Source organism: Zalophus californianus, chromosome 1 (genome assembly GCF_009762305.2).
Source record: "Zalophus californianus isolate mZalCal1 chromosome 1, mZalCal1.pri.v2, whole genome shotgun sequence".
NCBI lineage: Eukaryota > Metazoa > Chordata > Mammalia > Carnivora > Otariidae > Zalophus > Zalophus californianus.
Genome location: NC_045595.1, coordinates 167,597,428 through 167,741,291, shown reverse-complemented (window position 1 = coordinate 167,741,291; position 143,864 = coordinate 167,597,428). Strand labels below are relative to the sequence as shown.

Below are 143,864 nucleotides of genomic sequence, written 5' to 3'. Positions count from 1 at the left end.
ATACCCCCACCTTATCACCAGATGTGTGTTGCCCCAGAGAGATCATGACCCAAGTAAGGTGGTTATCAGTAGCTGAGCCAGATCCTACTGATAGGTGGGGATGCCAGTGACAATGGTCAATGTCCACTGTTTGGCAGCAAGCTCTTGCTTGAAGAGGGATCTGGATATTGCATCTCTGTGTCTACTACCCCCAGAAAGAGTGACTAGAGTGAATCAGCAAAAAAGAATCCAGAAATACCAGTATTTAAGGGACAGGGGAATGGAGGGAAAATCATGTGAAGAAGGCTGAACAGATGAGGTCAAAGGAAATAAAGTCCATGATAGTCACTTCAGAGAAGCCTATGGAAGAGTTTTGACAGTGCTAAAAGCCACATAAATTTCCAGTAAGACAATGACAGGACTGTAAAGATGAATGCCTTTAGAATGACTCAGCCCCCTTTTTAGTGTTTCTCCCCATAGCATTCTCTTCTCAGGTGTGGGAGGGATGTGCCTTTTTAGAATCTACCACCATAGTTCCTGGAAGGCTGGTTAATCCGAAGACTTTCAGGCATTGACTTCAGGGAAGGCTTTGAAAGGAATGCCCAGTAACTAGATTAGAAAATGACTAGGTTTAAAAACTATATGGCATTAAAAGCTATGAAGCTTTCCTTAAAATTATGAAGCATTAATGGGATACCTAGCTGGTTCAGTTGGTAAAATATGTGACTCTTGATCTTGGGGTCATGAGTTCGAGCCCCACATTGGGTGTAGAGATTACTTAAAAAATAAAATTATGAAGAATTATTAAAATTAATAATTATGAAGTATACTTTAAAATCTGAATCTAATCAAGTCTTAATATATCTAACTACCAATTATATGATATATGGGGGACAGGAACATGTGAAACAACTCCACAGGGATGCAATTGGCATCTGCAGGATGACTTCTTCAACAATATGTGAATTGAAAGGAAAAGAGAGATTAAAGCCTATGGATAGGACTACCTGCACAAATAATTTTCAGGACCCAGTGTAAAATGAAAGTGGGACCCCCTTTTTCAAATAACAGGATAAAGGTATAAGATATTAAGCTATTTCCTTTCTTCGGTAATCTATCTCTTGACGTTTTATGGTGTTTTTTCATTTGCTATTTAATGTCATACTCCCTTAGGCAAGGACATTCGCTAGGGATGTGCAGCCGCTCACCGGTGCCCAGGGACCTGCCTTGTGACTTGATGTATGTACTGGAACACACGAGGCCCAGCCATCTCTTGGGTTGCCCCTACTGTGAGGTTCTGGACCAACATGTTATGCCCCCCCACCCCACCCGGGGGGTGGTGGTGAGGGAGGCGCTGTCAAGCTGGCCATCTCCTTATACTGTATTCCTGGCCTAACCCACAGCAAATGGGCAACCCCCTGGGATGTGTTATATACCTGGGTCCTGGATGGGGGTGGGCATCAAGCTGCTTTCAGAATGCATGGCAGCAAACTGAACCAGCCACTCTCCAAACCCATCCCTAGAAAGTGAGGAAGAAGTGGGAAGTGGACCACCTGTGAGCTGAGGCTCCAAGCCCCAGGCACATGCCCTATTATTCCCACTGTACTTCACTCACAGAACACAAATTCAAAAGATACAATTATCACTATCCGAAACAGCAAATGCAGGGTATTAAACCCCAAGTGTGGGATGCTCTTGAGTGTTAGGCCCTGTGCGGCTGTATTGGTTGCACAACTTGAATTTTTTTTTTTTTTTTAAGATTTTATTTGTTTATTTGACAGAGAGAGACAGCGAGAGAGGGAACACAAGCAGGGGGAGTGGGAGAGGGAGAAGCAGGCCTCCCGCTGAGCAGGGAGCCCAATGCAGGGCTTTATCCCAGGACCCCAGGATCGCAACTTGAGCCAAAGGCAGACGCTTAACGCCTGAGCCACCCAGGCACCCCACAACTTGAATTTTTCTTTAAGGATTTTATTTATTTATTCATAAGAGACGAGAGAGAGAGGGAGAAGCAGGCTCACAGGGAGCCCGATGCAGGACTCGATCCCAGGACTCTGGGATCACAACCTGAGCTGAAGGCAGACACTTAACCGACTGAGCCACCTAGGTGCCCAGATTAAAAGAAATTTAAGAACTTCTTCAACCAGTTGCAATGTATGGGTCTTATTTGAGGCCTGATTTGAACAAACACGCTAGACAGACCATGGGGGTAATTTGAATACTGACTGGATTTTTTTTTTTTAAGATTTTATTTATTTGACAGAGAGAGAGACACAGCAAGAAAGGTAACACAAGCAGGGGGAGTGGGAGAGAGAGAAGCAGGGGTGCCTGGGTGGCTCAATCACTTAAGCATCTGTCTTCAGCTTGGATCATGATCCAGGGTCCTGGGATCAAGCCCCACATTGGGCTCTCTGCTCAGCAGGGAGTCTGCTTCTCCTCCCTGCAGCTCTGCCTGTTTGTGCTCTCTCTCTCTCTGTCAAATAAATAAATAAAATCTTTAAAAAAAACTTTAAAAATACAGGGGTGTCTAGATGGCTCAGTTGGTTAAGCATCTGACTCTTGGCTTCTGCTCAGGTCATGATCTCAAGGTCATGGGATCAAGCCCCTAGTTGGGTTCCAAGTTCAGTAGGAAGTCTGCTTGAGTCTCTCCCTTTTCCTCTGCTCCTCCCCCCACTCCTGTGCACTCTCTCAAATAAATAAATCTTTTAAAAAAAACCTTAAATACTTTATACAAGAACAGCAGCTGTATTCATAATACAGGAAAACATAGGAGACAGTGCAGAGCCCCATCAGTACGTGAACACATAAGCAAACTAAAGTATATATTTACACAATGGACTACTATACAGAAATAAAATGGAATGACCTTTTGATTTACACATCAACATACGAGTACCAAAAATACTATGCTAAGTGGAAGTAGCCTTACCAAAAAAAAAATGCCTTACTGTATGATTTTATATATATCAAGTTCTACATCATACATAACTTTTTTTTTTTAAGATTTTATTCATTTATTAGACAGAGAGAGACACAGCGAGAGAGGGAATACAAGCAGGGAGAGCAACAGAGGGAGAAGCAGTCTTCCCGCGGAGCAGGGAGCCCGACGTGGGCCTCGATCCCAGGACCCTGGGATCATGACCTGAGCTGAGGGCAGGCGCTTAACGACTGAGCCACCCAGGCGCCCTGCAAAACTAACTTTTGATGGGAAAAAATCAGAACAGTAGTTGCTTCTGGGTGGGAAGGGAAGGATTGAGTGGGAAGGTATACAAGGGAACTTTCTGTGTAATGTTCTATATCTGTATAGGTTTTGGGTTAACTACACAGTTTGTCAAAACTCAGGGAATGTTCCGGGCTGCCTAAGTGGCTCATTAAGTCTCTGGTCCTGTTCTCAGTGTTGTGGGATCAAACCCTCCTGCCCCTCTCCCCCCACCACCACCCTGCATCAGCTCCCCATTCAGCATCGAATCAGCTTTGTCCCTCTCCCTCTGCTCTTCTCCCCCACTCAAATAAATAAATAAAGTCTTAAAAAAAAAAAACAAACCCACAACCCCTCGGGGAATGTTCATTAAGATTTGCATATTTCATTGTATGTAGATTTTACTTTAAAAGAAAGGAAAATAAATTTGTATTGAGTACTAGTTAATGAAACACTGGCTTAAGTAAATAGGGGGAAGTGTACTGAGACTTCAAAAAGCGAGCTGGATGAAGGGATACATAAATGGAAGTGTGATAAAACAAGCATAATAATAAAATGTTGATAAGAGAATCAACATAGTAAGTTTATGAGTTTATGAGTGCTTACTGTAGAATTCTTTCAAATTTTCTATATATTGGAAATTTTTCCATAATAAGATGTTGGAAAATAATTAAAGGGAGCCATCTTCTGGAAGAAACTGGTATTACCAATTGGCTCAAAAATGTAAGAGGAACACGTCGTGTTTGTATCTTTCAGTATGTATGTAGTAACTGCTTATTATTTTTCATATATTCTGTTGGTTCTCACTCATGTACTCAAGCTATTTTCTTTGGTTTGAAATCTTTCCTCCCTTCCACTGGCTAACTTCCTACTCAGATTTTACTTCATCTAAAACAGAGGTCTGGGGCACCTGGGTGGCTCAGTCATTAAGCCTCTGCCTTTGGCTCAGGTCAGGAACCCAGGGTCCTGGGATGGAGCCCCTCATCGGGCTCCCTGCTGGGCGGGAAGCCTGCTTCTCCCTTTTCCACTCCCCCTGCTTGTGTTCCCACTCTTGCTGTGTCTCTGTCAAATAAATAAAATCCTAAAAAAAAATACTGGATAGAATAATTAAAAAAAAACAGGCCTGCAAATAGTAAATATTTTAGGCTTTGTGGACTAACAGGCAAGATTGAGGACATTATGTAGATATTTATATAATGAGAAACAAATTTTCACAATATTTTCGTTGATGAAATTTTAAATATAATCACAGGATTGAGTATGAGTTTTTGTAAAACAAGTCTACTAAAGAGAAAAATGAAATTCTTTTTGGGAGAGGTGGAGGGTAGACAAAACGAATTTTAAAGGCTTTCTGTCAGTGTTCCATAGTAGTGGTGGTGGGGGGGTCTTTTCATTTAGAAAAATTTCAATCTTGACCCTGAGCTTAAGAAAAATCCTATAGGGGCACCTGGGTGGCTCAGTCCTTTGAGCATCCCACCCTTGGTTTCAGCTCAGCTCATGATCTCAGGTTTGTGACACTGAGCCCCTCAGTGGGTTCTGTGCTTAGCAGGGTGTCTGCTTGAGATTCTCCCCCTCTCTGTCTGCACCTCCCCCAGCTTGTGCTCCCGTGCTCTCTCTCAAATAAATAAATAAATAAATAAATCTTTAAAAAAACCACAACGAAACATCAAATGCTGTGTGGTAGCACAAATCAGATATTCAGCTGCTAATTCTGACAAGAATTCATGGACTGACAGTCCATGAGAACAAATGAAGTTTATTGTTAACACTACAGGTTCAATAACACCTGGTAGATTCAAATGTTTTCTACAAAGTACATATTGATTGATAATACAATGATGCTACAACCATAGTATTTAACAGCTTACATTTTCACAAGTGTTGTAAATCTGTTAAGCTGAGCCTTTTTCTACTTACGTAAGTTGTAACACATCATAGCTGATTTCACTTCAGGTGTAATCAGTGTTTTCTCAACTTCTTTAAAAATATTCTCACCTGTTTCATGCAGGCTATTCATAGAGGCTATTCTTCAGTCATTTCAAACATTGACTTTCTGAATAAACAGGCACAAATAAGCTGTATCAATAACACCTGTCCATTTATTAAGAGCCATGGAAAATATTAAAAATAATTTTCCTCCAGGACGCCTGGGTGGCTCAGTCGGTTAAGCGTCTGCCTTCGGCTCAGGTCATGATCCCAGGGTCCTGGGATTGAGTCCCGCATCGGGCTCCTTGCTCAGCAGGGAGCCTTCTTCTCCCTCTGCTGCTCTTCCTGCTTGTGCTCTCTCTTGCTATGTCAAATAAATAAATAAAATCTTAAAAAATTAAAAAAATAATTTTCCTTCACTAAATAATTTGACTATCAGTGCTGCTCACAGAGGTTTAACACTTAAAGCAGCTGTTCTTACCTAAAGGCTAATGGTCTTAAACGAGTTCATTTTTTCTGGATATATATATATTTTTTAAAGATTTTATTTATTTATTTGAGAGACAGAGAGAATGAGAGAGAAGGCACATGAGATGGGGGGAGGGTCAGAGGGAGAAGCATACTCCCCGCTGAGCAGGGAGCCCGATGCAGGACTCGATCCAGGGACTCCAGGATCATGATCCGAGCCGAAGGCAGTCGCTCAACCAACTGAGCCACCCAGCCGCCCTCTGGATATATTTCTTAAGTGACTGCCGTCAAACATTTAAAGTAAATGACTTTCCTTGCTTGGCTAATAAATGAGCCACTTGAAAACTCACTTTGGTAGCAGGATTTCTTTCTTTTTTCTTTCTTTCTTTGAAGAAATTTTACTATGAGATATCTATTAAATTTTTCTAACTTTTCTGATTGATTGCTGTGATTTAGGAATATTGTGATAGCTGGTTAGTCTGGTAAGGTAGACATATATTGTATTCTTTAAGCACAGATAATGGTTATTGCATAATAAACATAATGCTTTGCAGCGAATTTGATAAAATAATCCACATCTAACTGTATCTTGAAGATGGAATATTTTAAGTCTAGTTTTTTCTTTTTTTGTTTTGCTGATAGGTATATGTTGGTAATAAATAATAAAATGTCACAGTACGGTGATATGCATGGCACTTGAAATGGTGTCAAGTAAAAATGTGTTTTGGTGATTTGTAGTATGTAGCAGCAGTCTGAAGTGGTAAGAATGACACATATAGTCTCAATTATGAATACTCTATTGTTCTGTAAATGCAGCCATAGACAATAGGTAAATAAGTATGGCTGTATTCCAAAAATATTTTATTTATGGACACTGAAATTTGAATTGCATATAATTTTATGTCTCATAAAATGTTACTATTGTTTTTTTTCCAGCCATATAAAATGTAAAAGCTGTAATTAGTTGTAGACTATACAAAAGCAGGAGGTAGGGACGCCTGGGTGGCTCAGACAGTTAAGCGTCTGCCTTCGGCTCAGGTCATGATCCCAGAGTCCTGGGATCGAGTCCCACATCGGGCTCCTGGCTCAGCAAGGAGCCTGCTTCTCCCTCTCCCTCTGCCTCTCTCCCTGCTCATGCTCTCTGTATCTCTGTGTCTCAGATGAATAAATAAAATCTTAAAAAAAAAGAAAAAGCAGGAGGTAGAGTAGATTCAGCTTATAGGGCATAGTTTGCCAACCCCTTGTAGAGAATATCTACATAAAGTAGCCTTTTGAGTTTATTATTTTATTTGAAGGGATGAAAAGGAATTTGTGATTTTCTTCATAACATTTTCTTTTCTCTAGCTTTCTTTCTTTCTTTTTTTTAAATTTTGAGTAGGCTCCATGCCCAACTGGGGCTTGAACTCACAACTCTGACATTGAGTCACATGCTCTACTGACTGAGCCAACCAGGCACCCATTGGGAATTTGTATTTCAGTTTAAATAAGGGGCCTCGGGGCACCTGGGTGGCTCAGTTGGTTAAGTGACTGCCTTCAGCTCAGGTCATGGTTCCAGGGTCCTGGGATCGAGCCCCGCATCGGGCTCCCTGCTTGGCGGGAAGCGTGCTTCTCCCTCTCCCACTCCCCCTGCTTGTGTTCCCTCTCTCACTGCCTCTCTCTCTCTCTCTCTCTGTTAAATAAATGGATAAAATCTTTAAAGTAAATAAATAAATAAATAAGGGGCCTCTTTGTTAGATGAGAAAGATTCCTAGTCTTAATTACCTCTTCAGAACTAGGAAATTTGTCTTCAGAATAAAACAGTGGGAAATAGAGTGAAAAAAAAGAGTTAAGTTGTGCGAGTTAGAGGAAGACAAATGCCATATGATTTCACTCATATGTGGAATTGAAGAAACAAAACAGATGAACATAGGGGAAGAGAAAAAAGAGAGGCAAATCATAAGAGACTCTTAACTATAGAGAACAAACTGAGGCTTGATGGAGGGGAGGTTAGCAGGGGAATGAGTTAAATAGGTGATGGGTATTAAGGTGGGCACTTGTGATGAACACTGGCTGTTTTATGTTAGTGATGAATCACTAAATTCTACACCTGAAACTTAGTTTTTTTTTTAAAGATTTATTTATTTACTAGAGCAAGAGCAGGAGGGAGGAGCAGAGGGAAAGAGAATCTCCAGCCGACTCCCCACTGAGCATGGAGCCCAATGCAGGGCTGGATCCCAGGATCCCACAATCCCAAGATCATGACCTGAACCAAAATCAAGAGTTCCTCAAATGACTGAGCCGCCTGGGCGCCCCTACAACTGAAACTCATTTTACCATATATGTTAACTAATTGGAATTTAAATAAATACTTGAAATTTAAAAAAAAAGGGCGCCTGGGTGGCTCAGATGGTTTCTGCCTTCGGCTCAGGTCATGATCCCAGGGTCCTGGGATCGAGTCCTGCATTGGGCTCCCTGCTCCTTGGGAGCCTGCTTCTCCCTCTGCCTCTCTCTCTCCATCTTTCATGAATAAATAAATAAAATCTTAAAAAAAAAAGAGTTAAGGGGGGTTGTAGTCACAGAGATCAGAGGAGAACCCATAAAGGAGGAAAAGTTCACAGGATCAAGGGCCCGGAAATCTAAAAGTGTGAGTTAATGGACTTTCCCAAACCACAAATTGTCAGAGATTTTGTATATTGCTGTTTCAGAAACAGGGGAGTTCAGAATAAAGATTGCAAGAGGGAATGGAGGCATGTGTAATAGAGATTGGAAGTTCCCTTTGTACATTCTGTCCTGCTATTAGGTTAGTCTCTCACTTCCTGTGAGAGCAGCTTCATTACCAACTGACCCCACTTGCAGCCTATGCTAGTGTCTTTTCATCTACTTCTGAACTGTCTAGAGTCTACCCATCTTTTAAGCCCTAGCTCAGTTTCACTTCCTCCTTCAAGTCTTCTTTGAAGATTATTGTTTCCATTTCTTTCTCCATTTGCTGAGCTCTTGTGTTAATAGTTACAATCATACTAGTTAGCAGGTAATAGTTATAGCAAAAGTGTGAGCCTACTCCCCTCGAGTTAGGCAGTGTAATTTTTGAGTTTGGAGACTATAGTGTAAAATTCTTTTGTATATTCCTTGCAAAAATTCTAGGTTCATACTTATTAGATATACCCTCAGGTCTAAAGTTCTGTTAAATATACAAGAACCACTTAGAAATACTGTATAAAACCTTCTATCCGAGAATGCTTTAAATTTTCAAGTTGAAATGTATCCATTTTGACTATCTCAACAAGACTGCCCAAGTCATTCCTATAGCAGAGCAGAAAACTTGCACCTTCCTCAGAATTGTCAAAAGGGGTGGCCACGTTAGAGACTTGTAGCAGTGAGCGCTCAGATTCGATCTGTATTAAATAGCGACCTTATAAATGGTAAAAGTGTCAAATTTCACAGACACCTAGGAAAGGGAGCGAGAAGATCATCTAACAATAGTTTGCTTATCTGTCAGATCAGGGAGTTCACCAGGGTTCCTAAACACACTGCGGCTCAGATTCTAACCCGAATTTTACGTCATTAAACGCAGGCAGCCAATTGGGCCGTCTGGTTGCCGTGCATCCTGGGAGCTGTAGTTTCCGGCTCCCTCCTCCTGATTCCAAACTCCACCGGGCAGCTGGAGGACGGTTGCTTGGTATTATTAGCAAGCGGGAAGTATGGCGGTGGCGCGCGTCGACCCGGCTTTGCCTCCTGGAGAAGGTAAGGCAACCCCCCACCCCTTGAATCCCAAAGTTTACTCCATGGAACTAAATTAATAGTTCCCTGGTGGAGAAAAGAAGTCTGGGTTTAGGGGTGCAGTTCTGTACCAGTTCTTTTGATGCGGGCTGTGGGCGTCGCGGAGTCGCGCTGCCCTCTGGGAGTTGTAGTTCCCGGGTGCTGTCTGGCTCTGCGGCTTTGCGGAGAGGGCCGAGCTGGGGACTACAACTCCAGGGTCTTTCGGGCGGCCGGGCGCTTTGGCTCCCGCGCTTCTGAGGCTGCCTCGGTGGTGGGTTTCGGACTGCGGTGACCTTTCTTGGATTTTTTACTTTGAATTCTGGATGCCCAAGTGAAAAGTGCCGGATCTCCATCTTTCGCTTTACGCGTCTCCCTTATCTTCTCGGTTCCTGTCACGTTCAGGAAACCCTCTCTCAAACATACCTCCTAGACCGACGTTAAACCCTTTTTTGGAAGTGTTCGGTGGCCGTGGTAAAATTCAGGGTGACCGAGAGTCCACAGATATCCACTCCTTGTTCTGCAGACCAGGTTTTGGGATCGGGTTTGGTCGCTACCCAGCGGAGCGCGGGGTGTGGGTGTGGGTGCTTCTGTGGCCAGGAGTCGCCGGGCGTGAGCCGAGCTCCTTTGTTTTGGTTACAGCTCCGAGGCTCCGCAGCAGCCTTCTGGGTCGGGGGCCGGTTTGAGCGTTTAGGCCTCTCTCCACAGCTTAGACCAGGGGGTAATTATCTGGGGGCCCTGACTTCTTGGTGGGGGTGAGGGGGATCGATGGTTCTAAGAGGTCTGTCGACCCCGTGGAACTGTGTGCAAAGACTACATTTTCCTTGGACAGTAACAGCTTTCACCAAATTCTCAGGGAATCCCCATGACCACCCCCAAATTCTGGAATCCATTAGACAATAAAAAGACGTTGAAACCTTTCAGGAGAGCAATCTCGCATAATTATTTCCCACAGTAATCTTAATCTGGGTATACGTTTGAAATTGGCAGTTTCTGTGGCCCCACCCCTTTTTGATATCGGCTTCTCTTAAACTCCACCTCCTCAGCCCACCAAAGGAACTTACTGACAATAATAGCAGTAAACATTTACAGAGCACTTTTTATATGAGCCAGACGTTGTTCTGAGTGCTTTTTTTTTTTTACATGATCTCATTTTCTCTGTAGAACAACATTATAAGGCAGATATTATTATCACCCTCATCTTGTAGAGGGGAAAAGTGAGCCCCAAAGAGATCTATAACCTGCCCAAGATACCCCAGTGGTTATTGGGGGAGCCAGGATTTGGAACGTCTGTGAAACTAAATTACTTTATTGAGTGCGGTATGCCAGGAGTGGGGCTAAGTTTTGTTCATATGGTTTCTGTTTTCATCCTCACCTCAATTTAATTAATTAGGTGTATTGTTCCCATTTTGTAGATAAATTAACTGAACAATACATTGATTTTAAAAATAGTTTGGGCACTTTAGGATATACTGGTAGTTAGGTTGTAAGCAGGTTGATCTCTATCAAAAGATTAGTTCCATTTTAAAAAGACAATCATTACTTAGCCACAAAATATGGAATAGTTCTTATTTATTATTTATTTGTTTATTGAGAGAGTGCGCGCTTGCACTGGCTATAGGAGGGGGTTGAGGGGAGGGGCAGAGGGAGAGAGAATTTTTTTTTTTTATATTATTTGACAGAAAGAGAGAGCAAGAGAGGGAACGCAAGCAGGAGGAGTGGGAGAGGGAGAAGCAGGCTTCCCGGTGAGCAGGGAGCCTGATGCGGAGCTCCATCTCAAGACCTCCGGATCATGACCTGAGCGGAAAGCAGACGCTTAACGACTGAGCCACCCAGGCGCCCCAAGAGAGAGAATCTTAAGGGTGGAGCTGACTGGGGGCTCCATCCCTGGACCCTGAAATTATGACCTGAGCCCAAATCAAGAGTTGATGCCTTAACTGACCCCCAGTAGTTCATATTTAAACGTGAAGAATTCCAAAGTATTGTGAGCAGAATATCACAAATTTCTAGGTGTAATATGATATTTTGGAGGGAAAGTGAAGAGTTTCAATCTGTGGTCATTTAGAACTTGATTGCATTAATTTTTTTTCCACCAAAGCATAAAATATATTTATTTATTTAAATTGGAAATAGTGTATTCATTATGCCATAAATGTTTTATTCTTTATATTTTCTTTTTTAAAATTTTTTATTGTTATGTTAATCACCGTACATTACATCATTAGTTCTTGATGTAGTGTTCCATGATTCATTGTTTGTGCATAACACCCAGTGCTCCACGCAGAACGTGCCCTCCTTAATACCCATCACCAGGCTAACCCATCCCCCACCCCCTCCCCTCTAGAACCCTCAGTTTGTTTTTCAGAGTCCATCGTCTCTCATGGTTCCTCTCCCCCTCCGACTTACTCCCCTTCATTCTTCCCCTCCTGCTATCTTCTTCTTTTTCTTTTTTCTTAACATATCTTGCATTATTTGTTTCAGAAGTACAGATCTGTGATTCCACAGTCTTGCACAATTCACAGCGCTCACCATAGCACATACCATACCCAATGTCTATCACCCAGCCACCCCATCCCTCCCACCCCCCACCACTTAGACTATAACTCCATGCTCGGCTTTGTATTTGTGTTTTCTAACAATTTCTCTTCTATTTTCAAGGATCAGTGGTCAATTGGTCAGGACAGGGGTTACAGAAATTAAGTCCAAACTTACCCTGTGAAGCTGATATTCATACTTTGATTCTGGATAAAAATCAGATTATTAAATTGGAAAATCTTGAGAAATGCCGACAATTAATACAGGTAGGTATTGCCATCTGGGGGAAATAGTTATATATGTTTATTATTCTACAAAACAATAAAATAACCTGACAAAGAAGAACTCTGCAGGCCTAGAAAGCAGTAAATGTTATCTTAAATTTTTACATGACAATTTTCCTTGAAGATGAACACATGTGCTACATTTAAAATAGATTAGAAAAAGAAGCATTTGTTAAAAAAACAAAACATTTTGTGTTGGCAAAGCATTGTGTTGTTAAGATAACCTTTTACATCATGATGGAGGTAAAGAGTTCATTCATTCATTCTGTCAACAAATGTTTATTGGGCTCCTCTTATGTATCTGGCACTACTCTCAAGTAGTTGCTCTGTTACAAATGTTTTCTCTTGAACAGTTGGAGAGGGTCTGATTGCTCAGTTTTATGTGTATTTTCCATTGCTTAGGAACAACTTAGAACAACAACAACAACAAATAGTTACACTATAGAGTATTTAATATGAGAAGTTCACATTGGGTTTGTATATTTGGGAATGTTTGGCCATATAAACAAATCTTTTTAACCACCCTCATGTGAAAATAATATGCATATTTTATTTCTAAGAGAATGATATGTTTTCATTCCACAGTTGTCAGTGGCTAATAATCGGCTGGTGCGAATGATGGGTGTGGCCAAACTGACCCAACTCCGGGTGTTAAATTTGCCCCATAACAGCATTGGCTATGTGGAAGGGCTGAAGGATCTAGTACATTTGGAATGGCTGAATTTGGCAGGAAATAATCTCAAGGTGAATTGTTTCTTTTTTTTAGTAGTTGTGTTTTCTTTTTTTAATTTATAAAAGTATTCACTGTAAAAAAAACTCAAGCAGTATAGAAATAAGTAGGATAAAAAGTGAAAGTATCTACTCCCACTTCCCAGGGATAATTTTAGTTAACATAAACTGAAAAAAAAATTTATTTTGAAACACATATGCGGTATAATATTCTTTTAAATGTGAACAAAGAATCTGTGTTATACTTAGAAAAGTCAAAAAGCATAAAATGTAGGGGTACTGTAGCATGCTGAATTAAGCTGTAAGTACATGTTTAATGGTATAGTGGAGAATATGCTGTCTTAAAAGTCAAGAGATCTGGATTCTAGTCCTGCTTCCATCACTTAGTAGCTCTATATTTTTGTGTAATAAATATCTCCATGTCTTATTTTTTGATACATTAGATGAGGAAACTCAATTAAATGATATTAATAGCTCGCTTATTGATCAGTTAATTTATGCTAGGTACTATTGTATGCACCTTAACTGTATTACCTCATTCAGTGTCATGACAGCCTATGAAGTAGGTAAAAAAATCATTATGTCTATTACATAAATGAAAAACTGGAGTACAGAGAAGTAAAGTAACTTGCTTAAGGTCACATAGCCAGGAGTTGCAGAGACAGGATTTGAATCCATGCAGTTTGACTTCACTCTTAACTTGTAAACTCTATACTGTACCAACTGTCATGTGTTATCACTAAGGTTTTTTCAAACTATAAATATCTGGGGTGATATGATCCTCTCCTCTTGGGATAATGATGGTAGAAGCTTGCTATATAACAATTTACCAAATTCTGTTATTACTACTTCCTCTTTCTTGATAAATACTGCTCCTTTGCTTCCAATAATAAGCAGAGGAGGCAGGAGACTCAGCTATGAGGAACTAGGGAAGAATTTCATTTTTTGATTTTGTGTACATGAACTTGTGTGATGCTTTTCTTGTGATAGGCCATGGAACAAATCAGTAGCTGCGCAGCTCTACAGCACCTTGATTTATCAGACAATAACATACCCCAGATAGGTGATCTATCTAAATTGGTATCACTGAAGGTAAGTGTGTCATTTCTGACATTTTCATGTCATTTCTGAAATTTTCATGTCATTTCTGAAATTTTATACTAATTTTATACTAATATACCAAAAGAAAGTGATCTGATTGGCCTAAAATCAGCCTACTCTGTATGAAGAACAGATTGTGTACATTATGATAAAATTTCTGTTAGAGCACCAGAAATTAAGTATGCAACTCTTTGTTTTTAGTTTCTGTAATTGATTTATTTTAACTAGAACTGGTCATTGTAGTTAAGGTTAATTCTTATTTGTCATCCTGTGAACATAATGAAATCCCCCTAATGCCTAATCAGCCAACACTAGCAGCTTTAGCTATATAATATGTAACATATTGGTAAAGTTGAGAGTGATCATTCCTGAATTTGAGTTTGTTTTTTTGGTGCTTGGGATTGCTGTTTTTTGAGTAAAAGGTATTACTAAATTATCAAAAATAACTTTAATTTAAAAAGTAAACCTGTAGCATATAGTACTTTTTATGGAGGGGAATTGATCATGCAATCAGAGAAGTAACAGTTGCAATTACAGCTTCAAAAACATGTAGGCTTTTTCCACATTTTTGCATCATTGGATATTATTAGTATCAGATAAACTCATGAAACCTTAGAAACAGTATTATTAGATCAACTTTCCCCACATCTTTAGCATAAATCATTTTTAGCAAGAATTACTCTAAACAATCTGATGTGTCCAGATACTGAGAATTCAGATGAACTACGGATTTTTTTTTTTTCTGGAATGATTACTTTACCAGAATCCTGGGTATTCAAAGCCTTCAGTTATTCTTCATTGTTGTTGACTTAATTTGAGTCAGCTTCATCTGCAAGTAGTGTATTGGTCCTTCCTTAAGCTTTTAGTTTTCAAGAGAAAACAGTTGTAAATTATAGGTTGTGGGTTACCTCTTTCTCTTTTGGAAAATTTGCTTTATATGTGATTTATTTTATTTATTTGACACAGAGAGAAAGAGAGAGAGCACAAGCAGGGGGAGCAGGAGGCAGAGGGAGAGGGAGAAGCAGGCTCCCGCTGAGCAGAGAGCCTCATGCGGGGCTTGATCCCAGGACCCTGGAATCAAGACCTGAGCCAAAGGCAGATGCTTAACCGACTGAGCCACCCAGGCGCTCCTATATGTGATTGTTTTAATGAATGTTTACTTTTACTTTGCTCACCCTTTATTTTGATTGATTACTTTTTTTCTTTTTTTTAGAGAGAGCATGTGAGGAGGGCGGGTAGAAGGAGAGGGAGAGAGAGAGACTCTTAAGCAGGCTCCACACCCAGCACAGAGCCCATCACAGGGCTTGATCTCATGACCCTGAGATCATGACCTGAGCCGAAATTCACTTAACCAATTGAGCCACCCAGGTGCCCCTTGATTTTTTTTTTTTTTAAGATTTTATTTTTAAGAAATCTCCATCCAACATGGGGCTAGAATTCATAACCCTGAGATCAAGAGTCACATGCTGTACTGACTGAGCCAGCCAAGCACCCCTATTTTGATATTTTAGCATATGTGCTGCCGAAGCAAGCACCCTATTTTGATGTTTTAAAAGGAAATGAACAATATGTTGGAAATTGCTCAACTTTTAATAATTTAAATCTCAAAAAATGCTATTTATTACACTAAGCTATGTGTTCTTGGACAAATCTTTAAACTTTCTTGAGCTTAGAATGTGGACATGAAAAGAGAGTTGGACCAGAAGACCACCTAGGAGCCTTGTAACATTAATAGTCTGCTTTGTAAGTGATGAAAAGTATAATAAAATAGATCCTTTTATTTTTATATGCACCATTTTGGTTATGTCAAAGTAGATAAATTGTAATCTTTTCATTTGTAATTCATCCTGTTTTTACTTTCAAGACCCTGCTTTTACATGGAAACATCATCACCTCTCTTAGAATGGCACCTGCTTATCTACCCAGAAGTCTTGCTATACTTTCCTTGGCAGAAAATGAAATTCGGGACTTAAATGAGGTAAAAATGGAGGGTATTCTGTGGGATCCAGGAAGCTGCAAAGCACAGAAGAGACTCAGGAGAAAGTTGTGAGCTCACTTGTAAACTGTGAGCATCTTGGAAGATACCGCCAAAAATATGAAACACTTGACTCAAGATGATCATTATTTTTCTTTCTACTTTTTCTTAATGTCAGTGGGTCATTAAGGCTTAATTTCATTTGTAATGCTGCCACTCTTACTCCTTTTGGAACTGATTTGTGGTAGAGGTATATCTACGTTAAAGGGATCAATAAGGACACTGTACACCTTTTTCTGGCTGCTATTATGTTTTCAAAATAGGATTTTCTCTGTTAGGAAACAGTGCTGATTTGTGTAAGGTATTTGTGCAGCAAGGACAGATGGCCATACTGATGGAATTTTGGAAGTCAGTGGATAAAGTAAGAGTGTTACTTGTTGCTTTTCAGAACAAGAGGGAAATTGTTACATTCTCAAATTGCCAAAGATGTTTTCTCAAAGGAAGCCCTGTGCTTAATACTAAATAGTCCATTTCATTCAACAAAGATATCCTTTGTTCCAGATCTCTTTTTTGGCATCCTTAACTGAATTGGAACAGTTATCGATCATGAACAATCCTTGTGTGATGGCAACACCGTCCATTCCAGGGTTTGACTATCGGCCATACATTGTCAGCTGGTGCTTAAACCTCAGAGTTCTAGATGGATACGTGATTTCTCAGAAGGAAAGGTGAATATGACCTTTTTTTTTAAGATTTTATTTATTTGAGAGAGAGAGCACATGAGAGGGGGGAGGGTCAGAGGGAGAAGCAGACTCCCCACTGAGCAGGGACCCTGATGTGGGACTTGATCCCGGGACTCCAGGATCATGACCTGAGCCAAAGGCAGTCACCCAACCAACTGAGCCACCCGGGCGCCCTGAATATGACCTTTTTAATGTCACATTTATCATGGAAGTTACTGAAAAGACCATTTCTAGCTTACTACAGATTACTAAACTGAATATTTCTTAAAATGTGCATTTAGGAATTAAGATCATTAATGCAATCATATAGCAAACTAACTATATGCTGTTCATTTAGGATTTTCTATCCTTTCTAAGAAAGGATAAGAAGTATCAGTTTGAGAGTTTGGGGCTAGTGAGTTTAACTTAATGCCCAACATACAACAATTTGATTACTGAAAGTTCTTTTGTTAATTGGTTGTTTGCGGGGCTTAGAGCATTTTCTATAGAAATCATATTATGGATGCTGTGTAGGGTCTCAGGTCAATCCCACAAAAGCTTCTAATCCATCTTATATGTAAGGGCAGTATTAGTAATAAGACCTGAGGTGCCTCAGTTGTTCAGTTGGTTAAGCATCTGACTCTTAGTTTTGGATCAGGTCATGATCTCACAGTGTGGGTTCAAGCCCCATGTTGGGCTCCATGCTGAGCATGGAGTCTGCTTGAGATTCTCTCCTTCTCTTTCTCCCCTTGCCCCTGCCTGCACACATGCTCTCTCTCTCTCTCTCAAATAATAAGGAAAATATTTAGGGGTACCTGGGTGGCTCAGTCGGTTAAGCGTCCCATTCTTGGTTTTGGCTTAGGTTGTGGGATCAAGCCCTGTGTGGAGCACTGCACTCAGCGTGGAGTCCGCTTGAAAGATTCTCTCCTTCTGCCTCTCGCCCTGCTCACTATCTCTCTCTTGCAAATAAATAAATAAATCTTTAAAAAAATTAAAATCTTAAAAAAGAATAGGACCTAATTACCCTTTATAACAATGATTCTGTGGGAAAATTCATGCAGAGTTTCAGTTTGGAACTGGTAGCAGACATACTGATTGGTCCTTCTCATACGTGTGAAGCAGCAGAAGTGGAAACTTTCCAATCTCTAAGCATTGATGGTTTTTGCACTTGGAGCTGGGACCCCTGCATGATGGGGTCCTCTGGGCACTGGCACGTGATCATTGGAATCAGAACTTTAGGGGATATAAGAAACTAGGATGTGAACAAGAGGGGGTGGAGTTGGAGGGGATGGTATGAACTGAGATGAGTTTATTCTCTTCAATTTGCCTCATTTCACTTTCTCCTCTCAGTGTGTACATACATGCATTCATGGACTCAACAGGTACATTATTCCTCACCATTTTTGTCCACCTGTACTAGAGACTGGTATATCTGCTTGAGGAAGATGAGTGGTAGATTACGGACAGGGTTTTCCTTTTCCTTTTTCCTGCTGTTTCATCTAGTTGCTGAACAAGATGTGAGGCAGTGAGGAATGGTAGCCAAGACCTACATAGTGGTGATGCTGGTGGAGGGTGAGCAACATACATCTGGTCTAGTTTGCCTACAAAACAAAAAATCGTGGCTTTTCCTTTCTCTTGCAGTATGTGTTGCTACGTACTCAGAAAGTGATTCTGTTTTCAACTATGGCTAGTTCTAAAGCTTGAATATGGGCTTACCTTGATTATCTTCTCTGACTTTTCCTTTATTTTATTTTATTTTTTTAAAGATTTTATTTATTTGACAGAGAGAGACACAGCCAGAGAAGGAACACAAGCAGGGGGAGTAGGAGAGGGAGAAGCAGGCCTCCTCTGGAGCAGGGAGCCTGATGCAGGGCTCGATCCCAGGACCCTGGGATCATGACCTGAGCCTAAGGCAGATGCTTAATGACTGAGCCACCCAGGTGCCCCCGACTCTTCCTTTAAGAAAAAAAAATACTTGTCAGATTTTTCTATATGAGTAGGACTGGCAACATTGTCATATATGGGAGGTAGCATGGTGAGATAGGCAGAGAGAAGGGTTTGGTGTAAAGAGACATGGGAAAAGGGACAAGAGAAGAATTCACATGTTTCCTTGCCACTCATTAGCTGTGTGGCCTGGGCAAGTTCCTTAGCTTCTCTGAGCTTTAGTTTTCTCATCTGTAAAATGTGGATGATAGTACCTAGCTTTTAAGAATGAGGATTAAGGCTAATGCATATGGCATAATATTGGCCATATGGTAGGTGCTTAAAAAACGGTAATTGTCATTATTACTAAAAGATAGGGACTAGGAATTGAAGCATTTTGTAGAAACTAAAGCAAGTGTTAAAAAGCAGAAGATATTTGGGGTGCCTGGCTGGCTCAGTTGATAGAGCATGCAACTCTAGATCTCAGGGTTATGAGTTCAAGCACCATGTAGGACATAGAACTTACTTAAAAAAATAAAAAGCAGAAGATATCTGTTGAATAGATAAATAATAATGTGAAGGCTGTGTTTCTGTACAGTGGAAATGGTTTTAATCCAAGTGACTTTAAGGTGAATTTGAATGTTTTTTATTTATTTATTTTTTTAGAAGATTTTATTTATTTATTTGACAGAGAGGGACATGAAAGAGGGAACACAAGCAGGGGGAGTGGGAGAGGGAGAAGCAGGCCTCCCGCCGAGCAGGGTGCCCGATGCGGGGCTCGATCCCAGGACCCTGGGATGATGAGCAGCTGAAGGCAGATGCTTAACCAACTGAGCCACCCAGGCGTCCCAATTTGAATGTTTTTTAAGCTTTCTCTAATTTCAGAGACTTCAGGAGGTAGGGAAGTGTGGGCTTTCACGTGGGGTGGTCTTTCTCTCTGTAGGGTCCTCCTACACTAAATAAATATGGGGGGAAAGAAGAGATGGGAGGATAGCACAACAGCAACAGTTCTTTTCCCCCCCAACATTTAAAAAAAACTTGCAAGGTAGCATATAATTCAGATGTAGTTAAAAAAATGGTATTTAGAAATACCTACATAATCACCACTGAGAATAAGAAAAGAATATAATGAGCATTCCAGAGACTTCCTTTACTTTGCTCTCATCAGAATTCCCCTCCCCTTCATAAATAACCATTGTACTGCCTTTTTGATAATTCAGAAAGATTATTTTTTTCCTGGTTACTATGAGGTTTTCAACCAACTTCCACCAGAGTAGCTAAAATTAAAAGGACAGACAATACTAAGTGTTGATGAGTATGTGGAGCAGTTAGAACTCTCATACACTGTTCTAGGAGTGTAAGTGGTGCAACCACTTTGAAAAACTGGCATGTTTAGTGAAGCTAACCATGAAAATACACTATGACCCAGCAATTTGACTTCTGGTATATATCCTACAGAACTAGGTGCTTATGTCTACCAGAAGACATGTACAAGCATGTTCGTAGTAGCCTTACTCATAACAGCTGCAAACATTTTGGAGCTATTTGGTACATTTGGGGAACAATCCAAATGTCAGTCCATAGAAGAATGAGTCAATAGTTACATTCAAACTAAGGAACCTAGATTGTTGTTGATGCCATAGTAGAGAAAAATGCTGCTGCAGTTGATGTCTGAGACAACTCTGTAGTCTATACAGTGCTTCTGTGTTTGAAAACAACTCTGGAAGTATTCTAAGGGGAGAGCTCTTGTATTAAAATTCAATGCCTGAGCAGTGTTCAAAACATTTTCCTGGTCAACCTTGGGAATTGCCCTGAAGGACAGGAAGGAATCTCTAGTTTTTGTTTCTACCCAGCCTGTTATTTGCAGGGAACATCCAGATTAAACATTTTGTTCATTATGACTGAGCCAGCCAGGCACCATGGAAAGTATCCTGGGTGCTTTGATGACTTCAGGTAGCCAGATCTTGAGTGTGTGTGTCACTAGAAAGAGTAATTTGGTCACCCATCCTAGTGGTGCTGTGGCTGAGTGCTTTCTCAGAGAGAGGCACACCTATGGAAAGACCAGCACCTTTGTGCAGCACCTCAGTATTTAGGAGTTCTTTCTGAATTTGTTTCCATTTCTGTTTGACTCTTATAGGACCTAGTCCCAAGCTACACCTCTGTTTAGTTGGAGATTAGAATTTAGGGAGAACTTTGGAGATGTTTCTTTTTTGAAAGGATTTTTAAAATATATACAGAAGTAGATAGAGTACCATAATGAACTCCTAAATACCCACCATGCCACTTCAACAATTACCAACTTTGCCAGTCTTGTTTCACATATCCCCACATTTTTGTTGGAGTATTATTTATTCATTTAAGATTTTATTTATTTGAGAGCACAAGAGAGAGCATGAGCGGAGGGGAGGGGCAGAAGGAGAGGGAGAAGGAGGCTCCCTGCTGAGCAAGGAGCCTGACATGGGGCTCAATCCCAGGACACTGAGATCATGACCTGAGCTGAAGGCAGTTGTCTAACCAGCTGAGCCACCCAGGTGCCCCTGTTGGAGTATTTTAAAAGCAGATAACCAGATATCATTTCATCTAATACTCTTTTTTTTTAATGAGAAAGAGCAGATTATTTTATTCTGTTTTTTAAACTGAAACTTTTAAAGTTTATTTTTATTAAAGATTTTATTTATTTGACGGAGAGAAAGAGAGAGAGGGAATAAGCAGGGGGAGCAGCAGGAAGAGGGAGAGGGAGAAGCAGGTTCTCTGCCAAGCAGGGAGCCCAATGTGGGGCTTGACCCCAGGACCCTGGGATCATGACCTGAGCTGAAGGCATACACTTAACCGACTGAGCCACCCAGGCGTCCCTAGAATAAAATTTTTTTTTTTTTAAGATTTTATTTATTTATTTGACAGAGACACAGCGAGAGAGGGAACACCAGTAGGGGGAGTGGGAGAGGGAGAAGTAGGCCTCCCGTGGAGCAGGAAGCCCGACGTGGGGCTCGATCCCAGGACCCTGGGATCATGACCTGAGCCGAAGGCAGATGCTTAACGACTGAGCCACCCAGGCGCCCCTAGAATAAAATTTTTATCTTTAGACTAAGATTGGGATTCTGAGACTTCAGTTAATCAGTTAGGCATACCTTGTATCTAATTATTAGAAATAGTTTTTCCTTTCTTGTGATACTGGCAAATCACAGAAAACTAATTTTATTTTATTTGCACCGTGACTCTTTTGCATGATTTAATGAGTTATCAAAGGGCCAGTTTCCTTTCAGTCTGTAATAGAACTCGGGTGGCTTGACAATTTTGGACTGTGGTTTGTATGATGTGGATACCTTAATATCAAGGTCCAAGTAAATGGTTGTGGATTGAAGGTGATTTTCGAACTATTTGCAAAATGATCCAACCTCAACTTCAGGTTGAGGGGTAGATTTAAGAATGGTGAAATTGAAGCAATGGCATGTTAATTAAAAAAAATGGAAACATACGTAAAAGTAAACAGTAGTGTAATGACCTCCCATGAATCTGTCATCCAACTGCAACAGTTTACAGCTCATGGCCAACCTAGTTGTCTGTACCTTCATCCACTCTCTGTTCTCCTATATTATTTTCTTTCCTTTTTTTTTAAAGATTTTTTTTATTTACTTGAGAGAGAGAGAATGAGAGAGAGAGAGCACATGAGAGGGGGGAGGGTCAGAGGGAGAAGCAGACTCCCCGCTGAGCAGGGAGCCTGATGTGGGGCCCGATCCCAGGACTCCAGGATCATGACCTGAGCCGAAGGCAGTTGCTTAACCAACTGAGCCACCCAGGCACCCTCCTATATTATTTTCAAGCAAATCTCAAAGTACATGTAATTTCAACTGTGACTATTTCAGCATATATCTCTAAAAGATAAAGGCTCTTAAGGAAATAACTACAATACTATTATCACATCTCAAAAAAATTTCACAATTCCTTAGTAACATCAGGTATTAGTTCAGTGCTTACATTTCTAGTAGCCCTCATAAATGCAGTTTTTAAATGGTTTTTTTGGAAACAGGATCCAAATAAGACCTCTCATTGTATTTAGTTGAACATCTTTTAAATTTCTTTCTTGCTTTTTTAGTGACTTAAAACATTAATTTGTTATTATTGAATGCTCTATGGGCTGGCCATGCATATTGGGTGGTTCTCATGAGCTTGTGATAAGATCACACAGAGCTTGGCTAGATGTCCAAGATGATGCTTTTAAATCTCTTTTATTTTTTTAATTTTTAAAATTTTTTTAAAGATTTTTATTTATTTATTGAGAGAGAGAGAATGGAAGAGAGAGAGCACGAGACGGGAGGGTCAGAGGGAGAAGCAGACTCCCTGCTGAGCAGGGAGCCTGATGCGGGACTGGATCCCGGGACTCCAGGATCATGACCTGAGCCGAAGGCAGTCGCTTAACCAACTGAGCCACCTAGGCACCCTTAAATCTCTTTCAGTTTATAGGTTTCTTCTCTTTTATTTTCTTTGCTTTCTCTTCTCTTTTTTTGGTTGTTGTTGAAAAAAATCAGATTATGTGGGGGCACCTGGGTGGCTCAGTCAATAAGCGTCTGCCTTCAGCTCAGGTCATGATCACGGGATCCTGGGATTGAGCCCCGCCTTAGGCTCTCTGCTCCGCGGGAAGCCTGCTTCTCCCTTTCCCACTCCCCCTGCTTGTGTTCTCTTTCTCGCTGTGTCTCTCTCTGTCAAATAAATAAATAAAATTAAAAAAAAAATCAGATTATGTGGCCTGTAGAGTTTCCCACTGTGCTTATTTTGCTGATTAATTCCTGTGTCCTTTCTTATATTTCCTGTATATTGGTAGGAGGATGTGGAGGTTTCATCAGACTTAGGCTTTTTAGTGGAGAGGACTACTTTTTGGGTTCTGTCAAGACACACACACACAAGGAGACACATAGTGTTTGGTTGTCCTTCATGTTATTAGTAGCTATTAATGATCAATGCCTAAAACCATTAATTCATTCACTAAGAGCTTCAAAATGGTGAGATTTTAATTCATTCATTTTATTAGCTGGAATACTTCTATAAAGTAAAACTATTTGGCCCCTCATGTTTAGTTTGTATAGGAAAGATAGGATTAATAATATTGAATTCTTATCCTTTATTTACCAGTTTTTAAAAATAATGAGTTGCTGGTTCACTAGCATCCTCCAGCTGTGACCAATTAGCTTTTTTTAGCTGTCATTATGAATTAATGGATTTAAATGTAACTGATGTATTTAGGTACTTTAGTTTGATAGTGAGTAGAGGAAATACTTATTGCTTCTTTGAAAATAATTTAAAGATATTTGGAACCATGAGTGCAACTCTGTGGAAGTGCCCCTAAGCAAAAACAAAGGTTGAAAACATTAGAAGAGTAAAGGGAGTGAATCAGAAGGAAAGTTTTTTTTTTTAAAGATTTTATTTATTTATTTGACAAAGATACAACGAGAGGGAACACAAGCAGGGGGAGAGGGGGAGGGAGAAGCAGGCTTCCCGCTGAGCAGGGAGCCCGATACGGGGCTCGATCCCAGGACCCTGGGATCAAGACCTGAGCCGAAGGCAGACGCTTAACGACTGAGCCACCCAGGCGCCCCCAGAAGGAAAGATTAACAAAAAAACAACTTATAACTGAATTTTATTTATGAAAATCACCAGTGATGCTGTAAATTAAGAAGGAAGATCGTTGTTGCATCAAAATGTATCTTGTCTGTGCTGGTATCGTATCCTTTCCTGTGTGTTCCTAATCCAGTTTGAAAGCTGAATGGCTCTATAGTCAAGGCAAGGGGAGAGCATATCGGCCAGGCCAGCATATCCAGCTTGTGCAGTATCTGGCTACAGTCTGTCCTCTCACTTGCACACTGGGTCTTCAGACTGCAGAGGATGCCAAACTAGAGAAGATTCTGAGCAAACAGAGGTAAGCCCCTTTATTTGTAGCAGCTGATAATGCACAAGTGGAAATACCTCTGAGTCTTTCCTGTGCATGGGTCGTAGGACTGGGGCAAGTGCTGTGACCCATGTTTCTGGGCACTTGGGCCCCTTGTTACTGCAGCAGTCCTGCAGGGGAACTAAACCATGCAGTGCTGTCAAGCTTGCTTTACAGCAGCTGCATTGTTCATCATTTCCTGAGTGGGGAGAGCTGAGCAGTATGGGGGACTGGGATTTAAAAAAAAATTTTTGTCCTTTTAATGTAGGTATTTCATATGGGTTCTTTAATACAAACATGAAAGAGTGAAGCTAGAAGGATGTACTAGTCACTTCTTTTATCAGAGAGCCTGCCTTTGAGTGTGCATGTGTGTGCCTATAAGGGTGTCTGTGGGGGATTGTGATTTAAAAATAAGTTTCTTTTTTTTAAAGATTTTATTTATTTATTTGACAGAGAGAGAGAGGGAAGATAAGCAGGGGGAGTGGGAGAAGCAGGCTCTCCGTTGAGCAGGGAGCCCGATGCAGGGCTCGATCCCAGGACCCCGGGATCATGGCCTGAGCTGGAGGCAGACGCTTAACGACTGAGCCACCCAGGCACCCCTTAAAAATAAGTTTCTTAACCTTTCTATCCAGTGCTTTCAAACTTGACTTTGTAATTTGGCAGTGATGAAAGAGATCTACTTTGAAAACTTGTAAATTTCTACCTTTTTGACAGTATTATGTAAGAGGCAGAAAAACTTTATTTTTGTGGTTTTTGTTAAATCCCATCAGATGTTATTGATTTTTAGGTTTCACCAGAGACAGTTGATGAACCAAAGCCAAAGTGAAGAGCTAGCTCCTCTTGCTCCTATTGAAACAAGAGCACCCCTTGTACCTGAGCATTCAAGCCCTGTTCAAGATGGCCAGATAGTCCAGGAAAGCGGTATGAAATTAATTGATCTCTGATCTGTTTTCTCCAAGTTGTTCCATCTGTTGGCTACCATTTAGGAGGAAAAAGTACATATTTTCATAATTTTTGGTTTGTTAAGTGAACATTTAGGTCTTATATTTTATGTATGTATATATACAGACATAAATGTAAAATTACTATATTTTAAAGTGTTAATTTTAATTTTAATTTATTTTTTTGGTGGGCAGCGAAGCAAGGTTTATTGAGTGATAGCGAAGTGATAGTGTAAAGCTCCCAAGAGGGTTGCCCAGTGTTAATTTTTTTTTTTTGATTCATTAAAATATTTATTGAGCAGCTAGGGGGATACAAAAGTGATTAAAACATCATAAGAGGTGAGGCAAATGCACACATCATAGAAAGCCAAGTGTAAGGGGTCACTGAATCACAACGGTCAAAAGAAAAGTGCTTTAGGAGATCAAGAATGAGATTACTTCCAGCCAGTGTTAATTTTTATTTATTATTTTTGTCACTGGTAATTTTTAAGTTTTTTATTTTAATTCTGGTATAGTTAATACACGGTGTTATATTAGTTTTGGATGTACAATATAGTGATTAAACAATTTCATACATTACTCAGTGCTCATCTTGATAAGTGCCCTCCTTAATCTCATCACCTATTTCACCCATCCCTCCATCCACCTCTCCTCTGGTAACCATCAGTTTGTTCTCTATAGTTTTTTTTTTTTTTAAGATTTTATTTATTTATATAACAGAGAGAGACAGAGTGAGAGAGGGAACACAAGCAGGGGGAATGGGAGAGGGAGAAGCAGACTTCCCTGCAGAGCAAGGAGCCGATGCGGGGCTCGATCCCAGGACCCTGAGATCATGACCTGAGCCGAAGGCAGATGCTTAACGACTGAGCCACCCAGGCGCCCCAATTTGTTCTCTATAGTTAAGAGTCTGTTTATTGGTTTGTCTCTTTCTCTTTTTTCCTTTGCTCATCTGTTTTGTTTCTTAAATTCCACATAAGAGTGGTATATGGTACTTGTCTTTCTCTGATTTACTTATCTCACTTAGCGGTATACTCTCTAGATCCATCCATGTTGTTGCAAATGGCAACGTTTGCATTTCATTCCTTATAATGGCTGAATATTAATCCATTGTGTGTGTGTGTGTGTGTGTGTGTGTATAAATATCTCACATATTCTTTATCCTTTTATCTATTGATGGACACTTGGGCTGCTTCCATAATTTGGCGAATGTAAATAATGTTGCAGTGAACAGAGGGGTGCATGTATCCCTTTGAATTATTGTTTTTGTATTTTTGGGATAAATACCCAGTAGTGCGATTACTGGATCATATGGTAATTCTATTTTTAACTTTTTGAGGAACCTCCATCTGTTTTCCACAATGGCTGTACCAGTTTGCGTTCCCACCAACAGTGCACAAGGGTTCCTTTTTCTCTACATCATTGCCATCAATTGTTGTTTCTTGTGTTTTTGATTTTAGCCATTCTGACAGTTGTGAGGTGATAATCTCATTGTAGTTTTGATTTGCATTTCCCCGTGATGAGTGATGTTGAATATCTTTTCATGTGTCTGTTGGCCGTTTGTATATCTTCTTTGGAGAAATGTCTGTTCATGTCTTCTAATTTTTGATTGGATTATTTGTTTTGTGGGTGTTGAGTTGTATCAATTCTTTAAATATTTTGGATGCTAACCCTTTATCGGATATGTCATTTGCAAATATCTTCTATTCTGTAGGTTGCCTTTCCATTTTGTTGATTTTTTCTTTCACTGTGCTTTATTTCTAATTTTTAAAATATATTCAGAGTTACTACCTTTTGTATTGACCTGATCTTTGATTACTCTAATGATCATTACAAGAATTTATTTTCTTAAAAGTCTTTTGTGTGATGTTTTAGGCGTATTGGAGGAAATCACCAAAGCATTTTAGTGCATTTTACTATATTTCAGGGGTTAGATTTCATTACAAAGATACAACTAAAAACCTTTTTAAATATTTAGTGGTTTCAATGATACTTTGTTGATTCTTCTAGAACCCGTCATCCAAGTCAATTCTTGGGTTGGGATTAACAGTAATGATGATCAATTATATGCTATTAAGAGTAACTTTCCAGCCTCTGTACCCACTACAAGATATTCTCGAAATGACCTGCACTTGGAAGACATACAGACAGATGAGGACAAGTTAAACTGTAGTCTTCTCTCTTCAGAATCTACTTTTATGCCAGTTGCATCAGGACTCTCTCCAGTGTCACCTACAGTTGAGCTGAGGCTACAAGGCATTAACTTGGGCCTAGAAGATTATGGTGTTGCAGATGAATCTGTGAAAGGGCTGGAAAACCAGGACTTTAATAAGGAAGATGAAAAGGCTTTTTGGACTGCAAATGAGAATTCCGTTCAAATGAAGGAAAGTGTCATCAGTACAGAGGTAAATGAGAAAGATGGGCTATTACCTTGTCTGGAGCCGACGGTAACTAGTGCTGTCTTGAAGGATGACACCCATAGTCTTACATCTTTTCCTGAGTCAGTTGGACACAGTGTCTTCCATACACAGCCAGACAGTGAAGAAACCATGTCTCAGTCAGCTTCGGAGAAACTTCCCTGTGGGATTTTAACCCAGAGATCTGTTGCTCTGGGACAAGATACAGTTGCCCTTCAGAAATTGAATGAAGCAGCCACCAAACTTCAGGCCTATTGGCGGGGCTTTTATGCCAGGAACTACAACCCCCAAGCTAAAGATGTGCGTCATGAAATTCGGCTGCGCAGAATGCAGGAACACATTGTTTGCTTAACTGATGAAATAAGGAGGTAGGTCAAAAGTCCTTGTTTAGGTGCTGTTTTGTTGATTTGGGAGTGTCAGAGTCTTCGAGTTGATTCAGAACACTGAACCATTCCTGTTGTGGTCAGGACACTTCATACCCTGTTGCCACTCTTGGTTTCTTTGTTTCCTATGACATACTGAAAGCATCTTGAGGGCAGGAACTGCCGTATGCATTTCCACTGCTAGCATGGCAATTGGTACATTGATGCGGTACAGCAGTAAATATTGAATAATTGCTTGTCTTACAGATGTTTATAAACTTAGACATAAAAAGGTACAGAAAATGTAGAAAAACTGAATAAGCATAGAAATGAGAAGATGAGAAAGTCTACATGGAACCCACTAGGTAACATAGAATTAAAGAAAGGAGTGGGGACTTAAAAGGGACTAAAATTCTGGGGCAATGGTAGGAATTTTTCCTCACTTCTGTGGCTGACATTTTACTGACTGCCAGCCAGGAAAATTAGGAGTTCATAAATTTATTTTGAGTATTAGTATTGCAACTAGCAACATTTATTAATATTATCGAGTGGAAGGGGAGGAGGCAGTAAAAGAGACTGGGAAGGGACAGCCAGTGTGATAGGAAGATGGGGTGTGTGTCTCAACTTCAATAGGGAAATGTCTTAGGAGAGAAGAGAGGTGACGTAGGGAGGACAGGATTATATGTTTAATTTAGAAGCTGGAGGTTATTGGTGACTATACTGGGGGACCTGGGACTATTCTCAGGTTTGATGATTTGCTAAACGGACTCACAGGGAAACTATTCTCTTCATGACTATGGTGTATTTAAGGGAAAGGATACAGATTAAAGTCAGTAAAGAAAAAAGGTGCATAGGGCAGAGTCCAGGAGAGCAGGCACAAACTTCTAGTTGTCTTCCAGTGGAGTTGTATAGGTAGGGCTTGAATCTCTTGGCAGTGATGTGTGATAACACATATGAAGTATTGCCACCAGGAAAGTTCACTGAAGCCCTGACTACAGGGTTTTTTTTGTTTTTTTGTTTGTTTGTTTTTACTTTTTAAAAAATTTTTTATTATGTTAATTACCATACATTACATCATTAGTTTTACTACAGGCTTTTTATTGGGTGTCAGTCTTGTAGGCATTGAGTGCCTGTATGACTGACCTTAACTACTTAGACCTTAGCTCCTACCCAAGGTCAGACTCATACCATGTCTCTATCAGGGCTCTAGGTGAATAAAACAGGTATTCACCTGAAAGCACATTGTTAGCATAAACTATCTTGTTTGGCCCCAAGCCCCATGTATACACAGATACTCTTTTTTTTTTTTTTAAAGATTTATTTATTTATTTAAGAGAATGAGAGAGAGAGAGTACATGAGAGTGGGGAGGGTCAGAGGGAGAAGCAGACTCCCCGCCGAGCAGGGAGCCCGATGCGGGACCCGATCCCGGGACTCCAGGATCATGACCTGAGCCGAAGGCAGTCGCTTAACCGACTGAGCCACCCAGGCGCCCGTACACAGATACTCTTATCAAGCAGGATAGTCCAAGGGCTTGGACATTATGTCCCCATCAGTCAAAGCCAGTCCTTTCCTTGGAATGTATGGGGTTTGAACACCCCAAGCCTGCTGTGTTAACCCTTTCCTGCCCAGTGAATTTCCTAAGAGCAGCTTCAGTACGTAGTGGAATCAGGCAGTTTGGACTGGGTTGAACAGTGAATGAGAGGTGAAGCGTGAGTGTAGCCAGTTTTTTTGTGGGGACCCCTTTTGTGGTATGTTGCTGGAGTTAAGGAAAATTCTTTTTTAAAGATGGGAGATATAGAGCATGTTTATGTGTTGATAGAATGATTCAGTAAAGAGGGAAAATCTGATGGTGCAGTGGAAAGAAAGGAGAGATGCAAGGTTGAAGTTCTTGAGAAAGTGAAAGAAGGGATCCAGTGCACAAGGAGAGGGAGTGGCCTGAGGTAGGAGCAGGAGCAGAAGCAGGTGAGGTGGTAGGTTTGATGGGGGGGGAAGCAGAAATTCTGTCTGATGAATGCTTCTCCTTTTTCAATGATACAGAAGAAAACATGGTCAACATTTGAAAATGAGGAGGGGGTGAGGGTGTAGAAGGTTTAAGAAGAGAGGTGTGAGGTATTCATCTTCAAAGTGAACTTAAAGGAAATGGAGGATCATTAGACTGTATGAGGAAAAACTTAAAATGCAAAAAAAGGAAAAAAAATGCAAAATATGAGTTTCATCAGCACCTTTTAGCTGTTCTATTATGATTTGGGCATGGTTAATTTGGTTCCGCTAGGAATGGTTTTTTTCCAGGCGAATATGGTAGGGGAGAGAGGGAAGAGCAAAGGAGCCAAAGATATTTGGGAGGGGATGATTATAAGGGTGGATCTTGGAATTTAAAGAAGGAAAAAGAGACAGGAGGAGGCGGGGATCATTAGCTTGGAGCTCTGAATGAAGATTGGACGTCTGGGTAGCTGCGGGGGGCGCAAGAGCAAGTGAACTGGGAGGATCGGAGGTGGTGGCTTGTGTGGGTGCTTGAAAACATTTTTGAAAATGGTGTAATCAAAATGATGGGGTCTAGAGTCTAGAGTGAGACTATGAGAATGAATGACATAGGGTGGATTCCTGTCAGAGCATCCATGTGAATGCTGAGGTCTCCAGAAATGATGATAGGAATGAAGTGGAGGGAGACTGGTGCTGAGATTTCATGACTGCAGGCAGATTCTGGGAGGCTCGTACTGGAAAAAGAGTTTGGAGAAATTTAGCAGGATGGCAGGAGTTCTCCAAGGACGAGGGCAAAAGAACATTTGTTGACAGTAGAAGCTATCTTCTGACACTGATGTATGAATAAAAAAATAGCTTCCACTTTTTTTTTTTCCTCAGTAGGCCCCATGCCATAATGGGGCTTAAACTCCTGACCCTGAGATCAAGATCACATGCTTTACCAACTGAGCCAGCCAGGTGTCCCACAATAGCCCTTGAGAGGGCTACAGTGGTCTGATTTGGTGAAGGAAAATTTCACAAAAGAGGTTGAGAAGATAAGGGATTTGCCAGTTATAATTCTGGAGTCCCAAATGGCACAGGAGAAGAACATGGGGGGCTAGAGAAAGCTGGGAATTGGGTTAGAGGTAGAACAAAATGGTGGTGACATTCTGGAAGATAACAAACAATTAAGGGAGCCTTAGGTTGGTGACAGGCATAAGTTTGGAGAGGGCAGCAGTGAGCCCAGTTGAATACTCTAATGAATAAGGGGAAGTGATGGATGGGGAGGAGGTCCTTTGATGATAGCAAGGAATACGTCAAGGACCCGGGCAAATAGGGACCAAAGTTTGATGGGATTAGTCCTACTAGTCTCTTAGAAGATGGCATGTCAAGCTGTGATCCTAATCCTCTGCTGTTTTGTAGCCTATGAGCAACTACTCCTTTCTGCAACTCTTGTACCTTTGGTGTTTTGGCTGGGAAATAAAGGCCAGATAAAGAGCCATTTAATATTTTATTTTATTTTTCATCATTGGCAATACTTTGTAGAACCAATATAATCTGAATTTCAGTCACATCCATTTGGCTTCTACATTGAGTCATAGTTTAAAGTTTCAGCTTAGATATTCTAAAAGTGGAAAGGGCGGTTATTAGACTATTAATCTCTTTACAGTACATGTGTCTATTAGTTGTAACAATAGGCGCGAGTCAAAGCACCTTCCTTGTGTCAGTAATGGATGTTGAATTATTGCAGATTAAGAAAAGAAAGAGATGAAGAACGTATTAAAAAATTTGTACAAGAAGAGGCTGTCAGATTCCTTTGGAACCAGGTAAACCCATTCTTGCTTATTTACCTAATGTGTGAACCAAGAAAAATTCTAGATTTATTGAGATAATCATAGAGTAGTCAGGCATATTAAGCACTTTTTCTCAAGGTTAAGGATGGTCTATGTTCTTTGCCACTAACTCTGAATTAGGACAGTGAACTTTGTTACATTTTATTTAATCTAAAGAAAAATATTTTCATAATTTTGACCAGAAAGATAAAGAACCATAAAGATGAATGAAAGTGACTAAATTGAGGGTTGTTGTCATAACTTTCCAGTAGGTAGAAAATATTCAATTAAAAGTTTTCTGTAGCCATCTATCTTGTTTTACCTTTTGGGACTATTTGAATGAAAGGTGACTAAGATAGTGTTTGATGGCTATGATATGCATGTCCTAAAAAGTGCACATGACTTCTTGAGAGAGAGTTTAGATCCTGTAATAGCATACTTCAGGGACAGTTCAGATAATCACGTTTTACTGTTACTTTATCTCATCAGGTATTTCGTGATGATAATTTCTTGGAAGTGTTTTTGCTATAATAGGATTTTACCTACAAAATTAAGAAATAGTTAATTGATTTCTCAGGTTTTATAATTACTAATACTAGAGGAGTGGTTAAATAAATTATAGAATAACAATACCATGGAACATTATGGAACAGTTAAAAAGAATAAGGTAACAGTATAGACTGATGTGGAAAGTTCTCCAGAATAACATTGTTCAGTGAAAAACATTAAGTTTCAGAACTTAAGGTTCTGCTTGATTTTAAAAACTCCATATATATTTGAAAACAGAGTAAAAGGTCTGGAAGGACACTATCAAACTGCTATCAGTGATTACCTGGGAGGGTGGTCAAAGAGAAACTAAAAAATCCTATATATTGCTTTCTTCTTGCAGATTTAATTGTTTAATTTTGAGATTTTGTACGTTAAAAATGTAAAGGTCATATTATCAAGCACTCGGTATTTTTGGATATTTTAGAGTTGTGTACAACTGTACTAGATAATACAGTATTAGATAACACGCTGTATTAGATAATATTTAAAAACTCTATCCTAAATTGATATCTACAATGAGATTTTTAGAGAATCTACTTATAATGGGCTCTAACCTGTCTTATTCAATAGATTTCAGTTTCTGTTGAGTACATTATTGACCCCTTAGTCACGGGCTGTTGTGCTTCTGATAGTTTTTCCAGTAGCAACAAGAAGAATTGCTTTGGCCCATCCTGACTCTCCTGGTGAGGACCTTTTGTTATCAAGGACATGTACCACTTGTACCAGCCTGGTTTAGGCTGGGACTGCTATGGAAGGGATAAGGGGAGTCAGGCTGTTTCTAACTCCAGTTCTGCCATCTGCCATTTACCAACTTCGTGAGTGTTGGGGAAAAAGCTCAAAGAACATTGTAAAACAGGCAAGATTTTTATTTTATAATAAAACTATACCCTTTGGTTTACAGGTAAGGTCTCTGCAAGCTTGGCAACAGATGGTGGATCAGCGTCTAAGTTCCTGGCATACTGATGTTCCTCCTCTGTCAAGTACTCTAGTACCCTCTAAACCTCCATTATTCACCCAGAGTCAGGAGCCCTCTTCTGATCAAAATTCTGATTGGTTCATTGCTCCTGATGAGGCTCCTCAAGAGAAATCCTTACCAGAATTTCCAGACTCAGGTTTTCATTCTTCCCTAACAGACCAAGTTCACTGTTTGCAGAATTCTTTGGATTTTGAAAAAAGTTCCACAGAAGGCAGTGAAAGTTCCATAATGGGGAATTCCATTGACACAGTCAGATATGGCAAAGAGTCAGATGTAGGGGATGTCAGCGATGAGCATGGCGAATGGAATAAGGAAAGTTTAAACAATGAGCAGGATAATAGTCTGCTTGAGCAGTATTTAACTTCAGTTCAACAACTAGAAGATGCTGATGAGAGGACAAGTTTTGATGAAGGGACAGGAGATAGTAAGCTTCACATAGCTCCTTCCCTTGAAAAGTTAGATGCCTTGTCTGACGGTGCTTTGGTAGATGATACTCATGCCGTATCTCCTACTTTGCAAGATGAAATCAGCCAGGCACCAGAAAATTGTAAATTAAATGCTGATGTTCAAGGGCAACAGTCAGACTGCGATTCTACATTTCAGGTATTGCATGTTGGTATTACTGTGTAGCATGTCTGGTTGCTTGGGAAGCAGAAATCTACTTAACAATTTCAGTTGCCTTTTTTTTCTTTGGTGAAGGGGAATATCACCCCCATTTTTGTTACTATTTATATAGACTTTATATTCTTGTCTCTTGTTTTCCATATTTTAGAGACTGGGCTGAATCTTCATTTTGATTTTATTGGCTATTAGCTGTAATCTATCAAACAATATTTATATTGAAAGCTATGTGCACTTTATTTCCTAACTGAATTGCATCAACAGTGTTCTTGTTTTTTAATGTATTCATTTCCTTTCAAAAATAAACTAGAATATCTTTCAAGAAAATAGGAGTTTACCTTAAAGATATAAATAAGAGAAGTTAGATTTTTCTGTATGTCAGGAAATTAATTATGAAGTAAGGAATGTGACTTGTTAAAGTGAGTGTAGATGACAAATATGAAGACTGTGAACTATAGAAATCTTCCAGCCTCCTTGGAATAAGAACATATATTTTTAAGCCTTTTCCACCCCCTTATGAGTTAAGAAAAGCCTTCTTATCAGCAAATTGGGAGAAAAGGTAAGATTATAGGATTTTTCAGAGGAAATGAATATAATTGTCTCATGCAAAACTTTAGTTAATGTCATGTGTCAGTTTTAACATATGAAGCAAAGTGTTCATCTAGAATTAAAATCAAGCTTACTTAAAGAGGCATGACTAGAATATTTCTCTTAGATGTGAAGAAAGCAGATGCTAGGCTCCATTTGCTTGGAATAATGTCACAGTAGACATTATCTTTTCATTCAGTGCTTTTTTACCCTACGGATAAGCATTTATGTGCCAACTTCCTTGCCAGAAATTAACATATGTTCTTCTTCCCTGACCCTGCATTATATTTGCTTATGTATTTCAGCAGAAGGTCCATGGCCATTTACTTCATTTTTTGACCTCTGTTTCACAGTGAAGAACGTTTAAAATAATATTAGTGGTAGAATATGACTTTTTAAAAGAACTATTTTCTATCCAAATATCTGAAAAAGTGCCACATTTGGAAGACAATTTAATGGTGGTTAAGAAAAAATAAACCTCACTTATTTCTTATTAAGAAGAATACATATCTGTAACTTCAGGAAGAAATGATAATATTGTGTTGAATGTTATAGATGGATGCGTTTGCAAATCAAGGAAGCTTGATAAATTAATCTTTGAGAATGTTGTAGTATCATTGAACAACATATATCTGATTTCCCCTGATCTTTGGACATACAACTATTTAAAACTATGGCAATACTTAAGTGTTCTAAATTTAGGTGCTAAATATCTATTCATTTTTCTGTTACAGTCACTAGATCCCTTTCTTTGAAGTTATGTAAAGTAAAAACTTCCGATCCTTCAAGAATAAAGTCAGGGATCACATGTTATACTTTGTTGATAGCTAGAAACATTTCTCCAGTATGGGTAAGATGTATTTTTCTCAGTTTATAAATATGTAGCCCTCAGGTTGAGAAGATTTGGAGTTCATTCTCAGAAATCCAGAGTCTCTTGAAAAGGAAATATTTTCTGTCTCTTATAAATGAAACAGCCGTCTTACATTCAAAATTTTCCCTAGTGAAGCATGTATAACATTGAATGCACATTAAATAAAAATAGAATTTTTTACTTTTTGAATAATGCTAATTATCTTTTATGAATGATTTTGAATTTTTTCTTAAATATACCCTATTTTTCTATTTTACAGTTAAGTGCCTCATTTGCTGCCCATAGTTAGAGAAAAACCAACTTGCACTGCACTAATACCAAAGTGCTGCTTTATGGTACATTAATTTCTCATAAAAGTTCCTTAAATGTCATGGTTCAGTATTGCCTAAGTAGGTTTCTGCTGATATCTTCTCCCTCTTTTTCTAAGAAATGGCACAACACAGCTAAATTCATTTGAACATTAGCATTTGTCGGCAAGATTTCCTTTTTTACCTTTGTTTTTCTAGCCCATAAATAGTATTAGTGTACTTTTATTTTAAAAAATTGGCAGGTTATGATAATGGTTAATATTCTGCTCTTCATTTGATTTACCTTTCCAAGTGTTTTGAAGTGCAAGAATATTAAGTAGCTTCCTACCTTAACTGTACAGATTATTTTGAATGTAGATAGAATGAAAATAATGTAAATTAGAACGCAGGAAAATTGTGGCATAGACTTAATATATTTTAATAGGTTTACAGTGTAATTTAAAATAACTTATGTAATTAAGTGTTATGTCATGGGCTGTTCATTGGTCTGGCTAAAGAGAGAATGGGTCTAGTAAAGTTTAGGAAGTTGAGCTTTAACATGGTCTTTGTGTTTTTTCTTAGAGGATTAGTTTAGCTGTGCTATTTTAGTTCATATCAGTTTTCTTGATATATAGAAAATTCAATATATCAATGAGATATTCCTCCAGAAGCATAGATCCTACCGTGTGAAAATTGGAAGGAATCCTAGCAATTATCTATTCTAATCTCTTTGTTTTAAAGATGAACCTAAGGTACAGAGAATTAAATGACTTGCCTGATATTATAGCTAGTTAGTAGTAATAAACTGTGAAAACTTAAAAGTTATTGTATTCCAAAATTTATTATTATACACTATTAATTTTACATTTAGTGAGTCAGTAGGAAAATCTTTGCATATTTTTCATTTTCTTTGAAAGAGGAAAAAAAAAAAACTTCTAACAGAGCTAGAACTCTACCACTTGCAGCAGAATTGCTTCTAGAAAATAGTCGACTAAGTTGTTCAGAACTCTGAGTAAATTTTCTCCAAGAAATGTGATGTCATTAAAATGGTTTTTAAAGAGGACTCATAGAAATTAAAAATTTAAAAGAATAATTGCATCTTGGAATCATTTATTTCATGACAAGAAGTATAACAGGTTGCTGAGATATCTGAAATTTTCTAGTGAAATCCTGAGTTTGTTTATATTTCTTCTTCAGTTTTACAGAACAACAGATGTCAGAGTTTTAACTCTCTTGATGTGCAGAAATGTCCAATCATGACAGTTGATCTAAACACAATATAGTTTGGTTCTATAAGCTTAATTATGAAAGGTCTCATAATATGCATGTTTTAGGAAAATATTTAGCCACACTGGTTTGCATATATGCAAATAACTTTATTCTTGAATAACGTGGGTGCCATTCTTTTTTTTTTTAAGATTTTATTTATTTATTTGACAGAGACAGACAAGAGAGGGACAGACAGCGAGAGAGGGAACACAAGCAGGGGGAGTGGGAGAGGGACAACCAGGCTTCCCGCGGAGCAGCGAGCCCGATGTGGGGCTCGATCCCAGGACCCTGGGATCATGACCTGAGCGGAAGGTAGACGCTTAACAACTGAGCCACCCAGGAGCCCTGTGGGTGCCATTCTTGAGTGTGGACTTTTATTTTTGTTTTGGGTTATTTTCAATACGTAAACACTGTTAATAGTATTTTCCTGTTATCTACTTAATGCAAGTCTAGTTCCACTTTTTGTAAGTATTTTCAGATACAATATGAGCTTAAGATATTATACTATCTCTTTGGTACTTTCTTTGGTGCAGATTCTTAGAATTGGATTTATAACAATAATATAAAATATAGAACCTTTTTTTGTCTGGAGTAAAAAGGGAATATATAGCATGAATCTGATCAGTTTCCCATTTATAAAAGAAAAAGAGACTTCATTTTTAATGCATATTTTTATTTTGCCATGTATCTTATTAATGATATTTATTATATTGTAATGTTTTAACTTTTAAATATATGATCCATTTATTCATAAAGTAAAACAGAAAGGGCCTGTAAGGAACATTTAAATATTTTTAGTGATATTGCTTACACTGATCAAACCTATTGTGCCATATTAAAATTAAAAGTCAAGTAAACAAAAAGTTCTCACACCTTAGAGTGAAACAGATAATTGTCTTTTTAAAATGAGGTGCTTTTTATTTGTGAATGAGTAGAAATCATACTAAATTTTAATTCCTAAATTGATTTTAGTAGATAGCAGGAATCTCTTTGTAGTGGCTTTGTTCATTTTCTAATTAAATTTCTTTGAGCATTTTGTAATAATTTTATTGTTAACAATAAGAGTTTAAAAGTAAGTTGATTTTTGGACTATTTTTAGATTTCTCTTTAATTTTGTTTCAGAAATAGATGATTTAAAGTGGTTATGGTTTGTTTTATGAAGGCTTAATATTTTGTATTGTATTTAATTTGTATTTGAGTCTCTAATTCTAAATAAAAAGTTTGTACATTTGTTTGATTCATCTGTTTATTATAGTGATTAGTAGTAATGGTTATTACTCATTGTGTTTTCAATTAATGGGTAACTAAAATTCAGAACAAGTTGCAGATAGAATTCTAAGGAAGTTCCAGAATATTGTTATATAAATGAGTTTACAATAAAATAGTCTTAGCCTTATGATAATGGATATGAAATGAAAGAAATGCTAATTTAGTAGTTTTATTTGGTAGAGATTTTATTACTTCCAGGTAATGGGTAGAGAAGAGCATATCTCCCTCACAGAGCACAGATGACACTGTCAGGTACTGTTGAAACTGGGTGCTGAAAGTGTTAGGGAGTGAATGAGTAAGTAGAGCACAAACCCTCTCATCTGACACAGTTGGACCTATAGTTGGTTGGTGTTATGGACCAAATTGTATCCCCCACTGAAATTTATATGTTGAAGCCCTCACACTGTGACTGTGTTTGGTGATAAGAACTTCAAGGAGGTAATTAGGGTTAAGAAAGGTCATAAGGAAGGGGTCTTAATCCAATAGTACTGGTATACTGTAAGAAGAGGAAGAGACAAGATATTCTCTGGTGCATGCCCAGAGGAAAGGCCACTTGAGGACACAATGAGAAGGCAGCCAGCTGCAAGCCGGGAAGAGAGAGCTCAACAGAAACCAACCCTGCTGAGATCTAGATTTTGGACTTCCAGCCTCCAGAGATATGAGAAAATAAATTTCTATTGTTTAAGCCAATCAGTGGTATTTTGTTATGGCAGCCCGAGCCGACTAGTACATTTGATTAATCAAAATATTGGTTAGGGCAGGGAAACATAAAAAATTACATACCTTAAAAAAACTTTATTGAGATATAAATGGCATACAGTGAACTACATGTATTTAAAGTGGATAATTTGAGGGTTGTCTGGCTGACAGTGTAGCATGCGACTCTTGGTCTCAGGGTTGTGAGTTCAAGCCCCACATTGGGCATGAAGCCTACTTAAAAAAAATCAGGTGGACAATTTGATAAATTTTGACACATAAAACCATCACAACAATCAAAATAATGAAGATATTCACCACCCTTGAAAGATTCTTCATTTCCTTCATAACCCTGCCTATTTTGTGTGGTTTCTTTTACTCAGCCTAATTATTTGGGATTCATCTGATATTCCATTCCTTTTTATTGCTGAGTAGTATTCCATTATATATATTTGCTGCATTTTTTTCAATTTTATATAAAAATTTTTCCAGCTCTGTTGAGAAGTGTTGACATATTGTGTAAGTTTAAGGTATACAGCATGATGCTTTGATATATGTATATACTATATAATGTTTACCAGGGTAAGGTTAGCTAACATATCTATCACCTCACCTAGTTTTACAATTGTATGTGTTGAGAACTTTTTAAGATCTACTTTCTTAACAACTTCCAAGAAGTTTTATGGTATCAGGTCTTATATCTAAGTCTAATCCATTTCAAGTTAATTTTTGTGAGTGGTGTAATTTAGAGGTCCATTTTCATTCTTTGGTATATGAATATTCAGATTTCTCAGTACCATTTATTGAAGAGATAATCCTTTCCCTATTGGGTATTATTTGCTCTCGTCAAATATTAGCTGACCATATATGCATAGGTTTATTTCTGCACTCTTGACTCTGTTCTATTGGTCTGTTTTTATGCCAGTACTATACTGTTTTAGTTACCGTAGCTTTATAATATAGTTTGAAATCAGGAAATGTGATGCCTCCCACTTTGTTGTTATTTTTCAGCTTTGGTTATTTTGGTCTGTTGTGGTTCTGTATGAATCTTAGCAATGTTTTATCTATTTCTGTAAAAAAAAAAAATGCCATTGGAATCTTGATAGGGATTGCATTGAATCTATAGATGGCTCCAGGTAGTATAGACATTATAATGATACTAATTCTTCCAACCCATGAACATAAGATTCCTTTCCATTTATTCAAGTCTTCCTCAATTTCTTTCATCAATGACTTTTAGTTTTCAGTGTAAAGCTCTTTTACCTCCTTGGTTAAATTATTCTTAAGTATTTTTTTGTTTTTGATGCTATTGTGAGTGGGATAGTTCTTAGTTTTAGAAAAGTAACTAATTTTTGTATGCTGATTTTTGTATCCTGTGGCATGAATGAATTTATTGATTAGTTCTAATATTTTTTTGGTGGAGTCTAGGATTTTCTATATATAAGATCATGTCATCTGCAAACAAAGACAATTTTACTTCTTTCCCATTTTGCTTTTTATTTCTTTTTCTTGCCTGATTGCACTGGCTAGTATTCTGTTGAATAGAAGTGGTGAGAGTGGGCACCCTTGTTCCTGATCTTACTGGAAAAGCTTTCAGCTTTTCACCATTGAGTGTGGTGTTGGCTGCGCTTTGTCATATGCGGCCTTTGTTATGTTAATGTCAGTCTATTGAGAGTTTGTATCATAAAAGGATGTGGATTTTGTCAAATGCTTTTTTTGCATGTGTTGAGATGATCTTATGATTTTTATCTTTCTATTAATGCAATGCATCACATTTATTGATCTGTGTGTGTTGAACCATCTTTGCATGGTATATTATCCCTCTAATGTATTTTTGAATTTGGTTTGCTAGTATTACGTTGAGGAAATGTGAATCTAAATTCATTAAAAATATTAGCTTATAGTTTTCTTATCGTGTCTGGCTTTGGTATCACTGATGCTGGCTTTATAAAATCAGTTTGGGAGTGTTCCCTCCTCTTAAATTTTTTGGGAAGAGTTTGAAAGGATTGGCATTAATTCTTTAATGTTTGGTAGAATTCATCAGTGAAACCATCTGGTCCTGGGCTTTTCTTTGTTGGGAGGTTTCTGATTACTGATTTCATCTCCTTACTCATTATTTTTTACTGTTTACTCCTTATTCATTTCTCTCTGATTTACTCTTGGTAGATTATATATTTCTAGGTCAGAATTGTGTGTCAACTATATTCAAATTTAAAAAATTTAGTTTAAAAATAAAAAAAAAATAAAAACATCAGAGCAAAAGAATCTGTACTCTAAGGAGCAGAATAAAGGGGTAAAAGTCTGATCATCTGATCATCTGCTAGATGACCAGACTTGTAAACTATTTGGGGTGATCTTCTTAAATGTATACAGCGGATCTAGTGGAGCATCTGGAAAAAAATAAGAGTGGGTATATAGGCAGATCATGGGACTGAAAAAAATAAGGCAGTTTTTAATTCCAAGAAATTTTTTAAAATACAAGAAAAGATGGGGGGGGGCCTGGGTGGCTGTTTACACACAAAACTATTTACTCCTTACTCATTTCTTTCTGATTTACTCATGGTAGATTGTATGTTTTTAGGAATTTCTCTATTTCTTCTAGGTTGTCTGATTTGTTGTTGTATAATTGTTCATAGTAGTCTCATGATCCTTTGTATGGTATCAGTTGTAATATTTCTTCTTTCATTTATAATTTTATTTCAGTTCTCTCTTTTTTTCTTGGTTAGTCTAGCTAAGCGTTTGTCAGTTTTGTTTACCTCTCAAAGAGCCAACTTAGTTTATTAATCTTTTCCTTTCCTGTTCTCTATTTCATTTATTTATATTCTAATCTTTGTTATTTCCTTTTTTGGTTAACTTTGGGTTCAATATGTTCTTTTTCTAACTCCTTGAGGTGTAAAATTAGGCTGTTTATTTGAGGTCTTTTTTCCTGATGTATCACTATAAACTTCCCTTTGAGAACTGCTTCCTTTTTAATTTTTAAAAATCATATAAAATTTTATTTTTTGTTTCAACTTAAAAAATGTTTACTCTTTAAAAGATATTGTCAATACAGTATAATGCATGCACATAGTAATAAAATAATGAAAAATGGCAGTCTCCTACCCTGTCCCACGCTACCTCTGAGCTATCTCTTCTGGTATTAACTTCGGTATACTGTTTTGACCTGATCCCTAAGTTTTAGACATTTTCAACTGAGTTCCTCTTATGATAACTGAGGACTTGGCTTTGTACCATCCTTTTCCTACTGTGAATAATGGCCATAAATTTAGTGAAGTCAAAATTCAGTCTTTATTATTATGTAAGTAAATATATTTTACTGTATAGGGTACTATTATACTATGATTACATTTCCATTCATATATATATGTATTTTTTTAAAGATTATTTTAGAACATGTGTGCATGTGAGTAGGGGGAGGGGGAGAGGGAGAGAGAATCTCAAGCAGACTCCCCACTGAGCACTGACACTGTGGAGTCAGTTGTAGGCTCGATCTCAAGACTCTGAGATCATGACCTGAGCCAAAATCAAGAGTCAGACAATCGATTGAGCCTCCCAGGTGCCCCATCTTTTCTTGTATTTTAAAAAATTTCTTGGGGATGCCTGGGTGGCTCAGTTGGTTAAGCGACTGCCTTTGGCTCAGGTCATGATCCTGGAGTCCCGGGATAGAGTCCCGCATCAGGCTCCCTGCTGAGCAGGGACTCTGCTTCTCCCTCTGACCCTCCCGCCTCTCATGCTCTCTCTATCTCATTCTCTCTCTCTCAAATAAATAAATAAAATATTTTAAAAAATTTCTTGGAATTGGGGCACCTGGGTGGCTCAGATGCTTAAGCATCTGCCTTCGGCTCAGGTCATGATCCCGGGGTCCTGGGATCGAGTCCTGCATGGGGCTCCCTGCTCCGCGGGAAGCCTGCTTCTCCCTTTCCCTCTGCCTCTGCCTCTCTCTCTCTCTCTCTCTCTCTGACTCTCATGAATAAATAAATAAAACATTTAAAAAAAATTTCTTCGAATTAAAAACTGCCTTATTTTTTTCAGTCCCATGATCTGCTATATACCCACTCTTATTTTTTCCAGATGCTCCACTAGATCTGCTGTATACATTTAAGAAGATTACCCCAAATAGTTTCACAAGTCTGATCATCTAGCAGTTATCACTCCCTCCCTGCCCTACCCTTTTACCCCTTTATTCTGCTCCTTATAGATCCTTCTGTTCTGATGCTTTTATTTTTTTATTTTTAAATTAAAATTTTTTTAAAGATTGTATTACTAGAGAGCACGAGGGGCAGAGGGAGAGGGAGAAGCAGACTCCCCACTGAGCTGGGAGCCCAATGCGTGGCTCGATTTAGAACCCAGGGATCATGACCTGAAGCCAAAGGCAGATGCTCAACTGAGCCACCCAGCTGCCCCTAAAATAAATTTTTAAAATTTGAATATGGTTGACACAATTCTGAGAACTGTTTGCTGCGTCCCTTAAGTTTTGGTATTTTGTCTTTATTTTCATTTGTCTCAAAAATTTTTTTTTTAAAGATTTATTTATTTGAGAGAGCGAGAATGAGAGAGAGACAGTACATAAGAGGGGGGAGGGTCAGAGGGAGAAACAGGCTCCCCGCCGAGCAGGGAGCCCGATGTAGGACTCGATCCCGGGACTCCGGGATCATGACCTGAGCCGAAGGCAGTCGCTCAACCAACTGAGCCACCCAGGCGCCCTTCAAAATATTTTTTTTATATCCCTTTAATTTCTTCTTTTATTCATTGGATGTTCAGGAATGTGTTTAATTTCCATGTATTTGTGAATATTCCAGTTTTCCTCCTGTTAATGATTTCTAATTTCATTTCACTGTGGTTGGAAAAGATAATTGATATAATTTTTATCTTCTTTAATATGCTGAGACTTGTTTTGTGACCTAACATGATCTATCCTAGAAAATGTTCCATGTGCTCTTGAGAAGAATGTGTTCTGCTGCGGTTGGATGGAATGTTCTGTATGTGTTAGATCCATTTGGTCTGTAGTGTTGTTCAAATCTGCTGTTTCCTTATTGATTCTCTATCTGGATAATTTATCCATTGTTGAGAATGGAATATTAAAGTCTCCAACTATTATTGTATAGCTCTGTATTTCTCCTTTTAGTTCTGGTAGTATTTGCTTTATATATTTATGTAATATATCTGATATTTATCTACATAATATTTAATATTTATATCTAAATATTTACAATTGTTAGATCTTTGACAAATTGACCTCTTTATCGTCACATACTGACCTTTAAAACTAATAGAAATAGTACATAAGGGCTGAAGTTTTATTATATGTAAATTTTACCCCCAAAGTTTCAAGTAGGATGTCAGGGGATCTTAGGATGGAGTATGGATTACGACAACTGAATCTAAGTATTACAGGTGTATGACATAAATTCACTGAATGGGTAAGAAAAAGGGGGATGACCTAAGTGGCTTTGGGAAAAATTGTTTTGAGTGGATAGTATAAGGGTCTTAGTCCATTTGGGCTGCTATAACAGAATACCAGCGATGGAGTGGCTTATAAACAACATAACTTTATTTCTCACAGTTCTGGAGGCTTGAGGTCCAAGATCAAGGTACCAGCTGATTGGGTGTCTGGTGAGGGTAGTTTTCTGATTCATAGATGGCTGTTGTTTTAGTGTGTCCTCACACGGTGGAAATGGCGAAGGAATTCTCAGGTGTCTTAAAATAAAGGACTACACGAAGAAAGTCCCACACAGGGCAAAAATTCCAGCACAAGCTGTGAGGACTCTTTCTTCTCTTGGTAAGGAAGTGTTCCAGGCCAAGGCCATATGTATGAAAGACTGCATGCATGAGACTGCCTTGGCAATTAAAGTTAAATGAGGTCATAAGGGTGGGGCACTAATCCAATGAGACTGGTGTCCTTGGGAGGGGGGATAAAGAAACAAGATGGGAATGAAGCTGGAGGTGTTTTAGATGACACACTACCTAACCTTCCCTGTGGCTATGTTCTGGATTGCCAATCAGGTCAGGTGGTTTGAGGACTATGTCATACAGCACAAGAGGGAGCTGTGGCAACCTGAGAAGGAGGAGCAGCATGGAGAGCTAGAAGAATTCAGGCAGGATATGAAGTAGCAGGAGAAGAAGCTCCTTTTGCACTGCCCAGCAGAGCTCCTGAGGCCTCCAAGTGCCCCCCCCCCCACACACACACTCACACACTTCCTTTGAAAAAAAAAAAAAAAGGAAACAGAAGGGGTTTATCTCCAAGCCAATAAGAGAGCTCTCACCAGGAACTGAATCAGCTGGCACCTTGATCTGGGACTTCTAGCTTCCAGAACTGTGAGAAAATAAACTGTTGTTTAAGCCACCCAGCCTATGGCATTTCATTATGGCAGCCTGAACAGACTCATACAAGCACCAAATTCCTCTTCCTTCTAGTCTCCTACCGTTGGCAGAATCTTCTCATGGTCAATGGTGTTATGGAAATAGGGTGTTTGGTACCTAATGTGACAGTAGTCACTTATTTTGAACAATGGTTTGAGGGGCTTGGGGGCCAGATTTTAGTCACTTGTTCAAAGGGTTCAGAAGCAAACAAGCAGGAACTGACATGGGCTCAGAAGTGCTTGTGCCCCAAGCTTCTGCCATCAGAGATGGAGCCAGGTTGTTGGTAAATATCCCCCAAATTAGCTACATCAGAAACAGGTTTAATTTGCTTTTTTGCTTATCTAACTTTAAGATCCATGCTTTGTTTTCTTAGAGAAATAAAATTTAGTAACATTGGCATCTAAACTTCTTTGCTGATGGGTCAGAAATGAACAGTTCCTTTGGTTTTGTATCATGACATACAAAACTTATGTTCTCATTTTTTTTCCAGCTTTCAAATTTAGATTATCATAAATGTATTATTCAGAAATTCCTTATGCCATGTCATAACCTGAGGTAGGGAATTTAAGAGGAAGAGATTTGGGACACTGTGCTAGGGGACTTTTCATTTGTCATTTCATTTATTTCTAAGTGCAGGTAGTGTTGCCCCTAATTTACAGTTGAGGAACTGAGCCCAGAGAAGTTAAATCCTTTGCCTAGGATGGCACTGCTAGTAAGAGGCAGAGCTGTGTGTCAGCCCCAGTCAGGCTAAGATCCAAATTGTATATTTTGTGTATGATAGTATTTTTCATTGGGAGTGTGGTGACTTTGCAGTCAGATTTATTTGAAAATATCTGGTAGTGATAGGCAGGCCTCTCTGGTCCTGGCTGCTCTTGTTTGTGGCTAAAACGACTGTATATAGTAGGTAAGATGACTCAACTGCTTCAGGGTTATGAGTGCCTGTGTGAGAAAGGGGTTATCAGAGATCACTAATGTGGTCCAAAACCATGCCCTAGAAGTCAGCATATCCTGTTCAAGTATTTGCCACTTACCAGGCAGCCAAACTGTAAAAGATAGGTGATGGGGCGTCTGGGACATAGGACTTAGAGCACAAGTTTATCATATGGGGTTCTTCATCTGGCACAGAGGCAACGGAAGCCACTTTTATGACTAGGCCCTGGAAGGCTGAATTTCTCCAGGAAGGAGAATGAAACTCCTTTTCTTCCATTTGTAGGTCTAGTCACCCATGCATGTAGTCCTGCCACGAAAACATCTGAATAAGCACGTAGAGTCCATTGTGGTCAGTAAATGTAAAAATAATTAATGTTAGTTGCAATTTGTATTAGTTCTTCTTCAACCTTGAGATAATAGTCTGGGGGTAAGTCTATTTTTAGAGCCTGCGTTTTGCTGGGATAAATTCCATTAACCCCACTGTGCACTGAAGAACACAGAGCAGTCCGCAGTACGTTCCGGCTTCCTGAGCGGGTCCTCTGTCTTCCAAGGACTCCTGTTAGTTTCTGAATTTCACATAGCCGTGGAGGTCTTACCGCTTAGAGGAATGTCCAAAATAGGATAACCCAGAATTGGGGCGGGGGGGGGGGGAGAACGTATGCAGGCATTTTTGTCACAAGATCTATGTTAGGTACAGGGAGAGTAAAAGGAACAGGCTGTTTTAAGGGCAAATAGAGTAAGTCGACTAATTTCAAGCAGGGCAAGCTGTAAGGATCTGTCGTCCCAGTGCTCGTGCATGGCCAATAGTGTTTTTTCTGGCAGAGGAAACAATACGTTCCGCCACTAACAGGAAAGACGGCCCAAGTAGGGGCTTCTCCGGTTTGGTCATTTTCGCTGACAAGAAAAAAGCCTTGAAACAGATTGTCCCTGGGAAACCCTGATGTTCGAAGGCGAGAGAAGCCGGTCCCGAGAGGGGCCAGAGCTCAGGCCACAGGGCTACAGCTGGGCGGCCCCCTTGCGCGCAGAAGCAAGGCGGCACCGCAGTACGAGCGGCGCCCACAACGCTTGCCTCGCCTCGGGGCTCAGCGTTCCGCGCAGGGCGGCCGCGGCTGTCAGTCAGCGTCCTTGGCCCGCCCCTCCTGGAATTCAACCAATTGTAGCCGGGGGTCGGGGGTGAGGAGACGTATCGGGGCCAGGAAGCAGGGGCCAGGCAGTCTGGCGCAGCGGCTCCAGATCTGGGTGTCCGAATGCCAAGCGACCGGAGAGAGCACCGCGGACAGCTGGGCCTGCCGGTGAGTGCGGGACTCCGGCTTGTGCGCAGGCGCCGGGCTGGGTCCCTGCCGCTCGACCGACCCATTGCTTGGCGCCTCGCGAGCGCCTCTAGTTTGCGAAGCCCCTTCCTCCGCACGCGCCGACCTCTGAGTCCCCGGCCTGGTGCAGAGGAGCTGCAGACTCGGGGATCACGGCTGGAGGTTCTGGAGCCAGAAAGGGGAGGCTTCAGCCCTCGGCGGGGGAAGAATTGCAGCCTTCGGCTGCCGCAGCCTCGGACCTGAGTTGCCCGAGCCAATGCGGGTCCCGGCAGGGAGGGGGCGGGGCTGACGCGAGCATCTCCGCGCTCAGTTTTCTGGACTTGCTGCAAGGCGGGCAGGTGCAGCCGCCAAAGACCTCTCCCTAACTCGGTGCGGTGCACTTTGCGACGCCTCCCTCCTCAGCCCCATTCTCCGGTCTCATTGCTGCCCCGGGATCCAGCTGCCACTTGCCTGGCGATGCTCTCACACTTTGGACTCTTCTGGCATTACTGAGCTGACGCTTTGGGACATCAGATTCAGGTCGTATGGGGAGAGAAGCGTGTGACTTTGCAAGGTGTGATGTGGAAACCCTGGCCTGTCACCCATCTCCGCTTGACCAGAGGCCAGTAGGGTGGTGGTAAGTGGCATTCTCCGTCAGGATTTATACGAATTTTGTGTGTAATTGTCTGTAAAATTTTCCTTTCTTTTCATTATTTACTCTAAAGGAGGATTGCTGCCAGTTTCCTAAAGATGAAGAATCACACTGCTCAATGGGCCTTCCCCTTCCTCAGTGTGGTTATCATTTGGAACATCAGGGTGTACTTGAAGCTGGCGGGACTCCCAGACCCTAATCATTAACTGTCTGATTCCATGCAGTGGAGGCAGCAACACGCTTTCCTCCAAGGTGTCTGGGTTCTGCTTTCCTTTGACTGTACTTAGTCTCTTGTCTCCTTCACAGTCTCTGGCCTGATACAGTGCTGTTATTTGTTACTGAGATGGGAAACGAAGGAATAGATCACTGAAGCGAGGTTGGCTGTCCTTGTTACCCTGGAATCGGATTGTCCTGAGGGGACGGTGTAAGTTACAATTCAGAGATCATTTTGGAAAGGCCATCCCTGACCCACTGATACAAATAACCCCTCTGGCCACCTTATACTAGCGGTTTCCCTGCTTGGCAGTATATTATAATCATTTGGAAACCTTTTTTTAAAAGCTGTTTCTTGGACCCTGCTCCCACCAGATTCCGATTCAGTTAGTTGAGTCTAGTCTAAGCATTGGCATTGTTAAAAGCTTACAGGATGATATTAATGTGCCTGCAAGGTTAAAGAACACAGCCTACCAATGTGCCTTATTTTTTTTCTTACAGCTCTTACTACTCTGTGACTTATTTAACTGATTTCTTTACTTCTCATCTGCTCCTCTCCACCCCTCCAGCCCCCCATGAAAGCATGGGGTGCTGCTTTGGAAGAAGGGCAAGGGAAGGCCTGGGTGGTGAGTTAGCACTTTGGGTGTGTGAGGTGGGGATAAATGAAAGAGAAATGGAATCAGGGGAAACAAGTCCTGCAGACTACTGCTGTGCTTCCTCTTTGTCCAAGGGTTGACCTTATTTGGTGACCCATCATTGTCATGTTTGTGGATATGTCTCCAGTTCTTTCTCTAGGTCCTGGCCTGTTAAGTTTCAGGGTCTTATCCAGCACCCTGTGAAATATAGCTGCTGTTTGTTATTTATTTATTGAAGTATGGTTGATATGCAATATTATATTAGTTTCAGGTGTTCGCCATAGTGGTTTGACATTTATATACATTATGAAATGATCACCACAGTGTAGTTACTGTTGTCACCATACAAGTTATTACAGTATTATTCACTATGTTCCCTATGCTATATTTGCATCCCCATAACTTACTTATTTGGTAACTGGAAATCTGTACCTCTTAATCCTCCTCATCTATTTCGCCCCCCCCCACTCCCCTCCCCTCTGGCAACCATCAGTTTGTTCTCTGTGTTTATGAGTTATACAGCTGCAATTTGGAGAGTTTGATATATAACTTTTTAGAGGGGGAGAGGCAGAGGGAGAGAGAGAGAGAGGGAGAGTCTTAAGCAGGCTCCATGCGGAGCCTGACATGGGGCTTGATCTCACAACCCTGAGCTGAAATCAAGAGTTGGATGCTTAACTGGTTGAATCACCCAGGTGCCCCTGATATATAAATATTTAAGTCTGGTTATATTCCATGTAAATCTGTGATCTGTCTTCTATGTAGGGGGTCCATGTATTCTGAATTAAAATTCTAGACATTTGGTCTGGCAAGTACAATTATATTTATGTGGATAGCAGTTCGGGGTTTTTAGAATGGGGACTGTCCCAGAAACTGGCTGTGTGGTTATCCTGTAATACATTGTCTTTGTGAAATGGTTGTCTAAGAACTTTAGTTCCTTAGAGGAGGGGTTTGCTGCCTAATTTTCTTTTTAGTACTGAACTCAACGATCTCATTGATGTTACTGACAATTTTAATTCCCAGTGATGAAGCAGTCACTCTGTAATTCTCTTATGAGATGGGGTAGGAGGTCAGGTACATAATGGCAGTCTAGGGTTGTTGCGACAGGCCATAAAGAAGTTAGATTGGCTGGTAGGTAGTCTTAATCAGCTTTGGCGAAAGAGACCCAACAGACCGTGCATTTTACTTTTGGCTTGTCCTTCGAACATAAATATGAAGCATGACTAAGTGGTGGACTGATACATTAGAAGGATTTGAAAACAAGATCACTCAAATTTAAATTCCTCCTGAAGTAATCATAACTTTTGGATCTAAATACCTCTTATTTTCTGTAGTGGTGGGATGGGTTGTTGAAGTACATGATTATTCTAGTATTTAAGAAAAGTAACATATGGAACTTTTATCTTTGATTTGTGATTTTTCAGTTATATTGCTAATTATAAAGTTTTGACCTTCAGCTCAGATCCAGGAGTGACTTGTTGTGTTTAAGTTAATATATATAAATAGCCAGTTACTGTTTTTTATTAGTAGTAAAGGAAATGTTTCTCCTCCTATGTTATACTGAAATCTATGTGCATCTTGGTATAAAATTGTACTCTTTATTTCAAATATGTTTTCCTTAATTTCAGCATCTTTAACCTGTATGTCATATGCGTATCCCTGTTGCAGCAGGAAGAATGGTATCAAAATGAGAAAACATCAACCCGTGCTTTGAATGTGGCAAGAAGAGAATAAGTGTTGTCATGATTGCTTGAATTCAGGACTTTACACTGGAAGGAAAGTTAGATGTAAGCTCAATCCCTTAGTTCTAATAAGCACCTCTTCTTGGGAACTGGAAATTAAAAAAAAGGTAAATAACATTCAGTAATGTATTTTTATTTTTCATTGATCTAGGAAACTTTTCCTTAGAGTCATTCCCATCTAGCACTTTTGTTTTTACTCAATTCTAAGGCACTTTGAGATACCGAATGATACTGTCTTGCTGTCTTTGCAAATAACTTTCTTCTTATAATGCCTAGGTTTTATATTTGTAGGAAAACAGTAGAGAATGATTAGAGATTCCTTCTTTCCCTTTGAAATTTTTCATTTTAAATTGAATTGTTTTCCTCTATTTGGTTTAATGCTCTGTTTCTCCTTATGGCTCGTCTTTAATTATTACTTTTAGAAACCTGCTTTTTTCTTTATATTTGTAATTTTTTATTTCCTGGTGAAAAACTAGGACACAAAGATAAAGATGAAGGAGAAAAAAAAGCTGCGCAGAGGTAGCAACTATCAACATTTTAATATATGTCTTTTCAAAGAGAGGTCTAAGTGAGCCTCAAGCCACATCCACTTAGATACACAAATGGGTTTCTCAAGGCTCAGTGCTTTGCTTGCTCCTAGCAGGAGGTTGGGTCTTTTCTTGGCATGCCCCTCCAGGAATGATTTTCAGTACAAGTCCTTGGCCATGAGGGGTTTCTTGCATGTTTGCATTGCTGCCTGCGTCCCTCTAGTCCCTGTAGTTCTGGAGTCTGCTGCCCTTGCCGTGCTGCTGCACCCCTGACCTCCGCTGCACTGCCGCCCCCCCCCCCCCCCCCCCCCCCCCCCCCCCCCCCCGGCTCTGAATAACACTGACCTTCCTGAAGCTGCTGGTGTTTCCGCAGTATGCACCCTGTGCTGACTGTTGTGCTGCTGGATCTCGGTGGAGTATCATCTTTGGTCTTCTCCCTCTCTGGGCGTGAGGGAAGCCTATTTTTTTTTTTTTTTTAAGATTTTATTTATTTATCAGAGAGAGACGCAGCCAGAGAGGGAACACAAGCAGGGGGGAGTGGCAGGCAGAGGGAGAAGCAGGCTTCCCGCTGAGCAGGGAGCCTGATGCGGGGCTCGATCCCAGGACCCTGGGATCCTGACCTGAGCCGAAGGCAGACGCTTAACAACCGAGCCACCCAGGCGCTCCTGGAAGCCTATGATTCTCATGGCCACCTCCTTGAGAGGGTTTCTGCGGAGGAGCAGTTGGGCCCTGATGACAGTTATTTCTTCTAGTTCGTAGCCATTCCTTCCCAGAATTTACAGGCACTTTGGGGTGAGTGGGTGCTTGGGTGTTAGAGAGGGGCGGGGTTGAGGGGTCATCAAAGGCTTGAGTGCAGTCTTCCACAGTGCTTGGTATCCCTGTAGAGGTGACAGCCTGTAGAGGAATAAATATTCCTATTTAATTGAGGAGAGGAGTGTAAGCTTTTCCATGGGAATTTCTGGCACTGAGTACAGTGTGTGGTACAGAGTAGGCCTCCATAATTTTTTGTTTTGTGCATTGTCAAATCAACATATATCATGTGAGGGGGAGATGCTGTGAGGGACTCAAAGGAGTGTGAGGCATTGTTATTACTAAGTTGCTTTTTCTCTGATACATGGTTTCTGTGTCTTGTTTCATTTTGTTTTAAGATTTTATTTATTTGACAGAGAAGGAGAGCACAGGCAGGGGGAGCAGCAGAGGGAGAGGGAGAAGCAGGCTCCCCGCTGAGCAAGGAGCCCGATGCAGGACTCGATCCCAGGACCCTGGGACCATGACCTGAGCTGAAGGCAGACGCTTAACCGACTGAGCCACCCAGGTGCCCCCTGTTTTGTTTTGTTTTGTTTTTTTAAGATTTTATTTATTCGAGAGAGAAAGCTCACAAGTGGGGGAAGGGGCAGAGGGAGAGGGAGAGGGACAAGCCGACTCCATGCTGAGCATGGAGCCCTACCCTGGGGCTCGATCTCACTATCCTGAGATCACCACCTGAACCAAAACCAAGGAAGTGTTTGAGTACCTTCAGTTGGACTCTTAACCTATTGAGCCACCCAGACGCCCCTGGTTTCTGGTTTTGGTTTTTTTTTTTTTTTTTTTTTTTAAATCGTAATTGGTATAAGTCTACTTGGGGGCACAGGAAATACATACAAATACAGGGGAGTGAAAACGCTGAGAAGTGAAGTGAGAAGAAAGTGCTGTGGGAATTCTGAGGATGGAGAGCAAGTTAGAATAGCCTAGCTCTGTCTCCTTTATGAAGCAGAGGTGAGGAGGAGTTGTCGTGGTCCTTGGGCATGGGAGTGGATTAGACAGGCGGAGTGGAAGAATGAGGGAGGAGAACAGCTTGCCAGGTCCAGTACAAAGCTGCAGGGAACTCTGGTGCAGCTGAGGTATTCAGAGATCCTCTGCGCCATAGTTGTGCACCCTTTCACCTTGACTTCTCCACCCTGCCCTTCGTGGAGAGTCTAGGTAGAAACAAAATCCTAGTATTTTTTTCTGTTTACCTAAACTAAAATAACAACTGGGGAGAGCATGAGAGTTCTTTCTATGGGGGAACAGGTAGGAGCGGCAGGCTCTGAAGTCCTCTGCCTCTAGCAGTTATGATGAAGGATTTGGGTCTCCTTTTAATCCTCAGGCTTAGCTTTTCTTTCCTATATCTTCAGGGCAAGTGTCTTCCCTCCTGGGCCCTGTTACTCAGCTGAGGGAGCATCATCAGTGCTACATATATGGTGGGGGAGCTGGATGTCCAAAGGGTGTTTCATGTCTTCTGCTGTGCAGGGGGACAGCACTCCTTGTTTCCTAGAGGAGGTCAGGATGGTTTGCACAGTCTTCCAGAACTCCGCATAAAATCACCAGGTTTCCTCTCAATGCTCGTCAAATATAATTACTTCAGGAGTGTTATATAACTTGAACTATAAGGGAAGGGGAGTGATTTTATTTACTTAGACCTCTAGAAATTTAACAGTGACTTTAATTTTCTAATTCTAAGGGTTTGAAGACATTCTTCAAAGTGAAAACCTAAAATTTGCGGGACAAATATCGCTGTATTTATATGGAAGTCTGGGGTTGGGTTTGAGCAAATTGAATATGGAACAGATCTTACTGTGCTCTGGCTCTTTGCTTTCCCCTCATGACTTTGGGCCTTTGAGAGGGTTAAGGAAGAAGTGTGGCATATTTCCTATTACCACACACTAGGCTGTTGCAGTTGGTGATCTGTATTCTCATCTTCCCTCTTTGAAGGAGTCCTTTGAAGAAAAATGTGCTGCTTAAATCAACCCCAGCCTCTCCTCCATACAAAGAACTCTTAATGATACTAGCAGAAAAGAAACAAATTCAGCTAAAAGCTCGTCTGCAGATCAGAAGAACAAAGACATGGAGTTTTGAGGAGTGAAGGTAGCATGGCGTCGGCCATGGGTGATCAAGACACAGCCAGACAATGTGGATCAGTTCCTTCAAACTACGGCTTTTCTGCTGTCTGCTTGCAGTGCTGATGGTGGTGGTGCTGGTCATCAATGTGACTCAGGTAGAGGTGAGTACTTCGTATGCCCCTTCATAACTAGGGGAACCAATAGCCTAGGAAATGCTGATCATCAGAAAACTTATCCTGGTCTTAGCTCTTGTTTTCATTAATTCAGGAATTGTTTGAGTACCTTCAGTGGTTATATGCTGTGCTGTGATGACAGACATGATTTCTTTGCTGATGGAGCTCATATTCTAAATGTGCATGGGACAAAACAATAATCATAATCATACAATAATAATAAGTGATAATTAGAAATTGTGAAGAGTACGGTAAGGAAAGGAAAGCAGGCTACTCTGTAGTCGCTAGAGGGATGAAGGAAGGCTTTTTCAAGGAGGGGACCTTTTAGCTGGCTGCTGGCCAAAGCCGAAGGAGTATCTCAGAGGAGGGAGTTGATGCATCTGTCCTGAAGACTACGGAATGCACACAAGGGCAGGGACTGTGTTTTACTGATCCCTCTCAAGTGCCTGACACTAGGAAGGAACTTAGTAGTATGCCCCTCTCCCCTGCCCTGCCACTCATAGGCCACCAAAATTTATGGGGTAATTCTAGATAAAATGATGCTGCCCTTTTACTTTTGTTGGCCTGTGGTACTTCTCAGGTTGCAGGTCCAACTTAATTACGGTTTTTTCTCTGCTTCTTGGCTTTTGCTATAGTGGAATGTCTGTGTCCCCAAGCATTCTGGCCGTCTGGGAGCTCTGATTACGGTGGTCTTTCATGCTTCAGGTTTTTCCTTCAGCCTCCGTAGTTTCATCATGCTCTTGGGCCCTCCAGTACTCTGCTGAGTACTCGAGCGGGACCCTCTGCAGATCCCCTGAGTTCCCTCTGTCTCTACCTCTCCTGCCACTCTGTCCTGTGGATTCACTTTGGTCTTTTAAGACTCGGCCATATCTCTTCAACTTGACTAGTTGACCAGGCTCCACCCGGGATCAATAGGTCTTTTGGTAGAGTGCAGTGAAACATTTTCCCTGTCTAAAGAGGTCATCTTGTCCAAGATGAGAACATTGCCATGACTTTTAAACTGTTCAATTTATTACTGTGATGAAAATTGGTAAAGAAGCTTAGGTTGGGGGATGGGGAGCGGGAAAGGCTCTGAAGCTTGGCAGTCTGCCATCCCTTAATCCCCTTTCCATCCTGTGCTTCTGATCCTGACTATGCTTTTCTTGTGATTAGAGTATCTGAGCATTTCCGGAAAGTACAGACTCCGTTTTAATAAGAAATATCACATAGTATGAGAAGGAGGTATATGTAGCAATATCCAGCAAAAGTTGTGGAAGGGATCATTAGTATTTCTCTGATAAGCTCTTATTGAGCATGGCCTGTTTTTTTCCCCCCTTATTCATTGATATTTTAAATATATATATTTTTCCGATTATAAAAATAGTACCAGTCTGTTAGGGATTTTGGCTGCAAGTAAAATAAACCTGATTCTGTCTGACTTTAATATTAAGGAATATTACTTGTTTGCCATAGAGTCAGGAGGTAAGTTGGGCACAGTTGAGGCTCTGTTTCTCTATAAGTCTCTTATTTCTGCCCTCCTTCCTCTGTGTTAGCTTTATGCATGGCGTCCTCTTTCATGGTTGGATTTTAGGATGCTGTCATAGCAATAGGTGTTTGCATCCTTGTTCATGTTCAGATTAAGAGATAGTTTGTTCTCTCATAACTCTCTGAAGAGATTACTTGCATTTTTCCATTTGCAAGTAAAATTCAGATAGCTGTTACCAGAGCCCTGGCTGGGTCTGGATTTGACTGCAGGCATCCACCAGAAACTTCCGGCCAGCCTCTTCTGGATTTTCATATGCGAGGATTGGGTCACATGCCCATTCCTGAATCAGTCACTTGGGATTATCCTTAATCAGTCAGGTCCACCCCTGAGCCGACAGGTCAGCAAACAGCAGTGCTGTTTTCAGTAGGCAGGGAGTGAAATAGATATGGGATGTAAGGTCCACTCCAGACCACCACTGACAGTGGCTCCAGGAGTGACCATTGGTGTTTCCTCTTGGCTTTGAATCTAAAAAGGTGGCAGACCCTGGAGTTGTCCTTATCACTGGCCTAGAATAGAGTTGTCACTTAGGAAAATTTAAGCAAATTGATCTTTTTCCATTCTTTTTCATTTGTGAATAAAATTCATGTGGCTTAGCACCAAGTATCTGGTAATTCTTGGATTAGGCTGTGTAGGTCAATTGGCTGGTTTTTTTTTTTTTAATTCCACTATAATGAACAGACTGTGTTATATTAATTTCAGGTGAACAGTACAGTGATTCACCAATTCTGTATATTATTCAGTGCTCATCCCGATATGTGTACTCAATCCCCTTCACCTATTTCATCCATCCCCCTACCAACTCCCTTGTAACCACCAGTTTGTCCTCTATGTTTAAAAGTCTGTTTTTTTTGGTTTGTCTTTTTCTTTCATTCTTTATTTGTTTTCTTTGTTAAATTTCACATATGAGTGAAATCATATGGTATTATGTCTTTCTCTTACTTATTTCACTTAGCATTCTATAGGTCCATCCCTGTTGTGGCAAATGGCAAGATTTCATTTTTTTTACGGCTGAATGATATTCCATTGTATATATGTACCACATCTTTGTCCATTCATTCATCTATGGATGGATACTTGGGTTGCTTCCATATCTTGGCTATTGTAAATAATGCTGCAGTAAACGGGGGGGGGGGCATATATCTTTTTGAATTAGCGTTTTCATTTTCTTTGGTAAATACCCATTAATGTAGTTACTGGATCATATGGTAATTCTATTTTTAACTTTTTGAGGAAACCTCCATACTGTGTTCCACAATGGCTGCACCAGTTTGCATTCCAGTGCATGAGGGTTCCTTTTTTTCTCCACATCCTTGCTATCAGTTGTTTCTTATGTGGTTGATTTAGCCATTCTAACAGGTTTGAGGAGATATCTCATCGTGGTTTTGATTTGCATTCCTTGATGATGAGTGACATTGAACATCTTTTCATGTGTCTGTTGGCCATCTGAATGTCTTTGGAGAAATGTCTGTTCATGTTTTCTGCCCATTTTTAATTGGATTATTTGTTTTTTTTGGTGTTGAGTTGTGTAAGTTCTTTATATATTTTGGATCGTAACCCTTTATTGGCTATGTCATTTGCAAATATCTTCTCCCATTCTGTAGGTTGTCTTTTTGTTTTGTTGATTGTTTCCTTTGCTATGCTGAAGCTTTTTATTTTGATGTAGTACTAATAGTTTATTTTTGCTTTTGTTTCCCTTGCCTTTGGAAATATATCTAGAAGAATGTTGGTGTGGCCAATGTCAGAGAAATTATTCCCTGTGCTCTATTCTAGGATTTTTATGGCTTCAGGTCTCCTATTTAGGTCTTTAATCCATTTTGAGTTTATTTTTGTGTATGATGTAAGAAAGTGGTCCATTTTAATTCTTTTGCATGTAACTGTCCAGTTTTCCCAACACCATTTGTTGAAGAGTCTTTTTCCCATTGCATATTCTTGCCTCCTTTGTCAAAGATTAATTGACCAAATAATCGTGGGTTTATTTCTGGGCTCTGTATTCTGTTCTGTTGATCTATATGTCATTTTTGTGCTAGTACCATACTGTTTTGGTTACTGTAGTTTGTAGTGTATCCTGAAGTCTGGGATTTTGATATCTCCAGTTTTTTTTTATTCATTTATTTGACAGAGAGGCTAAAGAGAGCATGAGCAGGGGGGGCAGAGGGAGAGGGAGAAGCAGACGCCCTGCTGATCAGGGAGCCCAATGTCACAGGGCTTGATCCCAGGACCCTGGGATCATGACCTGAGCCAAAGGCAGACACCTAACTGACTGAGCCACCCAGGTGCCCTGTGATGCCTCCAGTTTTATTCTTCTTTTTCAAGACTGCTTTGGCTATTCAGGGTCTTTTATGGTTCCGTACGAATTATAGGATTATTTGTTGTAGTTCTGTGAAAAATGCTATTGGTATTTTGATAGGGATTACATTAAATTTGTGGATTGCTTTGGGTAGTATGGACATTTTAAAAATATTTGTTCTCCCAATCCATGAGCATGGAACACGTTTCCATGTGTTTGTGTCATCTTCAATTTCTTTCATCATGTTTTGTAGTTTTCAGAGTACAGGTCTTTCACCTCCTTGGTTAAGTTTATTCCCAAGTATTTTATTATTTTTGCTACAATTGTAAATGGGGTTGTTTCCTTAGTTTCTCTTTCTGCTGCTTCATTGTTAGTATATAGAAATGCAAATGATTTCTGTATATTGATTTTGTATCCTGAGATTGGTTGTTCTTGAATAGCTGTGGATGGCTACTCAAGGAACAAGACTAAAAGTAGAAGAGGAAGAGAAGAAAAGGGTAGGAAGGAGAAAGGGGGTATGTTGTGAGCATGCATGGTTTGGTCCTTATTGGTTTGTCATATTTTTACAACAACTAAAAAAGAGAGGGAGGATGGAATATTTCCTAATAGGTAATCAGTAGATAAGGGAGAATTTTCTTTTCCTTCCTTTCATTGAGATGCAGTTGACATATAACATTTTAGGTTTAAGGTGTGCAACATGTTGATTTGATATTTGTATATTGCAATATGATTATCACCATAGGATTTTACAATATCAGATCTTACAACGTAGTCTTTAATCCATTTTGAGTGGTGTAAGAAATGGGGTTAGTCATTTGTCTGCTTGTTGTCCAGTTTTTCTAACACCATTCACTGAAAAGACTGTGCTTTCCGCATTGAGTATTTGTGGCTCTCCTGTTGTATATTAGTTGATCCTAGGGTTGCCTGGCTGGCTCAGTTGGTAGAGCATGTGACTCTTGATCTTGGGGTCATGAGTTTGAGCCCCACATTGGGCACAGAGATTACTTAAAAAAAATTAGTTGATTGTATATGTGGGGCTTTATTTCACAGTCTTAATTCTATTCTGTATTTATGCCAGTACCATACTGTTTTGATTACTATAGCTTTGTAGTGTAGTTTGAAATCAGGACGTATGATACCTTCAGCTTTGTTGTTTCTTAGGATTGCTCTGTTTTTTTTGGGGGTCTTTTATGGTTTTATATAAATTTTGTTTTTTCTGTTATTAAAAATGCCATTGAGGGGCGCCTGGGTGGCTCAGTTGGTTAAGCGACTGCTTTCGGCTCAGGTCATGATCCTGGAGTCCTGGGATCGAGTTATGCATTGGGTTCCCTGCTGAGCAGGGAGTCTGCTTCTCTCTTTGACCCTCTCATGCTCTCTCTCTCTATATCATTCTCTCTCAAATAAATAAATAAAATCTTTAAAAAAAATGCCATTGGAATTTTGATAGGGATTGCTTTATAAATGTCTGTTTGGTTCATTTTATCTAATGTATGTATGGTTCAAATCCAATGTTTACTTGTTGATTTTCTGTCTGGATGATCTGTCCATTGACGACAGTGGAGTATTGAAGTCCCTACTATTTTTTTTTTAAGATTTTATTTATTCATTTGGGGGAGAGAGAGCGAGCTTGAGAGAGAGAGAGAGAGAGAGCACAAGCAGAGGGGGAGGGGCAGGGAGAGAAGCAGACTCCCTGCTGAGCAGGGAACCCAATGCGGGACTCGATTCCCGTACCCTGGGACCATGACCTGAGCTGAAGGCAGACGCTTAACCAACTGAGCCACCCGGGCGCCCTCCCCTACTATTCTTTTATTGTTGTCTATTTCTCCCTTCAGTTCTGTTAGTATTTAATTAATATATATATATTAATATATTTTGGTGTTCTTTTGTTGGGTTGGTATATGTTTATGATTGTTATATCCTCTTGATGAATTGACCTCTTTATCATTCTATAATGACCTTTTTTTGTCTCTTGTTATTGTTCTTAGCCGAAAAGTTTTTTTTGTCTCATATAAGTATAGCCACCCCCTCTTTCTTTTGGTTTCTACTTGTATGGGATATCATTTGTCATCTCTTTGCTTTCAGCCTATGTGTATCCTTAAATCTGAAGTATCTTGTAGGCTGCCTATAGTTGGGTCCTTTTTTTTTTTTTTTTTAATCCATTCAATTACTGTTTGCCTTTTGCTTGGTGAATTCAATCCACTTACATTTAAAGTATTTATTGGTATGTAAGGACTTACTAATGCCATCTTATTAATTGCTTTCTGATTGTTTTGTATTTTCATAGTTTCTTTTTCCCTTTGTTTGTGCCTTCTTTTGTAAATCAGTGTTTTTCCATGGTGGTATGCTCTGTTTTTCCTTTTTTTCTCTTGTGAATCATTTCAGCTTGAACGACTCTTTTCAGCATTCTTGCAAGGCAGATGTAGTGGTGATGCACTTTCTCAGCTTTTGTTTGTCTGAGACAGTCTTTGTTTCGCTTTCATATCTGAAAGCTAACTTTGCCAGATGCAGTATTTTTGGCCCACACTTATTTTCTTTCATAACTTTGAATATGTCATTCCTCTTGTCCTGGCCCAAGGAGTTTCTGCTGAGAAACCTGCTGATAGCCAAATGGGTGTTCCTTTCAGATTACAGTGTTTTTTTTTTTTTTCTGGCTGCTTTTAGGATTCGCTGTGCTTTTTTTTTTTTTTAATTTTATTATGTTAGGTTAATCACCATACATTACATCATTAGTTTTTGATGTAGTGTTCCATGATTCATTGTTTGCATATAACAGCCAGTGCTCCGTGCAATACGTGCCCTCCTTAATACCCATCACCAGGCTAACCCATTCCCTCACCCCCCTCCCCTCTAGAACCCTCAGTTTGTCTCTGTGTTTGTTTTTGACAGTGTCATTATATTGTGTCTTGGACAAGGTCTTTTTGCATTGAGATGATTGGATGATCTATTAGTTTTGTGAACTGTGAAAAAACACAGGTCATTCAATTATATCCCCAGGTTTAGGAAGTTGGCAGCTGTTTCTAATATTTGTATATTTAATGTCATCCCGTAGATCATGTGCTTTCTGTGTTCTTTTTCATTCTTTTTTTCTTCGTTCATTTCTGATCGGGTTATTTCAAAGTTGCTGTTTTCCAGCTCACTTATTATGTCTTCCATTTGATCTACTCTACTGTAGATGCTCTCTATAGCATTTTTCATTGCATTCATTGCATTTCTGTTTACTTTTTTATGATTTCTCTCTGTAGATTTCTCATTTTGTTGAACTGTCTGTGTTTTCTTAGTTTGTTGTTTCCTTAACCAGCTGTTTTGAATTATTTATCAGATAGCTTGTTAAATTCTGTGCCTTTGAGTTAGGTTATTGGAAGATTGTTGTTATCTTTTGGTGATGATGTATTTCCTTGATTTTTCATGTTCTTGTAGATTTTTGTTGCTGCTTTTGCCTTTAAGGTAGCAGATACTTCCTCAAATCTATACTAGTTACCTTCAGATGGGTTAAACTTTTTGTTGGTCCTATAGTATGTGGAGTTTTCTCCTCCTTATGTGGATACATCTTCTCCACATTTTTGCTTCTTCATGTGACACAATTCTTAAGCTCTTATCTCTTCCCTGAGTCTTACAAACCACCAGGCTGGTTGCTGATAACTTCTTTTGTTTTCTAGAAAGTGGCACTGTAACTCAAGTTTCTGGTTTCTTCTTTGCCTATAGATATTAGTCTCTTTTTCTGATAGCACTCATTTATCAGACTTACATTTGCCACCTCACTTGGAATTGTATGTGAGGAGCTGGTTGCAGAGTTGGGCGAGGTGTGAGTTTAGCACTCAGGGTGTTGGGGTACTTGTGGGCCCGGTGGGGAGATTGTCAGGTGAGGTTCTCCCATAGGCTTATGGATCAACTTCCTGCTAAAGTTCTCAGCGCAGTCAGCAAGTACTGCATCCCTTCAATGCCTTTGATACTTTCATTTGCCTTTTTCCTGATCTCCTCCCTCCCACCAGTCATGGAGGTCCAGCTTCAGTACTCTGGGCGCTGCTGGAGAGAAATGAGTTTCTCCACCAGCATCGGATTCAGCAGGGATAGCTGAGTATTAACTCACCACTCTCCTTTTCCCTCTTGGGAGAGGATGCTGCCAGATGGTTCAGCTACACTGTGTTGTGTTGGGGGAGGGACAGCACTGGCAGTTTCTGTTAACCGCTCCACTCTGTCACCAGTGGCAAGCTGGAATCTCCTCCTCTAGGGAAGGCTGGATTTCCACAAATTCTTTTTCATTCACTGGGATCTGCCCAGGTCAGCACTCTTCAGGTTTTTCCCGACTGTGGCCATGAGGGGTTAGGGCAGGTTCACTGGCTCTTCTGCAGCCTGTGCTGAATCTGTCTGCCTATTACCTGATGCATGTGTGGGTGAGACGCCTAGGTCCCCTGGCATATGATGCTGTTTCCCACAACTCCCATAAAGGCACTTTTGTTTGTGGTTGGGTGCCTGATTAGTTGTTGAAAGAGGGACAAAAAAGGAGGAATGGCTTAAGCTGTTACATGCTGATGTCAATTCTGCTAAGAGGAAATTTTCAGTCATTTTTGTTTCCTCTATTTTTTTTTTAAAGATTTTATATTTGAGAAGGAGAGAGGGAGCATGAACAGGGTGAGGGGCAGAGGGAGAAGCAGACTCCCCGCTGAGCAGGGAGCCTGACTGGGGGGCTCGATTCCGGGACTCCAGGATCATGACCTGAGCCAGAGGCAGACTGAGCCACACAGGCACCCCCCCTCTTAATTCTTTAAATTAACAAATAATACCATGTTCTCCTTTAAAATGAAGGCTCCTAATGAAATCCTTTCCATTGAAAATATCTGTAAGTGTAAAATGGAAGAAACCACAGATTCTAAGATAATTAAAAATTCTTTTTGTATTTTGGGATTATTTTTACCTTGTGTGGTATTATTTTTACCTGTATAAGATTTTGAAGTGTTTTGGCATAGGTGGGGAGCTTGAGGCATTTAAGTGGTTTGTAACAGGTAATACTAGCTATTGAGGAGAATAATTTTTGGCTTTGCTTTGTTGTTATTGGTTTTTTTCCCCCTTGCAGTTTAGCTCATTATATAATGTTGATCAGTTTCCTGGGTTAACTACTAAAAAGGTTCTGCACACAATTTCCAGTGTGTATGTGGGGGGTTTTTCTACACCACAAGGCAATTTGTGGATGTCAGTAGGGTATTCTACAATTCAACTCAATTCTGACACTATCTACCTGGAAATTGCATTGTATCCCACATATTAAGCGCTCAGTTCTACAAGACTGTCTTTCCCTCCTGCTGCACCACACACACACACACTATAGATGTCATTTGTAAATTTGGGTTGTCACCTGTGCTTCTTACCAACTGGGTATAGATTGGAGTTTCCAGTGATCCCCACCTTGGGTTTAATTAATTTGTTAGGGTGGTTCAGCAGAACTCAGAGATACATTTTACCTACTAAATTACTGGTTTATTATAAAAGGATATAACTCAAGAACAACCAGATGGAAGAGATGCATAGGGCAAGGTATGTGGCAAGGGAATGGAACTTCCATGCTCTCTGTGTGTGCCACTGTCTCTGAATCTCCATGTGTTTACCATCGTGGAAGCTCTCCAGAGCTCATCCTATTGGGTTTTTATGGAGGTTTCATTCCACAGGTATGATTGATTAAGTCATTAGCCATTGGCAGTTGATTCTACTTCCAGCCACTCTCCCCTTCCCAGAGCTGAAGGGGTGGGACTGAAAGGTTTAATCCTCTAGTCATGGTTGGTTCCCCTGGCAACCAGCCCCCATCCTTAGGTGCTTTCCAAAAGTCACCTCATTAAAATCGACCCAGTTGTGGTGGAAAGGGGTTTGTTTTGAATAAGACACCTATTTCAACTTTATAGCTCTGAAGTGTTTTCAGGAACTGAAGACAAAAAACCAATTTTATAACAATAAAAGCCCACATAGATCAGTGAAACAGCATAAAGAGCCCAGAAATATATCCATGCCTATTGGGTCAATTAATCTATGACAAAAGAGGCAAGAATATACAATGGAAAAAAGTCTCTTCAATAAATGGTGCTGGGAAAACTAGACAGCTACATGCAAAAGAGTGAAACTGGACCACTATTTTAAACCATACACAAAAATAAACTCAAAATGGATTAAAGACTTAAATGTGAGACCTGAAACCATAAAATTGCTAAAAGAAAACCTAGTACTTACTCTCTTGGACATTGACCTTAACAACATATTTATGCATATATTTCCTAAAGCAAGGGAAGCAAAAGCAAAATTAAACTATTGGGACTACACCAAAATAAAAATTTTTTGCACAACAAAGGACCATCAACAAAACAAAAAGGCATTCTACTGAATGAGAGAAGATATTTGCAAATGATATATCTGATAATGGGTTCATAGCCAAAATATATCAAAAAACAATACCAAAAAAAACAATCCAATTAAAAAATGGGCAGAAGACCTGAATAGACATTTTTCCAAAGAAGACATGCAGATGGCCAGCAGACACATCAAGAGATACTCAGCATCACTATTCATCAGGGAAATGCACATCAGGACCACAATAAGATATCACCTCACACCATTTGGAATGGCTAGTATCAAAAAGATAAGAAATAACAAGTATTGGCAAAGATGTAGAGAAAAGGGACTTCTTGTGCACTGTTGGTGGGAATGTAAATTGGTGCAGCCACTGTAGAAAACAGTATGGAGGTTTCCTCAAAAAATTAAAAATGGAAATACCATATGATCCAGTAATTCCACTACTGGGTATTTACCCAAAGAAAATGAAAACAGTAATTCAAAAAGATATCTGCACCCCTATGTTTATTGCAGCATTATTTACAAAAGCCAAGATGTGGAAGCAACCCATGTGTCTATTGATGGATGAATGAATAAAGAAGATGTGGTATATATACACAGTGGACTATTACTTAGCCATAAAAAAGAATGAAGTCTTATCGTTTGCCACAACATAGATAGAGCTAGAAGGTATTATGCTAGGTGAAATAAGTCAGAAAGATACCATATGACTTCACTTATATGTGGAATTTATAATCAAAAGAAATGAACAAACAAAGAAAAAGACTCTTAAATACAGAGAACAAACTGGTGGTTGGCAGAGGGGAGGTGGGGGTTGGGAAATGGGCAAAATAGATGAAGGGGATTAAGAGGTACAAACTTCCAGTTATAAAATGTGTATGTCAGAGAGACAGTAAGTATAGCATAGGGAATATAGTCAATAATATTGTAATAATGTAGGATTATGGATGGTAAGTTCACTTACCATGGTAAGGATTGAATAATGTACAGAATTGTCAAATCAATATGTTGTATACCTGAAACTACTATAACACTACATGTCAATTATACTTCAATAATTAAAAAAAAAGAAAGCAGGTGTCTTGTGGACAACATATAATTGAGTCGTTTTTTTGATCTACTCTGATGACTTGTGACTTTATTATTATTATTTTTTTAAAGATTTTATTTATTTATTAGAGAGAGAGAGACAGTGAGAGAGGGAACACAGGGGGAGTGGGAGAGGGAGAAGCAGGCTTCCCACTGAGCAGGAGCTTGATGCGCAGGGCTCAATCCACCTGAGCCGAAAGGCAGCAGCTTAACGACTAAGCCACCCAGGCGCCCCTGACTTATGACTTTTAATTGGTGCATTTAGCTCATTAATGTTTAGAATGATTATTGATACAGTTAGATTAATGCCTATCATATTTGTTATTGTTTTCTTTTTCTTCTTTTTTTAAGATTTTATTTATTTGAGAGACAGCGAGAGAGGGATAGAGAGCACTGAGGGAGGGGGAGAAGCAGACTCCCTGCTGAGATCATGACCTGAGCTGGAGGCAGATGCTTAACTGACTGAGCCACCCAGGCGCCCCTTGTTATTGTTTTCTACTCAATGTCCTTGTTTTTGTTTCTATTGTCTTCTCTTTTTTTTGCCTTTTATGGTTTTAATTGAGCATTTTACATATTCCATCTTCCCTCTTATTGCTATATTAATTATATTTGTTATTTTACTTCTTTAAGTGATTTCCTAAGAGTTTGCAATATGCATTTACAATTAATCCAAATCTACTATCAGTTAACTTGAAACTGCTTCTTTGATAGTGCAGATATCTTGTAATAACAAAATGTTCCTAATTTCTTCCTCCTGTCCTTTGTATAATCATTGTTATTTATTTCACTTATACATAAACATATATATACACATATGCATGTGTAATTGAATGCATTGTTGCTGTTATTATTTTGGGCAAATTGTTATCTGTTAGATCGATTATGAATATGATAAGTAATCACAAAAGTTGATTAGTAATTACTCTTGAAGAATAAATTGTTGGCTAAGGGGAAAAAAAATATGAGAAGTAAAAGTTTTTATTTTACCTTTACTTATTTATTCTCCGGTGCTGTTCCTCTTTTTATGTAGAACAGGGTTTCTGATCTATATCCTTTCCTTTTCCCTGAAGAACTTCTTTTAACATTTTTTGTTAGACAGGTCTGGTGGCAACAAATTCTCTCAGTTTCACCGAAGAAAGTCTTTACTTCACGTCTGAAGGGTAATTTTGCAATGTATGGAAGTCTAGGGTTGTTGTTGTTGTTTTTTTTCTCTCAATTCCTTTAGCATTGCCTTCCACTTCTCATGATTTCCCAGAAGTTAGATGTAATTCTTATATTTGCTCCTCCAAAAATGAGGGTTTTTAAAATCCCCTTTGGTTTCTTTCAAGATCTTTTATCTTTCACTTTCTGCAGTTTGAATATGATATACCTGGATGTAGTTGGGTTTTTTTTGTGTGTGTTTATCCTACTTGGTATTCTCTTGGCTTCCTAGATGGGTGGTTTGATATCTGACATTAATTAGGGATATTTTCAGTCATAATTATTTTAATATTTCTTCTGTTCCTTTTTTCTGATCCTTTTGGTATTACTGTTGGGATTGTTGCACCTTTTATAATATTCCCATAGCTCTTAAATACTCTGTTCCCATTTTTTCATTCTTTTTTCCTCTTTGATTTTTAGTTTTGGAAGTTTCCATTGACATATCCTCAAGTTCAGAGATTCTTTGCTCAGTTGTGTCTGGTCTGCTAATGAGACTTTCAAAAGCATTCTTTATTTCTGTTACATTGCTTTTGGTCTCTGGCATTTCTTTTAATTTTTTGATGTTTAGTTTTAAAGACTTTTTAACTTATTTTTATTATTATTGATTTTTTAAAGGCAATTTCTTTTTCTTTTTTTAAGATTTTATTTATTTGAGAGAGAGAGAGAGCAAGCACAAAGGGAGAGTGAGAGGGAGAAGCAGACTCCCTGCTGAGCAGAGAGCCCTACATGATGTGGGGCTCAGTCCCAGGACCTTGAGATCATGACCTGGGCTGAAGACAGACACTTAACCAGCTGAGCCACCTAGGCACCCCTAAAGACTATTTTAAAAAAGATCTTTTATTTTTAAGTGATCTCTACACCCAACATGGGGCTCAAACTCACAACCCTGATATCAAGAGTTGCATGCTCTATACCAGCTGAACCAGCCAGGTGCCCCAAAGATTTTTTTAAGAAAAGTTTTATGTTTAAAGCAAAATTTTTTTTATTATTAAGTTTTTTATTTTAATTCCAGTATAGTTAACATACAGTGATATATTAGTTTCAGGTGTACAATATAGTGATTCAGCAATTCTATACATCATTACTCAGCTCATCATAAGTATACTGTTAATCCCTTCCACGTATTTCACCCATCCCCACCCACCTTTCTTCTGATATGCTTTATTTTAAATGAGTACCTTCTGTTAAAGTTATTTTTCTTTCAGCAAGAACTTGAAGCATACTTCAGAAGACATGGTTATAAAAGATATCTATAAAACATTCCATTCAAGAAAAATAGAATATACATTTTCTTCAAGTACACACAGAAGAAGAATACCCTGGTTAAATCACATAAAAAGAGCCATAACAAATATTAACATTTAAGAAGACTGAAATCATACCAAGTATATTTTTTAACCACAGTGGTACAAAACTAAAGATCAACAATAAAATAAAGCTGAAAAATCTACAATGTAAATATTATATATTTAATATGTAAATATTAAGCACCACACTACTGCACAAGCAATTGGCCTAATAAGGAAATAGCAAATCAAAATATGTCTCAAAACAAAAGGAAAAAACAATATTCCAAAACATATGGGTTGCGGCAAAAGCAGATGTTAGACTGAAATTTATGCTATAAGTGTTTGTATTAAGAAAAAAAGTTGAGGGGCACCTGGGTGGCTCAGTTGGTTAAATGTCTGCCTTCGGCTCAAGTCATGATCCCAGGGTCCTGGGATTGAGACCTGTGTTTGGCTCCTGCTCAGTGGGGAGTCTGCTTTTCCCTCTGCCTCTCACCTGACCTGTGCTCTCTATCTCTCAAATAAATAAAATCTTAAAAAAAAGGGGGGGGCCCTGGGTGGCTCAGTTGGTTAGGTGTCTACCTTTGGCTCAGGTCATGATCCTGGATCGAGCCCCACGTTGGGCTCTCTGCTCTGCGGGGAGCCTGTTTCTCCCTCTCCTTCTGTCTGCTGCTCCCCCTGCTTGTGCACTTTCTGTCTCTCTCTTTGTTAATATATAAATAAAATCTTAAAAAAAAAGTAAAAGAATAAAGAGCAAAAAAATTTAAAGAAAGGAAAAAAGTTGAAATAACTTGACACCACAAGGAACTAGAAAAAGAAGAAACTTAGCTGAAATTTAGTAGAGAAGAAAACAACAAAGAAAAATCAGAAACAAATAAAATAGAGACCAGAATAAATAATCACATAACATTTAAAGTAATGACCAGTTTTTAAAAAAAATATTGGCAATGCTTTAACTACATTAAGAAAAAAAAGTCTCAAAAACCAAAATGAGAAATGGAAGAGAAAGCAATACAACAGATAGCCACAGAAATACATAGTGTGATAACAGGTTACTATAAACAATTATATACTAAAAGATCAGATATCTTAGGAAAAAAACCCGGATAATTCCTAAAAACACACAAGTCACCAAGATTGTATCATGAATTTTGAATCCAAGAGGTAGAAAAATCTTCTTAGACCAATAACAAGAATGAAAATTGAATTAGGAATCAAAAATCTCCCAGCACAGAAAAGTCTAAGACCTCATGGTTTCATTGGTGAATTCTACCAAACATTAAAAAAAATAAGGACAATATTTATCAAAATGTTATCAGTAATGGAATAGAGGGAACACATTCAAAATCATTCCATGAGGCCAGTATTACCCTGATACCAAAGCAGAGAAAAACAACAGGGGTGTTTGGGTGGCTCAGTCGGTTTGGTGTCTGACTCTTGATCTCAGGTCTCCATCTCAGGATTGTGAGTTCAAGCCCCACATTGGGCTCTATTCTGGGCATGGAGCCTACTTCAACAACAACAAACAGTACAAGAACAAAAAAGTCTAATTTTTCCAATGTAAGTATTGCTATTCAGACTGAATTTTCTTTTGACATCTATTTGCATGTTTCTCTACCCCCTTACTTTCAATCTGCAGGTGTCTTTAGGTCTAAAATGAGTCTTTTGTAGGCTTAAAGCAAAATTGACAGGAGATGTTTTGTGCTGGTCTCAGCCTCTTGATAACCACTCTTGTTTCTGGACTGGCTCTTGTGATTCTTACTGTGACTGCAAGCAGGAAACTTTGAAAAACAACAAGTCTTATTATTCATAGGTCCTGGAGGGTGTACAGCACACCTGGGGCAACACAGTGAGGTCACGGGTAGAGAAAGAGAGAAAGAGTGTAGGCCTGGGGTTCTGCTGTTTTGAGGGTATCTGAGGACAAGGACCTGGGGTTTCACAGGTTCACTCTTTATTGGTGAATTTAAAACATAAGAGTGGGAATTTAAAGCACAGGAAGTGGTCAATTATCTAAATCTCCCAAGATCTCTAAAGCAAAGGAGCCTATTGCAGGAGGTGGTGGCCTGGCTCTATCTAGTCTTGTGGCTGGCATTGTGGGTTTTTTTTTTTTTAAGATCTTATTTATTTACTTGACAGCAAGCGAGAGAGCACACAAGCAGGGGGAACAGCAGGCAGAGGGAGAGGGAGAAGCAGGCTTCCCGCTGAGCAGGGAGCCCGACACAAGGCTTGATCCCAGGACTCTGAGATCATGGCCTGAGCTGAAGGCAGCCACTTAACTGACTGAGCCACCCAGGCATCGCTGGCATTGTGTTTTTCCGAGATAGCTGTCTTTGAAGTGGATACCTCTTTGAAATGCATGTCTTGGCAATCAAAATTGAGGTCAGGCACTTGAATTACAAAAAAGAAAAAACAACTGTCAGGGCTTACACTATAGGAGGATTACAGAGATTTCTGCCCCTTTATATGCTTAGCCTCTCCCATTATTATCATTATTCACCGGAATGGGTACATTTTTTGACCAAGGAAAAGTGTACCTTGACATACCATGATTACCCAAGGTCCCTAGTGTACCTCAGTGTTCTCTATTGGTGTTGTATATTCTACAGGTTTAGACAAATGTGTAATGATATCCATCATTATAGTATTATACAGAGTATTTTCTCTCCCTAAAAATCCTCTCTGCTTTGTTTGGCATTTCTTTTTTCTTTTTTTTGGTATGCTTTTTAAATTTCATTTTATTTATTTATTTTTTTAAGATTTTATTTATTTGACAGAGGGAGACACAGCGAGAGGGAACACAAGCAGGGGGAGTGGAAGAGGGAGAAGCAGGCTTCCCGCTGAGCAGGGCTCCATCCCAGGACGCTGGATCATGATCTGAGCCGAAGGCAGACGCTTAACGACTGAGCCACCCAGGCGCCCCTAAATTTCATTTTATTTTATCTAAATTCAATTAATTAACATATAGTGTATTATTAGTTTCAGAGGTAGAGTTTAGTGATTCATCAGTTGCATATAACACCAAGTGCTCATTACATTAAGTGCCCTCCTTAATGCCCATCACCCAGTTACACCATCCCCCCACCCACCTCCCCTCCAGCAACCCTGTTTGTTTTCTAGAGTTAAGAGTCTCTTATGTTTGTCTCCTCTGATTTTGTCTTACCTTATTTTTCCCTCCTTTTCTCTTTGATCCCCTGTGTTCTTAAATTACATATATGAATGAAATCATATAATTGTCTTTCTCTGATTGGCTTATTTCACTTAACATAATAACCTCTAGTTCCATCCACATTGTTGGAAATAGTGAGATTTCATTTTTTTTTATGGCTGAGTAATATTCTATTGTGTGTGTGTATACACACACACTCACACACACACACACACACACACACACCACATCTTTATTTGTTCATCTGTCAGTGGACATCTGGGCTCTTTCCATAGTTTGGCTATTGTGGACATTGTTGCTATAAACATTGGGGTGTGGTGCCCCTTTGGATCACTATGTTTGTATCCTTTGGATAAATACCTAGTAGTGCAATTGTTGGGTGATGGGGTAGCCCTATTTTCAACTTTTTGAGGGACCACCGTACTATTTTTCCAGAGTGGCTGCGCCAGCTTGCATTCCCACCAACAGTGCAGGAGGGTTCCCCTTTCTCTGCATCCTTGCCAACATCTGTCGTTTCCTGACTTGTTAATTTTAGCCATTCTGACCCGTGTGAGGTGGTATCTCATTGGGGTTTTGATTTGTATTTCCCTGATGCCGAGTGATGTTGAGCATTTTTTCATGTGTCTATTGGCCATTTGGATGTCTTCTTTGGAGAAACGTCTGTTCATACCTTCTTTCCATTTCTTGACTGGATTATTTGTTTTTTGGGTGTTGAGTTTGCTAAGTTTTTTTTTTTTTTTTAAAGATTTTATTTGTTTATTTGACAGAGACATGGCGAGAGAGGGAACACAAGCAGGGGGAGTGGGAGAGGGAGAAGCAGGCTTCCCACAGAGCAGGGAGCCTGATGTAGGGCTGGATCCCAGGACCCTGGTACCACGACCCGAACTGAAGGCAGATGCCCAACGACTGAGCCACCCAGGTGCCCCGAGTTTGATAAGTTCTTTATAGAGTCTGGATACTAGCCCTTTATCTGATGACGTTTACAAATATCTTCTCCCATTCAGTAGGTTGTCTTACAGTTTTGTCGACTGTTTCCTTTGCCGTGCAAAACCTTTTTATCTTGATGAAGTCCTAATCGTTCATTTTTGCTTTTGTTTCCCTTGCCTTTGAAGATGTGTCTAGCAAGAAGTTGCTGCGGCTGAGGTAGAAGAGGTTCCTGCTTGTGTTCTCCTCTAGGATTTTGATGGATTTCTGTCTCACATTTAGGTCTTTCATCCATTTTGAGATTATTTTAGTGTATGGAATAAGAAAATGGTCCAGTTTCATTCTTCTGCATGTGGCTGTCCAGTTTTCCCAATACTATCTGTTGAAGATACTTTTTTATTTTTTAAAGATTTTATTTATTAGAGAGAGAGAGAGAGAAAGAGCATAAGCAGGGGGAACAGCAGAGGGAGAAGAAGAAGCAGACTTCCCGCTGGGGAGCAGGGAGCCTGATGCGGGGTTTGATTCCAGGACCCTGGGACCATGACCAGAGCTGAAAGCAGACGCTTATCTGACTGAGTCACCCAGGCATCCCAAGACCGTCTTTTTTCCATTGGACACTTTTTCCTGCTTTGTTGAAATTAGTTGACCATAGAGTTGAGGGTCCATTTCTGGGTTCTCTATTCTTGGCATTTCTTTTTCATTCTTTCTTGGAATTTCCATCTCTCGTTCCAGTGCCCATCTGTTCTTTCACATTGTCTGCTTTTTCCTTTAGAGGCCTTAGCATATTAATCCTAGTTGTTTTAAATTACTGGTCTGATTATTTCAACAACCCTGCCATATCTAAGTCTGGTTCTGATGTTTGATTTGTGTTTTCAAGCTATGTTTTTTATCTTTTAGTATGTCTTACAGTTTTTTGTTGAAAGCTGAATGTGATATACTGGGTAAAAGGAACTCTGATAAATAAACTTTTAGTTGTGAGGTGTGGGGGAGGTGAAGCATTTTATCGTCCTATGGGTAAGTCTTAGTCCTTTAGTGAGCCCTTGCTACCGGGCTGTGAACTTCAAAAGTGCTTCTTAGTCCTCACACTACACTCCTTAAGTTGAATAGATGGTTAGAATGGGCTGGAGCTGGGTATGTCTCCTACCCCGGTTTGGTGAAGTGCTGATAAAACCCCAATAGATTAGGCTCTAGTACAATAGTTTTTCTTGAGGGCAGACCTTGTTAAGAACAGAATGTTCTGTTGTATTTCCAAATGGTTCCTTTTCTTATTTTCCTGGAAGCATGAGAGTTTTTTCTACTGATATTTACTGTGGGCACCCGATTGAGCTCCTGGAGGTAAAATTCATAGACGTGTGGAGGATCTTTCTTTGACCTTATTCCTCATCTTGATTTCACTGTATTGCAAAAAGATAACCCTGTAAAACTAGTGAACTCTGATTTTTGAACCAATGTCATCCCAAGTAGTTTTTTTTTTTTAAAGTTAAACTGAAGCAGAGATATATTTGGTTGATATAAGGAAATTTATTGTAGCTGTCTGTGGCTTCTGTTTTTGTGTTTTTCTCTTCAGTACTTGGACCATGAGACTGTTTCAGCCACGTTCATCGATAGCAGTGGACAGTTTGTTTCCTCCCAGGTGACAGGAGTTAGCCGGAATCCTTACTGTGGCTATGAGCACCAGACCCTGTCCAGCCGAGAGCGCATGGAGGAGGACTCCTTGCTGGCCGCCTTGCAGTGGCAGGTGCCTGATGTGGGTCCCGTCCCCTTTCTGAAGAGCACTGACCCTTCTTCCAGCTACTTCGTTATCTTGAACTCTGCAGCCTTCTTCAAGGTGGGAAGCCAACTAGAAGTGCTGGTTCATGTACAGGATTTTCAAAGAAAGCCCAAGAAATATGGTGGAGACTACCTGCAGGCCAGAATCCACTCCCCAAAGCTGCAGGCAGGGGCTGTGGGCAGAGTGGTAGACTACCAGAATGGGTTTTACAAGGTCTTTTTTACTTTGCTCTGGCCAGGCAGAGTTAAAGTGTCCATATCTCTCGTCCACCCCACCGAAGGGATCAGAGTTCTTCAGCACCTGCAAGAAGAGAAACCACACAGGGTCTATTTCAAGAGTCTCTTCCGTTCAGGAAGAATTTCTGAAACCACGGAGTGTAATGTGTGTCTTCCTGGCAGTCTGCCCCTGTGTAACTTTACAGATCTCTACACTGGAGAACCCTGGTTCTGCTTCAAACCAAAGAAGCTCCCTTGCAGTAGCAGAATTAACCATTTCAAAGGTGGATACCTGAAGGGCCTTCTAACTGCTGCAGAGAATGCTTTCTTCCAGAGGTACGTGCTCCTTGTTCAAGGGGGTATTTTAAGGGTCCTTTTCTACTGTTTTTGTCCCGATTAGGAGACAGCGTCCCATTTAGGAGACTTTCTTGTCTTGGTTATTTGCTTCATATATCTCTCTGAAGTTGGCCCAATTTGGGAGAGATAGTGAATAAGAAAATAAATATTTATATTTTGTGAATAGTTTTTATTTATTTATTTTTCATTTTTTAGGTTCTTTTTATTTTTAAGTAATCTCTACACCAAATGTGGGGCTCGAACCCATAACCCTGAGATCAAGTTGCATGCTCCACTGACTAAGCCAGCCAGGTGCCTCCTTGTGAATAGTTTTTAAAAAGTGAACCTAAGAGCTTATTCCAGTTCAAATGAAAGACCTTTTACCCTTATGTTTTACTTTAGAACTACAGAGCATACCTGTAGCTATGTAAGAAAGCTCACTTATTCACAGAACAGATCAAAAAATCATCTAAGAACTAGAGGTCTTGTAGTCAGGCCAGTGGTTTAGCTTCATGTCTAATAAAATAAAAAAAAGTAAGTGGCATATTATCAGTTATTAAAATCATATAAACATGTATTGATAGAAAAAACACTATGACTATGACCACATTGCTGGGTTGACTTAATGATAAACATGGGAAGCCAGGAATACCACAGCAAATTATATTTTTTAAATTAATAGTTGTTGAAATTTTTGCTTTGCTGTGCACAAATTTCTGTTTTTGAACATAAGTGTAAAACTTTTTCAGCATAATGATCAAGATATGGAACAGTGTGCGGAAGAGAATGTATGGGATCAGTTCGAATTAAAATGTTTTCTTCGACATCCCATGTAGTTCTGAAGTAAAATAGCATGCCTAAGGAAAAAAAGTTAGAAAGCCATATGGTCAAAAAGTCCAATTATTTGAAAGAATGTAAAAATGTCTTTTATTTTTTCATAAAATAAATAACTTAAAAAATACTGGTAGAGAGGTAGTTTTGTGGAGCACATCTAGGCAACCCCCCAAAATTTTGTTTTATGTCCACTCATTCCTCAATGGGGGAAAAGTGCCTACCATCAGGTATGTAGTCTATAGGAGCTCCTACAATAAAGCCCTTTGATTTTTCACTTCTGGAGTCAGCTTTTGGTCCTACCAGTTTTAAAATACACATTTGGTGGACTCATGCCATGCTGTTAGAAGACCGGCAGAGGGAGCACTACTCAAAGTATTTACTGTACTGTTCTTCAGTATACACAAAAAACTCAGTACACAAGGACTTTAGCTTTAGTTTTATCCTGGGTTCGATCTCAGACAAGCTATTTATCAGTGACGGTGAGCATATTATTTCAGTTCTGTGTACTTTTTGCCAATGTGTGAAGACTGCTCAGTTACTCCCCTTTTAGAGTCGTGTTGTCAGGCCGCTTAGTGGCTTAGCAAAAAAAAGAGGAAGCATAGCTTGTAACTTACTGAAATTCCATGTGGAAAAAAAGTGGGAAAAAGGCTAGAGAATTTGTAAAATTTAAGAATATTCCTGACACCAAATCCTACCATTAAAACTGGAAAACACCTATGAGTCGTGAAGGATGAAACAATGTATGTCCCTGTCCTTACTCATATCCTGGATAAGGCTGGCTGATGGCATTTTGCAGTAGAATCACTTTGTAGTAGTAGAATCATTAAGAAACTCCACTTACTTGGAAGTTTGCTGGGAAAATGGTGTTTGAGGTGGCATTTTTGGAAACCAAACATTTGATAGTCCTGATACTGATTTTATTTTTTGCATTATTTTCTCTGTTAAAATTCTGAGGTTTTGCACCAGCTAACTGAAAAGAAAAAGCAAAGATTGAATGTGATCTTTTGAGGTATCCTTGAGTGTACTGTTTTGAATTCATGGCCTGCATATGTTAAGCTGATACCCATTTTTACGTTTTTCCCTTGGTGGTTCATAACATTGCTTAATTCAGGAAGGATTAAGAAACAGCCTTGGTCTTTGGTTCCCTAAATTACAGTTGGGCAATTAAAGGGATCTAATCTTTGGTTCTTTACTCCTAAGGAAAAAAAATGTTGGTTTTAGAAAGAACAACAGTACTTTGCTTAAAAGATCCTATTAATATAAAGGAAGGCCTTTTTTTTTTTTTTAAAGATTTTATTTATTTGTTTGACAGAGACACAGCGAGAGAGGGAACACAAGCAGGGGGAGTGGGAGAGGGAGAAGCAGGCTTCCCGCAGAGCAGGGAGCCTGATGTGGGCCTCGATCCCAGGACCCTGGGATCATGACCTGAGCAGAAGGCAGATGCTCAGCGACTGAGCCACCCAGGTGCCCCAAAAGAAGGCCTTTTGAAAGAGTGAGCTTCTCACATGAAAAGCTTCCCATATATTTTTAGCATAATTTAATATCTTTTTTCTTTCTAACTTTGTGTTTAAAAAAACCTTTCAAATCATTAGAAACACTGCAAGAATAATAAAAATGAAATTAAAATGAACAAAAATGAAATGAATAAGTCTTTTACTTAGATTTAGTCTTTTACTTAAATGTTTTGCTATGTTTGCTTTCTCTTGCTTTCTCTATGTGTGTTTATATATGTGTATGTCTACGTATAATTCTTCCCCCCTTGACCATTTGAGATTAAGTTGCAGACATCATGGTGTTGCACCGCATGAGTACGCATCTCCTAGCACATGAACTTTCTCCAGTATGTAACCAGAGCATATTTACCACACTGGGGGCATTTATCATTGATGCAGTACTGTTATTTAATAACAGTCCATACTCAAGTTTCTCCGGTTGTCCGAGTAATGTCCCTTATGGCTGTCTTTTTTATTTTTTAAAGATATATTAATTTGAGAGAGAGTGAGAGCACGAAGCAGATGGAGAGGGAGAGAGAATCTTAAGCAGACTCCACATTCACACGGGGCTCAATCCCACCACCCTGAGCAAAAACCAAGAGTTAGAAACACTTAACTGACTGCACCACCGAGGCGCCCCTGTTTATTTTTTAAAAAAAATTTACTTAATTTATTTTAGTTTATTTTAACTAATCTAACCTATGATCACACACAGTGTGTTTAGTTACCTCTTTAATCTCTTTAAATCTGGAAGAGGTTTCTAGCTTGTTTTTTACATTATTAAAAATTTGTGTCGGGCTCCGCACTCAGCAAAGTCTGTCCCTCTCCCTCCCCCTCTGCCTCTCCACTGCTCATGCTTTCTCTCTCTTTCTCTCAAATAAATAAGCCAATAAGTAAAGTCTTTAAAAAAAGAATTCTGATGTCACCATTTTGTAGGATGTCCCTTGGTTTGGATTTGCTGCTTTATTGTTTTTCCATGACCACATTGAGGTTAAACATTTTTACAGGAAAATTACAAAGGGGAAATTTTCTTCTTTTCTTTACCTCAAGGCTCTCTCATTAAAGTGGTTTATTTATGATGTTTTTGAAGTCGTGTCCTCTCTTAAATGCCACTTACTTAAGCTATTTTCTAATGTAGTGTCTGATACAGTTGAGCCTTGAAAACCATGGGCATGGAGGGTTCCAACCACTTGCGGAGTCTGTCCAAAATCTGCTCTAACTTCTGACTCCCCAAAAACTGAACTACTGATATCGTGCTTTTGACCGGAACCCTTACAGTTAATTAACACATATTTCGTATGCTACATATGTTAGGTACTGTATTTGTAAAGAAAGCTAGAGAAAAGAAAATCATAAGGAACAGAAAATACATTTACAGTACTGTATTGTATTGAAAAAAATCCATGCATAAATGGACCTGCATAGTTCAAACCCATGTTGTTCGAGGATCAACTGTACTGCCTTCCTACTTTGTTTTTTTATTTCTCTCCCCCATTAGAATGTCAGTTCCATGAAGGAGATGCTGTGGGGGGTTTGTATACTGTTAGATCCCTGACATCTAGGACAGTGCCAGGCACATGGTAGAAGCTTAGGAATTATTACTATTTTTTTTTTAAGATTTATTTATTTGAGTGAGAGGGGAAGAGAGAGAGTGACCATGTTGGGTAGGAGGGGCAGAGGGAGAGGGAGAGAGAATCTTAAGCAGGCTCCGTGCTGAGCAGGGAGCTTGACTTGGGGCTCAATCTCATGACCCTGAGATCATGACCTGAGCTAAAACTGGTCCAAGACTGGTCTACCCAGGTGCCCCCAAAATTATTTATTTTATTAAAAAAAATTTTAATTCCAGGGAGCCTGGGTGGCTCAGTTGGTTAGGCGTCTGCCCTTTGGCTTAGGTCGTGATCTCAGGGTCCTGGGATTGAGCCCCGCATCAGGTCCCTGCTCAGTGGGGAGTCTGCTTCTCCGTCTCCCTCTGCCTGCAGCTCCCCCTGCTTGTGCTCTCTCTCTGTCAAATAAATAAGATTAAAAAGAATTTGGAAAGTTAGCATTTTATTTTGTTTGTTTTTGGTCTAAGCGTGGGAGGTAATTATTGTAACCCAGTTTCTGGAATAGTTATAACAAGTTTTCAGTACTTTCCCCTTGGACTCCACTCTCCCCCACTTTTTCACACAGCTCTCCATCAAATATTTTCCAAGCATGGACTCTAGTCCAGGGCCTGTGCTAAGTGCTGAAGACAAAAGGTGAGGGAGACACAATTTGTGTCTTTGAGGAGTGTATGTTTTAGAAAGAGGCACTCCAGAGCCATAGTAATGATGAACAAAGTACGACAAGAGCACATATCTGGGGACGAGTATCTTCAGTAGGGACTCCTCTCTGTTCTGGGCAAGGCCTGAGGAATCTGTCATACGACTTAATTCTACATGGATTTGTAGCTTGAAAATTAGATAGTGACATTCTCATCAGTGTGAGCCATTTTCTGAGTCCAAGGGGATTAAGTAATTCAGCCCAGACTTTGTCATTTTGGAGCTTATGCTCTCAGTTCTAAGCAGTGAAAAGTTAAAAACCTATTTAATTTTTATTCACTTTATATATCTATTTAACCTTATAAGAGACCTAGTTTATTAATTAATTGTGTTGATTAACATTTATAAGGATATTTCATCTTAGGGTTCTGTGACATCATACCTTTTTTTTATTTGCAAATGAAGATACATATTAGAAAGTAAATGTTCTTGAATCTAAGCTTGTACTCTTTCTATTCCTTCTAAAGTGGTATCAATATCAAAATGCCAATCAACTCCAGTGGACCTGATTGGGTGACTGTGATTCCCAGGAGAATAAAAGGTAAAAAGGAATGAGCTTGATGGTTTGTTGTTTTTCTTGCTAAATGGGTGAGGCTCTGTGGTTTCACTAATGTTATAAAAACTTTTTTCCTCCTTTTAATGTGCCATGGACATTAAATTAATATGTCATGGACATACTTCTGGGCACAATTGAAAATACTAAAAGAGCTTTTTGATTAAAATAAATCAGACCTTATGTGCATAATCTTGGGCTTTGATATTTAGACTCATGTAAAAGTCGTCTTCCTCCTCCTGTCTCCTCTCTGGTTGGCTCCTTAGGAGCCTTCAGTGCTGTACCGTCCAATATGGTAGCTCCTAGCCACATGTGGCTATTTACGTTAATTAAAATTAAAGTTAATTAAAATTAAATTAAAATTAAATAAAGTGTAAGTCACATACCCTCAGGGGCCACGTGTAGCTAGTGGCTGCCATGTTGGACAGCATTTTATATAAAATGTATCCATTATTGCAGAAGTTCTGTCGGATATCGGTGCTCTAGAGATCCTCAAGAAATGTGTGTAAAGTTGTCATAGAAATTTTTGAAATCCAAAGCATTGGGTTAGTGAATGGCAGGTTTCTCAAGGTGTGGTCTCTGCATTAGCAGCATGGGCCTTAGCAGGGACTTGCTGGAATTGCAGATTCTCAAGTCTTATCTCAGGCTACTGAATCAGACACTCTGGGGTGTGGGGCCCAGCGATCTGTGTTTCAACAAACCTTCTAGACGATTTTGATCCATTGGTATAGGATATCGTTAAAAGTAAGACAACGAAATTCTGAAGAGTAAATGTATACGTTCTGTTTTTGCAGAATAGATGTAAATAGCTATGGTGACTTTTAGGAAGAAAGGATGACTATTATTAAGGAAGCTTATGCAGATGGCAGGCAAGGCCCTTTTAGCTGTTGAAAGCATGGATGTATAGTCTCCCACACAGATCCTGCAAACACAGACGCCGTCGGGCCTGGGTATATTATACATATGAATGTAGTCACGGTGGGTGTTAGTCACATGCATGCCTTGTGTGGTGGGGAGGGAACTGGAGAGCAAGGACAGCCTCTCCGCAGTTCCTTCTGCTTTGTTGCTGTGCAGAAATGTAGACACAGTGTGGCCAGATCTATAGGGTTTTTTTTCCATAAAAAAGAATCAGAAGTCTTAATCTTTAATCTTTAAATGTAGTATCTCCAGATTTCAAAACATTGGCATCCAATTGAAAACCTTTAAAATATTTTGTGGGCTCCATAAAATTTGTCTGTGGCCCAGCGGCAGCCAGGACACTGCGAGCCTGTATCTCTGGTCCCTGCCATCATGTGTCCCAAGAAATCCCAGTCTTTTCCTAATGAAAGGCTGTATTTGATTTACTTAAAGCCCGTGAATTACTCATTTTAAAGGATTCATATATGAAACATCATTAACGGAAATAACTTTTATTTGCCTGGGCCTCTCCCCCCACATTACCGCCCACAGTTCTGCACTCCTCGCTCTTCCGTGTCTGACACCAAGGAGGCCTTGTTCCACCTCCCTTCTCTGCCAGAGTCCCAGTCTTCTGGCTTGCCTGCCTTGTCCCTGGGGATCTAGAGGGATCGTCAGTGGGTGGAGCTTTGGATGGTTTACCTGCACCTGACAGGCCTCGGTGTTAACCAAGAAGTGGTTGTGGGTTTGTGATGTGCTGTTCTGTTTAGAAAGAAGACAGATTTAGTAACCAGTGAGACTTTTGATGGATTTTTATCTTTTATTTATTTATTTTAAAGATTTTATTTATTTGAGAGAGAGAATGAGTGTGGGGAGGGGCAGAGGGAGAGAGACAAGCAAATTTCTCGCTGAGCCAGGGAGCCTTTTTCTGGGCTCGATTCCAGGACCCTGAGATCATGACCTGAACCGAAGTCAGTCACTTAACTCATTGAGCCACCCAGGCTCCGCTTGATGGATTTTTTTTTTTTTTTTAGAAAGGAAATCTTTTTTTTTTTTTTTTTAATATTTTATTATTTGTCAGAGAGAGGTGGAGAGCACAAGCAGTGGGAGTGGCAGACAGAGGGAGAAGCAGGCTCCCTGCTCAGCAGGGAGCCTGATCCTGGGACCCTGGGATCATGACCTGAGCCGAAGGTAGACGCTTAACTGATTGAGCCACCTAGGTGTCCCATCCCCTTGATAGATTTTTAGAGGAAGAAATGAACCATGTATCAGTAGAAGCAGAATAGCCTGGCTTTGAGAAGACCGTCTCAAACAGGTACATAATTGGAAAGAAAAGAGAAGGGCAATTGCTTTATAGAATATCAGATACCCAGTTTAGGAGAACTTCACTGCAGTTCACACTAGTGACCAGCAAGGTGCACTCAAAGACCCTAAACCGTGGGCTCGCCTTCTTCTCTTCCTCCCTCCCTATCTTCCTCCCTTCATTCCTTCCTTCATCTTTTTTAACACTTTGTTTTCAGATAATTTTAGACTTACATATGAGTTACAGAAATAGTACAGAGTTCCTGTATAGCCTACACCCAGCTTCCCCTTATGCTGACATTTTACATAACCACATAATACTTTCAAAACTAAGATTTTAACATCAGTATAATATTATTAACTACACTGTAGGGTTTATTTGGATTTCATCAGTTTTTCCACTCATGTTCTTTTTCTGTTCTTGAATCCAGTGCAGGATCCCACATTGCATTTAGTCACCATGTTTTCTTAGTCTTCCCTCTATGACATTATCTTCCATGACTTTTAAACTTTGAAGAGCGTTGGTCACATATTTTTTAGAATGCTTCTAACTTTCGATTTGTCTAATGTGTTCTGATGATTGGAATGAGATCATGAATTTTTGGAAGAATAGCAAAGGGGAGTACATGATGTTGATATGTATTGTTAATGATGTTAACTTTGATCACTTGGTTCAAGTGTCTGTCAGGGTTCTCTTCTCTTTATATTTATTCTGTATTCTGGACAGATAACTTTGAGACTGTGGTAGGCTGAATAATGGCCCCCAAAGATATCCAAATCTTAATCCCTCAAATTTGTGAATGTTGTTGTATACGGATGGCAAAGGAAACTTTGTATATGTGATTAAGTTAAGGGTCTAGAGACAGGGAGAGATTATCTGGGTAATCTGAGTGGGCCCTAAATGCAACCACAAGTGTCCTTTTAAGAGGGAGGCAGAGGGAGATTTCATACAGAAGCAGAAGGCAGTATGACAACGGAAGCAGAGAGAGAATTGAAGATGCTGTGCTGCTGGCTTAACACGTGGAAAAAGGGGCCATGAGCCAGAGAACACAGCTCTAGAAGAGGCGAGGAGACACATTGTTTCCTAGCTCCTCCTGAGAGAGCATGGCCTTACTGATACCTTGGTTTTGGCCCAGCGATACTGAATTTGGACTTCCGGCCTCCAAAACTGTAAGAGAATAAATTTGTGTTGTTTTAAGCCACCAAATATGTGTTAACTTGTTATAGTAGCCACAGGAAACTACTCTCCAGATGTCTCTATATTACAACAGAATGTAAACATCCTGTTTACATCTGCTTACACTTTCACCCACTCGTTTTTGCATTCATTAGTAGATCTTGCCAGCAGCAATTATTTCTGTGGCACGTAATTCTGATTTTTTAATCTCTCATTCCTAAGACATTTATTAATTGGAATTTTTCTGTAAGGAAGAATTGTCCCTTTTTTCCTGTTTATTTAATTATGTCATTATAGGCTTATGACTCATGATTGTTTATTTCATTCTTTGGGTTATTACCCAATTCATTTGTTATTTATTTTGTTGCTGTGATTGCTCCAGTTTTGGGAATTGGGAATTTTTTCGGTTTGGCTCCTGTGCCCCTTTGACATGCTGTCATCCTTTTTTTTTTTTTTTTCCTGTAAGCACTTCCTTACTTTCTGGCACCACAAGATATTTCAGACCCAACTTGTATTTTCTTTGCCCTGGCCTTGGAAGGGTTTATATTCTTTCCACTTTTATTATTTTAGTTATGAATCCTGTGTTTTGAAGGTTTTGTTTTTTCTTATCAGTTTTTGTATGTTAGGTAACTGATTTTCCTACAAGCTAAAATTATTCTAAGATGCATATTTAGTCTGCTGAATTGTTAGAGATTACCCGTCTACCCCCAGGCATGGGTATAATTCCAGTCAAAAACAAAGAATCATAGGGACAAGATCTGATTTCTGACAGGCTTTCCCAGTGTCAGAATTGCTGCTGACTTTTCATTAGCACCTGTACTGTGGTCCCGAGACCACCACAGCCTAATAGAAGCCTTGATGGCTTCTAACCTCACCAACAACTAAAATAGAGCTCATATTTTTGGGAGAGCTTACTGAGAGTTTGGGATAAAACTAGATCTAATAGCAATAGAATAAACATTAACATCTTTGTAGCCCTTTGCTATTTTCTTTATCTTTTGAGGTGTATCCTACATACCAATGAGTGCATGGATTGTAAATATATAGTACAATGGAAATTTACATTTATATCTGTCTTTGTAGCTGCGATAGGTCAATTCTAAGATGACTCCCAGTGACCCATGCCCATATATAATTCTTTTTCTCTTGAGTGTGGGAAGGACCTGCAAATATGATGGGATATCACTCCCATGATTTGATTATGTAACAAAGTTGACTTCTAAAAAGTATACTATTCTGGGTAAATCTGACCTAACTGGATAACCCCTCAACAGAAACCAGGTTCTTCTTGAAGAGGTTCAAAGTGTGAGAAGGCTTTCATGTGAGGGAGATTCTTTGTTGCTGGCTTTAAAGATGGAGGAAGCCATGTGGCAAGAAATGTAGGCAGGTTCTAGGAACTGAAAGGCATTCCCTGTCTGACAACCACCAAGGAAACAAGAAACTCAGTCTTAGAACCACAAGGAACTGAATCTGGCCAACAATTTGAATGAGCCTGGAAGCAGATTTCTCTCATCTTTGGAAAGGAACACAACCCTGCTGACAACCTGATTTCAACCTGTGAGACTCTGAGAATCCCGCTATGCCATGCCCTGGACTCTTGACAGACAGAGCTCTGTGATAATAAATGTCCCTTGTTTTTAAGCCACTTAAGTTTGTGGTGGTTTGACACACAGCAATAGAAAATGAATAAAGTGTAACTACCACCCACATGAAGATATAGAATGTTTAGAACACAGAGAATATTTCCAGCATTCCAGTGTTGCCCTTTATATTAAAAATGGTTAATACTACTAATACTACTATAGTATTGGACTTTCACAATAGCTCTTCAAAATAACTAATAATTTATCCGTTTTGTAGATAATGAAACCAAGTTCCAGAGCTCATTCAGTCATCATTTTGACATCTGCTCTGTGTCTGATGCTAGACCAGACTCAGAATACAGGGGATGAATAAGATGAGAGTTTAAGTGATTTCTGGCGTCTCCTTTGGGAGAGGTGGAGCCAGATATAAACCAGAGCCTCTGACTCAGGTCCAACCCCTTTTCTGCTATCTCTTACCGTGCTTGGGAGGTGTGGTGGAGGACGTCTTGCTGTTCGGGTTTGTCTGCAGTAGTGGAATCCATCAACTCTCTAAAATCTAAATGCATCCAAAGGATGGAGTGAATGATGAAATAGTGTTGGATGTTGCTTGGTGAAAATCAAAGTGGTGCCATTATGGATGAGACGTCACTCTGATGTTGATGTGGTAGTGCAACAAATTGGACAAAGCTTTTTTTTATTTTTTATTTTTTTAAAGATTTTATTATTCATTTGAGAGAGCGAGAATGAGAGAGAACACATGAAAGGGGGGAGGGTCAGAGGGGGAAGCAGACTCCCCGCTGAGCAGGGAGCCCAATGCGGGACTCGATCCCAGGACCCCAGGATCATGATCTGAGCTGAAGGCAGTCACTCAACCAACTGAGCCACCCAGGCGCCCTAAAGCTATCTTTTTTTTTTTTTTTAAAGATTTTATTTATTTATTTGACAGAGAGAGAGAGTACAAGCAGGGGGAGAAGCAGGCTCCCCACCGAGCAGGGAGCCCGATGCGGGGCTCGATCCCAGGACCTTGGGTTCATGACCTGAGCCAGAGGCAGATGCTTAACTGGCTGAGCCACCCAGGTGCTCCGGACAAAGCCATTTTAAAGACAATCACTTTCCAGTTGTTGGAAAAAATACTTCATACAGAATACATTTTATTTGGTTAACTTAGAAAATCAAAGGGCTCATATCCTACATATAAAATCCAACTAACTGATAGCATTTGGGGGTAGGAAGCCCATTCCCACAACTGTATCAGTAGTGTAATGTGTGCCTTTGTAGACAGACTACCTTTACCACTAGCTGTCCCTACAACTCTGAGAAACTTTGGCAAGTCACTCTGTGACATTCTTTCTTCACCTTTAAAAGATTTAGACTAGCCATTATCTGAGGTCCCTTTCAACATTCTTTGAATCTATAGGTATTTCTACCTATACCTATTTTTAGCTTACCTCTGTAAAATGCTTCGCTTTTAGGGGACTAAAGTATAAAGAAAAAAAATTAAATTCCCAAGATTTTCTAGGGGGCACTCAAGAGACTCAAACTCAAGCCATGGTAATGACTGTGTAGCCGGGACCTTCTCATAGTCCCAGCCCTTGATAAGGTATCCGTAAACAGCTCCACACATGCTGTCCTCATTTCTTATCTCCCTGAGATCGTACCCAAGTGTTCCGGTGTGTTCCCCAGTGCAAGGAATTGATTCTTTTTCTTCTCTGTCTTGTTTTTCCTCTCATGAACTATATACTCCCCTTTGGCCTGCCTTTTACTTTTCTGTTCTGTGATAATTCCATGCCATAATTTTAAGGGACATGTGCACTAACATGCACTCACACACACCTCCCACCCTTAATTCACACTGTATCTCTGATCCAGCTCTTTCTAGATAGTATAGGGAAATTTTTTTCTCTGCATTTTTCTCCCTCATTTTGTCCCATTTGTGGCCCAAATAGCCCTCATTTTGGCTAATGAATGACATGGGATGACACCCTTTGGAAGAAAATATAAACTATGGGTTTTAAAGAGACGCTAACAGATTTTAGAGAAGCAGGGACCTTACTTGCAAGTTATCGAAACTCTCCCTTCTGATTTTGCATAAAGATCTTCTTATCTGCCTTTATAACCACCTCCAGGAAAACAACTTCCTTCACCTTCAGTATTTAAGATAACTGTAAAATTAGTAATAACTCATTTTTGTTTTAAAATTACTTTTATTCCACATGCATAGTATATTGGGGTTATATATTCAGTTTTAGAGACTTTCATATCTTATGTGAAAATTCCGAGGTTGAAGAAATGCTGACTTTGAAATAACTTCAGACTCCTTAAAGTCTTATTAAAATAGGAAATGTGTTGGGGATGCCTGGGTGGCTGAGATGGTTAAGTGTCTGCCTTCGGCTCAGGTCATGATGCCAGGGTCCTGGGATCGAGCCATGCATTGGGCTCCTTGCTCGTGCTCTCTCAAATGAATATATAAAATCTTAAAAAAAAAAAAAAATAGGAAACATGTTTGTCTCAGCTGACCATAAGAGGGCAGTGTAGGTACATGCATTTCACTTTAAAATTATGCTCTGTTATCTAGTGCTGCAAGTGTAAAGAATTAATGTCAGGTTCAGTAATTGATTTGCTTTGCTTGACTTAACTCTGGTAGTAAATATAATTAACATTTGAATGGGAATGGTAATTGTTTCCTGTGTGATATATACTTTTCTTTATCACATGTTTTTGACACAGAATAGCCAAGTGTCCTGAATTAACCATGGTAAAAATTGTAACTTCAAAATCACTTTTAATTCCCAGTCTAGTAAATGTTTTCTTTGTGCCCCAGGTGTCTGCTCTAGGGCTCTCTGCCTGTGTAATCTTGACGTGCTGATGTAATGAGGGAGCTTTGGGCAGGGTGTGGTAACACAGTAAAGCCACACTTGGTAACATGTGAAGAAATTGTTTTTGAATAAGCCAGATAAATTATCCCTCCCCCCCATTTTTTCTTTGACAATCACTTTTTCCAAGTAAAGTTTTTCTTTCTTTATTTTTTCCAAGTAAAATTTTAAAAAATGCCATTTACCTTTCTGCTTAGGCCCTGAACCTTCAAGGAATTAGCAGATGCCTAAGTTAAAAGATGAAATAGGCACTATCTGTCAAATAGGGCATCTTCTTTGAAGAGAATAAAACCAAAATAATTTTGAATAATAATAATATCAAGATGATAAGCTGAAAATAGTCACAAATACGGGACTCAGATTTAAATTGCTGAGTCGTATAAACATTTGGATTTTGAATTGTGGTTTAACAGGTGAGACTATAGAATTACTGGATTATGATCCAGGTTTGAGCCTTGGGGTTTGTAAGGAGGTGATATAAAAAAATTGGTGGTTTTTAAAGATTGTAGATTCAAAATGAATAAGTATACTCCTTCAGGAAAAAAGCCAAAAAGAAAACGGCTGCCATCTACAACCATCTGCTTTTGAGAGATGATGTAGCACAGTGGTTAGAACATGGGTATTGGGACTCACCCGCCTGGATCAGGTCCTGGCTTTGCCACTTACTAGCTCTGGGTCTAGGTCAAGTTGCTGAACTGTTCTGAAAGGTAGAGGTAACAATAGGACCTACCTAGGGTAGGTTGGGTAGGGTTATTGTGAGCATCATATGAGATAATATGTTTAATTGCAGAGTAAACTCACAAGAAATATTTGCCATCCCTGTTTATTTTGAAGCATGTAAAATGTGTTGTTTCTACAGAAGCATTTTCCAAGGGAGGTGTTAGGGCAGAAGGATGTTGACTCTCCCTCTGAAATGTGCTCTGGTGCTTGTGTCATCACATGTAGCTAGGCTACAACCATGAGTACACACTGCTGCTGTGTTTATTTTATTTTATTTTAATTTTATTTAATTTTATTTATTTTTTTAAAGATTTTATTTATTTGTCAGAGAGAGAGAGAGCACAAGTAGGAGTGGCAGGCAGAGGGAGAAGCAGTCTTCCTGCTGAGCAGGGAGCCCAATGTGCAGCTCGATCCCAGGACCCTGAGGACCCTGGGATCATGACCTGAGCTGAAGGCAGACGCTGCACCGAGGCACCCCTGCTGCCTTTTATATACTGTTCATTGTGCAAGAAGGCCTTCTGAGCCTTCTGTGTTGTGGGGAATAGTTCTTCAGAGTGTGTATATTTGGTTTGTTCTCTGTATTAAGTGGTGGTTTTCTGAATTCATATTTGATTATAGGACCCATAGGTTAAAACTTTCCTTTTAATAGGCTGAGCAGGGACGCCTGGGTGGCTCAGTTGTTAAGTGTCTGCCTTTGGCTCAGGTCACGATCCCAGGGTCCTGGGATCTAGCCCCACATCAGGCTCCCTGCTCTGCGGGAAGCCTGCTTCTCCCTCTCCCACTCCCCCTGCTTGTGTTCCCTCTCTGCTGTGTCTCTGTCAAATAAATAAAATCTTAAAAAAATAATAATAATAGGCTGAGCAACAGTAGACTGATTTTACTATACATATGTAAAATATGAATTTAAGGTGTTACTTACCTCATAGGCCCTGGTATGAGAAATTCATTCTGGGATAATACTGGACAATGCTTATATCTACACATTTCCATGGTTATTTGCTTGCTTTTATTTTTGGCTTTGATAAAAACATGCATAATCAGAGGGGAGTGCTCAAAGTTCCCTTTTCCCTTTCTGTCCACCAATACCATCAAACACGTTTCAGATCTTCCTATTTTTGTGCAAAGGAGAAACTTTTGTAGCAAGGGGAAAGTCTGGGATTTCTCTGAGATGTGATGGCAGGAAATGTTACCCATATACGAGCAGGCTAACAAATAAAGGGGCTTAATTTTGTTTCTTGGAGCATTTTCCATGTATGGTTTGTTGGAGGAGACTTTCAGAATATCTTATTTTTTCCTTTTTCTTTTCAGAAACGAACAGTCTGGAACTATCTCAAGGCTCAGGAACTTTTCCTTCTGGGTATTATTACAAAGACCAGTGGAGGCCCAGAAAGTTTAAGATGCGCCAGTTTAATGACCCCGACAATATCACAGAATGCTTGCAAAGAAAAGTGGTGTATTTATTTGGTGACTCAACAATCAGGCAGTGGTTTGAATACCTTACTACGTTTGTTCCAGGTTAGTACTTTGTATTTTATTTTATAACTCTTTTCCACATGGACAAAACCAGCTTTCTTCACTCCAGTGCCTGAAGAAAGGCATCAGCCAAGGAAGTAGTTATTTCTCTGTGGACTGAAGAGGTATCCTAACCCTGGAGAGCTGTGTGATGGTTTCTGATCCATGGTGGGGTTGATGTATTGACGGAAGCACTGTGTTCTTGTTGAAGTTTTGTACCATGGATTAGCTGTGCGACCTTGGATGTGTCATTGTTACCAGGCCTTCATTTCTCCATGTGTGCAATGAGGCAGCTGGATGGTATCACCTTACAGCAGTGCTTTACTTCTGATATTCTGGGCTCTAAAAGAGAGGGGGACATTTCCAGTTGTTTCGCTCCTAATTCTGTTTGGTCAGACTCCAAGTTTATAATAGATTTAACTGGAAGGAAGCAGCCAAACTGACTGTGGTCCACTTTAATGCATCCATTCAGCAAAGCCTTCCCAGTGTCATCCGTTGGGCATTCCATTGGTATGATATTGAGATGAGCTGGCTCCTACTGAGGGAGTCTTGGTAGGTCCCAGCATTCTTAGCTTCCTGATTTCACTGCTGGGCTCTGGGGGTGCTATCCAGACTCAGAATAAAGCCCCACTCACTGGAGGGCCATCCCTTATTCAAGGGCCTTTTCTTCTTCATGGGAGGTATGTGGGCTGGATGAGGAGAGATGAATCCCAGGTAACAGTACTAAAGACCCTGCTTACAATTTAGAGAGCTGATAAGTAATTCTGTGGGAACTATTTTTGAGGGCTGTGTATGGGGAGGGTTTTCCATAAAGCACAGTCCCATAGTTTGTTGTGAGCTGTTGTTGGTATTTTTTTTTCTTTTTATTTTTTACATCAACTTAATTTCAGATTTAATTTTTAGAAGGAAAGGAAGAAGTAGATATGATCCCCAAAAGTAGAAAGTTAATTCCAGTTTTTGTTTTGCTTGTTTTTTTGAAATAGGCATAGCCGAGTTTAGTCGATAAAGCATACATTAAAAACTAGAAAAAGGGATATAATTTGTATGGCATAATGCTAAACATGTTTTGATGCTGACTAGGCAGGGCCCTCCAAGAGTCTTTAGTTGTTTGTTTCTTAAGTTCTAATGACGTAGCTCATTATTTCCTTTCATAGCAGTGATCACATTGGGTGTCTTGATTGTTTTCCACCATATCCTTTGCAGACAGATTTTCACCTGATAAAGCCTTGTGTCAGGGCTTGATCTTAATCAAAAGAAAAAATGATAGCTTGAGTTTATTCAGCTTAAGTGGGGCCAAATGCTAAGTAGTAATGAATTAGGTAGGAAATTCTAGAAGAGGAGTCTGGGACTGCTTGGAGAGAAAAGTGACACCTTTAACCCTTAAGAAGAATGTAGGCCAATTATAGTATGATGTTATTTCTTCAGAATTGACAGTATACCTCTTGAGAGCCAGGACTGTGACTTACCCATCTGAGCATTACTGGCTCATGGCACTGAATAGGTGCTTAGAAGTGCTAATTGACTTGGGTTGCCAGAAGTTACTTGGTCTGTTCTCTGAAAGGCACTTGTAGGAACATTTAAGTATATGAGACAGGCCCTCTTTCCTTATGGGGCATATGTTAAGTGATGAATTGTAGAGACCGAGTTTTTTAGGGGTAACAAAAGAGAAATAATCACTGATTCCTAGGACCATCAGAAGATCTCAGAGGAGCTAGACTTTGAAACACCACTTGGTCTTTGTTATTCTTGTGACGGAGATAGACATTTTCTAAGACACTAATACGATTTTCCATCCATAGGGTGAAATCGAAAATCAGAAGAAATAGGGCTGCTCCGTTCTTTCATGTATTGCAAAAAGAAGTATTTGGTTACATTTATGCATTCTTAAAAAGGCAGACGTTATAGCCCTTCTCCTAGAAGAAATAATGTTTGTCTATTAGAAGAATCATGTGTAAATGCCAAGTTGATTTTTAGATATTCAGCAGTTGGTGCAAACAGGAAGATTTCTTGGCCTAATGGTTAGTGGTAAACAGTTATTTTGCTTCTGGGGTATATAGACATAGGTATCACTGGTAGTTTAATAAATATGTTAGAATACAGGTCTGTTGAGGCCAGTGAAATAGATATTCCCTTTACACTTGTACCTTTTTGTTACACTTTTATTTGAAAAAATGTTCTTTTAAGCTGCTAAGTATAGAATCATCATAATATATGTGCTTGGTTTGAACATTTTTATGAATTTGAGTTTTCCTTGTTTCAGATTTAGTGGAGTTTAACTTGGGTAGTCCCAAGAATGTGGGTCCTTTCCTTGCGGTGGACCAGAAGCACAACATCCTGCTCAAATATCGCTGCCATGGTCCACCCATCCGTTTTACAACTGTCTTTAGCAATGAGCTCCATTATGTGGCAAATGAGCTGAATGGCATCGTGGGCGGGAAGAACACCGTGGTTGCCATAGCTGTATGGTCTCATTTTAGCACCTTCCCCTTGGAAGTGTACATCCGGCGGCTCAGGAATATCCGTCGAGCAGTGGTCCAGCTCCTGGATCGAAGTCCTAAGACCGTGGTAGTCATCCGAACAGCCAATGCCCAAGAGCTGGGGCCTGAAGTGAGCCTTTTCAACAGTGACTGGTACAACTTTCAGCTGGACACCATCCTTCGGAAGATGTTCTCAGGAGTTGGAGTGTATCTCGTTGATGCCTGGGAGATGACCCTGGCTCATTATTTACCCCACAAGCTACATCCAGATGAAGTTATTGTGAAGAACCAACTGGACATGTTCTTGTCCTTTGTGTGCCCCTTGGAGACCTAGCCTGCCCTGGAGGGGACTGGAGGAATCATATTACCTGTAGTACAGGAAGTTTATGGCTGGCCCCATGGAGAGATGGCTGCTATTGACATGTACACAATTTCAAAAGAAACTGGACTTTATATAAGACATAAGGAGCTTAGAAAATGCAGGTTGCATTTATGTCTACCTACAGCATTTTTTCCAATCTTTACATAGCCATGGGAGAACCATTATTAACAACATCTACGCACTGTATTGCCCTTGTAACCAAAGATGTTAGTGAGTGTGTTTGAATTAGCCTCTCCTGAGAGGGGAGATTACGATGCTAAAAAACTGTGAAAAGTGTTCTGACCTAAGTGGTTGGTAGCTTATCTGGTAAAGGAGATTGAGCTTATCTGTATGAATAACACAGTTGGTCCATCTTTGGTGGGATGAACTGATAAGGCTTCTAGTCAGTGGCTCCTGTAATACGCTGCGGACTGCTGTGTCTCAGGAGTTTCTTTCAATGATCCACCTTTTCTGAATTGCTTGAAAAGGCCAGTATCCTTGGTCAGAACTTTCTAGTGGGAATATTTACAATATCCCGCTTTTATCTAGAAAAGAAGCAAAAGAAAAATATGAAAGCAGTACACAAAATCTGTGTGTTGAATTGATACTTGCACTGGGGGATTGTTACTTATTTCAGCTAAATTTTACATGATGAATACTTTAATCACTTTTGGAACTGGAAGGGGGAATCTATAAATGGAAATTTATTTTTGTGTTTTGAAGTTTGAGGGTTTTAAGAACTGAATTTTGTGTAAAGAATGCTGTTGTTTATTATAAAGTTGTAGAAGTTACTTCCGTCAAGTTCAAGTGTTTCTTTTTTGGTTGTTATTTTGAATCGCATACCAACATCAGAAATTAAAATTAATTAGTATCGAAAGTTCGATATTGAGATCTAGAACAGGTATTTATTGATTTGAATGTAAGGTATACATATTCTCTCATGCTTGGAAGTAAAAAGCTGCCATTCCTACTCGCTATCTTAAAATAATTGAATTATCGATTTTATTTGACTGTCTTTACCTTATTAATTTCAAATGAGTGTAGGTTAACTTGGGGCCATTTAGTAAGTGTAAGTACTCTTTTCCGAGCCACAATAGATTACAATCTAGTTTTAGTTATCCCTAAATGGATACATGAAGAGACTGAGGAAGCTTTAGAGATGAAGACAGATGTTTAAAGCGTGAAAAAATTTGGAGTTTTAACTTAGAACAGAGAGTGTAAGATCTTCCTTTCTTAGCCTTGAGGGCCACCTTCAAATTTATAAAATATACATATGGGGAAAGAAGATTTTAAATTGTTTTCTGAGTCTAAAGAGGACCAACAAGTAGATAAAAATATTAAGAAAGTTTAATTTTAATGGTCTTTAAGCTTTAGAGTGTCTGAGAATCACCTGGAATACTTGAGAAAAATACAAACTTAGGGGTCATGCTTCTGGGAATTGTGGAATCAACCTTTGTTACAAGTGTCCAGTGATTCTGACGCAATGGTAATATTCTACACTTTGAGCAATACCAACTAAGGGAAGAAGGAAGATAGAACTAAGGAAATAATATTGCTTGTCTATTATTTCAGGGGCTTAATCCCTAACATTTAATTGTGATAATGATCTAGTAGTGTAGGTAATATTAGGTACCTTTTATAGATGAGGAACTCGAGTTTGGATTTGAACCAAGGTATGCGAGAGTACATAGCCCTTTTTGGACTTTTATAAAGAGAGATTCTCTTTTTCACAAAAGAACTTTTTAAACATTTTCTCAAAGATTGCTGGAGGCTGAGGCTGAGCTTCATCTTCTCAGGAGAATTTCAGTTTCCACTGCCTCTCCAGGGCTTTGGAGTGATGCTTTTTTTTTTTTAAGATTTTATTTATTTACTATTAGAACAAGTGGAAGGAGGGGCAGAAGGAGAAGCAGACTCCCCGCTGAGCAAGGAGCCCGATGCAAGACTTTGATTCCAGAACCCGTAGGATCATGACCTGAGCTGAAGGCAGACGCTTAACTGACTAAGCCACCCAGACAGCCCTGGGTGGCTCCCTGAACAACCATCATTTTATTAAATACCAATTGACTGACATTTCCTGGCTTCAGGTATTAAGTTTCAGATTGATACATTGGGGTGTAACAAGAATATTTGGTAAGCCTTTACATATCCATATTACATGCCAGAGATGACTCTGTTTCTGGGCCGTATTAAAGGAAAAAGCAATTACTGAGAGAAGTACAGGGAAATTAACACCTGCACCCCCCCCCCCCCCATTTGAGAGAGGGAGAACCAGTGGAGGGAGGGGCAGAGAGGGAGGGAGGGAGAGGGGGAGAGAGAATCTTTCAAGCGGACTCCACACAGGGCTGGATCTCTCACGGTACTAAGATCAGGACCTGAGCCACCCAGGCGCCCCTCATATTTTGCTTTAATAATATTCTCCATTAAATGAGAGGAAGCCAGGAAGAAGGATCTTCTGTTAAAGTTTTAAGGACCTTCTGGTGTTTAGCTCTAGATGCCCATTCCTACTGGAGAATCAGACATTTCCGGTCTAATTACAAAGCTGGATTTTAACACTGCGGAGGGTGGGGGGTTGGGAAGCAGTACAGGGATTACAGTTGTAAGTGTCCCAAAAGGAAAAGGAGTCACAGTGAAACCAAATGTCATAGGCCAAATCCTTTCAGTGTTATGCAATAGTTCACATTCTCTGTTTAAATTCACTCCACTCTCCCCTGCCCCTGCCCGCGTGAAAATAACGTGATCTTATTATAGAACCACTGCTTTATTTATGTCTTTGTCATTGAAGGCACATGATAGCGATACTACTTTTTGATTGCCATAGTTTGAAAATCTGTGCTGTAGGAAGTATCAACTCCCCTCCCCCTTTTTGAAGACCTACAGAAGAAAAGCTAAATAAAAGAGAAGGCAAGGGGCACCTGGGCGGCTCAGGCGTTAAGCTTCTGCCTTTGGCTCAGGTCATGGTCCCGGGGTCCTGGGATGGAGCCCCGCGTGGGGCTCCCTGCTCGGTGGGAAGCCTGCTTCTCCCTCTCCCACTCCCTCTGCTTGTACTCTCTCTCCCTGTCTCTCTCTCTCTGTCAAATAATAAAGTCTTAAAAGAGAGAGAAGGTGAATCAAATGAGGGAGCAACACTAACGCCCGGTGTGGATTTATTGAGATTTTAAAAAATGCATCCCTAAGAAAAATGTTTTGTTTTTAGATTTGCTTCTGATTCCTCTGCGGGATTCCAGTCCAGGTCTTGGAGCCGGCCCTCGAGGGGAATGTCCGGGACTCGGGTTGGTACCTTTCTGGCTTGGGAATTTCCAGTATGCAGAAAAAAATCCACAAAACTAGTCCTGGTTGCCCCTCTCCGCCTCCTCTGCCCCTCCTCCGTGCCCACGCAATCCCTTTCGAGCGGCCGTTTGATTGTATTCTGTATTTTAGAAAATAGGTCCTTCGCTTCCCCCGCCCCCATGCTCTCTAGAGAGCTGAACAGAAAGCGGACGCTATAAAAGGGGACGGGGGAGAGGGGCTGCCCTCTTCTTGCCACGAGGTCAGACGCCGAGTTTTAGAGAAAAAGGCTGCTTAACTGCTGCTGCTTATCATGTAACCTCAAAAGGAAACTGATCATCTTTCTCATGCTCTCACGTACTTGGGTTTATTATCGCTGATTACAGCTGGAAACAATTGATTTGCCTTTACGTATTTCTGTGACTTGGCTCTTCAAACACAAAGGTATATTTTTATTATTTGATATTTAGTATGAAAAAGTATATTAAATGCTAAGCTTCTCCCCCCATATTCAGATTCTTTCTTTTGAAATCATTTTCTGATACTTGGGTGATCATACTTGTTTGGGGGCAAAATATTGAGGGGCAGTTTTTTTGGGAAATAAACTGGGATATTTCTGTAGCTTGGTAATAGCCATGAATCGCATCTGTTTGCCTTGAAAGATCAGGAAGGACTAAGATGCTGATGGAGGGAGGTGGATAGGATGCCTGATGGAAGTACCATAAATCTGATATAACAATTTATCTTTAGTCTGTGATGTAGAACTATGATACTCCAAGGCAGAAATCTCCTGGGTTTGAGTGGATTTAGAGGTATACTTTCTCACTCATATAATGCCCTCATTAATTCTTATGTTACCCCTGTAAAATTAAAGACAAGTATTACAAGACAATTTTATGAATGAGGGAACCTCTGAAATTTGATGACGTGGCTGGACCCCCAGATTTATGACTGTCTGTATAAAGTATTTGAAGGAATGCTGTGTGAATAAAAATATATTTCTAGGTAGGGTGGATTAGAGATTCCACAGGGATTAGTGGATTTGTAAACTGGCTGTCAAGGGGTGGGTGTGTCCCAAAGAGGATGACATTTATTATGTACGTTTTAAGCACTTGGTGCTTATAAATTCCCCCACTTTAAATCTGCTGTCTAAAGAAATATTTTATCTGGGCAGGTGAAAATTTTTTTTTGCCTTAGATAGTAGGTTGTTTAGACAGTAAAAGGAGAGAAACATTTGCAAGGCTTATTCACTACCCTCAATAATCTCTGATAGAGGAGTGGATCAACCAAACAGATCATCTAAACATGAAGAGAATCCTGAAGTCTCTTTATTTGGCTTCAGGATACAGTGTATGATCTCCATTTTGCTTACGTTGAAGACGCAGTTGGGCAGGGTACAGGTGAAGAGCCCTGGGGTCACAGAAGTGTCAGTCTGGGATGAGTAGCATAAGAAATCAGTGCACAGCACATATAACGTTAAATGTTAGGCAGCATCCTTTTCAGCATGGAGGTGGTGACCATGGTCAGCATAATTTAGTTGCCCAGATGCAGACTTTTCCTTACTGAGGAAAGGATGCAAACCTTTCTCCTTTTACTTTGGCTGGAAGAAGTCCTGCTCTCAGAAAACCAAAGAAACCCTCTCAGAAGTTAAAGAGCCTGCTAATGAGGGAGTGAATTGTTCCTGAGAAAATCATTTCCCTTTGGCTTATAGCTGACTGATCTGGTGGCTTCCTGATTTCTCCCCCACAGGTTAACAGGAAGATCAGGAGGCTGAACTTGGCCTGATGCTGAACGCCTGAGGGTGAGAAAGGGAGATAATTCTAACCAAGTGTGGTGTAAATGTTACCTTGACCTTGGCTGATGTAGTCAAAATGGGCAGTGGGATGTTTTCTAAAATTTCTAAGATTCTTGGATCTCTTAAATCAATTTTTGAAGTTGCCTCAGTTACTGTGTATTTTCCTTAGGCGTTGTATGTGATTTCTTGTGAACTAAGATATTTTGGTGGTTTAGTATGCTTTTAACCAGTTTGAATTTCCACTATTTTCTATGAGAGGAGAACACACAAATACCTCTGAGGGGGGAATTCAGCTCTCTGCTGACTGGCAGTTTCAGAGTTATGTAATCTTTAACAGGCTCCCAGAGAACACCATGCCCCCTCTGGTTTTGGTGAAACCGCTCATTAAAGCTAACATATGTGGTTTCTGATTAAAGCACTTCCTGTTCCTTTAATTTGGGACTGTGAGGTAAAACACTTTCCTTCCAAAGTTAGTAGATGAACATACTTTACTGCTTCTTTGGGGGAGTTAGCAGTAGAGAATTAACATTTATTAAACACTTCTTTGGGGAGTTGACCAGCAAGATCTCATTTAGCCTTCCTCGTAGCTTCTGAGGTAGACATAATAAGGATAATTTCATAGGTGAGGAAATTGAGGCTCAGAGGGATTGAGCAGTTGGTTCAAAGATCCCCTAGGTGGTAAGTGGCAGAGGTTGGATTTGAATCTGAGACGGTTGTCTCTGTAGCTAGTACCCTTGCCACCAGGCCACTGGGATATTAGCAGAGTGCTGTGGGGAGAGGTCAACCTCTTTCCAGGGCTCTGATTTCCCCAGGGTCCTTCCCTTTCTCTAGGTCACACCTGCCTACCCCCTACTTCCTGTTCAGATTTAACTGATAAAGCTTTAACTGATAGCCACATAAGCCTTTATATTTTACGAAGACCACAGGAAAATCTTTCATACCTACAAGAGTAGAGCTATCTGGTGGAACTGATGAGAATGGTTGGGCTAGTGGATGCGAGGAGCCGTTTTTGGACACAACACTTGAGATTAAAAAGAAAAGGAAATCCCACCCTTTGTTACCCTTGCTCCTCACAGGACGTTTCCTTCTGTGCTAGAGAGCTAAGGCTTGTAAGAGCATGGTAGTCAAAGCTCTGGTGACCGGCCCACTGCTACTGCTTCTGAAGAGGAACTGTGGGCACCTCACAAACCCATTCACCTGCTCTCAACCATCCCTGCTAATGCAGAGCTAGTTAAGTACCTGCATTACCTTATTTCAGATGTAGCCCCCAGGATAGAAATCTGCATGTTTTGTATCTGTTGTTTCTTTAACAATTTCATGTGATCTTTTTCTAGTTTGCATTTCCTATAGGCTCTGTAGTATGAGTGGAGTAATTAATCTACTTGGGTAAAAAATAAAATGCTCTGATGAGTTAAGGAAGTATTTTGATAGCTGTCTTTTAAAGCAGTTCTTCTCAAACTTTAATATGCATGAGAATTATCTGGAGATCTTGGTGAACTACAGCTTCTGTGTTAGTAGGGCTAAGGCGGAACTTATCATTCTGCATATTTAATAAGTTCCCATGTGATAATAGGCTGGCCCAAGGTCCACACTTTGAGTAGCAAAATTTTAAGGCTCCTTAAATTCTAGTTCACAAGAACAATTATGGATCTTTTCTTTAAGATCTGTATATATCATTGTACCATGTAGAAAAGTAAATCCTGCCATGGTTATGTTAAACAGCAGCGGTAGTGCTACATTATTTACATGATACCAAATATCTGAATTAAACTTTTCAAAATTTTGTCAGTCACCTGAATGTTGTATCGATACAATTGAAACTTTCAGATTTTGAAGACACTAACAACAACTTTCTCACTTTTTGTTCAGAAGTTTAGTAGTGTGCAGAAACTTAATATTGGCATAAGACTTTTCGACACATTTTAGCATCGGTTAGTATGTGCGCATCCCTAGTCCTGTGATTATTTCAGTCAAATTTGCTATTTGTCACAACACACCCATTTTTTAGAGTGGCTAATATAGTAAATCATGCCTTCTCCAAGAGGGTGACATTATCTCTAAGAGGGCAAAATTGGTTCTTGGGGGAGGGAAATATCTTAGATATTACAGTGGTTTGTGGCCTTGTAAAGGACTGTAATAGTACATAAACAGATATAGAGTTTATCTGTGGTTTTAAACTTTCATCAGGGGTCAATTAGGGAAGAAATGTCTGAAAAGTCTCCTTATGCAGTGTGATAATGAAAACAAGGTTGGACACACAACTGTAAATGCTCTACATATACTTATTCAGTTGAGGTCACAGAGATTTTTTTCCTGGCTTGCTCTCTCTTTGTGTCTTGCTTTTGTCTGCATCATTTCCACAGTTTTTTAAAGTATCTGCTTCCAGAAGAGGGATGATTTCTGATGTTTTTTTCCTCCCCATATTTCTTGATTTCAGGAATATTTTCTTCTATTATATCCCTAAATATTTTTAATATTTTAAGAAATTGTGATAAAATATATGTGACATAAAATTTACCATCTTAACTATTTTTGAGTGTATAGAATGGGGGCATTAAGTACATTCACATTGTGGTACAGCCATCACTACTATTCATCTTCAGAAATTTTTCATCTTCTCAAACTGAAAATCCACATCTACTGAACAATAACTCCCGGTTCCCCTGTCCCCCAGCCCTTGGCAACCACCATTCTACTTTCTGTCTCTATGAAGTTGACAATTCTAGGTGCTTCGTGTAGGTGGAATAATACAGTATACAGTATTTATCCTTTTGTGACTGGCTTATTTCACTTAGCATAATGTCTTCAAAGTTCATCCATGTTATAGCATGTGTCAAAAGTTCCTTCTTTTTATAAGGCTGAATAATATTCCAGTGTATGTATATACTCCATTTTGTTTATCCATTCATCCCTCAGTGGCCAGTTGGCTTGCTTTTACCTTTTGACTCTTAAATGAATAACGTTGCTGTGAACATGGGTGTATAAGAATCTGTTTGAGTTCCTGCTTTCAATTCTTTTGGGTGACGCCTAGAAGTGGAATTGCTAGATCATGCAGTAATTCTATGTTTAATATTTTGAGGAACTGCTACACTGTTTTCTATAGCACCACGATGATTGCTTTTTAACTCATTTTGTGCAGTGTTTGGTGGAGGGCAGTGAAAAAAAGTTTGTACCATAAATGTATGACAGAAAATGATAGGAAATTCAGAATAAATCATCTGCAGAATGATTCAGCACCACAGCTCTTAAAACGAATCAGCCTCACCCTTACCTGTACACATATTACAAGGTACACACTTACAAACAAATGCACGGCTGGGAATAACTCCTGTGAGAATCATTGAGGTAATGCACTTAGATTCCATATGGATCAGATCCTTTTGCAAATGTGCACCCCTTGCTACGGATTCCTATATTTAAAAGAAACCTAAAGAGGCTTGTGGGAGGTTCAAGGATCAGAGCTACAGAGGTGATTCACAGATGTGAATGAAGATGAACTGAACTGAAAACACCTTGAGGATGGGAATTGTGTGACTTCAGGTTTTCACTCTCCTCTTCCTTCCGTCCACCCCCTCCCCTCCCCTCTGCAGTGTAAGCACACGGTCACTCCATGAATGCTGGTTGAACACAGAATGGGGAAAAAAAAATCCAAATAACCCAGAGTGGAAAAAAAATGAATTTTAAATTACTTTTGGATCTGTGAAAAACTATTTTGAAGACTGTAAGAAGTTTCTATTTCATACCTTTGCAAAGGGTAAAGGAGGTGGCTTTAATTAGGGAAGACAAGAGTTGGAAGAAACCAAGAATGATCACTGGGCAAGACTGCTGAATTTATACTTGGCATCTCTAGTAACATGGCAGATGAACTGGAACTATCTGAAGGTGGCAGACATTGACATATCACAGACCTTCCCAGGGCCGCTGCTCTGTGCTGATGCTTCATATCTTTTAAACAGGCAATGAAAACAGTTTTGTTTATCTGTGGCGTTGAACACCATCCAGCATTAAGATAAGAAAGGGTCCTTAGACACAACACTAATGTCAAAATCTAGGGATGGTGCCAGATTGCAGCCAGAACAAAGTGCTTGTAGGAAGGGAAATGTATGGTGATAATAATATTGAGGGACATGCTCCCCCCATCTCGTACCTCACTTATGTTTGTCAACTATCCAGATTTCATCTCCGTTGTTCATTTTGAGAGGCCTCTTTTAAAATGCAAATAGCCTTTGGGAAAGATTTCTGTTTATGTCTTAGTGTGAATTAATTTTGAAATGGCTTCTTGAAGTTTTACCGAAAGGGAAGGGCATGGAGACTGCCCTGATCAGACTGCAGATAAGGGATGAGAGGCAGTGGTAGCTGCACACGGAGTGGAACGTAGAGGTTAAAATCAAACTTGATGCCTCCCGTACTCTCCTTCCCCTGGCTTCCATATCTCTGTTCATGGTGCTACCACTCGATCAGTCTTTCAGGAGTTGGAGTTACTTCTCGCTCTCTCCTATCTTTCTGTGTTCAGTCTATTGCCAGTCCCATAGAGTATATGTCTGAAATATTTCTAAACAATTCCCCACTTTCTATTTCCATAGGCACCACTCTCGTTCCATCCTTTAGGACCAGTCACTACTGTAGACTGTCTTGATCACCTACATTCAGCTGCTGCTTCGTCCTTCCTAAGCATGGCTTTGGTCATGCTTTTTTCCCAGTTCAAAAATCCTGAATGGTTCCCCACGGGTTATGACATGAACTCCATTTTCAGTGGCATCAAGACTCTAGTCAAGCCCAAACTTGACTCCATGATTCCCTTCTATATTCTCTTCAAGTTTGGCTGGTGGTCCAAAGAGGCCAGGATGTTTAACAAACAAGTATTAGTGGAGCTTTGAAAAATGGATAATAATTATAATTATCATCACTGAATGTATACTGTGTGCTGGGAGTGGTGCTAGGCATATCATGTACACTACCTCATTTAACATACATACTAACTGAATGCAGTTAATGTTTCCATTTTATGGATGAGAAAACAGAGTCGTTAGAGAAGTTAATTAAAGCTACATGATTGTTAAGTGAATGGAGCTGGGATTTGAACCCAGGTTTGTTTGACTTCAAAACCCTATGCTTTTAAGCAACGGATGAAGAAAATCACGCAGTAATTCTAGCTTGGATGAAAGTTAGGGACAAGAGGGGCACCTGGGTGGCTCAGTCAGTCAGTTGTCCAACTCTTGATTTCAGATCAGGTTGTGATCTCAGGGTTGTGAGATCGAGCCCTGTGTCGGGCTTCCCACTGTGTGTGGAGCCTGCTTAAGATTCTCTCTCCCTCTGCCCCTTGCCCCCCAAATAGTTAGGGACAAGAATTAGTGTGCTGTTATGATCACTCATAAGGACTGCATGTTGAGTAGTAAATGGAAGTATGATGGGATAGTGCATTAGTTTGCTAGGGCTGCCGTAGCACAATACCACCGACACATATAAACTGGGATATGAGTATCTAAATCAAACTGCTAAAATCACACAAGATAATGTACAATATATGCAAAGTATTTGACACATCCTAGACACTTAATAGGTTTTAGTTCCTTTCCCGCTCCCATAATTATTATAACCACTGAGTAAATCTCCACCTATTTGTGTGTGTATGGTTGGGAGGGAAAGATTACATATTGGACAAAAACCTGTCTAGTTATAACTTGTGTCTCTATAGCATTTTCCCTCCAGAGTATTTTCACATTTATGCAGACTGGTTAGGAAGGAGCCCAAGTGTATTAAAAAAAAAAAATTGTATGGGGCACCTGGCTGGCTCAGTTGGGAGGGCATGAGACTTGATCTCGGGGTTGTGAGTTTGAGCCCTAGAGATTACTTAAAAATAAATAAACTTAAATCATAATGGTGGAATTTGTAAGTCAGAAAACTAAACAATTACTAAAGATGCACTAAATTGGCCATGAGGTTTAGTAAACAGTTTCTCCTTTTTAACATCTTTCCATGTTTCTCTAACAAGCATGCTCACATTTCATCTCTTAACCTCATTCTGGATTTTACAGACTTGTCCTGTTGCCCCGCAGAGTACCCACTTCCCATCAGCCTATATTTTCCTTTACATTTTAAAAGTTCCATTAAATTCTAGCAAACAGGGTCTGGGGGAACCAAAAAAAAAAAAAAGAAAGAAAGAAAAAAGAAAAACAAACAATCTTGCAATAAAGAGTAGAGGATAAATAGAAACCAGTCATCTTTTAGTTTCACTTTAACTCTCAGAATGCCTGACCAGTGATTCTCAACCCTTTACGTCCCATGGCACACCCGAGAGAGATGGTACGCTCCCATTAGTAAGGTGCTCTCTGGCCACTACTATCTTCAAAATGGGGTCATGTGGTTCTTGAAAACATTTCCTCAGTGTTTCTGAATAGTCCTGTAAGGAGGAGTTCCCATCTGTTTGAGAACTATTGCTTCAAATTACTTTACTCCATAATTCTAGTGCCATTTGTATCGCTCATACTACCTGAAAAAGAGGCTAGATTAAACAACAATCTTCACCTGTATGAAATACAAACGATTCAGATTTTTCTTTCATTACGATTCCTTAGAGAAAAGGAGGAGGGCGGACTTGGTTTAAATGCCTATACTACCTATACCTGTATTTCATGAGACACCGTAGCACAACCAGCCGTCCTCCTGGAGAAAATTATAAAGAAAAGTGATAAACGTATGTTTGTATGGACTGTTGGCACCCACATAGGTACAAGGATATAGGTATCTTTAAGTACAGGTGTGGTGAGTAAAAGGAAAAGAGACGTGATAGAAACCAACGACACCACAAAAAACCTGCCATGAAAATTGAAAAAGAAAAAGAAAATAGGTACAGACAGATTATCTGATAAGAGCAACCAGATGGCTGAAATGCCTGGATTTTTAAAGAAAGTCACATTTACTTTCTCAAAAATAAATACTGTTGCAGAGAAGGGATTAGGTGCTCTTGATTTGGGGAAAGCACAACTTAAGGGAAAACACAAACAAACAAAACTAAGTTTTTAGGTTGTGTATTTCAAGATTCTCAAGTATATGTGTCTATGTGTTCATTTATCCAAAGGTATTTGTTAAAGAACAAAATTTTATTTTAAGAAAAGATAAAAAGACAATATTCAGCAATCTATTATCAAATTAAATTCTATGGATCATAAAAATTAATCTACTTATATGTTAACTCAGTAAATATTTACTGAGCACCTACAATGTTCTGGACCTTCTTCCAGAGTACTGAACAAAGACAGTCTATGCCCTCATGGAGCTTACATTCTCCTGGGAAAAGACAGACAACAACCAAATAGCTATATAAATATAATGCCAGGTGGTAATACTGTGCTATGAAGACAAAGCAAGGCAAAGGGAGAGAGCCAGAGGTGCTACTTTAGCTAGAGAGGTCTTGGAAAGCTATGTCCCAAACCCTAGGTGACAGCAAAGCAGTTTGAGAACTGAGAGTTTTTGTCTCCTCTGTTTTTTGAACTCTAAGCAAGCTTCCCCATTCCCATAGATTCAACTCTGACCTGTATAAAGAGTCCAGATTCCTTTTTTTATATAAAGATTTTATTTATTTGACTGGAAGAGAGAGAGCAAGAGAGAACACAAGCAGGGGGAGCAGTGGAGGGAGAGGGAGAAGCAGACTCCCTGCTGAGCAGGGAGCCCTACGCGGGGCTTGATCCCAGGACTCTGGGATCATGACCTGAGCCGAAGGCAGACGCTTAACCATCTGAGTCACCCAGGCGCCCCAAGAGTCCAGATCCCTATCTCCAGCTCTGACCTTTTCTCTGAGTTCTAATTCCATGATGCCAAGTGTATAATCAAGAGGTCTAAAACCAGTCTTGCCATATTCTCCCTTTGCTCCTCCACCCCCACTAAAAGATTATCTTCATTTGTTTTTCTAGAAATCTCTAGAGGACTTAAAGATTTGACTCTTTCACCACCTTTATTCCACTGTAGAAAAGACCTAATAGTTCCTTATCCAAATGCTTCCATCTACCCCATGGGTCCTCAATCTCATTACTGTCACATTTAAGAGCAGCTGGAGGGGCGCCTGGGTGGCACAGTCAGTTAAGTGACTCTTGGTTTTGGCTCATGAGCTCAGGTTGTGATCACAGGGTCGTGAGATTGAGTCTCGTATCTGGCTCCATGCTCAGCATGGAGTCTGCTTGAGATTCTCTCTTTCTCTCCCTTTGCCCCTCCAGCTCATGTGCTCTCAAATAAATAAATCTAAAAAGAAAAAAGAAAAAAAAAAAGAAAAAGCAGCTGGAAGTTTGTTTAGGAAAGCCATGACATCCACGTTTTTCCCTGCTCGACCACAACTGGACCCCATGACCTCCCATATCTTAACTAAAGTCCTATGCCTGGTTTTCAGAACCTCTAAAATCCAGCTACATCAAACCTATTTGTTATGGACTGAATTGTGCCCCCCCCAAATTCATATGTTGAAACCCTAACCCCTAGTACCTTAGAATTTGACTGTATTTGGATACAGGGCTTTTAAAGAGGTAATTAAGTTAAAATGAGACCTTTAGGATGTACTCTCATCCAATCTGACTGGTGTCCCTATTAGAAGAGGAAGAGACACCACAGATGAATGTCGAAATAGAGAAAGCTATACGGTGACGGCACCTGGGTGGCTCAGTTGGTTAAGCATCTTCCTTCGGCTCAGGTCATGATCTCAGGGTCCTGGGATCAAGCCCCATACCAGGCTCACTGCTCAGCAGAGAGTCTGCTTCTCCCTCTCCCTCTGCCACTCCCCCTGCTTGTGCTGTCTCTGTCAGATAAATAAATAAAATCTTAAAAAAAGAAAGAAAAGGCGATACATGGATCTAGTGGGAAAGGCTTCAGGAGAAACCAACCCTGCTGGCATTTTAATCTTCTGGACTTCTGGACTTCCAGCCTCCAGAACTGTGAGAAAATAAATCTTCGTTGTTTAAGCCACCCAGTCAGTATACTGAGGCTCAGAGATTAAGGGACAAGATTGCACAGCTGGTAAGTGCTAGAGCTGAGTCTGTAGGTTTCAAAGCCATGACACTATAATGCCTCTAAGCACTGTTGCTTAAAGTGGGGGTTGGCAAACTTTTTCTGTAATTTGCCCAATAGTAAATATTTTAGATTTTGTGGATTAAGAGACAAAAGGGAAGATATTATGTAGGCACTTATATAACCATTTAAAGTGTAACTACTAAAAAATGCACCATTCAATTAAATGGGTACTAAGTAACAGGTGGTTGGCTACTTACAAGGGATACATGGGCTGGGGGCTTAAGGTGGAGTAGAGGAGACAGACTCCTAGATGGGTAATTTCAACACAGCTTGAGAGCTATGATGGAGGTCTTTGTGGGAATACAGAAAAGGGGTCGTTAAGCCAGACTGAGGGGTGAGAGTGAGGGTGGGGGGGGAAGAGGGTCAGGGAAGGCTCCAGGGGTGGTGGATGGGAGGTGAGGAAGGGGAAAACATTTCACATACAGTGAAAAGCAGAAGTGAAGTCTCAGAGCTGTGGGAAACTCTGTTCAGTTTGGTATTACTGCAGCTAATGAGGAAGGTGAAGCTTGTGAGGAAGGCAGGGCTTGGACACTTGCCATTCTAAGAAGACTGAACTTGATGCTAAAGATGATAGGGAGCGATTGAAGGATCCATAAATAGGGTAGGGGAATTCTTAGATTTGGTCATAGGTAGGGCATGCTCATGGCAGTCTGGGGGTAGATTTTAAGTGGGCAAGGTTGGTGGGTAATCATTTGGCTCAGGTGAGAGATGAATGCCTGTCTTGGACGGTTTAAATAGAAATGGAGAGAAGAGGAAGGTTCCAGAACCAGGTGTCCAACAATTATTAATACAATCTGGAACTTTAGTTTGAATCATATGATATTGCCTACATTCTATCAATAAAATTTTAAAAAATGTTTACTTATCTACTTTAAAAACTGTATTTTCTAAACCAGAAAAAAATTGGTGGCTCATATAGCTAAAGCAATCTTGAGAAAGAAAAACAAAACTGGAGCTTATCACAATCCTAGATTTCAAGATATACTACAAAGCTATAGTTTTGTACTGGCACAAAAACAGACACAAAGATCAATGAAATAGAATAGAGAGCCCAGAAATACACCCAGGCCTATATGGTCAGTTAATCTATGACAAAGGAAGCCAGAGTATGCAATGGGGAAAAGACAGTCTTTCAATAAATGATGTGTATTGGGAAAACTGGACAACTACTGCAAAAGGATGAAATCGGACCACTTGCTTACACCATACAAAAAACTCAAAATGGATTAAAGACCTAAAACCATAAAAATCCTAAAACATAGGTAGTAATCTCTTGGACATAGGCCATAGCAACATACTTATGGATATATCTCCTGTGACAAGGGAAACAGAAGCAAAAATAAACAGTTGGGACTACACCAAAATAAAGAGCTTTCGCACAGCAAAGAAAACCATCAACAAAACAAAAAGGCAACATAGTGAATGGGAGAAGATATTTGCAAATCATATATCCCATAAGGAGTTAATATCCAAAATATATAAAGAAACCTACACAACTCAACACTGAAAACACAAAAAATCCAATTTAAAAAAAAATGGGCAGAGGACCTGAATAGACATTTTTCCAAAGAAGACATACAGATGACTAGGAGACATAAGGAAAGATGCTCAGCCTCATTCATCATCAGGGATATGCACATGAAAATCACAATGAGGTATCTATCACCTTACCCTAGGCAGAATGGCCAGTATCAAAAAGACAAGAAATAACAAGTGTTGGTGGGGATGTAAAGGGAACCCTCCTGTACTGTTGGTGGGAATGTAAATTAGTGCAGCACTGTGGAAAACAGTATGGAGGGTTCCTCAAAATATTAAAATAAGAGTACCATCTGATTCAGTAATTCCACTACTGAATATTTACCTAAAAAATATAAAAACACTAATTCAAAAAGATATACACATTTATTGCAGCATGATTTACAATAGCCAACAAATGGAAGCAGCCCAGGTGTCCATCTATGGGTGAATGGATAAAGACGATGGTGTGTGTGTGTGTGTTTGTGTATTGGAATATTACTCAGCCACCAAAAAGAATGAAATCTTGGCTATTTGCAACAACATTGATAGAACTAGAGGATATTATGCTAAGTGGAATAAATTAGAGAAAGACAAATAGCATATGACTTCACTTATATGTGGAATCTAAAAAACAAAACAAATGAATAAACAACAACAACAAAAAACAGACCCTTAAATACAGAGAACAAACTGGTGGTTGATGGGGTGGGGGAGGGCAGGTAGGGAGATGGGCAAAATAGATGAAGGGAGTTAAGAGGAACAGGCTTCCAGTTATAAAGTAAGGCACAGATGAAAAGTACAGCATGAGGAATACAGTCAATAATATTAAATAATGTATGGTGACAGTGACTATACTTATTGTGGAGAGCATTGTGTAATGTATAGAATTGTTGGATCGATATGTTGTACATCTGAAACTAATGTAACATTGTATGTCAATTATACTTCAGTAGCAAATGTAAAAAAAACAAAAATTAGAAGAGCAGTATTGTTTTACATTTTTGCAAGTCTCTTAATGTCTGGCTTTAGAGAAGATAGATTCTTATATCTGTTTCTGCATTTAATTTGTTGTAATACATTATTTTTGGTTGAAATCTATGAAGAAAATCTGGCCTCATACAGATATGTAATTGGAAAAGGAAGAAATGTTTTAATAGTCTTCAGATAATTGTGGCTATTCTTTAATATTATACCAAATGGTAGTTCAACAAAGGATAAATGCAATATGGAATCTGAAACCATATCAGTGAACTTTTTTGTACTCTTGATACACTAATATCCATTGGTCTCCCCCCCAACTTGAGTGGATCTTTTACCCATGTATGATTTTGTAACATCTTGCATTGTTCATTTGGAAAATATCTGGAAAATATTGAGTTATGTAATTTTTCCAAATAGTACCACACTTCACTATATCATATTAAAAACAAATCACATTTGTTAATAACATATCACCACTGACCTCATCAAAAACATGGGAAGGTATGGGGGCACCTGGCTGGCTCAGTCGGTGGAGCATGCAACTCGATCTCTGGGTTGTAAATTCAAGCTCCACATCGTGTGTAGAAATTACTTAAAAAAATAAAATCTTAAAGGGGTGCCTGGCTGGCTCAGTTGTGTCTGCCTTGGGCTCAGGTCATGATCTCAGGGTCCTGGCATTGAGCCACAGGTCAGGCTCCCTGCTCAGTGGGGAATCTGCTTCTCCCTCTCCCTCTGCCCCAACTCCTGTTCATGCTCTTTCTCTCAAATAAATAAAATCTTAAAAAATAAATAAAATAAAAAAAGATACTGGAAAGATATCAAGGTCAGGGTGTCAGGCAGAAAGTTCCCAAATTAGAATTTTCATTTGAAAGGTTGGATTTTATTATTGACAATAAATACTGTCAGTTTTTTCTTGACGTGACAGGCTTACTTTGTTCATTAAAAAAAAACAAAAACTGACAAACATTCAAGTCAGAATAACCACAATTTGTCAAGTGAGGTAAATTGGTGTTCCATGAAAAATCATGACTAGTTCAACTCACGACTCAAATGGGATTGGAGTAGAACAAATGGCAGTGTTTTATCATTTAATTCATTCAATCTAATGGACCAAGTGCTTTTCCAGACAATCATCATAGAATATTAAAAATATGTATATTTCAAGGGTCAGTATTTAATAAAATTAATAACTGTTACTGTTTCATCTAGGATTTTCTTAAGTGAAACTGGCTTTTTTCTTTTCTTTCCTGCTAGTGGGTGGTGGTGAAGAATACAATGACTACTATATCATTTTGTTGCCACTGACCTGATTTGTTGTAAGGCACCCACAGTTTACCCACCATTGCTTTTGTACCGTCAGTGCAAATGTCAATACAATCAACATTTCCCGGATAAATGATGAGATTCAAGAAGATTATTGTACATTTTGAATGTCTCAGCACCTCTTATGTTTGTTTGCAAGCAGTCATATAAAAGGTCTTTGGTGATTAGCCAGTGCTAATCTGGCTAATCAGCTAATACCTGATGAATACAACCAAAATAGGAAGTCCAGTCTGTAGATCTAGCCATTTCTTTTTCTTTTTTTTTTTTTTAAGATTAATTTATTTATTTATTTGACAGAGAGAGAGCACCAGTAGGCAGAGCGGCAGGCAGAGGGAGAGGGAGAAACAGGCCCCCTGCTGAGCAGGGAGCCCGATTCGGGACTTGATCCCAGGACTCTGGGATCATGACCTGAGCTAAAGGCAGACGCTCAACCGACTGAGCCACCCAGGCGCCCGGATCTATCCATTTCTAAGGCAAAACCTCAGTCCTGCAGACAAGATCAGCTTTCATGTGTGCAGTCGAATCTTAATTTGATGAGTTGCTATATTATTGGAAAGGGCAGGGCCATAATTTCTTTTGCTGTGTTTTCATCTAGAAGGCATTTAGCAAAATAAATTCTCCCAGGCTTTATTAATCTCTAACCTATGATGTTCATTTCTTCAGCCAATGCAGTACAATAACTTACCCCGTAAGATATTTCACTGGCTTTTTTCATCTCCAGTTTGAAAGGCTGTACCAAATAATTTCTGGCTTTTAAAAATTTTATTACATCTACATTAAAAAAATCAGTACCTTTTTTAAAACTTTGAATGATTGACCTCAAAATGGTGTTGCAACTTAACTGGCACTATACGATTCAGAAAACGTTTTATCGTATAAGATACAATAAGGTCAGTTGTTAACATCTATAAAGCCAAGGGAAAGGTAGCCATCATCATATTTTTATTTCTTATTTACAGTTTCTTCAGTTGTTTTGGAGCAGATTTCTCCTTCCATGAGTCAGGGATCTCTCTGATATGTCATTTTCATATTTTTTCGTATCTTTATATGTAGATGGAGTAGCTGAGCCTTGAGGAAATGAGTCTTCTGATCTCCATTTTAAAGCAAAAGATCAGGCTCTAGAGTCAGACAGGTGAGGATTTTAATCTCTTCACCCAGCGATGAGCCAGTGTGACCTTGGGCAAATTCTTAAGGGTTCATTTTTTAAATATAGTTTCTGTTGTCAGGAATCTAGAAGTGGCTTTGGGGGAATTCTGGCTCAAGGTTGTTCCTAAGACTACAGTCAAGATGTTGGTCAGTGCAGACATCTGAAAGCCTGACACGGTAGAGGTCTGCTTTCAGAATGGCTCTCTCACATAGCTGTCCAGTGGGTGCTGGCCATTGGCCTCAGTAGACTTTTCCAGAAAGGCCTCATAACATGGTAACTCTCTCTCTGAGAGTGAATGTTCTATCATATTTGATTAGAACAATGGTAGTGTTATATCATTCAACCTTATAGACCAAAATGAGTTTATATTTCAACATGTAAATAAAGCAAAGTATATTTAGATTTTCTTTTTGTAGTGATGTTAACAAGCATTCTTGACTGTATGCGGGAGGGCTTCTGGGCATTGGGGCTTGTGGTCTTCTCAAACAATATGATTGCTTTGACATTTCATAGAAAACTTTGAAAGTTTATTCTGAAACATTAGTCTTTCACTGACCATATTTATTTATGAGTTCTCCAGAGGCTATGCTTTTGAGCTTGGATTTTCATATACCAAGTGAAACCAGAAATAATTTTGGGGGGAGAATTAATTTTGTAAAAAATATTTGTGCATGAATTTGTTTGAATAGACATTTAAGGCCTTTATTATACATAAAATGTTAGTGGGGAGAAAAAAAATACCCAAATAGATTTTATTGAGAAAGCCCAACATCTCATTTGGAGCATCCTTTAAGTGATTTTGGTTTCTGAAGAACTGCAATTACTGGAGCCTTGTATTTCCTGCAGCTACAAAGGAGTTGTTTCCTTTTTATTCTTTTAAAGTTACCGAAACCCAAAAACTGGGAGAAGGGAAAGACAACAAGAAGTTTTGGGGGCAATACAATACTTTTGAGAAAGAAGTAAATATTTACTTTGGAACTCCCAGCAGGGTCTTCTATTACCTATTAATACTGGGTAACAATTTAAGCACATTGTCTTCCTGTCTCCTTCCTTCCCTCCTGGAACCCTAGTATTTTGCTTCTGCTGATTTGCTTGCGATCTGAAGCTGACATCCCTGTTCACCTGGTCATCCAGCCTCCACTCACATCCTGACCGGTGACCCTCTCATTGCTGCCCACATCCAACAGGTCCAGACCTGTGGATTCTGTCTTAGCAAAGCTGTCCAGCCCCTTCTTTCTGTTTACTTTTCTCTTCCTCATTGCCTCTGTACCAAGGTCAGGTCAGTTCTCTCCTGGACTATTGCAGTGATTCCTAATGGCCTCTGGGCCCCTCAGTCTTACCCCATCAAAGCTGCTTGCAGGTTAATTTTGCCTGTCCCAAATTCTTTCATGTTCACTCAGTGTTTATTAAAGACCCAGCGTCTCAGCCGGCCACTGGAGGTGCTCCACCCAAAGGCACCAAGTGACTTATTACATTTATGTTATCATCTTTCCTTTGACTACCCTAAAAGTAAGCTTTTATCTGACTCTTCCTAATTTTTTTGCCCATGCTGTTCTTCTTCCTCTAAATGATTTTGGTTGAAATCCCACCCATCCTTTAGGGAATGACAGACACCTCCTTTGCAAAGATTTTCCTCATGACCTCTTTTCCTCCACCACTTTTTGTCTTCCTTTTTAGGACATTGTTGGACTTTGTATCCTTCATGATGTTTAATCATAATCGGTTTCTTTTAATATAGCATGTGTGTGCTTACCTTCTCATTTCTACAAGATTATCGTGTACTTGAAAGGAGGGACATATAATCATTCATCTTTTTCTCCTGCAAACTCCTAGCCATGGTTTTAACAAGATTTAGGACTTCAATAAAGAATTGTGTGAATCCATTAAAAAGTACTTAGGAGGGGTGTGTGGGTGGCTCAGTCATTTGGGTGTCTGCCTTCGGCTGGGGTTCCTGGATGGAACCCCCGCTGCGGGCTCCCTGCTCAGCAGGGAGTCTACCTCTCCCTCTCCCTCTGTTCCTCCCCCCACTTGTGCTCTCTCTCCCTTGCTCACTCTCAAATGAATAAAATCTTTAGGAAAACGTACTTAAGATAGGAAAGACTGAAATTCCTGTTTATCAGATAAAATGTAAAATTATGCAGAAAGAAAAAATATGTATGTATCTACATACATACATGTATGTAGAGTCATCATTTTGCTAAGATGGCTTTGTTCCAGTACTGAACTCTACAGGGGTGTAGGGCACTGTTTTTTATTCCCTGGCTGTGCCAAAAAATATTTAGTTGTCAGATTACAACTTGAGGACAGAAAAGTGGCTTCAACATCTTTCTCAGTTTGGGACCCTGCCAAAAGGTACGTTGGCAAAAGCTAAGTTAGAGGACAAAGCCGCTCTGAGGCGCTGGAGAAGACAGGCCCTTTAGGAACTTTCCAGAGACGCCTTAAATGGAGCTGGCGGGAAGCTCGCCGCGCCAGGGCGGGCGGAGGAGTGCGTAACGAACGCGCAGCTTCCAGGACTTCCCACTGCCCGGGAACCAGGCCGACCTGTTCCCATCGCTGCCTTCCCGCCTCCCCGTCTCCCTCTGCTGGCCCAGAGCCCCATGCCGCGCGCCTTCTTCCCCCGCGCCCGGCCGGGCTTCTCCCAGCGGGCGCGCGGGCGGTCGGGGTGGGGGGTCGGGGGCGGGGGTCGCGGTCCCTCGGGAGGCGGGAGGTGGCACTCGGTCGGGGTTTCCAGGTGAAGGGGGAGAAAACAACCGGTCAGTCGGGGCGGAGCCGGGCGGGCGGGGCGAGGGTGGAGGGCACATTGCCTCATCCTGTACATTTTACTGGAAACGGGACGCATCCGGAGGAGGGGCCAGGAGGTGGCCCAGACGCCGCCAATGGCCCGGCGGGGCTCTGGGGAGGCAGGCGAGGCGGCGGTCCCTTCTCCCCGCCCCCGGAGCCCGGTTAAATAGCCGGGCCGCCCCGGGCCGCGCCCGTGCCCGCGCCATCCTCCCGCCGCTCGGTCCGCGAGTCCGCCAGAGCCACAGCCGGAGGGCAGCCGCGCGCAGCGAGCCGGTGGCGCAGGAGTCTGGGTCCCCGAGCGCCCAGCCCGGGAGCATGATCGTGGACAAGCTGCTGGACGACAGCCGCGGCGGAGAGGGGTTGCTGGACAGGGCCGGCGACGGTGGCCTCATGACCAGCCCGTTGAACCTGGCCTATTTCTACGGCGCATCGCCGCCGGCCGCGGCCCCGGGCGCCTGCGACGCCATCTGCTCGTCGTCGGGGCCCTCGGCGCCCGGCTCGCCCGGCTCCGACTCCTCCGACTTCTCCTCCGCCTCGTCCGTGTCCTCCTGCGGGGCTGTGGAGTCCCGGCCGAGAGGCGGCGCGCGCTCGGAGCGGCTGCAAGGTACCCACCCACCGGCCCGGGCGGGGGCAGTCCCAGTACCCCAGCAACCCCTGCACCCGCGTCTCCCCCGTCTCCTGGCGGCCCACACGCCGGGAGGGGAGGGTCCGCGCCGCGCAGGTGCGAAGTTCCTCGCCCAGAAGTTAGGTGGCCTCTGCGACTTACGTAGCGGCGGTATCTCATCACACTGGCCATCATTTAGTAGGCGATTACTGGATGACTTGCTCTGTGCTAGGCGTTTGATATAACTCGATGCCCTTTGACCATCTGTAAAATCCGGGCACCATCCAGTTGGCCTGGTAGCTCAAAGGGTCTCTAAGAGCAGAGCTCTGACTTCTGGGACTGGGGATGAATCACTTTAGATTTTCTCTCTTCTTTTTTCTTTAAAAAAAAAAAAAAGCTTTATTAAGGCATAATTCATATACTTGTGGCGAGTTTTTGGATCTGATGTAGGTTTAACTTTCTTGTGGTCACCAATGAGGTTTGAATACTGTGTTTAAGGTCAACTTATTTTTTCCTAAGTATTTGTGGAAATATTAAATAAAAGGACTTTATGTTAAAGGAAAGAAACTGATACTAACAAGATGTAAGATGAAACTGGACGGAAAACCAGCTCGATTTATGTCTTTAGTTTGTAATGTTTCCGAGTTTCGGGAAGTTCTGTGTTATATATGATTTAGAATGGTTAAACCAAATCTTAAAGAAAGGCATCATGTTTCCTTTCTTCTGCTGTGAATTGGTTAGTTTCTTTTCTTAATAAGCCGAGTTGCATAACTTTTTTTTACTTTTTTTTTTAAATGTTTTATTTATTTATTCATGAGAGTCAGAGAGAGAGAGAGAAGCAGAGGGAGAAGCAGGCTCACCACAGAGCAGGGAGCCCGATGCGGGACTCGATCCCAGGACCCCGGGATCATGACCTGAGCCGAAGGCAGACGCTTAACCATCTGAGCCACCCAGGCGCCCCCGAGTTGCATAACTTGAGGGAAAACAGGATGGCACTGTGGGTAGACTGAAGAACCTCTAGATACTCTCACATATTGGAAAGTCTAATCAGCATGATTTTAAAGAACATTCTCTTTTAGGTGTTCCCTCCTGCTAGCCACTTTTGCTTTAGTTGTTTTTTATTTTAAAGAGTGATTTTTCATTTTCACTTAAAAAATAATTTAAGTCCCTTGATTTTATAAGGTGTTCCCTGCATGTTAAATGTGTAGCAGATGCAAAAAACTGTGTGTGTGTATTAGAAACTTTTCTTTCACATTTGGTCTTCATCTGGCTGAAACTGTTTTGCTGGTTCTTTGGTTTACCACATAGACATAGGGGATTTCTGAAACTGAATTTTTCTCCCTGTGACGTTGAATTAACTGCTGTCATTCCAGAGAAATGCTGTATTAGTTTCTGGCAAGATTTTCCTAAATTTAAACATAAAATCAACTGGTCATTTAATTTACTCCATCATAGAATTGTTTCCTCTCATATGCTTATGATATATCTGTGTATCTTCAAATTAGGCTTTGTTTGTTGTTCCCTCTTCTTTCTTTCTCCCCCACTCTCAACTGAGAGTCTCAATTATTCATTTCCTGACTTTCTGCGTGTTTACTTTGTGTTCAGCTCATCCCAAGAGGTTGTGACATAGTAGTGGTCAGAAGTGGTCAGAAGTAGTGGCTGTAAACATAGACTACATTTTAAAGTGTATTTTAAAATTTAAATTGAAATGAGATTATTTCCTTTCTACTTGGAAAGCCTAGGTGAGCAATTCCAAAAACCATGGGTGAGGGGAAATCATGTGTGTGTATGTCGAAATGTGTTTAAGCTTAGTGAATTTAAGCAGCTTTTTGGCGTAGCTGAACGGAGGGAAATAAGAAACAAATCTAAGACATTGTTGATTGTTAGGCTTTAGCACATTGAGGTCTTTGGAGGAAGTTTGTGTTCTGCTTTCTTAGGTTAGTGGAATTAATAGACTTTAAATTTCTGTGTGGACATAAAGCCTTTGTTTTGAAAAAGCTAAAAATCCATCATTTATTGCTTGTTCCCTCAAGGTTTTTTTAAAAAGTCAAGAATAATTACAGATTTATGAGAGGGTGGCAAAATCTGTGACCGTGTCTTTTGGACGGATAGGGCTGAAAGACAAAGAGGCTTAATTTGGGTTTATCTTTTGGCTCTGGGGGCCCCCCAAACCACAGCTTTATGAGCTTTCTTAGGGTGCCTGGTGAAGAAAAGTATTAGGAAATGAAGAATCCTTAAGTAGGGCTGGGGGCTGACCGTTGACCAGAGTGAGTTGGAAAGGCTTTGCAGTCTGTTGGTTGGGGGCTTCATACATTAGATAGCTATGCTTTTGAGATTATCAAGATTTGTGCCTGTAAAGAGATTTAACTGGGATATGTTTTGTTTTCTTTTGAACAGTTGAACCCCATATGGGGGTTGGAAGGCAGCAGAGAGGACCCTTTCAAGGCGTTCGTGTGAAGAACTCAGTGAAGGAGCTACTGCTGCATATCCGAAGTCATAAACAGAAGGCTTCTGGCCAAGCTGTGGATGATTTTAAGGTGGCACCTAGTTTTTGTTTTGGGTCAGGGCAGGGAGGTTATTCTGTCAGGATATTTATTATTCTCTGCTGACCTAGGTCCAGTAGGTCTTTGTAGACCACATGACAAAGTCATAGGATGGAGGGCATATTGGTCTCTGTCTATTGTATTCCTATCACTTAGCCCGGTACTAGGCACACAAAGGAAACCTCATCAGGGAATGAATAAATGAAGGCAAATTGGAGGCAAGGAATTCATGGGGTTCAATTGAAATGGAAGAGCTTGACTAGAAAGGGAAAACTCAAATGGCCTTACAGATTTTGTCCTGACCTAGTTGAACTAAGATGAAAGTGAACATGGGAAAAGTTGCAAGATAGAATAAGTTAAGATAGAAAATAAATACTGCTAGGATAACTATCAAAGATTTATGGTGAGCTGTAAAGAATGGTAGAGATAAGTCTTTTATTGATGTTCATTAAATAGGAAACCATTTGATATGCATTAAATTGGAAACTTTTTTTCCTTATAGACGCAAAGTGTGAACAGAGAGCAATTCACAGGTAAGAATTCCTTCTATTCATATTATGGGGGCTTTAGAGTAAAATAATGTAGTGTGATTATGGGTAAAATTTAGAAAATAAGGTGATCACAAATTCCGTATTCCTTTCTGGGGTATAGAATTGAAGAACACAGTACCATATAGTGGGAAAAGGAAAGGACCTGATTCGTTGTCTGATGGACCAGCTTGCAAAAGGCCAGCTTTATTACATACCCAGTTTTTGGTAAGTACCTCACTATTTTCCTCTGAATACGCTTTGGAAATCTTTCCTGGAATAGTTTTGAAAGAGCGCATGCAACTTACTTTTTTCTTCTTCTCCAGACACCGCCTCAAACACCAACACCTGCAGAGAGCATGGAAGATGTTCAGCACAGTGAATCCAAACAGGACAGCAGTGCCGATCTGCTTCAGAACATAATCAACATTAAGAATGAGTGCAGCCCGGTTTCCCTAAATACTGTCCAAGTTAGCTGGATGAGCCCTGGGGTGGTCCCGCAGGGCTCCCCCCGAGAACAGTGTCAGGACTTCCACAGAGGGCAGATTTTCTCTCCACCACAGAAGTACCAACCCTTCCAAGTTGGCAGCTCCCCACACCTGATGGATCAGGCGGCCCTGTACCAGTATTCGCCACAGAGCCAGAACTTGCAGCACCCCCCGCCACCACCACAGCACTACACCCACACCCCAGCTCTGGAATACAGTCCTTATTCCAGAACTTCCCAGTCCCCCAGCTATGAACCAAACCTCTTTGATGGCCAAGAACCACAGTTCTGCCCAGATCAAAGTTTTGCATCCTTTCTAAATAGTCAGGAATCTGAGAATATTGCTGTTCCCATTCAGAACTCCCACAACATTCAGCAGCAAAATGAGTCCCAGCTGCAAAACTTCAACATGATGCCTCCCAGTGCCTGTGAGGCCATGGTGGGCCATGATGCAGGCTCTACCCCTTCAAGCACCTCACTGCCGTTCCCGAACATCATCGGAAATCCAGTGAGCACCACACAGTTAGGGAAGTCATTTTTTCAGTGGCAAGTAGAGCAGGAAGAAAGCAAATTGGCAAATATCTCCCAAGACCAGTTTCTTTCAAAGGATGCAGATGGTGACACGTGAGTATCCTTTTCTGTAGCTAATTTGGTAAGTCATACTCGTTAGATGTAGTGGGCACAGAATTTCTCTAGGGTATATCAAGTTAGACCTTAGTAAGTGGCAAATCAGGATGACTGGTGCAGGTAGAAACTGCTGTTCAATGACAGCGAATATTTCAAGAGTTTTCCTTATTTTTTCTGTCTTACCAGGTTACCTGTTCTAAATTAATAAAAATGTCTGTGCCTTCTTTGAGTAGTTGGTTTTGAAAGACCAGCATAGATTGTGTCTATAGAGCAAAAACAGATCATGATTAGTTGGTCAATATCAACTGTGAGTTGACTTGTAGATTGAATCTTAATCTGTCGTGACATCTTTGTGGTCATGGGCAAGTTATTTAACCTCTCTGTGCCTGAGTTTCTTGACACGTAAAATGAAAAGACCTCCCTCTCAGGGTTTTTAGGAATATTAAAAATAATAGATTTAAAGTGATCAGCATGGTGCTTGGCATTCATCTTATTGTTTCTGGTAGCTTAACATATCCTGTTGCAACTCAAATGTGTTATCAACCCATCAGAAGAGACAAATTATTGTCTATAATGTTTCATTTGAGTGCACCAGCATAGCAAGAAAGGGGCTAAAGGAGAATTTTTTTATTTTTAAAAAGATGAAGTTAGTGAAGTCAGAGATAATTCACCTGTTTCTCTCCTTATTTCCCAGGTTCCTCCATATTGCTGTTGCCCAAGGGAGAAGGGCACTTTCCTATGTTCTTGCAAGAAAAATGAATGCGCTTCACATGTTGGATATTAAAGAGCACAACGGACAGGTGAGGATCTTGTCAGAGTGAACTGACAGAGATGTGGAAGGAGGACAATGACCAGTTTCATGTTTATGTGTAGATCGTTTTAGAGCTCCAGACCAAGAGTTTAGTTAATATTAACTTTGAGATGTTGACTCTTTGCCACCGTCAGCCTTGAAGTTATTAATGTTAACTTTGTAGTTATTTGACCAAAGACTAACTGGGTATAATAAAGCCACACCCTAAGCTTATTTTCATTTCCTTGTGTTACTATTGCTTATTAATAGGATTTCTTTTCTCCATGTGGGGTTTTCCCCTCAGTCTTAGTTTGTGTTCATATTCCGTGTCAGGGTAGTGTTACATATGTCAACAAAATCCTTTTTTTCTCTGTCCACAGAGCGCCTTTCAGGTGGCAGTGGCCGCCAATCAGCATCTCATTGTGCAGGATCTGGTGAACCTCGGGGCCCAGGTGAACACCACCGACTGCTGGGGAAGAACCCCTCTGCACGTCTGTGCTGAGAAAGGTCACTCCCAGGTGCTCCAGGTAAGAGTCAGTGAGCTAGCTTCTGCTATCACAGGGCCAAAGAGGTAGGGCTTGGATATTAGAAGTCAGATGCAGGTTGCCTGTTGCAATAATCTATTTTGAGTTGACTTACTCGTTTCTTGGGACTACTAGTAAATAAGTATTTTTGTAACTTGTCTTTTGCTAACGTGTATCTTTTTAAATTTTGCAGGCGATTCAGAAGGGAGCAGTGAAGAGCAATCAGTTTTTGGATCTTGAGGCGACTAACTATGACGGTAAGCAACAGAAATTTTATTGGATGAAAAACCATTTAGAGAGTGGGACCCATCAGTTCCAAGGGTATTAAGTTTTATACCAAGAAGGAAGGGAGGTAATTAAAGCTAAAACAGTCTGTAGATAAAGTAAGCAGTGGCACCAATGGTGTCTCCAATAATATTCAGGTGGCCGTACTGGTTCTTGTGGAGAGCCCGTCTGTAGGTGTGTTAGAGACTGTCCTCAAGGTCTGTCCTTGTGGAGCAACTACATGCCTGATGGAAGCTTGACCACTGCTTTATTACACTCTTTTAGGCCTGACTCCCCTCCACTGTGCGGTTGTGGCCCACAATGCTGTGGTGCACGAACTTCAGAGAAATCAACAGCCCCATTCACCTGAAGTTCAGGAGCTTCTACTGAAGAACAAGAGTCTGGTTGACACCATTAAATGTCTGATTCAGATGGGAGCAGCAGTGGAAGCCAAGGTAAATTCTCAGAAGAGTTTGGAGATGGGATAGGGAAGAAAAGTGTCTTTAGCAAGAGACCTCGTTCCCAAGTATAAACGAAAACTTTTTTTTTCCTCTTTTTAAATTAATGGAGTAGGTAGCAATGCATGGATAATTAAGAAGCTTAGCTTTTAAAATCATCAGCTTTCTTAATTTGCTTTTAATCTGTGCATTGTTATTCAAAAGATCATTGAGCTGTGAAATAAACTAGTCTTTGTTTGGAAGGAAGAGAAAATCCTTGAAATTGATACTGTGATTCTGGTTTCTATTTTCATATACTAATAATAAGAGTAGTGCTTTTTTGTAAGGGTTGTCCCATCATTGTAGGATCTGCACTTAAGCTGTTTTTTAAGCTGGAAAATATTTTATTCTCTTTAAATTTGAGGTTTATTTACTGAGTATCTCGTATGTACAAGGCACTGAGTTGGGAGCTCTGGGGGAAGAATGCTTAAATGGTAAGCTACTGCCCAGACCTTGGCAAGCAGAAGAGGTGAGAGATGCAGCCAATCGTGTCTACAGGGTGGCCGCCAAGTCTGGAAACGCAGGCGAATACATAGTAAATGTTGTATTGTCTTGTATTACAGTACACGGTAAAATAGTATCGTCTATGTTTCTACATTTTGTGGCCACCCTGTGTATAAGAGCAGACTGTGATAGGAGGTGTATAGGAAATTGATGGGGAATTTAGGAGGAATAAGACAGTTCATTTAGTCTGGGTTGAAGGAAGACTTTGTGGAGATGAGCGCATTCACACTGAGTCTCCAAGAGTGAGTCAGACATTTGTGAGCCTGGGTGAAAAGCATATCCAAAAGTGGTGTCTGGATGTTCATTGTTTTCCTCTCTTGCTTTTGTTAAGGATCGTAAAAGTGGTCGCACAGCCTTGCATTTGGCAGCGGAAGAAGCAAATCTGGAACTCATTCGCCTTTTTTTGGAGCTGCCCAGTTGCCTGTCTTTTGTGAATGCAAAGGTACTTCTAGAAAGCTTCGGTAACTGCATTAGACTCGGAATGACCTTTATTATAACTTCTTAAGGCTTTTGAGCTGCTTTCATGGAAATCTCCCTTTTTGAGAGGTGCCATTTTATCTCTGTCTGTAGGCTTACAATGGAAACACTGCCCTCCATGTTGCTGCCAGCCTTCAGTATCGGGTGACACAGTTGGATGCAGTTCGACTGTTGATGAGGAAGGGAGCAGACCCAAGTACTCGGAACTTGGAGAATGAACAGCCAGTGCATTTGGTTCCTGATGGTCCTGTGGGAGAACAGGTGAGGGCTACAGAAGGGAGAGGAGGCTGTGTAGGGCCGAGACCAGCAGGTGCTCTTGAGGTGGGCTCTCTCACTGTCTGGGTCTCATAACGTCTGTGTAGCAACCATGGAGGCAATTGCTTTATTTCTAAAGGAAGAGTAAGAAATTTGAGGGTTATCCATGGACCCAAAATGGTTGAAGATCCGACAGTCTTTTTTTCCATAACACAAAGTTGGGTTTAGAGTAAAGTCAGAATGGTTTGAGGTTTGAAAGCTGATGCAAGAGGAGGCACCAAGGTTCCTGCAGACATCGAGGAAAGAGACCCTTGGGTTTACAAGTGATGGGTCTTCAAATTGTGGGTGTAATCTGAGTCCGTCTCTGTAGTGTTCAGGATAGTCCCAGGGACATAGTGAATGCTCAGTAAACATTCCCTGTTCCACTTGTTTCTATTCACTAACTGAGACTAAATAGGAAATGGAAGGTTGGTTATGTAATTTAGAACCCAGAAAGACTTGAAACAAAGTTATGCTTTACTCATCATATGGTTATATATTACCTTTGGAGATTGAATAGTTTCTCATGGTTCAACTTTTCTTGATAACAAGAACTGAATCTTTTCAGAACATAAGATATTTTTTGATGGAAGTCTTTCTCTGAGGTAAATGAGGGTGATTGTGGCTATGGCAGGTCATTGCAAACTTTGATAATCACAGAATATATGAAACGCAATGTAGCCTTTTCTTTGATTCACAGCCCTCAGTATGACCATAATGTTACAGGAACCCCTATACATAGAGCTCTTTGTAACTTAAGGTGAATCTCTCGATAATTTGTAAAGAGTTCTCATGTTACAAAACTTTGCAGTGTAAAGGCTCAGCTGAGAAAATGGAGCCTGAGAGGTTGCACAGATAGCAATCATCATCAAATCGTAAATGGCAGAGGCCTAAGCCCAGTGTTTGCTTTGCCCTCAGTCTTTGTGGTGTGCAGTCATACAGCGGTGTTCTCAGGGGTTACGGAGTACGGAGAGCCGCTTGACTCTTCGCTCTTCTCTTGTTACTACTCTCCTTTCTGCTTTTGTGTTTTTGTGTCTGTGTGTTGCGGGGAGGGTTTTTTCCTTTGCTTCTGTGGTCAGACTCTGGTCATTGTGTCTCCCCTCCTAGCAGCTATCAGTGGTATACGCTGCCCTAATCTTCTTTCTTCTGATTTGTTGCTTTTAATCTGCTGTGGGCCAGGAGAAAGATAATAGTATAAAATGAATTGCTAGATCCTGAATGAACCGAGGAGCTCTCTTGTGACTCATACATTTATGCACAGATGCTTTACTGATTTATTTTTAAAGATTTTATTTATTTACTTAGTGCGCGAGTGCACACACACATGAGTGAGCAGGGGGAGGGGCAGGAGGAGAGGGAGAGAGAGAGAGAATCCCAAGTCCGATGCGGGGCTCGATCTCACGACCCTGAGATCATGACCTGAGCTGAAATCAAGAGTCAGGTGCTCACCCGACTGAGCCGCTTGGGCGCCCCTGTGTGCAGATGCTTTAATTGGACATCCTGAAAGCTGTTCTTACTTGAAGAGTGTTAAAGATTAACTTGTGTGTGTATGAAGTGGGCTCTGGGGTCTTGTTAGTTGGACCCAACTTCAGAATAGGTGAGGTACTGTAATATACCATAATTACTGCCTTACATTCAGTGTTCTCACAAATAGCAAGAGTAGAGATTAAGAAAGCGTTATATAGGTCTTATTTAAGCTCTTGGAGGTTTTCAACTGTAGATAATTTTTAATGGAGATGCTTTACTTTCTTGCACTCCAGAATCATTATAGGAGATCTGTAATAAGCTTGAAAGGAGTTATAGTAGTATTTTTTAAGTTACCTTAAAATCTTGAAATGTATTGTTGCATACTTCTTCATATATTTACTTACAAGTCGACAGGAGTGTGTACAGTATATAAAAAAGGAATGAAACTCTGAAGGAAATATGGTACTTTGATCATAAAAAGTAAACCTCACAAATCCTATTTATTCTTCTTCCAGATCCGACGTATCCTGAAGGGAAAGTCCATTCAGCAGAGAGCTCCACCATATTAGCTCCATTGACTTGGAGCCTGGTCGGCAACACTCACTGTCAGTTAGGCAGTCCTAATGTATCTGTACATAGACCATTTGCCCCATATTGGCAAATGTAAGTTGTTTCTATGAAACAAACATATTTAGTTCACTATTATATAGTGGGTTATATTAAAGACAAAGAAGAAAAATATCTAATTCCTCTTGGCAGATTTTAATATTTCATACCCAGGTATCTGGGGTCTACACATCTGAATTTAATCTTGAATGGTAAAATCGACTTCAATTAACAGTAGCTTTTGGGTAGGGCAAGGCTTTGATCTGTGGTATAAGGCATTGCTCTTGTAGCCATTGTCATTTTAAAAGCAGGTAAACTATAAACATTTTTTAAAGAAAAATGAAAGCATGTGAAAGGAAAAAATAAATCTGGATGTAGTCTTGAGGCTTCATTTGGCCCAGTGAAGTACCTGATCATTGTTATTGGTGTTGGAAAGTGTCTAGGCATTGGACTAGATGAAATGTACCAGGGTTAAAATTTGATTTTTGCAAATTGTATATAGTTGTTGTTTTTGTCTTTTAAAGTATTTGTACATATTTGGTCATTGACATGGCCACATTTGAAATGTAAATTGATAAAATAGAAAAGAACAAGTGAATTGTCACTATTTAAGAAAATGATACACGTTCAGAAGCGTTGTATAATCACGCATCTACCATCTCTGTAGATGGAGCAGATGGAGAGTTGTTCCCTTAGTAGCTGACAGAGCTCTGTTTGAATTGTAAATATGCTTTTACTCATGCATGGAGATGAGACACACTATTTGTAAGGAATTGCATGCTCTTAAAGAGAACACCTCTTTGTGGCTCACTTTCTAGAATTTATAATATACTTGTTGGAATTTTGTTTTACCTTTATAGGAACATTAAAAAGTCAATACTGAAACATGTGTTACTGGTTTTCTATTGTCAGAGGATGAGAACACACCATGATGTTTTATATTACCATTCAGGAAAAAAAAATGCCTTATTTTTTTTAGTAACTTTGATTCTATTAATATTATTTTGCTTATCTCTGGCATACCCCAAGGAATGTAGTTGGCTTTGATTGCACACTAATTCACTGTAATAAATTTGATTCATTAAAAACCTTTTTTTTTTTTTTTAAATGAGAAGTCCCACAGGCAGCTGACTGATGAATCGTCTTTGTAGCTAAATCCTTTTAAAAAACTTGACCTTTGGATTGATCACACTGTTTACCCCAGTATGTCTTGTGGACAAAAGCTAGTTATAGTTATTTGGTATCTGTAAATACAGCTGTGATGTGAACTCATGGAAAAACTCATGCATGGTTTTAAATAAACATTAATTCAATAATACTTTTCATTTTAAGGATGTGCATTTCTTTTCCTCGTCCCTTATTTATATTTCCCTAGGTTGAAAAAGTGCTATTCATTACTAATCTTAATACCTTTAAATTAGTTAATATATTTTAATTTGGATTTTTTTTGAGAACATGATTCCTAAAGATATATAAAGTTTAACATAATAAAATTCTTTGCCAAATTCATGGAAGTTTATTAGGTTCTGAGAATATAATGAAGCCTTAATAGATGCTGTGGATCATTTAGAAGTGTATGTGCCACAAAAGCTTTGTGTTTGTGACTTTATTTTTCATACTTTATTTTGTGGCAACAGTGAGCATAGGAAAAACAGTTTGGAGATTACCAGGATCATCCTGAGAGATGTCAGCCTGGGAAGAGCAGTAAACGGGGTCCTTCTCATTCCCAACATGCCATTTTGATGTGTGAGAACAAACATATGAACGTCTGTCAGCGTCAGTCAGTTGCTCCACATACATTCTATTCTTATAACTTCTTTTGAGAATTTGGTAGAAGCTAGGACTTCTTTCCCTGGAAAAATGTACCTATGCATATATATGCAAATTCTGCATACAGTATCTTTCATTGCATTGCAATGCAACCTGATAACCAGAACAGTAGAAATGATATACCCCCGTGAAACATCGGTGTACAGTGAACCTTTTTTCAAGTGAGCTTGAATCCCAACTTCTGTCATAATTGACCCAGTGCTTAGCAAGCATATGATTTGTATGTGTATGCAAAGCTATATAATGGACAAAGGCAAAGGCCTATTTCTTAAGATGTATATGTTGGAAACAAGGCATGCACTTTATTAGTTAACATAAAAAAGGGGAAGAAGCATAGAGATTCAGAAGAGGAATATCTTACCTGAAAGAGAACTAGGGAGACTTCAAGGTAGGGCATTTGAGCTGCATCTTCAGAAGAGCTGATTTGGATATTCATAGAGGGGGAGGAGGGGTTGGTGAAAGGGACAGAAACAGAAAATGATGTGAACCAAGACAATAGTATTTTGGGGGAACCACCGGTGATTCAGTGTAGTTTCATTAGTATCTGGATGGCCAATTAGTTTCATCTTAGGTTCTACCCTTAACTGGTAGCATTTTCATGAGTGGCAGGTCAAGAACCATCCTCAAGCAGCCTAGGGGCTTGGCAGGAGAGGGTGCTGTGATTGATTAGCAGTATCTGCTGCAGAGGTATGCAGGGTGGCTCTTGAAGGGGTATTGTTTTAAAGAATGAGCCTCACAGCAACCAAGACTATATGCTCACTAGTGCAATCTCAGTTGCTGCTACAGTGCCTGGCCCAGAGAAGAAGCTCATAAAATGATTGGTTAAATGAGTGAATGAATATATGCCAATGCTGGCTGGGATCACTGATTCTGGGCAGAAGTAATGTTTCGAGCCGGAGTTACATTAGTAAGCAATAATGAACTCATAACTGTCATAGTTTTGAACTTGACTCAACCATATAATCTAATAACCTAATGGTTAATGAAAATGGGCAGAGTTATTATGTATTTTTATTTATTTATTAAAAAGATTTTAAAAATTTATTTTAGAGAGAGAGAGTGAGTGAGCAGGGAGAGGGGCAGAGGAAGAGATAGACTCCTGAAGCAGACTCCCCACTGAGTGTGGAGCTGGACCTTGGGACCCTGAGATCATGACCTGAGCCAAAGCCAAGTGTCAGCTGCTCAACTGACTGAGCCACCCAGGTGCCCCTATTTATTTGTTTTTAAAAATTTATTAATTTTTTTAAAAGAGAGAGTGAGCAGTGAGGGTGGCAGGGAAGGGGCAGAGGGAAAGGGAGAGAGAATTTCAAGCAGACTCCACACTGAGTGTGGAGCCCGATGCAAGGGCTCGATCCCACGACCCCCAGACCACAACCTGAACGGAAATCAAGAGTTAGATGCTTAACCCATTGAGCCACCCAGGTGGCTAGTTGTACTCTTTTTAAAATCAGGTGGTTCCTTTTGCAGAAGACTAACTCTAGGACTGTAGTTTGATATTTCACTAAGGAATCCCTTCAAGTGTCAGAGACCAAATCTTCCTGTTCTATTTGTTAATCAAATCAGTAACATTTATCCTTTCTGTGTTTTTACTTAATCAGGAGAGGAGAATTTCCTCAAACTCCCCTAACCTTTAATAAATAACAACTTCTTGAACTCAGTACCGCTGACATCCATTTCCTGATAACATCTGTTCTGTACTGAATGTAATCTTAGGGAGAAATCAGCTTCAGCCACTGGCTAAGTTCTTTTTTTTTTTTAAATTTTTTTATTGTTATGTTAATCACCATATATTACATAATTTGTTTTGGTGTAGTGTTCCATGATTCATTGTTTGTTCATAACACCCAGTGCTCCATGCAGAATGTGCCCTCTTTAATACCCATCACCAGGCTAACCCATCCCCCTACCCTCCTCCCCTCTAGAACCCTCAGTTTGTTTTTCAGAGTCCATCATCTCTCCTGGTTCGTCTCCCCCTCTGACTTACTCCCCTTCATTCTTCCTCTCCTGCTATCTTCTTCTTTTTCTTTTTTCTTAAAATATGTTGCGTTATTTGTTTCAGATCTGTGATTCAACAGTCTTACACAATTCACAGCGCTCACCGTAGCACATAACTTCCCCAATGTCTATCACCCAGCCACCCCCTCCCTCCCACCCCCGACCACTCCAGCAACCCTCAGTTTGTTCCTGAGATTAAGAATTCCTCATATCAGTGAGGTCATATGATACATGTCTTTCTCTGATTGACTTATTTCACTCAGCATAACACCCTCCAGTTCCATCCACGTCGTTGCAAATGGCAAGATCTCATTCCTTTTGATGGCTGCATAATATTCCATGCTAAGTTCTTGATGGTTCCTCTGAGATCAGGTCTGGATACGAGGTTTCAGATTAGTTATAACCAGACTGCTAGGTTTTTGTTTTTCCTGGTAGTGCCCTGGATTTGCTCTTGAGAGGAGGGGAAGGGACCCTATCATCAGATCTGATAGAGTAGCACAGTATCTGATACATAGTAGCCAATAAATACTTCTTAAATTGAGTTTACTTTTATAGTTTTCTTTTTAATCACTTTACCCCAGCTCTGGTTTTAGTCTATTTTCTGGTCCCCTCTGGAGTCCGCGTAGACCCAGAAACACTGCATGGATGATGCATTTCCAGGTGGAGTATGACTGGAGCTTACTCTCAAAGCGTGTCCAGGTTCCTTAGATGTATTCTTTGTCCTCCAGTCCCATGCTCCCTGTTCCTTGGCCTATCAGCCCAGCTGGGTTTTGGAATGAGACAGAGTTGGACAGCGAGTCCAGCTGCTGAACGTGCCAGGTTCAAGCTTTTGGTCTTCGGTAGACATCAGCATTTTTGTGAAACTTATTAAATGTGCAAGTGCCTTGGCCCCACCTCAGACTTCCTGAGTCAGAATTTCCAGGGTTTTCAGAGTCCTGGCAGGTATATGTGAAGATGATTTTAGTGTAGTTTTAATCTAAATTATTGGGGAAATGCAGACTTTGGAAAGTATGTGGGGCTGGACCATGGCCATATGGTGGTAACAGAACGAGTTGCTGGAATACCCAGGGGGCCAAGGGAGCAAACTGATGAATGCTTGCTGCGTGCCAGGTACGTTGGATCCCATGTTATAGAAAACAGCTTTGAAGGAGAGATCAGGAGTCACCAAATTTTTTTTTTTTGGCTTTCAGAAAACACTTTTCAAAGGTCATTTTGGATTTTAATCTTCAGGTATATTAGTTTCCTAGGATTATGTAACAAATTAGCACAAACTTGGTGACCTACAGCAAGAGAAATTTATTCTCTCAGAGTCGTGGAGGCCCGAATTCTGAAATGAAGGTATTGGCAGGACCCTGCTTCCTCCAAAGGCTCTAGGGGGGAATCCTTCCTTGCCTGTTTCAGTTTCTGGCAACTCCTGGCAAGTGTTCCTTGGCTGGTGGCGGTGTCACTCCAGTCTTGGCCTCGATCTACATGGCTTTCTCCTCCACTCCGCGTCCCTTTTCTATGTGCCTCTAAAGGCACACTTGTCATTGGATTGAGGGCCCACTGGATCATCCAGGACGATCTCACCTCGAGAGTCTTCACTACATGTGCAAAGATCCTTTTCCCAAATGTGGTAAGGTTCACAGGTTCTGAGGAAATGAGGACATGGACATATCTTCTTGGGGGCCACCATTGAACCCACTACACCAGGGAATGGGGCTTTATAATCTTTTCTGCTACTAGTATTCTTTTTACACACTGGTTAGAATGAATACTTCTTTTTGAGCAATCCTATAGTCTTGTCTTCAGAATCTATGAGCATTTTTTAAAATACAGAATTGGTTTAATGCATGACATATCATCTCCATTCCATTTATTAGGTGTAAAAACTGGCAATGACCAGGAGACTCATTTAACATTGATAAACTTTAGTAGAAGCAATAAAGTAATTATTGGCTATAATTTAAAAATTATTATAATGGTTAAAAGAACTTCAATTAATTGAAACTTACAACAATCAATAATTGATTATCATTGGTTCTGTTCTCTGGTATGCATGGGAACAAACTTGCTACTCTTCACCTTGATCATACTACCTAAAAAGCAAAATGGTCATAAATGACATGTCTTCATTTTTGACCATCTGACCTTGTAATGATAAAACCAGGGTAAGCACTTCCTGGAAACCACAGACATTTGAAAGTGAAAGATCAACTCCAGGAAATCTATGATTTCAGACAATAAATACTGAACCACTTTGCCAAAATCCATTGAAATTTAGTGTTTTAGGTCTAGATATTATTTTTTCAAGTGACAAGATTCTGGCTATTTATTTGAAAATAGAGATTTCAATAGCTCAGGGTACTTGGTACCTGAATCCAGCACATGTTTCCTGTAGGAACAGCTTAATACCTTTGGGTTTGATAATAGGGACAAATTTAAGATTATAAAATAATACTAGATTTCTTAGCTTAATTGATTTGGAGCATAAGTTTGAAATCACTGTTTATTTTCTCAACTCACGGTATCTTAATGCCCATGGCCTTTTCTCTGTATTTGCAGCCAAACATCCCTCGGGCAGGCCTTCAGCCTCAAGTGCTTGTGGAAGAGTGTGGGCTCCCCCGTGAAGCCTCAGGTGTGTCTCATGGAAGCCTCAGGTGTCGAATGCTCTGGAAGTGAACCACTCCTGTCTTTCAGGGGCTTAGGGTTTGAGTTGGAGCATTTGTCTCAGTGAGAGCCTGCCCATCGAGGGCCTCTCTTTCTGAAATGGCTCCAAATGTTTTTTACTTATGATATCACTTTCATTCATCTTTTGAAAGCCTTTCTATCCCTTTTTACCCCAAGACATATTCCTTCTAAAATTACATTAAGAATTTCAAAAAAATTCTCCTTTTTAGGCTCTTGCAGATATGGAAATAAGAACTGTTCATCCTCAGGATAGCAATTTTGTGGAAAACAAAAATATATCACTTGGGAAAACAAAAAGATTTGGGTCTTTTGGGTGCTTGTGCCCAGAGGATTCCTGGATAATTTTTTAAAAAGATAAAATTCTGGACTCAACTTGTGGAAAACTTTAAAATTAATATCCTACATTGCCATGTCTAAGAGAAAAATAAATAAATGAGACGCATCTAGGGACTTACAAGGTTATTTTTTGTATAGATCAATCAAAGCATATTTTAATAGGCAGCTTTTTCCAAACAGACCTTCTAAACTTAACAAAAAAATCTGTCCAGTTTTCTCATGTGGTGAAGTAGATAGAGAAAAATCTCTATGGGCAGAAATTTAACTTACACAGATGATTAATTTCTACATGCATTCCAATCATACAGACTAATGAGGAACTAACTTCATTGAAAGTTCAGGTTGATAGGTTCCTTTTTAAGACATTTTATTTCCAAGGCTATATAAATGAGTCAGTTTTATTTATTCCCTCAGCTGAAGTTGTTATATCAAATCTGTTATCAAGGTCAAAATATTTGTGGAATTAATCTTTTCTTTCTATTTTCCCTGCTACCACCTATGTTTAGGTTTTTATGACTTCATTCCTCGATTACCACAATAGGCTTAAAAAAACCCATTTTATTATGGAAACATTCAAACATGCAGAAGTAGGCAGAATACTATATTGAACCCTCGTGTACCTATCAGGAAGCTTCATCAGTTATAATCACTTTATTATTTTTGTTTCTTCCCCCTTATTTTTCTTTTGAAGATGTTTAAACCTATCCCATTCATCGTGGAATGTCAGTATGTATTTCTAATAGATAAGCAATCTGTGTCTCCCATTGCTTTCTAATTATTCTTTCTCTAATCTTATTTTTCTCACCAATCCAACAATTTCTAACTATTCAGCATACTTTTATGAAACCTAAGAAGGTTTCAAAGGTTCAGTATTGCTTATTGAATCAAATGCAAACTCTTGTCCTGATTTATAAAGCCATCTTTTTCGTTTCCCCCATCTGTCTGATCATCCATTAGTCCCAAAGAGGCTGTAAGGTGGGTCTCCTCACTACTCTGCCGATGCCCTATTCATTCCTATCTTTGGTCATGCTCTTGCCTACCCAAATTCTCTGCATCCTAGAAAGCTCTGCGTGGGTGCCACTTCTAGGAAGCTTTTCCCAGCTCATAATAACTTCTTTCTGCCCTGACACTTGGGATTTAAACACAGTTCCTTTAACTTTAAATCTGGTATTTTTTATGGTATCCTTGTCTTGATTACTATAATCTGGGAAGTAGGCTCCTAATCACTGACTAGCAGCATTTGTTTTTAAAGACTTTAAAATGTTTGGGTGAATGGTAACTCTAGGGATACAGAGCAGGTCAGTGTTGCTGGACAAAATCTAGCATCACTATGGTGGGCAGAATTCTAAGATGGCTTCATGGTATCTGCCTCTGGTGTTATTCCTGTGATTACATTATGTTACATGACAAAAGTAATTTTCTGGATGTGATTAAGGTTACTAATCAGTTGACCTTAAGGTAGGGAGACTATCCAGGTGCACCTGATCTAATCACATGAGCCCTTTAAAAGAAGAGTTTTCTCTGGCTGGTCACAGAAGAGGAAGTTAGAGAGATTTGAATCCTGAGAAAGATTACACCTACAATTATTGGCTTTGAAGATGAGGAAGGGGGGCTGTGAGCTGAGGAACGCAGGTAGTTTCCAGATAGCCAGAAAGAAAATGGGATCTCAGTCCTACCTACCCAAGGAACCGAATCTTGCCAACAGGCTGAATAAGCTTGGAAGCAGATTCTTGTCCAGAACCTTCAGATAAGAGCCCTGCCCAGCTGACTCCTGGAGTTCGGCCTTGTGTTATTCCATGCAGAGAGTACTGTCAGGACCACTCAGCTTTCTGACCTGCTGAACCGTGAGACAATAAATGGTTGGTGTTTCAACGGCTAAGTTTGTGGTAATTTGCTATGCAGCCATAGAAAACTAATACAATAGATAACACAGGATTTGGGCTTGTAGTAAGTTTTATGCATTTTCTGCTATTCTTCTTCCCCCCAGTTTTATTGAGATATAATTGATATACAGCACTATATGTAAGTTTAAGGTGTACTGTATAATAACTCGACATATATACATTGTGAATGGTTGCTACGATAAGTTTGGTTAACATCCATCACCTCATATAGTTACAAAAATTTTGTGATTTTCCTTGTGATGAGAACTCTTAGATCTGCTCTCTTAGTAACTTTCAGATATACCACACAGCAATGTTAACTGTAGTCATCATGTACAATACATTCCCAGGACTTACTTATCTTGTACGTGCAAGTTTGTACCTTTTGACCACCTTCACCCAATTTCCCCACCTCCCACTCCCTTCCTCTGATAACCACAAGTCTGTTCTCTTTTTCTATGAATTTTTTTTTTAAGATGTTGTGTGTCATCCTTGTGCAGGGGTCATGCTAATGTTCTCTGTATCATTCTAGTTTTAGTATATGTGCTGCTGAAGTGAGCATCTTGCTACCTATCAAGGCTCTAAATCAGGGTGCCTGGGTGGCTTAGTCAGTTGAACGTCTGCTTTTGGCCCCGGTCATGATCCCAGGGTCCTGAGATCAAGCCCCGTGTCAGGTTCCTTGCTGGGCAGGGAGTCTGCTTCTCCCTCTCCCTCTGCCTCTCCCCACTGGCTTCTGCTCTCTCTCTCTCTCACTCACTCACTCTCTCTCTCAAATACATAAAATCTTTTTTTTTTTGAAAGTCTCTAAATCAGGAAGGAAGGTTTTCCAATAAATGGAGGCACTCATCTTAGCATGTACGATCATTGTGCACACTAGCAGAGCCCTTAGTTTATGATGCTTTGCTTTTGTCCATCAGTTTCTGACTATAGACAGGAAAATTTCAAGGAGAGGAAGGTCTAGCTTTCCTATTGCCTGTGTTTTCAGAAAAGTCTTTAAGAGGGTCCTTGAGCAGGGGAAGGTAATTAGGGCAGCCTATCTGACCATCATTAGCACTGGTTCATTATGCAGTCAGACTAACCATTACCTCTGGTATGAGACTGGCGCAGATTTTGAAGAGAATGTACCCTTAAGCTCTGCAGCCAGCCAAGATTTCAGATGGTAGAACTTGCTTAAAAGTAAGGGGTCCCTGGGTGGCTCAGTCGGTTAAGTGTCTGCCTTCAGCTCAGGTCATGATCCCAGGGTCCTGGTTATGGAGCCCCGCATTGGGCTCTCTGCTCAGCCGGAAGACTGCTTCTCCCTCTCCCGCTCCCCCTGCTTGTGCTCTCTTGCTCTCTCTCTGTCAAATAAATAAATGAAATCTTAAAAAAAAATAAACATGGACACTTACTTCAGGAACTGGTCAACAAATCGTTAATGAGGATACTTAGGAAGATGAGAACTGAAGTTACAGTTTCTTCTGTGGCTCAGAATCAGAGAGGATGGGCAAGGGCTAGGTTAATGGGCAGCTATTTCTCCAGCTATGCACATATAACACAAATAAGTGGTTAGACACTTATTTGGGGTGCCTGTGCATGATTCATAAAGAACTTGTTCCTTATAAAATTTACTGCTGAATGACTCATTGTAGGATGATGATGAAGATAAGGCTTTTAAAGAGTTAGGCATCCATCCTTTTAAAAATTGACTTTGTGAGGTATAGTTTACATACAATAGGTTAAGTGTATAGTTCACTAAGTGCATACACCCATATAACCATTACCACAGTCAAGATACAGCACATTTTTATCAACTAGACAGTTCCCTTGTACACACTCCTTTGCAGTCAATCCCTCTCTCCACTCACTGTTCTAGGCAACCATTGATCTGATTTCTATCACCGTAGATTCATTTTACCTCTCTAGCATAGCATACAAATGGAACCATACAGAATGTACTCTTTTGTGTTTAGCTTCTTTCACTCAGCATGGTGCGAGAACCATGAGATTCACCCACATAGTTGCATTTGCTAGTAGTTATATTTTTATTGCTGGATAGTAATTTATTGTGTTAATAGCACAGTTTGTTAGCCATTCATTTATTGGTGGACACTTGGGTTGTTTCAATTTTTGGCTATTATGAATAAAGTTGCTATGAACAGTCTTTGTGTGGACATATGGTTTTGTTTCATTTTGGTAAATGCCTAGGCATGGAGTAGCTGGTTCAGATGTTAAGTGTATGTTTAACTTTAAAGGAAGCTGTCAAACTGTTTTCCAAAGTGGTTTTACCATTTTTCACTTTCATTGGCAATGTGGAAGAGACCCAACTATTGTCCATCTTCCTCAATACTTGTATTGTCAGTGTTTTTTAAAAGTTAGCCTTTAAATTTGAGAAACAAGACAGAGGATCATAGGGGCAGGGAGGAAAAAATGAAACAAGATGAAACCAGAAAGGGAGACAAACCATAAGAGACTCCAAATCTCAGGAAACAAACTGAGTGTTGCTGGAGTGGTGGGGGGTGGGAGGGTTGGGGTGGCTGCGTGATGGACATTGGGGAGGGTATGTGCTATGGTGAGCGCTGGGTATTATATAAGACTGATGAATCACAGACCTGTACCTCTGAAACAAATAATAAATTATATGTTAAAAAAAAGAGAAACTAGTAGGAAGGGAAAAATGAAAGGGGAGGAAATCGGAGGCGGAGATGAACCATGAGAGACTATGGACTCTGAGAAACAAACCGAGGGTTCTAGAGGGGTGGGGGGTGGGGGGATGGGTTAGCCCGGTGATGGGTATCGAGGAAGGCACGTTCTGCATGGAGCACTGGGTGTTATGCACAAACAATGAATCATGGAACACTACATCAAAAACTAATGATGTAATGTATGGTGACTAACATAACATAATAAAATAAAATAAAAAAAAGAGCCTTTAAAAAAAGATTTATTTATTTTGCAGGGGAAGGGACAGAAGAAAAGGGAGAGAATCTCAAGCAGACTCCCTGCTGAGCATGTGGCCCAAAATTGGGGTACAAATAGGTTAAATAATTTTATTGGGGTGTCCTATCTGCTAAGGGGTAGATACAGGAAGTCTATAGAAAGTCCTTAACAATTTCCATTATAGAAATATACATAGCATAAAGAGTCTTAGAGAGAAACACAAAATTTAGTAATGTGTACATGAGGAGGTAAGTTTGTGAGGGTATTTGTGAGCATGTGTGAGTATGCAAGAGTGTGCATGGTATGTGAAAGCTCATACCTCAGAGTCTTCCCAAATGTGTTGTTCTCCCTTGACCACTCCTCTTCACTTTTAGTCAACTTAACTTATCCTTAGGGTTTAGCTTTTTTTGGGGGGGGTAAGGGGCAGAGGGAGAGAGAGAACCTTTTTTTTTTTCAATAGGATCTTTTTTTTTTAAAGATTTTATTTTGAGAGAGAGAGAGAGGGCACAGGGGGAGGGGCAGAGACAGAGGGAAAGAGACAATCTCAAGCAGACTCCACGCTGAGGGTGGAGCCCACTGCAGGGTTCGATGTCATGACCCTGAGATCATGACCTGAGCTGAAATCGAGTGGGCGCTCAACCGACTGAGCCACCCAGGTGCCCCGGGGTTTAGCTTTAATATCACCACTTGAGGGAAGCTTGTTCCATGCTTTCATATTATGTTGCTCTTTTTTCCTATCACAATTGTAATTGAATTTACAGAAATATTTACTTAATGGATATCTTTTCCACTGTACTGCAGGCTCCATGGGGCCCATTTCCCACCGTGTATCTAACACGTAAGAGTTTCAGGCATGGAATATGTGCTATTTGTTGAATATGTGTATTCTGAGTGAATGAATTAGTGAATGAATAAATATCCAAGAGTAAGCAGGTTTCCTTTCTCAGACTGCTATTCTGAGAAATTCATTCTTTTTGGTGTATAGGTTTATGAGTTTTTACAAAAGCAAAAAGTCACATTACTACCACAATAGTCAAGATATAGAACACTTTTGTCTGTTCCCTGTACCCTCCCCCTCCCCCCAAATTCCCTTTTGATAATCTGCCATAATCAAATTCTACCCTCAAACTTTGACCTCTGGCAACTACTGAGAATTGCTTATTTTACATAACCCTGCGCTCTTCTTTTCTTTTCCATCCTGCCTTGTGTGTATTTCAGTTGTCTTACCGCTCAGTAGCACTCCTATGTATTTTATCAGAGAAATGAAATTAATTTAGACAGTTGTCTCGCATGGGATTTATGCTCCACATGGAATCATTTAAGTAAATAACTTGACTACTTGTAAGAATAAAAAAAAGAGATACTAGGTCAACTGGGTTTTTGTCCGTGGCCTATCATTTTTACTCTGTTTGCAGCTCTTAACATCTGTACACACCTCTGTTTTACTACCCCTGGTTTAATTAAGCCTTCATGATCTTGTCTAGATCATTGCAATGGTTTCCTCACCGATTCCATGCCTCTGATACTTCTTTGCTGATACTTCATCTCCACACTTCACCCAGGGTGAACTTACTAAGACTCTAAGACTTAAAGCTCTTTGGTGGCACCCTCTGGAGCCTCAGGACCCTGGCATGCTATTCAGAGCTCTTCACGAGGCCCCTCTTATTTCTTCAGGGTCATCATTTGGTCGTGTTCGTTGCAGTCTGTGATATTCCAAATGTCACAAATTATTTGACATTTTATAAATATGCCATATATTTTATGTCTTTATAAAAGCTTTTGTTCAAGCTGCCCTGAGAGCCTTTCTTTACCTTATCTGTTCGGTGAACACCTACTAACTATTGAAGACCATACAGGCTATCTCTTGCCTTTCCAAAGACCCTTCGACTATTCCCTCTTTCGTTCCCATTGTTACCTGTCCATCCTCTGCCTAACACCCATAGTTCCTAATTGCACACCTATGTTCACATGCTTGTCTCCACTTACTAGACACACAACTCTTTGAGGCCAAGCCTATTTCTTACTCATCTTTGAATCCTCCGTGCTAGCACAGTGCCTGCCATATAGTAGGTGCTCAATGAACATTTGCTGAATGCATCAGTGAAAAAGATTTTTACTATATTATTACCTGAGCACTTTAATAATGCATACAAACCTGTTTTATATTTTTTTTGATGTTTTGGAAAATTTTATCAACTACTCTCCCATTTTCATGAGAAGCTGATGATCCTATTTTGTGTGGTCACTTGAAGTTCTCTCTAACCTTTTGTCAGTCACTATTCATCTATATCTATGTGACCTGGTTAGTTGGCATTATTTCAACTGGGCTTACCCAGGGCTGTCTGCTTGCGTATAGAAACTTGACTTGCAACTGTGGAAGTAAAAAAGGGAAAAACAGGGGATGTTGAAAGTGAACATGAATTTCCCATTAGTGGCTAACTTGCTTTGAACTTCCTCTCTATTGAGGCTCAGAATAAAGTCAAAGTTAACATTTTGTGCTCAGTGTTCACACTGTTAGTCAGCTATTTATCAGTTGTGTTCAGTGTCCTATTAACTTTATGGACTTTCGCCCCAGGGATCTTAGTCCTAAGGTGTTTGGGTCCAACATACATTAAAGTAAAGATATAGTCCTTCTTTGTGAAAATGAAGACATTAAATCCTCTAAAAATACTCTGTCCAACTTGTCACATCATTTCATCGTAAGAAAGCGAACATTAATGTAGGATGGGATTTTTTATTAATAAAGCAATCATATTTGTGATCAGTCATCTCTTGGTCAGGACAGAGGGAAGGTGGGAGAAGGAGGAAATAGTTTACGTCTTCATCTCCTTATGACCAGGATTAGGGTCCAGGTGGGAACCTGCCTTCTCCCAGTTGAATGCCTGCAAGTATAATCTTGAGCTCTCTGGAAAGGACACTGTTATCTCTTAGGACACTTATATATTCCAGGAAGGATCTAAGCTAAAAAGGAAAGTGTTTAGCACCCTGATTTCAAATTTTCATGTTACTAATTTAGGCCGCAGTGATATTTCTCTCAAATTTGCATTTTCACTAAGATCAATAAGGCAGCTTGTTAAAATAGACATCCCTCATTTCTACTCCTGGATATTCTAGTTCAGTAGGCTTGGGACGGACCCTGGGAAGGTGTATTTTTTTTTTTTAAAGATTTTATTTATTTATTTGAGAGAGAGAGAGAGAGGGTGAGAGAAAGCATGAGAGAAGGGTGAGGGGCAGAGAGAGAAGCAGGCTTCCCGCTGAGCAGGGAGCCAGATGTGGGGCTCTATCCTGGGACCCTGGGACCATGACCTGAGCTGAAGGCAGCCGCTTAACCGACTGAGCCCCCCAGGCACCCCAGGAAGGTGTATTTTTAACCATTTCTCTGTGTGATCCTGATATGTAAAGAAGGAAAGCTCTCTTTTCTTGGATTTTTGTAGCAGAACAGGACAATGGGATCATTCTGGAAGGAGTCCTTGGCATTCTGAGTTTGTTGACAGACCAAAGCACCTCCACAAAAACAAGTTCAAAAAACTGGGACCATCTGTCGCAAACCTCATCTATTTTTGAAGTCTGGATGTCCATTTGATCTTGTGGAAAACACCCATGAGCAGAAAGCATAGGCGGCACCCAAGGAATCAGGCTGAGGAAAAGCATAAGGAGTGGGCTGGAAAACGTGCTCTTAAATTCTGCTGAGGTGAAGATTCCACTGAACTGAGTTTGTGGAGCACCACGGATGCAATGGGGAGAAAATTGAGCTTGTATCATTGTACCCTCCTGCTATGACTTACATCTTAGTTATAAGGGTAGTGCCAAACCTAAAGCCTGGACGTGTTTGATGCATGGTTGTACAAATGGGATGGGGGCAGAGCAGAGACAAAAGATGCACAACTGCCTGAAGAGGTGGACAGATACATGGAATGCTGTCTCTTAACCTGCTTTCTGCTATGAGTTGAATTCCCGAAGGTTGGTTCGGTTCTCCAGGTTTGGTTCAGGTCTCCAAATGGTAGGCTTGGTCTCCATGTCTGTAGCCTCTTGCTCTATGAACTCTGCAATTAGGGATGTCTAGTGGAGGGGTGGAGAAGTGGTGGTAGCTGAGGATATTCACTGAAGTTTCATTGAATAATAACTTATGAAATATGGCTGAGAAGCATGAAATTTTCAGAGAGACCTTTAAAGCAATGATTTCCCAGGTACTATTTTGATCTTGGGAGCTTCGAGGGTGAGGGCAGCACACCCAAGCCCTGTGGCAGACTGCAGAAATGCTTCAGCACATTTTAGAAAACTGAGTGTTATCTGTTGCAAGGATGGGGGATTGCTGTGGCTTGTTTTTGAAGAAAAGATTTCCTGAAACTGACAAGAGCAATTTATATCATTTCTGGGGCTGAGGGATTTAGTAGAAATTGCACCATTTTTGAATAATGAGGCATAATTACCTTTAGGTTTGGAAAATTAGGACAGTGTGCTAACAATCAGGGATTTATGGAAAACAAGAAGGAAGGAACCCTAGAGGTATTGGGTTCAACCCTGTGGAAATCATGTTTATCCATCTCTTTCAAGTGCTTATCCGGTTTTAGATTGCTAGACCAGAGCTACTTTTCCCTAATATGTCACTGACCTTCAAATGTAAATGGGGCGTGTGAGGACCCCTGACCTGCCCCTTGTCTCTCTAGAGGACAGTACCCCAATACCTGCTATATCCAAGCCTGGAAAGTTTTACTCAAAGTTTTTGGCTAAGGAATCACTTGGGTAGAATATAGTCTCACAGTTTCTCTTGTCTGTTAACCAGCATTCACTGGAGCCATTCACAGTAGAGCGAGAGTGTTCTGGTTGTTTGACTTGGAGCCATTCAATCTGCCAAGCCTTTGTGTTCTCCCCGGTAAAATGTTATCACCCATAACTTGCATGGATTGAATAATACATATGGAAAGCATCTAGTATTCAATAGACCCAATAAATGATATACTTTTACTTGGGTGGATAACATTTTTAGAAGGGCATTACAATTACTCTCCATGACTGATTGCACTCTCCCAAAGTAGAATAGACACAAGGGTAGATTTAACAGGCGACACCAAAAAGAAAAACAAATCTAATTTGGAGGAGTAGGTAAAGTTGAGCCTGTCAAAAGCAAACAACCCGAGGCATTTCTCTTCATAGACAGATTCCTGCCTGTCTGCATGTTGGCAAAAGCATGTGTGGGCAAATACCTTATTTGATATTGTCCTAAGAAGGCCGAGTTCCAGTGATAATGCTTGCGTCCCTGGCAAACACTCTCTAAAGGGTAAGGTACTTTAAAACATGCAGACACAAATGTTCATGTTTTCTGCAAATTAAGTTTTAGTACGTATGTCTTACTTGCTTGGTTTCTTTCACACCACTCTGTGGGAGTTTATTATCGTCTCCTGAGCGTTCGTCTAGACTCTTTCACCTTTTGGCTTCTGCCCCAGTGTTTTCCACAATGTGGCCAGTGCCTCCCTTACCCACTCCCACCCCCCAACCTCTCACCCTGTGTACATACGCTTTATTGGAAGGGAATCCGGAATGGGTAACTTCTCACTATTGTGATAACAAAGACATTTACATAAACCCTTTTATTTTACAAACTGATTTCCAAGGCATGGCATGTTTTACTCCTTCTAACAACCCCGTGTGATAGGTTACCTCAATTCTGATAATGAGGAAATTGAGGTAGGGAGAGGTGGCAAAGCAAATAGGGTCAGTCATGACATGGTCCATCTCTTTTATTAATCCTCTGCTTTAACGATCATACGACATCATCTTCTTCGCAGAGAAAAATCTTTTATTGACCAGTGAGTCCCGTAATTTGCATTTTAGAAGTCCTGGTTCTAGGCATTGTTTTAATTAGGACAGTCCTTTTATGGAGACTCCTGAATTGTTCTAGATATGTCTATGTTAGGATGGTCAGAAAAGGGAAATCGTCTTGGTAAGAAACTTCAGAAACTGCTGAGTATCAAAAAAAGGAGAAGGAAATACATTATTTAATACAAAAAAAGAGAACATTTGAGTTACTAAAACAAAACATGATTTGAATAATTATGAGTCTATGAGCCACATGAGTCTATGGTCTTGCCAGTGAGATTCCCTGAAGGCTATTCTAAAATCTTGCTGAGCAACCAGTGGAACGAAATTGTTGAAAAAACAAAGGCTATTCTGCCAGTTCCCTGTTGTGGCTGTGATAGAGATTTTATGTAATAAAGTGCTATTTGAAATATGAGCTGTAGTTTTCTGCAGCTGATTTCATTTTCTAAAGAAAGAACACTGAACACGGGTTGACCCTTATGGAGCTGTAGCTTTAGTCACATAAATTATTTAAACTTCACACCATTCTTGAAAGGTTAGTAAATATTTTTCTTTTTTTGTCACAGGAGAAGCCCATATATGAATAATAATAATAAATATGGTACTTTAGAAAGTTGTTTACTTCTTTCCCAGAGTATTTGTTACAACTGAAATTCATTTTTTAGATTAATAGAATTGGCCTGGGGAGGTAGTAAAGCAAAAGGCAGGCCCTGTGGTGCTTCATGATTATTCTGCAAGTGAAATCATTATTCTGGTTTGGGTTGGTGACTGAATGGCAGACCCTTTTATCTGAAGAGTAAGAGGCCGGATGCCAATGGACAGATCTGGCACTCAATGGATTATTTTTCTACTCTTTGTTTTCATATCTCTGACGTATGTATACCTTCCCACACAGATTTGCACATGCTTTATACATACCCATTATTGACTCTAAAGTAATATGACTTTTTTTGTATATCCAAATGCAGCCCATCCCCTTCAAAATGAAAGTATTTTTTTCTACAGTATTGCCATTTTTAAGCTTTTGGGATTTCACTATTTTGGAGGCTTTTGTTTTTTTAATACCTTTAAGGTGTTAAGTTTTGCTCCTTAGAGTGGAGTTGATTTTGGAAAGAGCTGAAAGTCATTTGAAGCCACGTGAGGGAGATGACCATGCCGAGCAACATAGATTGTTGTAAAACTTGAACTGAGAATATGAACCAATCCTGACTGAGGAGTTCCAGTTTCTGGTTGTTCTAATCTTTTTTTTTTTTTTTTATAAAGAGCTTTTATAAAGAAAAATGATTTTTCTGATCTCAAAGCCTCCCTTTTGCAGAGTCAAAATGTCAAGGATCTGCCTGATTGAACTCAACCTAACCTTACAGACTTATTTCCCATGACACTGCCATTAACTGTGGTCACGTGAACTACATGACCTTCCCTCAATACTCACCAGCTCTGCGCCTTTGCCTATGTTTTTCCTTATGAAGGAGGATTGTCTCCTTACTCTCATTGATTTCTATTTATTAGTCCTTCATTTCAGAAACATTTTTGTATGGCCGTCATCATTCCTGCTTCCTTCTTACTCACTTTAAGGATCTATAGAATGACAGTTTCCATATCTTCCCAATTGGAAATTAATCTGTTTCCCT

At 40.0% G+C, this 143,864-nt stretch overlaps 4 protein-coding genes and 1 non-coding gene across 9 annotated transcripts; 3 read left to right on the top strand and 2 right to left on the bottom strand.

The window, feature by feature from the left end:
- Window positions 1–9,246: 9,246 nt before the first annotated feature.
- On the top strand, window positions 9,247–37,408 carry CEP97 (centrosomal protein 97). Of its 2 annotated transcripts, none has more exons than XM_027582177.2 (11): window positions 9,247–9,289; window positions 11,960–12,102; window positions 12,706–12,864; window positions 13,840–13,941; window positions 15,815–15,928; window positions 16,487–16,653; window positions 24,317–24,481; window positions 25,278–25,411; window positions 27,439–28,213; window positions 31,918–31,993; window positions 33,450–37,408. In XM_027582177.2, the coding sequence occupies exons 1-11, from the start codon at window positions 9,247–9,249 to the stop codon at window positions 34,152–34,154; spliced, it is 2,583 nt and encodes an 860-aa protein (XP_027437978.1). In that variant the 3' UTR covers window positions 34,155–37,408. The 2 variants fall into 2 exon arrangements, with proteins under 2 accessions (XP_027437978.1, XP_027437979.1); XM_027582178.1 differs by having other exon boundaries at window positions 27,616–28,213; window positions 33,450–34,154.
- Window positions 37,409–48,122: 10,714 nt separating this feature from the next.
- NXPE3 (neurexophilin and PC-esterase domain family member 3) lies at window positions 48,123–94,599 on the top strand. 3 transcript variants are annotated; one of them, XM_027587020.2, is made up of 8 exons: window positions 48,123–48,341; window positions 48,663–48,780; window positions 50,870–51,050; window positions 54,201–54,489; window positions 73,879–74,633; window positions 79,728–79,801; window positions 89,671–89,877; window positions 92,135–94,599. In XM_027587020.2, exons 4-8 carry the CDS (start codon window positions 54,397–54,399, stop codon window positions 92,683–92,685), a joined length of 1,680 nt encoding a protein of 559 aa, XP_027442821.1. In that variant the 5' UTR covers window positions 48,123–48,341; window positions 48,663–48,780; window positions 50,870–51,050; window positions 54,201–54,396; the 3' UTR covers window positions 92,686–94,599. The 3 variants fall into 3 exon arrangements, with proteins under 3 accessions (XP_027442821.1, XP_027442820.1, XP_027442822.1); XM_027587019.2 differs by lacking the exon at window positions 48,663–48,780; XM_027587021.2 differs by lacking the exons at window positions 48,123–48,341; window positions 48,663–48,780; window positions 50,870–51,050 and adding an exon at window positions 52,724–52,785.
- A 1,547-nt stretch (window positions 94,600–96,146) lies between these two features.
- On the top strand, window positions 96,147–126,104 carry NFKBIZ (NFKB inhibitor zeta). Of its 2 annotated transcripts, XM_027583336.2 has the most exons (13): window positions 96,147–96,420; window positions 97,726–97,777; window positions 117,577–117,716; window positions 118,225–118,255; window positions 118,374–118,477; window positions 118,576–119,360; window positions 120,058–120,163; window positions 120,534–120,680; window positions 120,871–120,934; window positions 121,227–121,396; window positions 122,274–122,384; window positions 122,513–122,680; window positions 124,696–126,104. In XM_027583336.2, the coding sequence occupies exons 3-13, from the start codon at window positions 117,588–117,590 to the stop codon at window positions 124,747–124,749; spliced, it is 1,869 nt and encodes a 622-aa protein (XP_027439137.2). In that variant the 5' UTR covers window positions 96,147–96,420; window positions 97,726–97,777; window positions 117,577–117,587; the 3' UTR covers window positions 124,750–126,104. The 2 variants fall into 2 exon arrangements, with proteins under 2 accessions (XP_027439137.2, XP_027439136.2); XM_027583335.2 differs by lacking the exons at window positions 96,147–96,420; window positions 97,726–97,777 and adding an exon at window positions 114,758–115,179.
- LOC113916650 (translation initiation factor IF-2-like) lies at window positions 112,417–114,873 on the bottom strand. The gene has a single exon (XM_027583337.2). It carries the CDS (start codon window positions 114,631–114,633, stop codon window positions 114,211–114,213), a length of 423 nt encoding a protein of 140 aa, XP_027439138.1. The 5' UTR covers window positions 114,634–114,873; the 3' UTR covers window positions 112,417–114,210.
- A 7,854-nt stretch (window positions 126,105–133,958) lies between the features above and the next one.
- On the bottom strand, window positions 133,959–134,062 carry LOC113919051. Its single transcript, XR_003518793.1, has one exon. It is a non-coding gene; the product is annotated as a U6 spliceosomal RNA (small nuclear RNA).
- Window positions 134,063–143,864: the final 9,802 nt, after the last annotated feature.

Excerpts from the sequence above, each read along its gene's own strand:
- CEP97 (XM_027582177.2), top strand. The coding sequence starts at position 9,247 with ATGGCGGTGGCGCGCGTCGACCCGGCTTTGCCTCCTGGAGAAG. Across the intron at positions 12,103-12,705 it reads AATGCCGACAATTAATACAG|TTGTCAGTGGCTAATAATCG; the intron begins GTAGGTATTGCC and ends TTCATTCCACAG. Across the intron at positions 13,942-15,814 it reads CTAAATTGGTATCACTGAAG|ACCCTGCTTTTACATGGAAA; the intron begins GTAAGTGTGTCA and ends TTTACTTTCAAG.
- NXPE3 (XM_027587019.2), top strand. The coding sequence starts at position 54,397 with ATGTGGATCAGTTCCTTCAAACTACGGCTTTTCTGCTGTCTGCTTGCA. Across the intron at positions 79,802-89,670 it reads GATTCCCAGGAGAATAAAAG|AAACGAACAGTCTGGAACTA; the intron begins GTAAAAAGGAAT and ends TTTTCTTTTCAG. Across the intron at positions 89,878-92,134 it reads CCTTACTACGTTTGTTCCAG|ATTTAGTGGAGTTTAACTTG; the intron begins GTTAGTACTTTG and ends TCCTTGTTTCAG.
- LOC113916650 (XM_027583337.2), bottom strand. The coding sequence starts at position 114,633 with ATGCGTCCCGTTTCCAGTAAAATGTACAGGATGAGGCAATGTGCCCTC.
- NFKBIZ (XM_027583335.2), top strand. The coding sequence starts at position 114,891 with ATGATCGTGGACAAGCTGCTGGACGACAGCCGCGGCGGAGAGGGGTTG. Across the intron at positions 118,478-118,575 it reads TATTACATACCCAGTTTTTG|ACACCGCCTCAAACACCAAC; the intron begins GTAAGTACCTCA and ends CTTCTTCTCCAG. Across the intron at positions 121,397-122,273 it reads GAGCAGCAGTGGAAGCCAAG|GATCGTAAAAGTGGTCGCAC; the intron begins GTAAATTCTCAG and ends GCTTTTGTTAAG.